This window comes from Aphelocoma coerulescens, chromosome 3 (assembly GCF_041296385.1).
Source record: "Aphelocoma coerulescens isolate FSJ_1873_10779 chromosome 3, UR_Acoe_1.0, whole genome shotgun sequence".
Lineage (NCBI taxonomy): Eukaryota > Metazoa > Chordata > Aves > Passeriformes > Corvidae > Aphelocoma > Aphelocoma coerulescens.
The window spans coordinates 65,428,577-65,572,755 of NC_091016.1; the positions used below are offsets into that span (position 1 = coordinate 65,428,577).

The 144,179-nt window shown below is 38.9% G+C and overlaps 3 protein-coding genes across 6 annotated transcripts; all 3 read left to right on the plus strand.

Moving 5' to 3' along the window:
* Nucleotides 1–12,862: 12,862 nt before the first annotated feature.
* RGS17 (regulator of G protein signaling 17) lies at nt 12,863–81,770 on the plus strand. Of its 2 annotated transcripts, none has more exons than XM_069008550.1 (5): nt 12,863–12,944; nt 54,587–54,730; nt 76,367–76,456; nt 78,311–78,545; nt 81,582–81,770. In XM_069008550.1, the coding sequence occupies exons 2-5, from the start codon at nt 54,612–54,614 to the stop codon at nt 81,768–81,770; spliced, it is 633 nt and encodes a 210-aa protein (XP_068864651.1). In that variant the 5' UTR covers nt 12,863–12,944; nt 54,587–54,611. The 2 variants fall into 2 exon arrangements, with proteins under 2 accessions (XP_068864651.1, XP_068864650.1); XM_069008549.1 differs by having other exon boundaries at nt 76,379–76,456.
* A 6,296-nt stretch (nt 81,771–88,066) lies between these two features.
* MTRF1L (mitochondrial translation release factor 1 like) lies at nt 88,067–100,156 on the plus strand. Of its 2 annotated transcripts, none has more exons than XM_069010647.1 (7): nt 88,067–88,577; nt 90,090–90,169; nt 91,391–91,574; nt 95,341–95,504; nt 96,420–96,537; nt 98,324–98,460; nt 99,060–100,156. In XM_069010647.1, the coding sequence occupies exons 1-7, from the start codon at nt 88,295–88,297 to the stop codon at nt 99,273–99,275; spliced, it is 1,182 nt and encodes a 393-aa protein (XP_068866748.1). In that variant the 5' UTR covers nt 88,067–88,294; the 3' UTR covers nt 99,276–100,156. The 2 variants fall into 2 exon arrangements, with proteins under 2 accessions (XP_068866748.1, XP_068866749.1); XM_069010648.1 differs by lacking the exon at nt 88,067–88,577 and adding an exon at nt 88,949–89,045 and having other exon boundaries at nt 99,060–100,153.
* FBXO5 (F-box protein 5) lies at nt 99,554–108,164 on the plus strand. 2 transcript variants are annotated; one of them, XM_069010645.1, is made up of 5 exons: nt 99,554–99,565; nt 103,591–104,327; nt 104,640–104,730; nt 105,889–106,050; nt 107,304–108,164. In XM_069010645.1, the coding sequence occupies exons 2-5, from the start codon at nt 103,606–103,608 to the stop codon at nt 107,553–107,555; spliced, it is 1,227 nt and encodes a 408-aa protein (XP_068866746.1). In that variant the 5' UTR covers nt 99,554–99,565; nt 103,591–103,605; the 3' UTR covers nt 107,556–108,164. The 2 variants fall into 2 exon arrangements, with proteins under 2 accessions (XP_068866746.1, XP_068866745.1); XM_069010644.1 differs by lacking the exon at nt 99,554–99,565 and adding an exon at nt 101,669–101,719 and having other exon boundaries at nt 107,304–108,163.
* The last annotated feature ends 36,015 nt before the right edge of the window (nt 108,165–144,179 follow it).

Sequence of the window (144,179 nt, forward strand, 5' to 3'; positions counted from 1 at the left end):
GAACACTTTCCCAAATTAAGACTAAACAAAGAAGACTAATGTCTCTGTCATGTGAAATTTCCTCTCTGTTCCTCCCCCACAGAGAAAAGTTATGTGAATTCTGTGTAGGAGGGATGTTGTGATAATCACATAAACAAAAAAGGTAAACGTACATTATAAAAAAAAAAGGAAAAAAACCAGCAAACATGCTTATTTACTGCGTATTGGGAAAGAAAAGCTTACATAAGTGAGCTTTATAATTGAACCAGAAATGCTTCTAGTTTGTTGATATCCTCTTCCTTGAAACAGATTTTCAAAATCCAGACGCAGTTTTCACTCACTGTAAACTTTCAGTAATGAACACTGGAGTCAAAATGGGAAGCCTAACAGTGTCAACCTAACAGTGGAAAGTATTATTATTACACACTGAAAAGAAAAAAATAAGTGTAAAGGACATCTTATAATAATTTGAATTATTCACTAAAATCTACAGTGATAATGTTTGTATTTATTTAATAAATTACAAAGGATAATCATTGATCCATACGACAGAGAAACTCTGCAGCATCAGTTCATTTTGGGGGCCAAATGCAATGCAGATGAAAATCTTGTCAGTTATATTTCAAACCATCCATCCCAATACTTAGACTTGCATGACCTTAGGTACAAATCTTCTGATGATGTTAATTAACCCTGTGTTAATTAATTCCCCAGTTTCAATGTTCCTGTGAATCTATTGATTGATAGCATGCTTGCAGAAATTTTGCAAGTTCAAGTGACAGCATCCCACAAAAAGGAGAAGACAATGCAGAGACCAGGACATACTCCAGTCCAATACACATTACCAATCAGATAATCTTGCTGCTGCACTAAACGCGGAAAATTCTGGAATATTTAAATAGAATCTAGGCTAATACCTCATCATACGGAAATGGCATTGTCTTTGCTAGGCAGAAAGCAGGGATGCTACAAAGTTCCTAGAGAGAATCAAAACAGTCTTTTCCCTAGGTATAAACTCTGCTTTCTGCCAGGTTTCTGTGACCACACTTAACACTGAACCTGTAAGTGCTGGGTTTCAGCTGGTTTCAGCAGTTACAGCTCTTTCTCCATAAAACAAGCACTGATGTGCACAACTGTCAGTCCTGATGGTCTATGCTGGTAGCTCCTTGTGCTAGTTTCATCTGGGATAGAGTTGATTTTCTTCATAGTATTGGGCTATGATATTATGCTGAATACAGACTGTTAATAATATTGAGATGTTTTTTGTTATTGCTGAGCAGGGCTTACACAGAGACAAGGCCTTTTCCGCTTTTCATACTGCCATACTGGTGAGGAAGTTGGGGGTGCACAGGAGGCTGGAAGGAGACACAGCCAGGACAGATGACCCCAACTGACCAAAGCATTATTCCAGAGCATATTACAGAAATATAAAGTGGAAGGAAGAAGGAGGAAGGGTGGGACCTTTGGAGTGGTGATGTTTGTTTTCCCAAGTCACTGTTACACATGATGCAGCCCTGTCCTCCTGGAGATGTCTGAACACCTGCCTGCCCATGGGAAGCAGTGAATCAATGCCTGGTTTTGCTCTGCGTGTGTGAGTGGCTTTGGCTTTCCCTATTAAACTGTCTTTATTAAAACCTATGAGTTCTGTAACTTTTACCCCCCGATTCTCTCCCTGATACTGGTGGGGGAGTGAGTGAGGGACTGCCTGGCACTTGGCTCCTGGCTGAAGTTAATCCATGACAGTCTTTTACACAGAAATGTTAAGCTCTCTGCCATCAGCCTTTTTCCTCTCCCTTTTTTCCTGTCTTATCAGCAAAATTATCCCACTCCTACAACTGTATTTCTTGTGTGTTGATCAGGTTGTTATTCTCTTAAGTTGGATGTTCTCACGCATTGCCTTTTTATTTACTTTGAAATGCAAACTTCATTTCCAATTCCAACACAATAGTTCTACACCAAAACCCAGGGGAGCTCTGAGTGGGTAAGGAATAAAATACCAGATTCACTTTAGACATATATATTTTATATAGAAATCACCTAGCCTTTGGTTTCACAGTCAGGATTTTTTTATATTCTCCCACGTTTAGACTTGCTCCATCCCTGGAGCTGTTCAAAGCCAGGCTCAATGGGGCTCTAAACAACCTGATCTAGTGAAAAGTGTCATTGCCCACGAAAAGGGAGTTGGAACTAGATGGTCTTCAAGGTCCCTTCCAGCTCATGATTCTATTTGACTGGATGACATGATTTGTGATTTGACTCACAGAAAATTGATAGATTGAGCCAGTGCTTAAGAGTTTGGTAATTAAACTTCCCTTCAATTTTATGTATGCACAAACAGATTACTTGGTGATTCAGAGATTCTTACAAATGATAATCCAGCTGTCAGCATCACCAGAAAAGTCAGATACCTTTCCTTTGTGAAGTTTCATAATAGGATATGATCTAAAAACCTCTAAAAGGTGCTGTTGAAGAAATCGCTCCCAAGCCTGGTCAGAACTGAGGAGGTAAGATTTATCATAAATCAGATGAGGCATATCTCAGGCAGAAAAGCAGACTTATAAAGCAGTTTTCTCAATCCTGTGTAACTGAACTACATCTTCATCTAGGTTGTGAAGCAGAATTGAATTTGTTGATTGACTCCCAGACTGAGCTTATATAACTGAAAGGACAACTTTATCCAAGATCTGCATTTATAAAGGGCTATTAAAAGAATGACCTGGATAGTTGCCTGAGTAATTTTTTTCATCAAAATGATTTCACAGAAAGCCCACAGCACCAAAGGCATTTTGTGTCTGTGCATGCATGTGCACTACCATTTGTATTATTTTCTCCTATAGCCAGTGATTATGTATGTCTCTCAGAGGCTGCTACTGCATGTAACACTGTGACAAACAGAGCATAAATAATTTTAAAAATACACAGGCACTGCTTATACTCCTCTTTTCTTACTCTTATTGCCTCTTATTGGAAATATCACTCCTATGCTAAAAAAAAAATGTATTTTATTGTTCATTTTTGGTTTGCAGGGGTTTTGTTTTTTTGTTTTTCAAGGTTGTATAACAAAGGTCCCTTTCTTGGATTTTGTTCTTACCCATTAGGGATTTATATGACAAAGAAATGTTCTCATATTGCTGGCTATGGGACCTAAATGTACTGTGAACTTCATTTGATCTAAATTAAAATAGCACTACTGTTCAATGAATTCTATTAAATTTGGTGGAGTTGTTTTTTAATTTATAGTCTTTTAACTGAGATCAAACTATGACCATGATTTTTATAAAATGGTAAGTGAATTAGAGGAACCAATTTAAGATGTTTCTAGAAGGTCAGCATTACAGAAATTAATGAGCAGACCATGCTTCTTTCCTGTCCTTTCTCTTTGGGTGTCTTAGGTTGTTAAGTTAAAATAATGAATAATATCTGAAATACTTTTTTTTTTTAATGTTGGCAACTTTATCTATCTGCCTTTGACAACACATCATGAGAAATACCTGGATCTCATAAATAACAGTTGGTCAGTAAAAAAAAGATCTGCAGTTTAAGGTGCTTTGATGTTATTTAATTTTATGTCCTTTGATTTGATTCATAAAGTGGTAGTTAGGAATTCTTTGTAGTACTCCTTAACTCAACTATATTCCCAGATGCTTTCCCTCCACTATAGCATTGATTATATCTCAGGAGCAGTCCTTTTTGATTAGAAGGTGTCAGTGCTAAACTTCCATTCTTCAGGCTTAGTTTGCTGTTCAGATTCTGGTCTGTTGCCTTCTGGGCTATGACAAGAATTGGTCTCAAAAAACCAAATCATTCTCCAAAAGACTATTTTTCAGATTTTTTCTTCTTTCTAAAGTATTTTATTGGGCAATATCAGCCACATGTCATTTTTTGAATGATTAGACTTCAGAGAGATTTACCAAACAAAGGATTGATCTTTAAAAGCTTGAATTTTACACTTGCAAAGAGTGATGTTATCCACAGCACATTTATAGTTCTCTCTTCTTAGTTTTGAGACAAAATAGAGTTGAAAAGATGCTGGGTTTCATTGTGGGGAAGAAGAAGAAACTTGGTGAGCAGATTTTGACTTCATACAAATTTCCCAGAGTTTATCAATTATCTTTTATTATAGAAGATATCATGAAACCTAATTTACCACACTATCATTCTGGATTCTGTTAAATTAAAGAGAGTTTCTCAGGATTTACAGTAATATGCCCTAAATTAGGTTCTAGCCAACAGTTTCAAAAGGGAGAGAAGGTTTTGGCTGATTTCATTTTAGGAGCTCACAGTGATTTTTCTGGAAAAAAAAGTGTGAGTTCACATTTCTCTGTACAATGTTATTGGGTCATGTTTATGGATTAGGTTCATCAAAATGCACAATATTAAACAACTGACACAATGGCAAGCTCCTTCCCTTTTTTTAAAGTGCAGTAGGTATATGTGTTAGAAAATAAAGATGGATCTTCCTTAAGAGAAATGACATATGAATTCAAAACAAGGGTGACAGAAGAGGAAAATAAATACAGGAAATTTTTAAGGGAGGGAGGATAAAAATGAAATAATGAGCTAATATGGCTGTCTGGTTTTAACTTCAGAATTGCTTTATCACTTTAAAATAAATAAAGACCCATCTAAAAGTCTTTAAATAAAGACTTATCCAGGAGTCTACTTAGGGAACTGAGTTTTGACAGATACATAATAACCATATATGAGAAATAAGCATGTATGTATGAAGCCTGTTGGTTTCCAGTCAGGTACTCAGGTTATTGAGACACAATGACAAATTTGGGTGGCAGATTTACAAGTCTTCTTATAATTTGGATTGATGTTATAATTATGATATACTCAAATAGAAATGCTTTCGGTTCTGCAAGGAAGGCAAAGACCTTCTTCTTTACGCTCTAAATGAACCATAAGTTTAGGACATAAAATATTACTTAAAAAATTAAGAATTAAGTCTTCAGGACTTTGTATCATCTAAAATCATACATAGCTGGAATAAAGGACCACTTCCTTTTCTTGTTAGTGAGAGTGCAGTTTCCACTCTTCCAGAGTCATAAAGCCAGAGGTCCATAAGATTGCAAGAGTAATAACAGAAACAAAAAGCTAAAAAAGTCCAAATGAAGCCATAAAAAGGCCATTTTGCACAAACCAGCATATTTTCTAATTAATTCTTTACAATTCACTGGATTTACACCCATTCCCTATTTTTCACCTGCAAATTTCCAAAGGAATTAGGGATGCTGTTGGTCCAAACCTGATGAAGTTTACAACAGTAATGCTGGCCAAGAAAAGCTTGGTATAAGTCACTACTTATCAGCTTGGGATTGCCACACAAAGTGACTGTGGGAAAAGAGGAAACAGAACACATCCTAGATATCCTAACACCTGCAACTGAGAGAAGAAATTAAATTGGGAAAAGTAAGCTATATAAAAGCATTCTGAATTTATGCTAATTTTGGGCTGAGTGTAGGAAAACTGCACGGGCACTGGGATGTTCTCAAAAAAATTTAGATGGTCTTTAATAGGAAAGTTTGAAAAGCTGCATATGCCACTTGCAGGTCAACATCACTCTATTGTTCTGTGAGAAGGACATTGAGGTAAAAAATGTCCTGATCTCTCAGCATTTGGATAAAGCCATTTGTTTTTTGATTAGAAACTAAACAGTAAATTTATCATGCAAGAAAATCCATCAGGGGGACTGTCTCTTGATTTTCAGGAGAGTATTTCAGAAGTCAGGAAATTGCCACTAGGTTTCCAGTATTCTGCAGAAGACTGAAATTGGAAAAAAAAAAATAAAAGGTCGATAACTTCAATGAAAGCCTCAGTGCTTGCACATGGCATATCCCTTCTGTGAGGGGAATTAAACTTACTGAAACTATTCTTGCTCAAGTAGGCAGAAAACACATTTCTGTTCCACCTGTGACCTCTCACCAGGTCAAATCCATGCCCATCTACAAAGTCTGTTGTTGGCTAGCTAACCTGTGGGTTGTGTCTTAAGGTCAACAAAGTCATTGATTTGTAAGGACTGATGGAAATTTCTTTCATAACTTTTATTAGAAGGTTATTTTCAAATAGAAAACATTGCTTTTTTATTATACAAATTCAAAGTTTTCTGACTAGGGCAGTAGGCACTTCATTGTTCTTGCGTCATATACAAGTTTTGACATGACACTGCTTTTCAAATATTCAGACAAGTGATCACACACAGCCAAAAACAATTAATTAAGAAAATGACACAAGAAGAGCTTCAAATTTTCTTGTGGTGGTCAGACTAAATAAGCCCTTGCAGTACATTTTGTGGCCATTTGTTCTGGTTTTATAAAAATGCTCCAATCACTTTTGTCAGTCTTTATTGACAAGTTCTTAAAACAAACTAAATTATCTGGAAGTGTTTGTATAAGTGCTTACAAGACAGAGAATTAAGTTCATACTTCCATTTATTATTGGCTTGAAGATGGGATACCCCAAAAGGATGTGTTACAGAATACATGAGGCATCCTTCACAAGGACGATTGAATGACATTTGCCAACTCTCTTGGCTAACGTTGCTCACCTAAGCCACCTTGTGTGGACTCTCTTTGGCTGTGTACCATTTTACTTCAAAAAATTTTCATTTTATACATCACAATGAGGAAAAAGCAAGCACTGACCAGAGAACGGTGTCTACATGGTTGTTTATATGCAAATAAAAAAACCATTAGAAAGACCTGGCATCATCTAAAGAGGAGTGTGTTAGAAGTAATCTACTGTGTTGAATCACATAACTAAATTATTTGCCCCCACATGAAGGGCTCTAAGTCCGCAGGTAGAGCACAGTGGCCAGGCCCCGGAGAGGGAGAGCTCTGCCTCCATCTCTTGGTGATCGAGAGGAAGGGCAGCCAAAGGAGACTTTTTCATCTGGATTCTTCATTGATCCAAAAGCCAGGTGAACAGATGCTTGAAGCGGGAGGACAGCTGTGCTGTGACACACGGGGAAGCTCAAGTAGAGATTCATTTATGCAAGCTTGTCGCCCAGGGTCTTCCCACCACTGCTTTGGGACCCACCCTAACTGCAACCAGAGGCTGTGGAGCTGATCCAAGAAGACAGGAAGAAGGTCTAGTTTGCGGTAAGGAATTTTTTCAAATTACTATCAGATACTGATTCCCAGTCTTTGAAACACATATGAATTTGGCAGGATTCTTCAATATGCAGTGACAAAGAGAGAATCAAGAACAGAGAAATGCCTTTGCAATGGGATGTGGCATTTACTGCTGAAGCCAGCAAGGTTGTCAGCAGAAGGACCAAAGCTGAATCCTTGTTGCGGTGCTAAAGGGTGCAGCTGCAGATGATAAGCCCGGGAAACTTCCCAGCTGCCTGGAACCAAGGCTACCCCATGTAGCAAACCCCTGGCACCAGCCTTTGGCACCAGAGCCATGTGGGAAAGTTGCCTCTCTGATGCTGGTCGGCTCTGGGCTGAGTTAAAAAACTCCTGCCAAACAAAGTGGGGATGATTGACAGGGTGATGCACCACCCATAGCAGAGGAAGCTGCTCACCCTGCTCACCCTTTGACCATACAATAAAACTTCTGAGGCTGAGAGCTGTAAAACCTGCCTTACAGGGTGCTGAGGAAGGGGGAAAGTCTCAGCCACAGATCAGATCCTCACTGCCTTGCCACCAGCTGCATAGCATAGGCAGAAATATGCAGGATTAAAGCCACATAAATGTCAAAAGCTTCGGGTTAAACAACTTTTAAAGATACACCATGATCCTTTACTTCCATAACATAAATCGTTGCTATGGTGTTTCATGGTTTTTCTCCTTGAAAAAAAGTTCTTAGTTCTCTCAGAAACTCCAGGTGGTCACCTATATGTGCTCCCAATCCCAAGTCTTGCTGCTGCTACCAACTTTGGAAGAGGAATTAAATATATTTCAAAAATAACAATTTAAAAAATGGTCTCATCTTAATTGCTAGACACAAAATTCATTTCTTCACATTATACTGAACACATTACCTGTACTTATAATAGAGAACAGATACCACCCAAACTCACAAAATAAGATAATCAACTTTATTGCAACACATCTACCTTGTTCTATATTTAGTTAAAACTCTCCACCTGGAATATTTGCCTCTTTTGAGAGGTGGGCTTGTATTCACCCCTATTCTGTAGTTTCAAGTGCTCAGAGGCTTTAAATCATACCACACCACTTTGAATTTCAACAGTATAAGCTCCTATAGCCACTCTTGTGCTATGAGGTGGAGGGAGTTTGGGACTTTTTAACCACTATTATTTGCAATCTGACCTTAACTTCAGCTTAACTGAGAGTTTCATGGAAACATGAAGTAGACCAACTAAGGAGAAATAATATATAAATCACAAGTCTTTGTTATTTTCTTTTACCTCAGAAAAATATATGACATTATAAACTAAATAAAAGACAATGAAAATCACAAACTTCTGCTTGAGAAAGCAATCAATATGCTATTCTTATAAAACTTAAGTATGGAATTACCACTGAATGTCTATATAAGCCTCATTTACTGAGAACAAGCATGTGCTTAAAGGCTTTCTTGAATCAGGGTCAATTTTTAAAAGTAATTATTCACTGAGAAAAAACCAAAGTTTTAGGGACATCGCGTTATGATAATCCCATGACTTTAAAGGGTAGGGATGATATCGTGGATGTCAACATTAAAAAAGAAACATTAAAGAGTTTGTGGATCAGCACACTAAGTAAAAACTAGTATTTCATTGTTTAACCTTAATCTTGATAATTTATTGTGAATTTGTCAAGACTCATTAACCCTGAGATTATCAATCACTAAGGAAACAGACATGTTCCAAATACTTCATGCTAAATGTCATTTCTTGGGAGATACAAGTGGGGTTTATGACTCCTAGTCTTAAAATCTTACCATTGGTCCTTTCTGCTCAGTGCCACTTTAAGACCAGAAATGTTTTGCTGCAGAGCGCAAAGATCACCTGGTTACTGAAGCAAATCTCCATCTCCTGCTTTTGTGCAATGAAACATTTTAAAATCTATTCACTCTAGCTGCTAAAGAAAGGGAATGTAATACATTTAGCTCTAGGAATGGTGCTAGGAATCTGCCTAGCTTGCAATGAAAGAATATATTTGGTGAAATGCTAAAATGAAAATACCACTTTACTACTGAGCTGTGATCGAGACTACCAGGGCAGCTCAAGCCCGTGTGAAGCCATCTCAAGCACTACAGCTATAGTTCAGTTTGGTTTCATGGCAGTGACATTTTTCTTCTGAGTCAACAGACTTTTGGTTTTTGGTGGCTGTTGGCACATAATACCAGCCTTTGAAACACTGATTGCTCAGCCAAAGTTAACAGAAACAGCTGCAAAACAAGATGTCATTATCTCTGGGTCTAGCTCTGAGTAAAATACAAGAGCACTGCCATCTGTAAAGAGCAGTTCTTCAATAAGGGGACTTCTGAAGCCTTTATTTCTGCAAACAAGCCAAATTATAAATGTTGCTTGGGGAAATCTGAAAGTGGACTCTCAGAGACAGACTCTGTGTTTGTTCAATTTGCTGCTACTGCAAGAAAAAAATCTCCCTTCCACTGAGATGCTGTAGCTCTAATCACGTTTTACAAGCCAGCTTTCCATGCAAAGAGCCAACAGAAGATGATGACTTCTTTGACTCATTTGCTTTGGGATGAAGAGTTAGGTGGGGGAGGTGGTGGTAGTTTGTTTTTTTTTAAATTTAACGGGTTTATGTATAGCAGCACAGAAAGGTCTATTTAATCCTTTAAATGCATCTTGATAGTGTCAAATAACATTAGATAGTCTGATAGTTATTAAAAAAACATGCCTGATAAAGAACCACAGTATTGCACAGACATAGATAAGAAAGATTTTTGCATGAAGCCAACCATAAACACACATAAATACATCTCTGTAACTGCAGGACATTTTACTGACCCATTTCCCAGCTGACACTACAAATATAAGTGCCTTTAAGCTGCTACAGTACTTCTGCTTACAAACAAAAAGTAACACATTTTAAATATTTCATTTTGTATCACACTGAAGTCATGCTGGGGCCACAAAAGAAGATCATGACTTTGTGATCAATATTAGGTCTTCAGCTATTGAGTTGTTTTAATGTTAGCCTTTGATTTCTTTTATGTTGAAGATATGCAGGGAATACTATTAACTGACTCTAATCTTGAAGAGTTCATGACCGTGACAAGTGTTAAATGCCTGGATTTCTACAGGTAGAATATAAAGTTGACTGAAATTATATAGCCAACCAACAATTGTGTAGACTTAATACTGGAAAATAAGGGACCTAGCTTCATGCCCATTAAATTCTACAGACATTTAATGCTGAAGTAAAATGATTTTATTAGATTTATTTGGACTCTTTGTTCCAGAAGGCCTTCGCAAGTACATGTTTTTATAGATCTTCACAAGTTGTTTTATAACACATTTCTCCATCCATTTCTATTTTTTCAAAAGACAGTGACAATTCTTTGGAAAAACAATGCAAACAGGTTTTAATTAAAAAAAAAAAAAAAAAAAAAAAAGTAGGCATGGTAATAAGGAAACTGTTTGGGTTAAGAAATGCAAAGCATGGAACAAAACACATATACCAGGGAGAGAGGATAGAAAGGCCTGGAAGAAAAAGTCATTGAGAGCAATTGCAGGGCTCTAAAATAGGCACAAGGATTAGGCAGTGGCCAGAACAGAGCAGTAGAACAGCTATTGAAAGGAAGTGGATTTATAAACAGGAGTTCAAGCAACAACAAGGAATGGCTTCAGTGCAGGAAGCTATGGTAAATAGGAATGGCTGGGCTTGTCCAGCGCTGTGGGAAACATTAAAAGAGTAATAAAAGCTGAAGTTTTTTATTCATTTAAACATTTTAAGCATAGCGTTTTAAAACTTGTAGAATTTGGTATTTTTCTGATACATGGATACCCACTACTCAGTCTCCCTTTTAAGATGAACATCTCTATGTAGCTACTAAATCTGTAGGAGAAGACACTTGCTTTGATTGGTTTCATAGTTTTTGCCAAAGTGGAACTGTCTTCCTAATATTAAGCAGGTATGAAGGCTCACAGTCTTTACTATGAAGTCATTAAACTTCAACATGTGAGTTTAAAGTTAAACAAATCTTCAGATTATTTCCTAAATATGCAGGTTTTTCCTAACTGAGGCCTCAGAATAGCACTGGTGCTCTTAAAAGCTGTGGACAGATACTCAATATTTTAAGCACTGCAATTAACTAGTAAAAACACTGTTAATGTTTCATAGATACATTTTATCCTTTACAATACTCTTTTGAGAACTGTTTCTAAACATAGGGAATATAACTTAAATTTCTATAAAGACTCCAAATTGCCATAGAAATAACCTTTGGTAATCAAGCAGAGTTGTGGCTTCCAGTTCAAGGACTTTTCCTTCACAAGAATCAGGACCAGAAGAAAAGAGAAGTCATGGTTTTGTGGGGAGAGACTTTCAGGGAGCTTAACACTGGCTTTAGTCCTTGTGAGATTCAGAATTTGAAGCTCCTATCCCAGAAGACAAAAAATAAGCCAGACAACCAACACAACATACTGTCATGTTTAAATGAGTTGTGTTTTGAACACAGATTCCCGAGAGCTGAGCTGATTTTGATGTGCCTATGCTCTTACAGCTCTCATGCAAGCTAGCCCTTCTGGACTGCTTTCAATCCTTTTAATTTCAGCCCTACTAACATATGTGTCATTTTGGCTTCAGTTTTTGTAGCACTCCACTTTGGGCTTTAGATGGGATACACAGGTGTGTTGACCAGTTTTGCAAAGAGATTTGATACACATTGTTGGCGAGCCGCAGAACCACCTTAATGCAGCCTTGTGCCTTTTTGTACCATCTTGCCAGACTGTTTTAGGGGAGTGGTAAATACAGTAATGCATTCTCTCCTGAGATATTAACATTTCTGGATTCATGGCATGATTTGACAGGATCCAGATGCCAAATATGTATTTTTCCAGTGCTGTTGCCTGGAGGCATATCAGGCTCCAGATTTCTAAGGTGCAGTAGGAAAGCTAAACAGCATTCTCTACTGAGCAAAAATTTGGAAGCTGGAGTTTGAAAAGATCGGACAAACTAACTGGTATGACGTGGCAGGATTCAGAGGCAGATTTTCAGAGCATCCTGGTCTTGATTCTCACAGTTGACACCAACAGATCCATGCAGATCCACACTGGTTCTTTATTCAGAAATTGTGCTTCAGGTGCCCAACATCAAAAAGTTACCTGGCCACTAAATCCCTGCCTCTCCCTTGGCTTCAGAGAAGAATGAAGTGTTGGGTAGTGGTTTATAGACTTTTTATTTTTTTAAATCTATTTGGACATACCGAGGTGGGGACCAAAACAAAAACAAACCCGGAGCCCAGCACCGCTGGGCTTTCACTCCTCAGCACGGCGGCGTGCTGCTCCCGCCGTCACACGCTGCCAGCCCACGAGCGGGGATGCTGCCGCTCCGCCGCCCCGGCCCCGCCGCCCGCAGAGCCCCTGCCCCTGGCTGCCGGGGGAGCGTCCCGCGACCCGCGGCGGCGCCCGGCCGAGCAGCCCGGGGCAGCGAGCGGCGGGGCCGGGCCGGGCCGGGCCGTGACTCACCCGCCGGGCCAAGCGGGGGAACTCCCGCTGTCGCCGGGCTCCGCCGCCGCTGGCAGAGCGCATGTGCGGGGGCTCCCTGCTCCGCGCTGCTCCTCGCACCCTCCCGCCCTCCCTTCCTTTCCGCCGCCCTCTCTCCCTCTCTCTCTCCCTCTCTCTCTCTCCCCCCCCTCCCTCCCTTCCTCCCTCCCTGCCTGCTGCCTGCCCGCCTGCCCGCCTGCCGCCGCCTCCCTCCCTCTCCCCGCCGGCTGGGTGCTGAAGTTGGGCGGATGGCAGCGAACCAGCTGCGCTAGGGACGAGCCGCACCAACCCTTCCCGGGATCTCTCAGCGCCAACTGCACGCAGCCGGGCGGGGGTGGGTAAGGCGCTCCGCGCTTATTTCAGCCTGAACCGTGGTAAACGGCACCAAAATGTCTGCTTTATAGTGATGCGAAGGGGAGAGGGGGGGGAAACCACACCGACCAAAGGGAGGGAATGGGGGGGAAAGAGGAAGAGGAAGGAGGGAGACGAGAGGATGGATGGATGGATGGATGGATGGATGGATGGATGGATGGATGGATGGATGGATGGATGGATGGATGGATGGATGGATGGATGGATGGATGGCGGTAGAGTGCAACAGAAAATGCATTCACCGGGGGGACAGGCTGTGTGTAAGCGTGCCTGTGTGTGTGTGTGTGTGTGTGTGTGTGTGTAACAACGGGCGGCTTCGGCGCCGAGGCTGCAAGGTGGAGTGTGTGTGTATGTTTGTGTGTGTGTGCGTGTGTCCTGCCCGCGATGCACAAAGGGGTGGGGAGAGGTGCGCCGGGCTCTACCCGCGCCCCCCCCCCCCATCTCCGCCGCCCCCCGGTTTGTGTTGAGGGTGCCGCGGGGCATTCGCCGCGCCGGGCGATGCTTCCCAGCCCGAGCCAGGGGAGGGACTGGGCCGCCCCCGGGGAAGCCGGGGGCACGGGCTAGCGGTGTGACAGCCGCCAGCTCGGAGGAGAGGCAGCGCTCCTCCTGCCTTTTCTCTTGACCTTCCCCTGCCTGTAACGTGGGTCTGCTTCGCGCGAGGAGAGCTGGTGTATTTATTATTATTGTTGTTGTTGTTATTTCAATCCGAGGAGTCGGCGGAAGGTGAGGGTGAACAAGCGAGTTGTTGCTCTAAGATCAGGAGTTGCTTTCCCATCCCTCCCTCCCTCTGCCCCGTTTCTCGGCTGCCCCACCGGGCCGGGCCGGACCGGCGCCGGGGAGCCCCCGCAGGCAGCGGCCGCGGAGCCCCGGGCGGCACCCAGCCTCCCCCGCCCGCCGTACCCTGCGGCACCGCCATCCCTCTGCCCCGGCCTCCTTCCCGCCCCTCCCCTGGAAATGTCGGCGGGAGGCGGGCGGGGGCCGCGGGAGGAGCAGGTGGCCGGGCGCGGTCGGTGGGGCAGGGATGCTCCCGGCGCGCCGTGCCCGGCTCTGGGCAGCGCGGGACAGAGGTGAGGCGGCACGGCCCGGGCGGAGCGGGGCTTCCCCGCGCCGCTGGGGAAACACCCGCTGCCGCGGCGCTCGGTGCGGCGGGGATGCGGTGCCGCTGCCCAGCGCCCGAGACCCGCCGTGTGCTGCTCCTGCGGGCTGCGCCTCTCCTCGGGATGAAACCGCCCGCAATTAAGAATGCCGAGGTTGCCTCTCTTGCTCGGCTGCCAACCTAACATTCATCTCTATCTGTTCTTTTTGATTTAGAAGGAAACCTTACTGGTGCTGTCAGGCTTAGAAACAGCCGGGGTGAAATTTATGGTTTTCGGTATTCGGTTTCATTTCTGTATCTGGATTTTCACCAACGTGTGTCATAGGTTTGCAGCCAGATGCTTTTGCAAAATGGATGGAATCTGAAATACCTTGCTAGGTAAATATAAGTAACTTACATATTGTCTGGCAATACTGTTATGGGTAACAGGTGAAAAATAGCTTCCTACAAATGTAATATTCCTGCATTACAAATGTGGGGAGTTCTATAAAGGAAGTTGATTCTTTTTCACATCAATGGATGTTAGTGTCATCATCCTTACATAAATCATTGGGGAATTTTCCTGTGGCACAAGCCATTTAGGCAAACAAACTATTTAACCTTTAAAGAGAAACAGTGTTGCACACTGTTATCACTCTTATCAAACACATATTTTTATTCTACCTCATACCCAGAAAAGCAAAGTTCTAATAAAAGATACATGAGCCCCACCCCAGTAAGTTTATGGCCTAAGACGCAAATGCTATGATACACACAAGTATTTGCCTCCCTGAAATAACATGAGCATTAAAGCATTTAAATGCCTTTCTCCATCAGGACCTTAGATCCTTTTAAGTAGCCAAAATAAGAACGTAATTTAATTAAAAGAATACGATCAAATAAATTGCTATAGTGAGTTGAACATCTAGTCCAATATCCTGGCTCTGACTACAGTCATTAGCAGATGCTGAAGGGAGAAAAACGTAAGAAACAGGATTGGCACATAGGGATCTTTTCCTGGTATATCCTTTCAAGTTTCAGCAACACGTAGAACATGGATTTCTTAAACTGGAGTTTGCTCCCAGACCATCATGTTTAATAAACTTTGAGTTTCCCTACTCCCTTTTTTACAATCTGTTTATGCTTTGGTCTCAACCCTGTTCTGTGGCAATGAGCACCACAATTTAATTACGATTTGCGTGAAAAAGTACTTCCTTTTGTTTGCTATGAACCTGCTGCCTGATAATTTCAGTCAGTGCTTCTTAGCTTTCACATGTGGCAAGGAGAACATACTGTGTCTCTGTAAGGTGCCAGGAGTGTCCACTCTTACCAGAGCAGGCACAGCACTGGCAGGTCAGGTCCCTTCATTTTACCAATGACCAAGCTGAGAGGCCTGCCTAGGAGTGCAAAGCTGCACTCAGCCCTTGGTCTTTATGTTGAAATCTACAGATAAGAATAGTTATTCTTCTCCTTGTTGTGCAACATGGATACTTATGCACAAAGAATTGCCCTGAACCCATGAACTCATTTCAAGAAGGCTACTGAAAAGCTGTCTGTTGAAAAATACTCCCTGCGCTATTGATTTGAATTGAAATCTGACTGACAGCATGGTGAAAAATTCCCTATCCCAATGTAGTTTTCTACCTACCCTGAAAAGAAGATGAACTATTTTATTCTTAACTGCAATTCTTATTTTTAACCAGTGTATTAAATACAAAATGCAAGCTATATGTCAAGGGACATATATATATGAACTCTGTACATTTGAAGTAGCATCATTTTCTAATTGTTCTGTGTAATGTTCATTATAAGGGTGTGCATATTGAACAACATGCATAATTTCAAAAGTAAAGTTTAAATGTCCCATAAAGTGTAGCTGATTTGTAAGGAGCTATGACACAAGGTCTCCTTCACCAGAGTACTCCTGAGTTCAGTCCTGCTTGAGGGGGTATTGATGAGACCAACATTGCAGAAAACTTCCCTCTCACTGGTAGCCCCACTTTGATTTTGTCATAAGAATAATAAAGGAATAAGAGACCAGTGGACTACAAAAACACAGCCCGGACCCAAAGACCCAGAAGTTCTCACAGTTTGAAATCAGCAGCAGACACAACTTGGAGCACAACACGATCCACAGCAGAATATGATGCAGTAGAGAAGGGTAGAAACCCATGGGTTGTGACGTTCTTCACAAAAAATAAAATGCTAGAAACCTCAGATGCGTTAATCCCCATCTCCCAAAAGACTAAAAGAGGGAGAGGCTGAGTGGTATTGTTATGGGGACAGGATAGGAGGAATGTCAGCCAGTCTCGGACATGATTTTCCACTTGAAAGTGGCATATATGTGTCTGTGTGTGTATATGTGGCAAAACATATAAATATGTGTAGATATATACATTTTATACACATATATAAATATGTGTGGTATATACATTTTTCCTGACGAAAAGTATGTTATCTTAAATAAATTTTACAATCCTAGTACCTTTAAATAGCACTTTCTTACTTGTATGCTTCACATGCATGCCTTTAAGGATGAACATATGGAGATTTTTATGAATATGCCAGAAGTGTACTAAGTGAAACAGTATTAGCTCTTACAGCGATGTTCATTACAGTTCCATTAGCTCCCTCCTGATCATGTTTTCATGATGTCAGGGATTTATTTTGCACTCATACCAAGGTTTCAGCTTTTTTAGTGAAAAATACATCCCCACTATATAGGTAGTGCTTATTCTGTGAATACAGAATGAGTTTTCTAAGAATATAAAATTCATGTGCTAATTGGCTCAAGCTAAAATTAGTAAAAAATTAAATCCTTCACGAAATTTAGCATTTTTGTTGACATACCCTTTGTTCTAAGTAGTTTTTATAATGAAATAAGGCAATCAAAATTTCCATACCATTAATTAATTAAAAGCTTGTGCATAGGGTATAAAAACAAATGAATAGATTAAGTTGTAATTAAGTTTATCTGTTCGTGTTATAGCTAATGGCTATAGCTATACAGGCTGTAAGTAGAGCTGTGTGAATAGCTTGGCTGCAGACTCCTGGGGGTCCACTGAACCCTCCAAAGAAGCCCAGCCCTTCAGCTTGGTGCCTCTGCAGGTCTTGGCTACAGAGGGTCTGAGGCAGGGAGCTGCATGCACATTTCGCTGTGATTCTCTGGAAAGTTAACCATTTCAGAGAGGTCTTTTCTACAGAGATTTTGTGTCTCTACTTGAAGTCGTGTGTTTGCTCTCAAAAGGTTTTCCTTGGCATTGCTGCTGTCTCTAGCGTGCACAGAGGAAGCAGCCAAGCAGTGTGACTGTGGGAGGGACCTTAGGGAATGCTTAAAGCACACAAACAGATTAACTCGGGGTCTGCACTGCTCCTCCTGCCCAGCCACCATGTAGCCTTGTGCCTTGACCAAACCAGCATAAGGGCTTGATTCTCTAGTGTGTCTTATCTGATTTGCACTGCTCCAGTGATGCAAAATAGATGTAAATGCAATTTAAATTACTTCTGTGCTTTGAAAAATTAGTGTTGTTCTGGTATATTAATGAATCTGGACTTAAATGAAAGTAGTTTAATCAATTTAAGGTTGATTCTATCATATCATCATAAAAATTTTGAATCATAGCTTCGTCTTTAAGTTCTTTGTTTATGAAATATAAATGAAATGCGTCTTACCTTTCATACAATAGAAATTTTCATACATTATTTACTTTGTAAGCAAATGGCAGTAAGTTCTTAGAAATCAGTAAATGTCTAGATAGAATGTATGTGGAAAATTACAGATAGGGAGATAGAACAGAAAGAAAATTTAACAAAATCTTAAATCTGGCAGCCAAGCATTAAAAACATGCACACATTATAAACATTACATCTGTGCTGCATAATCTTTCTCCATACAAAACCAGTATATAGCTAGCCTAGGTTCTTCTATCTAGTGAGAAAGGAGTAATTAGACAGTGATGCATTAACACAGCTACGTTGCTTCTGCTACCAAAGCAGCTTCATTTAAAGCAGTTTGGCTGCTCTCTCCAGTGATGCCAGCTCCGTGCTTGCTGAAATACAGGAGATCACAAGCTGAACCGCTGTCTATAGCCCATCTCTGTACATACAGACGAGCAGAGCGAATGTCACAGTAACGCTGCCTTTAAAGGACACGGCCACTCTGACTCAGGTCCCTGATTAATTGATTATGTCACTTTGCTAAGTTCAAGTCCAAGCAAGACTTGGTCTTATTTTTGTTTTAGGAAGGCTGAATATGGTTTGGGCAGTTTTGCTGTATTATGTTTTGCTGTACTGTGGTATACTGTAACAATGTCTTCCTTTATCAGCAACTCATGTCAGTTAAAGTAAAATAATCCTATGAGAGAAAGCAATTAAAGTCCAGGAAGCATGGATGAAGGCTGTCATAGATTCCTTAGCACAGCACTTTTATACCTGCTTCCAAGACCAGGTTGGATGTGGCTTTGAGCAGCCTGGCAGGGGGGTTGGAATTAGATGATATTTAAGATCTGTTCCAACCCAAACCACTCTGTGATCCTGTGATTCTCTGATACTGTAGTTCAGGCTGCTTTCAAGAGGGAGATCTCAGAACACTGAGCACCCTTAGAGGCAGTGTGTCCTAGGCACGTCACAGCTGTGGCAAGGAGCTGCAGGAAGTCCTGACATTTCTCACAGTACCACTGGCTGACTAGTATCTCCATATATATGCTGGTGTCATAGAAGCTTAAATTAGAGGGAACCCATAGAATGTCTGGCCTGGAAGGGGCCCTACATATATTTTAGTTGCAATTCCCCTTGCCATGGACCAGGACACCTTCCACTAGACCAAGTTGCTCAAAGGCCAGCCTGACCTTGAACAGTTCCAAGGATGGGGCATCCCCAGCTTCTCTGGGCAACCAGTTCCAGTGCCTCACTAGCCACACAGTGAAGAAATGTAAAGTAAATTTTTAATGCTATTGTTACTGTTTATGTTTTGCTTAATGGGAACAACCTACTGAAGTAAGGAATTTCTTATCCAACCCACCTTATTCTGACAGTACTGCAGACACCACATGCTCTCTGATATTGACATTGCACCAGACCTTTGGGTAGTGTAAATGCTGTTCTCTCAATGATTTGCATTATATGAAAATTGAGAACAGTGAATAATAATTTCCTGTACAAGAGCTTCACAAGTAGCCTTGATTTAATGAATGTAGGTGGGAAGTGTCATCCTTATTACTCAGTGTCCAAAAGGTACTTTTATTTCCAAGTCTTATTATCTTCAGAAATTACAAAGTCCTAAAATATTAATCAGATACTTCATAGCTTTCAAGATGGGTTTGGGAAGAGAAGAGTGAGATGTAAAAGTTTTTTTTTTATCATTCGGTTTAAAAATATATCTAGTTTGTTTTAATGCTGTTGTCTTATAATGGTCTGATAATCTAACTGATACAGTTTGATGTATCTGATAACCTGGTAACTGGAATGCAGTGTGTAGAATTTTTTCACTATTATATGTATTACATTTGTCTAGATAGTTTTATAAACACTTACTGACCCTCACAAAGTAAAAACCCCAGATGATGTTAATAAACAGAATCTCAGCTGTATGGTAAACATTGTGCTGACCAGAATAGATAAGGATGTTTTCAAATTCTTTGATTATTTGATATGTAAAATTAAGTCACAGAGCCACAAAAAAGATAAGTACTCCTGTGGTGAGAATCTTGAAAGGATAGAGGGAATACCCATACCCAGTTGTTGAGATCTGGTTTAAACCCAGAAGAGCAAGGAAAATTAAGTCTCTGAGTATAAACCGGAAAGAACTTAGGAGTTTCAAAATATACCCAAAAATGAGATTAAAACCAAATGAGGTTAGATGTTGGTGCCAAATAACTGGTTTATTTTATTTAATAGTAAAAGAGGCGAAAAGAAAGAAAGAGAAAAGACAGAAATAGAGAAAGAAGTTTGCGTGGGGAGGGTGGGGGGCCAGGGAAAGAGTGACAGGGGTTAGGTGGAAGCAAATCACCCATGTGAGGATCCCAATCGTTGCTCCCCTCCATCTGGTCTGCCGGTGGTGAGGGTCCCCCGTCGCCGCCGTGGCCACGCCGCCACACGGCACCACACCACAAACCAAAGAGTACGGAATCCCATGGATTAATATACACTGTGGGCCAGGTGGGAACACCCACGTGTCTCCTCTTGCAGGGGCCAGCTTGGCACTGTCCCTTGCAACACTGAGGGTCTGTTGCATCATCTCTGGGGCTCTGGTGCAGGGTCTGGGCACCCCTTTGGGGAGGGGGGGGGCCTTTGATGGGCCATGTCACCCCCTCTGTCCTTCATGTGGATGCAGCTTCTCCCCGGTGAGGACCCCTCAGCTGGGCTACTCTGCACAGTGGAGGATGGGCAGTCACTGCACCTCTGACCAGAGGCCTTTCCAACACACACCCAAAGCCTTTCTCCCCCTACCCCTTGGTTCGAGGCAGCTGATAGCCCTGGGGCCGTGATCTCCATTTCTGAGGTGTTAAGCTTGTACTTTGTGAATGTCCCCAGCCCTGAGTTGTTACTTTATCTCATCTTCATCATTGAGCGGTGTAAGACCTCAGTCAGGGCCCCATCCAGGGTGCAGTAGTCTTCTTTGCAGTTTTTGTAATACAGTTTTAAAAGTCCTTCATGAAAATGTTTAAGTCATAGACTATAATATTTCAGTCTCTGACACCAGTGAATGCAGCTACTTCATAAACTATGACGTTACGGAGGCAGCAACTTTGAGCAGATAGCTCATGTAGGACTGGGCATTGGTCAGTGATTCACAATACAGAAATCTGACTGTTTATTGGATTTGTCCTCAGCTCTCTTTGCAGAAGGACCATCCCATATCCAGTATCTGTTTCAAAGCCTATGCCTGCACTGCTAATTGCAGTCTAGGATAGAGATAGCTGACAAAGGTCGGACACTAGAAAAATCTAGGTAAAGCAACAAGACTAGCAAGAAAGTTACCTTATTTTACCTCTACTGTCTATGTTACCTTGCATCCTTCAGTATAGACTACTCAGAAACTGAGAAATACACTCCTGAAATTTTTCTATTTTTAACCTAAATGGCTCCTGAGGACATTTGGCATCAAATATATCCCATATTCCTTCAACCATTGTCTTAGCTCCTCTTAACCTGCTTCAACTGATCAGTAACCATCTTCATCTAAGGATATCACAACTGTTGTTTCAATAGCAGTCAGTGCTAAAATACAGAAGTGCTAAAGTACAGAAGTAACATGGCTTTCATGTGGCTAAGGTTTCGGCTTTATGTAGCCAAGGTTGTAGCCACAACTCCTGTGGGTGCAGGATTGCACTGAGCACTTCTTTTAGTTGTCATGACTCTCAGTTTTTGTTAACAGTCCCAGGTTTTTTCTCTGCAAGCTAGCAGAAGCCTGACCTTTTGCACCAGAACTTGATTGTCTATGTACTGAGTTGTTAGAATGGTCCCGGACCTGACTGGAAAGTTACCACATTCCAGGGATCATTCCCAATAAAATGCTAATATGAGACTGTCTTGTTATGCAGAGCAGGTCACTCTAATTGTATGAATGAAACTAAATTGGGCATTTAGCCCCAGAGCCAGAGAACAAGCCCTGGAACTGTTTAGCTTTCCCATACAGGCACATCACATCTCTTCAGGAAGGCCTCTGCCTTTGGCCTGCATTCTTTCTTTTCAGGCATATGATATTAACCAAAGGAAACCATGTTTGCTGAGATTTATTTAATGATGGATCCAGATCATCTCAAGTCAGTGACTTGTCTTTGTTAGCTTATGTTGTTCCCTTGATATTTGCTTACCACAAACAAGAGCACTGCAGAGTTATAATGGTTCCTTCTATTTTGTTCACAACAGAGGGATAGCTTGTCAAGTTGTATAAATGAACATATTCCTGAAGGATCCAGTTAGTAACACATCTGCTTAATAGTTATTCCCCATGTTTAATTTCAGACCGAGATTTATCAGCTTTTAATGCATTTAATGTTTATAATGTTGACTTTTATCATGTTTATTCTAGAATCACAATGTTGTGTTCACTAACTGAAGTCAACGTATATATCACCATACCATCAATTTGGCAATCCTATATAAAATATTAATATAACTATCTCATAGCCATCTGAAATATATATGGTTTTAAAAATTGCATTTAACATAACTCATTGAATGGCTTTGACTATACTGAGTTCCTTGACTATACTCAGGTCCTTCATGTGTTTATTACTATTAATATTCTATCAAACCCGTGGGACAAGGTCGTTATGATTTATGTTCAATATTAATTTTTTTTGATACATAACAGGAGAGAGAATTGTTTGAATATATTGTTAAAGAAAGTGTAAAGTTTAGGAAAGGTGTGTGGCTCCTATCTGTATGTGCATGAGGTAATAGGAAAATTATGTATCTTATTATGTATCCTTACTTCTGCTGAGCACTTTTCTTGGTCAGGCGTATAACGCTGTGGCAAGTACAGTGTCCTGGTTTCATACAGGTAACATTTCAGGAACTTAAGAAAATAGAGAATCCAGAAAGTTAAAAATAGTAAAAGAGGAGGGGACTACTCATCATCATATTATTATCCTGAGAGTCTAGCAATTTAGTGAGCACTGAGAATAAATAAAGAATACATTATGAAAAGGTCGTTGCTGTCCTTCCAGATTTTTGGGATTTAGACTTAGCAAGTGCTTTGAGATAATCATTCCATCGTGCTGTCTTTTCTACAAGCTCACTTTTTAAACAACCACTGAATTACCTTTGCATGCTGAGACAACAGCACTGCTATTTCACAGAACAGAAATGCAGATATATATCAATGAAGCAATTAGAGGATCGCACAGTAAAATAGTGGCAGATGCAGAAATTAAATATACAGGGCAAAATTCTTGTTGATTTCAAGGGTTAAAATTTAGCATTAAAAATCTTGTCTCCTGCTCCAGCTTCCCTGTTACCAAAGTAATACTGATAAACATCAGAGGGAGCTTAAGATCCAGAAAATCTCCAGATCCAGATAATTTCCAGGACAAAATAAACAGAAGTTAGTCTTTCTGCTCAAATATTCTTACTCATTTGAAGATGATCAGGTAAAACCTCTCCAATATAGTTACACTGCTCCTTTGAATATGTAATCTGAATATCAATATGAAAAATATTAATTAGGGCCATGTTAGAAAAAAATTGCTCTGTAGGCAAAACGCTGCAAAAACATGAAGACTTTGGATGATTGAGCAATGTAGACCTGCATTTAAAAAATGAAAAGGAGAGAATGGAAGCATATGGCAAGTAGCATTTTACCTTCTGCATATATGTATCCTATGACTTTCAGCTCATCAGTTCTTTAAAAAGATATGGGATTTTGGGGGTTCGTTAAACCACTACCTGTAGATCTGTCATCCTCATAAAACTCCAGTATAGTGAGCTCAGTCCTGTTCATGACAGAATAACACCTGTCCAAGGTTTACCAAATTATGTGTTAAAAAAAAAATCTATGCATATTTATTTTAGCTTGGTTGTTTGTTTTTATGACGAGTTCCTGTAATATCACAGTTATACTACAGTAAAATATTTTTACATGTAAAAAAAGGGAGTGGACTAACTAGTCAATGCATACCTAGTTCTAATAATGAAGGCAGCATACCTTTTCTAAACCCAAATTACTCTGAATTTTAACAACACTTCATTCTTGGACATTCTTGGATCAGAACTACGGGAGATGTTTTAACTAGTCCATATCAGCATATGCTTTATACGTGCTTATATATATTTCTTTGTAATTTAGTCTCAGATACTTTGAATTAATTGCCTTCTGGTTATCACAGTGAGAGAACACACCCATGGGCTGTGGGGTGTAAGTTACCACCAATCAGCTCCTCCAGTAAATTTCCCATGAAGTATGGTGATAGACCAAGTAAATGTAATTTAGTTTATTTTGTAATGAAAAGAAGTAAGCTATTGTATGTCCCTTGAAAGATGGGGGAAAGATCTTGAATTCAAGAAAATATGGTCTAAAAGAGCTTTAATGTAAGAAGACTAAATTTATCTGAAAGCATAATTTATTGCAGATCCAGCTACAGATGGGAGACAATTCATAGGGGTTTTAAGACTCCAAATAATTGAATTGCTGTTAATGTTCAAGACACTTTTCCATTAAATTGAATGGAATGCTATGGCAGAAACTATTCTTACATGCAATCCTAGTCACCATTCGCATTTCAAACATATGACTGTAAGGCTCTTTTAGGCTCCGTTAAGTAGAAATTGTTCTGATGGACAGTGAGATCAGACAAAACAAGGGGACTGAATGCCAGAGACACCTTGATTTTGACTGCTTAATATTTAGGTGAGACAGTTTTAAATTGTGCTACAGTCCTGTCCTCTAAGGTGGAGAGTGTATCCAGCAGAGTGCCAAGGAAATCAGCTGCTATTGGGCCAGGTGGGCAGTGTGTGCTCAGCAGTGCTCTGGGTTAGGCTGCTATTCAGTTGTATGGCTGTTTGCAGCAGGTGCCACAGCAGCAGCTTTAGGAACACTGGAAAATAGGACTGTATGCTGAGGGAAAAACCCGGACTAGTTGATTCCCAAACTCTGTCTGTTTCCATCAACCAAGGAAGGTTGTTACCTTTTTTTCCTTCTCTTGAGCAAGCTGATATTAAAAGCAGGAAGCCTATTTTGAGGTTTTTGTTGTTGTTGGTTTGGGTTTGGGTTTTTTTTTTTGGGGGGGGGTGGTGAGAAGGAGGTTGTTTGGGGCTTTTTATTTGGTTTGGTTTTTTGGAGTTTTTTGGGTTTTTTGTTTCTTTTTACATCTGTTCTTACCCAGAGGCTGTTCCAAACCTCCTGTTGAAAACCTTTTTCTCATTTCTAGCCACATTCACTCAAAGACTGCTATTCTCCATTTGCTCTTGTGCAATCATCCATATTAAATTGCTCTTCCTCCCTTCCATTTATTCACCTGACATATTCATATCCCTCCCCTTTAAACATTTGTCCCAGAAATGCTCTTTGGTTCAAATGGACATGAAAAAATGAAGAGAACACTCAGGATGAAAAATATGTATCTTGTGAAACAAGAGGGCTGAAATGTCATGACAACAGCTCTCCTCCAAATCACAAAATCCCTCCTCCAGCCTTTTTCCTTCATAACTCATCTGTGGAGCTCCCTGGAGTAGGAATGCAGTAAAGTCTGTGTAGCTGCTCCATGAGCATTCTCTCACTCTTATTTACATAAAGGGGATCCCTTGATAAGGAGTATTCAAGGTGCAGCTAACACCTGAAGGCATCTTAGAAGTGTGCTGCTTGAATTTCAGTGCTGTGTGATCCTTGCTGTGAATAGTGGCAGCAAAACATATGTGTGTAAGAAAAGATTCACCTACATAAACTTTGGGGCAGCTTAAAGGGTCTTTTTTTTTTTTTTTGTCCATCATCAAAATACATTTCCATGTTGATTTGGATACAAAAAAGCTTCAGTATTAGTATAATTTATCTTCTCAGACAAAATGGTTCTTTCAGGAAACTCTTCTGTACATTACTTAAAAGTGCTTCTTAATCTTGGTATCCTGTGGGACTAGATAAAGGTGTAAAATATCAGTATAGACATGTACTAGTCTAGAAGAGAAGGGTTCCAGCAATAGCAACTGTGTTGCAAATGCATTGGTTCACCTACATGAGATTGCACGGGACAAACAAAAACGTCATCATTTTGATTTGTTGTTGAATGACTCACCTTCTAAAGAAAAGTCAGATCACAAGAGAAAATTAAACATTTGTCAAGGAAATGAGGAATCCGGGCCACTAAGATGAATTAGTGATTGTTGATGATTGTTCTCAGACTTCAATTCTGTTATGTTGACCCACTTGCAGGCTTGAATGGAAACTGATCATTCTTTATGAGGGTTTCAGAGTCCCATCTAAAAAGTTGTTTTTAGAGCCAAGAAGAGGTTTGAACTGACAATAACCATGCCATATCCTTTATTTCACCTGTTATCATCCTACCTGTTACTATGCACTGTGAAAAATAGCACTATCTCAGGACAGGCACTTCACTAGCAAAAAAATTTGGCTGCACCCAAGCCTTTGGTGGCTGAATAAGGATTAAACATTTAATGTGATCAACAGGCAGCTCTGCCTCCCACGCTCTCCCACAATTAAAACCTTTACTTTTTCTATTTGAAAATAATTGTATTGTTCAAACAAAAGTAAATCAATTCAGAAAATGTCTACATTTGGCTTTCAGACTCAGATTTTGAATGCATGGTCACTGCTTCTGAGTGATGTATAATAGAAATAGAAAGGTCAGTGCTATTAGCACATTGAAAACATTTCCATCCACATCTCCTTCCTAAGATGTTGCATGGATGAAATACCAGCAGGCAAAGTGTGTCACGTGTATTATCTATGTGTGTCAGAAAGCTGTCCCGTGATCAGAAGGAGCAGCCACTTCGAGGTTGTAGGTGTGCACACACCATTTATTAAAGGCCAGTGTGGAGCTCAGAGACTCCCAACAAGCATGTGGGGACAACACTGAGGTGGCCTGGCTGCCCAAGATGAACACTTATCTTTTGAGTGTCCAGTGGATGGTCCTCCATCAGGCACTGCACATCCCACCTGAGTGCCTGAGCCTCCCTGGCCCTGCTGCTGTTGTGATGCCACAAAGGCACAACTAATCTTGTCATTTTGTTCCCAAGAGAGCCATGGGGATGGACCGTGGGAACTTGCCATGCTTAGACATGGCAGGGAATTCTGGATTTTGTTCACTTTTAAGCAAAGTTTCTCAAAGGCAAACAGAAGGGTTCCTCAGCACATGCTTGCTCTTGCTAGGACTCTAATCTGCAACTCCCCAAAAAGAAAATTTCAGGTGTGGATTTAGACAGAACACTGTTGGCAGCAATAAAGAGTATCTAACCTTTATCAGTCTTTCTCCAGAAGCCACGGGTCATAGCACAATTATAGCAATAAGGCTGTAATTTAAAGGGAAGCCAGAGAAAGAAAATTCCAGGAGTTTTGAGACATTCATGTTGTCTTTGAGAAGTATTCAAAAATATCCTCCATCAGTATCACAATACTTGCCTACAGGTCTGCCCCAGACAGGAAACATGTTAGTCCAAATCTGTAATTGCAAGGCAAAACTCCTTCCTACATTTCCCCCCAATGAAACTATAAACATGAACACAGGCTTTCACCCTAGCAGAAAAATCTGCAAAATCTTACTTTGTGACCAGACATGCAGGTGGTTCAATTTAATTCTCACTAGTTCTTTCCACAAAGCTAAAAAAATTCCCTGAAGGAAGTGCTTGAGTCAGCTCCACAGAGAACAGAAGTTTATCCTATTCACTAAGTGGGATGAATCTTCTATTGAGATGCTAAGTGTTGTTTCATTGCCTTCCATACAGCCTTTCCATAAGATCTAAAGAACTTTTTATGCCACATTTATATTCATTGTGAGATTTTTGCCCCTGGCTCTCCAGCTGTTTCCTTGCTTACATCCTGAGGCAAGAACTGCTGAACTTGGGGAGCAGGAAGACTGAATTATTGACAGGGACAGAAGATTTTAGAGTGTGTACACCTCAGAATTGACTATCCAGATGTTCCAGGTGAAAGGACAAATCTCAAGAGCAGAAGCAATGACCAGCACAGACTGAGAGAACACAGAAAATTTGAAAAGGACCTTTAAAGTCTGAAAGGGCAAGAAACAGGCATAATAGTGAGACTGAAATCTCAGCAGATAGCAGTGAAGTGTAACATGAATCTGGATGTTAGTTAGTGAAGAAAGAAGGAAAATAGTAAAGAACAGGTGAATTAAAAGGCTATGGTGATCAAGTCTTTAACGTATGGAATAGCAGAGAAGGACAGTGAAAAAGTAAATGTATTAGAGTCACTTTTTAAAATAGAAGCTGATTTCTAATAGCTTTTGATTGTTAGATGTTTGTAGCATTTGAGGAATTTAGTCTTATGAGAAGTTTGTTCAGCCTGATTATTAAGAAAGATATTAAAGAAGTCCTGCTTTTAAAAAAGTGTTAAAAATTAGAATAATTCCTTTATGTGCAATAAATAATGGCATATGGACAACAACAACAACAGCAACAAAAAACCCACACTAAACCAAGGTTGCTTTCCTTTCCTATCTGCACTAGAATTTCCTCCGGAAACACTCGAAACTATGTGCCACTTAACTAAATTTCCTTGATCTGGAGATAACAGGAGATAAGAGCCAACAATTAGATGATGCTTCTATTCCTGCTCCTCCTTTCTTTAAGACCTTTCTTATCTGCAGCATGCTTTCTAATACAAGACTATGATCCTAATGAGGAAGGTACTGTTGAGTCAACTGCAAGTCTCCAAAACATTTTATTGCTGTTTGAGATAATTTGAAATTTCATTGTACCCTGATCAGTACCCTTAGCATTTAAAAACTAATTTTGTTTCATTGTTTTTGTCTTTTGTTAAAAAAAAGTAGTTTTCTACTATCCAAAATTTCCCTAAAATTATTTTCAGCAATTCTGATTATGGAAGATGCATAAATATTATAGTAACATACTTATTGGCACCACTGGTATCCTGAATACCAACCCTCTGGTAAACAGAAAGTGGCCATTTCAGTAACGCCATAAATATGCATTCAGGGATCAAATCTAAGAGCTCCATAATTCAGGGGATAGAGGCATTTCTAGTAGTCATCTTCTTGAGGAAAGCACTGGGATTAGATGAGAATTAAAAAATGCAATTAAAATATTTCTCTTAATTTAAACATTTTCTGTAGCTCCCTCCTCAATGCAGCCTTCCAGGGTGAGGTATCTGTGCATTGGTGGAGCTGGCCTAGCATAGAGATGGACAAGTAGGGATTTATCTTCTTTACTCTAGCTGGGATGGCAGTAGCTGCTGTATGCACCTTGACCCCAAACTGCTACAGATATTAGGCATCCAAACTAGGACTTAGTTGGCTTTCAGTCCTCTAAGAGGACTTTGAGTATCTAAGAACACACAGGATCCCTTTCCCCTCTCACCCTCAGGTACCCGAATTTCCCCAGTCAAGTGCACTTAGTGCCTATTACTCATGCTTGAAACTTCTTCCTGCTAACTAGGTCACAACCAGCTCTCAGCAGGATGTGTTGTCTGCCAGAGATCTCAGAGGACCTTGGTCCAGAAGACACACTGAGAGTGTGCTTCTCGTTTTCTAAAAGTAGCTGAACTCATCACAAAACACTAGACACAAATGAACAGTCATTCCAAAAAACAGCCAGGGAAGGAGGCTGCTCAGACGTAAGGTTTGTGGTTATTTCATCCCTCCTGCCCTCACCAAAACTCTTGCCATTTTCTCAATTTTTTCTTTCATAAAATAAAGCAGGAGGGTTACCTTCAGCCAGGATGCTGGGTTCATGCAATGTGAAGCTGAGGGAATTCAGCCCTTCCCCTCCCCATCACAAAAAGTCTGCCCTAATCACCAGTTTTGAAGATATTCAAAGGCAGGAACAGTCTCCACCGTTACCACTGACACTATGCTGTTTTGCAAAAACTTACCCAAAATCCCATTAAACAATTAAAGAAAAATTAGCCAGGGACACAGCAAAGCACCCACTATTACAGTGTTCACTGTGGAGTATGAGCACCTTGATTTCTGCCTTGTTCTAAGCGCTAAAGAGTGTTTAGATTGTGGGAGCCACAATCTTTTAATTAATTTAATCTTTGCAATATTGAATTAAAGCAAGAAAGCACATCCACCGTCTCATTTTACAAAGCATATTCTAGTCCATAATGTGTTTTTTTAAGGAATGACTCAGGCTCCTAAATCTAGGTGAGGGCTATGGCTGCAAATCTCAGTCATTCTGCAGTCCAGTCTAGGTTTCTCAATCCTGGGAAGGGACAAGGGCAAAGCACTCTCTTGGTCACCCATCCTTCACTCCTAGTTGTGCAGCCTTTTATGCCAGTCTAAGCCAGAACTGCTGCCCCTCTCTCCCTCCCACATATAAGTGACTGCAGTGAATCAATTCGGAGACTTAATCCACCTGACAGCTAATCATTTGCTTCTAGAGTTAGTTTTCTGCCACAAAATTTACTGGTGTTACTACATGGTAGAAACACATCAACCAGAAAGCAGGAGTCAAAGGACTGATGGCTTGAACTTAATTTGACCAAAGTTGCCAAGGAGCCTCATGCTTGGGATGCTGCTTTTGGGAATTCATTCTGAGGTGTCTCGTGTTGTCACAGTATTGCAGATGCCCAGGTACATTACACCAGGCTGTTGTCTTCTATGAGAGGGAAAAAAAATACAAATCCAACAAAAACTCTACAGAAATACGCACATACTCCCAAACCCCACAGGAACCACTCAGAAGCAAACGGCTCATAGCTTCTCTGCGCCCAGAGCTGTCTGGTCTGAGTGGGAACAGCTTTGGGGAACCCAGCACGCCACACAGTGCACACTAGAAGCACAAGGAGCATCACACTGGCTTTCTTATTTCCTCGTTTTGGTAAAAGTGCACATGTAAACTGTGATTTCATTTTTTTTCTTCTGGTGTTCTATTTATTTGGCTCCAGTTTTAACTTTCAATCAAAAGCTTAAAAAAGTGGTCAATTTACCAAATTTTGTTCAAATAAATAGAAAAATGTGATTAGCGCACACATCAAAACCAGCACAGTCTAGGTGCCTACATGGGACAAAGGCTAAACCTACACTAAATGTTGCTTAGAACAGACAACATGCCAAGTACTCTTCAAAGAACTGGACGTACTAAAAGCTGTTTATCCTTGCATAGAAATTTGGCAGCTTTGTGGTTATCCTAAACCTGTTATCCCATAGCTTCTTTCTCTTTTCTGTTCCCTAGTTATTCTATAATCAAGTCTCCTTAAACTTCACCGGGTGAAGATACTCACCAAATCTGGATGCTGGGTGCACTGAAGGCAGAACTTTTCTAAACATTTCATCTAACCCAGCTTTTGGTCAGGGCAAAGATGAGCTCTTCTGGGAGTTGTGTCAGACAATTTTGAATTGTTGCTTTCTGTAAAAAAAAAAAAACCAACACCTTTTTTTTTAATCTTTCAAGTGCCATGAGAACATCAAACAAAACTAAGGAAATCACTTCCTGAGGTCAGGACCCATGCTGATGGAAGCAAAATGTGGATGGATTTAGGAAACTCCACTTAACATTTCTGAATAATCTGTCAGTCCCTGGTTTCAGAAACCCATGGAAGAGAAAAGAGAATGTTCCCCTAGTCCATGAAATTATCAGTATGACAGGAGTCATATGTGGGAAATGAAAGCTGTTGTTTAAAAGTGATTGTAGGACTGAAACAAATAATGTACATCAGTTTTGGTAATTCCAGACAGAGCTTCCTTAATGCAGACAGGCACACTGCTGTGCCTCCCACACAGCAGCTTAGAGAAAAGCTAATAGTAAATTTTTACAAGTTAAAGTTTTTCTCTTGTCATTTACATTTCTTTTGTATCTGTCATTATCATCTTGTCCAAGTGCCTCAGAATCTTAAAGATCTTTTGCTCAAGTCCAAGTTCAACATTTTGACTATCTAGAGAAAAATAAAAACTCCTTTCTCCTCATCATCAGTCACTGATTCTTCCACCTGGTTTTAGAAAGCAAGGTTTAAGTTCATGATGAGCAGAAAAGGTATTTACAACTACATCTCTTGCATTCCCTGTTAGCTTTGTATCTGCTAACAGCTACATCCCCTTTGATGCAACGTACACACAAGGGAGAAGTCTGGAGCCACTCATTTCAAACCTGTAAAGATTTTTAAGCTATATATATGTTTCACAAAATGGAAAAATTATGTTTTATGAGAATACCTGATTTCACAACCTCTAGTGTCCAACTCCTATTGAAAGAAGTAGCTTACTAAAAGACAATAAACAACAATCTAGTCAGATTTCTTGAATTCTAGAATAGTCCTTGGCTACTGGATCATCTTTCTCCTCCAGTGTGTTGACTATCTCTGATCAATGTGGCACGGTGCCTGACTTGGGCACAAGTGGAGCTTCCTTTCGTAGCTATTTATTAAAGTTGTAAACGGCCAGCTGTTCTAGAAAGTTTGATGCTTATGTTCTTTAGTGGAATCTGAACACTTGCTCTTAAAATGCCTCTGGCTTATCTACTGAGACACTGCCAGATGTGAATCATAGCAGATTTTCCTGCTGCCTTCTGTGTAGGCTTGCAAAAACTGAGAAAGTTTCCAAATCTCCATAACCAGATTTTCTATTTAGTTAATATAAGCATTAACTTTGTGCTGTTGGGTTGTTTTTTTTTCCTGGAAGTAATGTCTTGCTTATAAACTGACAAATTTTAGGATATGAGAGAGCAGTGAAGATGAACACTGAAAGATAAATTAAATAAAGAATCTGTGTGGTTTGTTAGGGGAATGCAACAGGAGAGAACACTGTTAAAACCAAAGTGCAGTAAGTGAGAGGGCTTTTTATGCTAAATTAAACTTTAATTATAAGGATTGCACCAGGAGCTCAGAACTTTTTTCTTTAGTTAAAAAGCATGCAAGCATCTTTATGTGAGTCTGAGAAACAGACTGACCAATTTTCTAAAGCTACTCATGAAAGTGTCACAAATGGACAGAAATGGGAATAAATGAATAAGTGGGGAAGCAACATTTCTATCCATTGCTACAATAACTTAGATGGAAAAGGACACACCATTAAAAGAGAAAGCGTGATAAAAGCATATCACTAGACCACTAAGTTTGCCTTGCACTTTGTTGTAAAAGCTAGGGATCATCAGTCTGAGTGTTCTGAAAGCACCTCCACTCATCAGGACTCAAAAAAGCAGTTCCTACATTTTGTTATGAGTCAAGGCATCAAAATGTTTTTAATGGGCTTTCAGGCTTGATTTTGGAATTATCATAGTGTCACTTATGGTAAAACTAGAACAAATAATAGCATCTATCTTGAATATAGCCATCTCAGCCCCATTACACCATAGCAATGCCATTAGAAGCAAACTGGTTTTCCCGTCTTCTCTGCCTATTAAATTATCTTCCAAAGTGATGTGTTTGCCAAGCACATCTAAAGAATGATTAACTGTTTATATATTACTTTAATTTCTCCATCTATTGCAGTTTCTGATTTCCTTTCATTTATGTCTTGAACATCAAATTAAAAAAGTAATTTGTTGCCCCCATTTGATAAAGAATACCCTCTGTATCTGAAGGCAGCTAATGGTTGGCTTGCATCTGGGTTAGCATAAGATAGTTGGGAGATTATGGATTAGGGACTCCAAATTGGAAGAAATTAATCTTTTCAGGAAACTGTGGTATGTGAGGTATGTTGCTGGACTTTGGTTTGGGGTTTTGGTGTTTATTTATGTTTTGGAGTTTATTTTAAACATCATCTTTCAACCTTTCCCAAAGGAAGCATGCTGAAGTAACCCATGTAAGCTGCAAGTGTGCCCACAGGGTAACTAATGTCAGCTGTCACTGAAGAAAATGTTCAAGTGTGCAAAGGTGTAGACCATTTAGCATGGGATGGAAAACTCTGAATCTCTTTCATATAATTTTGGGGACTAAATATGACACGATGCTGAAGAACAAAGTATTGTTCTCTGCAGCTTATCCTTCATAAACTCACTTGAACTAATGGACTTGGATAGCTCAACTACCAGAAAGGCATAGCTACAGCAGAACACCAGACTGAGAATATTTGTGAAATCTGAGGTCAGTCTGTTATGTAGTCTACATGGCTGCTGAACCTCACTGGCTGAAATCAGTTTTCTGACATGGTAAAGCATAAATCATCTTTCTTTTTGCCAAATGGTTGTGAGCTGCCACTAGAGCCTCACAGTAGATATCTCTGTGGCTGAAGCATAAGCACTCACTGGATAACAAGGGAGGACAGAGAACAGAGAAAGGGACCTGAAAAAGCTGAGACAGCTGGCAGAACTGCTTTTGTAAAGGAAAACAAGGAGAATGCCTGCAGACCCCTGCATCATGGCATATGTCATCCTCTTGAGCTAGAGTGTGGAGGAAACTTCCCTCTGCACTTGCCCAGGAGTAATCCTGACTCATTTAGGAGACACAGTGTATCCAAGCTATTATGTGGCTTTTGGTGGAAGTAATCACTTTGCTTCTGCTTGTTCTATAGCAATTTGATATCTCGTTATCAACCTTTTAGACTGTCAAGAAAAGTTAAGAATCTGAGTCCTATACCATTCCCTCATTCTTTGTAGGAGTAAAAAATGCATCTAAAAAATCCATTCTGTTTTAAGAACTTTCTCCCCCATTCCCCTGACCATAAAAAGAGAAGAAAATAGGCAAAAAACCGCCAAAACTTTAATTGTATCCAGTATGAAATATGTTCAATTCTGTCTGGGAACATTTGGGGCATTCAAGAAAACCTTGTGTTCTGAATACTTACTTGGTGGTTTCCTGTATAACTCTGCAAAATATCCCACCAAAACCTGATCCACTTGCCTTTAAGTTTAGATGGGACAGTTACAGGAAACCAAGACTCCTATTCCTTCTAGGGTTATTTGGGAACCTGATGCATATCTCATGTGTTTGGAATCTGATGGAAATTCTATGTAAGTGCATAAAGCTGTTTCCTTACCAAAATGTGTCTTTGCAATGGCTAAGGTGGATTTAAACCAGAAATAAATCTGGGCAGCTTTGTTGCATCATTGGTTGAAATGATTACTCTTTGATCTACACTACAGGTGCTCTTCAAATTATGTCTCTTCTCTGACAGCTCATGTAAAGCTTTTGCTCACTGTTCACTTTCTCATTTTAAAATGCCAGTTTATATAGCTTTTCCAGTTTATAAGTAAAGAGATAGTAAATGGTGCCTAATAATTCCTAGATGTATTTATGATTCAGCAACACTAGAAAACAGCTATGCAAATAACAGATACCTGTGAAAGAAGTACCAGGGTAATTTCATAATCTTTGAACAAGAACTTTTCAGACACCAGTCACTGTGTATCACTCAGTTTTGCATCCCTGATCCATTCAGTTGTCCAGACAAAAAACTTTTCACACAGTTCAAGTACTGAGGTGCAATCATGACTAAATATCTTGTCATAAAATGCAGTAAATGTGATTGTAGTCACTCAGTTGCTTTATGCATGAAGAGGAGTAATTTTTTTATCACATACTAGATTTTTTTTTTGTACAGGTTTACCATAAATGTCAGATATTATAATTATTATAATATATCAGGTATTATATTATTATAATATTATATTTCTCTTCATGCTTCTTGACTATTTGACACTACTTGACTGTGTGAAGCTCCAGCTTTTCCTCTCCATTATGCCCAAAGTGTCCTGTTCCTTCAGTTCAATCATCTACTTGTACTCAAAATGAATTGAGCTAATTAGCAGGTGTAGCCTAGATGTCTGTAACAGAAGAGATTACATTGTCTAAAAGTTCTAAATATTGTCTTTTTTTTTCTTATTGTGAGATACTCAGAATAACCAATTTACTTCTAGCTGCCATGTATTTGCCTTTGTACATCTTATTGCCATTCCAGTATAATTGTTTTATTAAGTGGAAAAGCTTTGGTAACCTAAAAAGCTTTCATTAGTATTCATTCTAAGTTACATGCTAAGCTTGCTAGGGGGAACACTTTTCTCCTGTAAAATAACCAGGTATATCCAACTGAATCAGTAGCAATCAGCTGATTAGAGACAAAATTAAGGTATTTATTTAGATCATAAAAAGCAGCAAATATGGTTTGGAAGAACTCTCAATGTATTCACTAAGCATTAGTTTGGCTTTTTTTCTTAACCAAGTATTTATGAATTCTATAGCTTGAGCTCTGCTTTCTCCTCTGAATTGTTTGCCCATTTTTAGTCATATTACAGCCATTTTCACTATTCATGTGGAAGCACTCAGGGTGTTTTCAGTACAACTGCTTGAAAACAAGATAAATTGGATTCCAGAGGAGAATGAAACTTTTAAATCCAGAAAATTAGTGGTTTATAGGCAAGTAGGAAATGGATATTATCATAAATGTTTTATATTCTACTTTTCACTTGCTGGCATCTCTAGGAATGCGTTGACACAGAGTCCTAAATGGTTCCGGTCTAGAGCCAGAAAGATTTGGCCTGTCCCATGAGCATCTTTAACATTTTCAAAGTTGTTCCTGCCCTGAATAGTGACAAAAAGTCTTAAACACAAACACCCCTCATACCTGGGAAAATGTGGGTATTTGATTGAACTAATTAAAACAAGGTTTTGTTATTCCTTTATTTCAATTCCCAATATAAATTGATTAATTTTGAACTAAAGATTTCTTCAAATGAAAAACTGGTCTTCATTGATACAAAACAAACTAACTAAACCATTTTAGTGAGATATTTTGGCAACTTCCAGACTTGCTATAAAAGTTTTTTTTTAAGACAACCTCTGTAAAAAAGAATTGTTTCAGCAGTCAGTTTTGATTTTGACAGTTGTATTTTTTTCTAATAAATATTTAATTGAAAATTTCCTGACCATACCTCTATTAGATTGATATGGGAGTTGGCTAGAAGTTGGACACTGTGCAAAAGAAATATGGTATGTGTGTAACCCAAGGAAAAAAAGAAAATCTGAGGAGTGAGGGCATAAAAATTAAGGTGATGTTATCTCAGGCAACTTCTTTCCCAGAAAAATCTTATAGTGAGCAGAAAGCATTACTGATTTTATTTGCTGTGACTGCAAGGGGAATTAGCATGGCCAAACTGGCCCTGGCTATTTCCCTGCCCTGAAGAGCATCTGCACACCTCTGCAGGACACAGTAGTAGTATATCAACATGCACAGTGCCAGTAATTAAAATCTGAAATTTCACAGGAGATGGGTGTCATCAGTATCTCTTTTTGATGCAAAAAAATATTAAAGTCTAGATTTTCCTTTACTCCATGAAATAGCCTTTGTGACAGTGATGCCCAACAAAAAGTTTATGCTCTGCTAATTGCAGGGCTACAGAAAATTCTGTACATGAACAAAGTTGCAGAGCTTCCTGTTCCTCTTGAAATACCTTAATAGAATAATTACTTTGCCAGTTACAATTAGCCCTGCTTATAAAGCATCTCCCCATTTTTAGGCTGAATTTTCAAGAAAAAAATGGGGTTGTTCTCTGCTGCTGTTGCACCTCCCACCAGATTCATTACTGCTGCCTCAAGCAGAGGCGGTGGTGAGGTGCTCTGCCACAGACAGCAGTGGCACTTGCAGCAGGAGCTGTACCTGTGGAGGTGGAAAAAGTGCAGTCATAAGAAGAGTATCAAAGGAGTTGGGTACATTTAGGATGAGTTAGAATTCCTGCATTCCTAGGGAGAGGAAATGAGATGCTGGAGAGATTTTAAACCTTTTTATGCCTCCAAATCAAATCCTCTTTCTTTTCTTCTTCTTTTTTTCTTCTAGAGTGCAGCAGGATAAGAGTGATTACAGTCTCCCTGTCCAATTCCATCCTTCTAGCCACAGACATTTGGGGGCAGATATAATTAATCTTTTTCTTGTGCACTTGAGAATGCCTTGGGATACTCTCCAAGTCTCATCTTCAGCAGATACCTTTGTTCCCCAGGGGGAATTTACAAATTGAATAAACTTGTGAATTTATTCACAAATCACTCACTTTGAACATCCTAATCGATATGTTTCAAGAGAGTTTGAATAAATTATGCTGGGAATCTCTGGTGAATAATTCTTCATCTAAAAGCAAACAAATTCTCCTTGAGAAGGTGTGCATCACGTGTAATTCTGGAGCAGAACTGAAAAAATGACAGAGATACCTGGTTACCTGGTTCACTTTGGCAGCTACTCTTCAGTGTGAATTTTAGAGAACAATAAAACAAAAAGATAAAAGATACTCAGGGTTTTAGTGCAATGGCAGAGGTTGTTCTTTCAACCATAACAGCAAAAGTAGTCTCATTTCCACAGGCCTTGCTGACATTAAAGCCCTGGATGTACCAAGAGTGTAACAGATCCCTTTCTCAGCCTCCATAGATAATGAAATGAAGTCTGCAGTCTTTAAGTGCTGAATGAGAAGTAAGTGGAGACAGAGATGGAATCATTAGAAATGCCAAAGTGGCTGGCATTCCTGATTAGTGCAAGAACACCCAGGCTCGCCACACCTCTGCAAAGGAAGAACACTTACAATAAACTCGACATTGCATTTACCACTAAACAAGAAGATCAGAATTTGGCCTTTTGCCACTAAAGTGTCAATTCATTAATACAAATAATAGTTTCAATACAGGCAATTAAAATAATGAGTGATGAGAATAGGAAAGCACCACTCCAGTAAAATTATTCTTCTGGATTAATTTGAATTTGAAAAGAACACAAAGCTATAGAAGCGGCAATGGACTTTTTGAGCATCTCTTCTGGCTCTATAGCATAAATTAACTTGCACAAAAATTAGAAATTCAATCCAATGGTAATCTGCCTTACTTAAATATTTGTGTTCATTTCAGATGATTGAAATAACTTTGCAAAACGTCTGACCTTTGATTATAACAACTCCAGTTAGAGTATTTCAGGCATTACTTGCAGAACAGCATCTTTCCATTGCACCAAGATCTTCTCTACCTGCTGTTTCCTAATCGGCACTTCCAGTAATGGGACTTCACTGGTACATTGTGGGGTTTGGGCATTGAGGGAAAAGCAGTGCATCAGAGGAGATAAATCTAGCAAATGCTCCCAGCATTCAGGAAATTGATGAATCATGGCATCAGTGGCAGAAGCAGTCTAATGTTGAACTGAACAAATCTGAGAGGAGGCAGGGAGACAGGAGAATCTCCCCAACTAGAAACATAGAACATAACCAGAAACATAAACATAACCAGAAAAATCTTTCCACCACTACCACACTGTTGGAAACCCGTAGTGTTGCAAAAATTCTGTTTTCCAGCACTCACAGGGAAACTTTGATTTGTCCTTGGCAGAACAACATTAAACATTTCTCAGTAATTTGCAGCAAACACAACTGTTGGCTTTTGCAGAATGTTTTGCATTTTTTGAACTATATAACTGAAATATCTCTCAAAAAGTTTGCCTAATATCTGCTGTGAGCAGCAACACTTAAGTCTATTTTTCTGGCAAAAATGTACTGTCATAGTTGTGAATATTATTGAGTAATTCATAAGTGTTTCAGGATAGAACAGGTTATTTCAAAGTTTTGTTTATGGATAAATATATCACAAGTAAGATACCTGGTGAGTTCACAAGAACCTGAGCAAGAGTGTCCAGCAACATAATCTTTATAATTTTTCATAAGCCATTTTTTGGTTCAGCTGAATTAGCTTTTCTGTCAGGGCACATTTTACCAACAGAGTACACAACTTTCAGGTTCTCATCATTTTCATTAACTTGATTCAGATTATCTGTAATGATTAATCAACTTGAAAGGAGCTTCCTGGCAACATGCCTTTAACCACTTCCTGCTTATGATTGAAAACACTGTCTTGACATGGGAGGGAAGGGTGGCAGATGTATTTACATAAAAATAGCAAAAGAAAAATCTCCCTCATATTGTCATGTTCCTGCCTCCTGCAGTAAGAATTGCTTAGTGGAGTTGTCTCAGCCCATTCTGGGGGACCTCATTCCTGCAGTTCCCTCTATGGAGCAGCATCCTTCTGTGGGCTGGAAGCAGGGATGGAGCCGCATGTTGGGTTTGGAGGAGGGTGGATACACAGGGACCTTGCAAGGGATGTTTACCTCAGCCAGGCACCAGTCCAGAGATGACAAAGCAGTAATGGAACCTGTCACCTCAGCCTTAGGGGAAGAAAGGAGCAGGTCATCCTCCACTGAGAGCTGGAAGTCTGGAAATGGGAAAGGCTAATAGAGAAGTTTTAGATATTACTTTATTTTGACAGGAGTCAGTGCTATTTGAAAAGGAAGGTGGGCAGGAGCATTATGTTTCCGAAAGTAGATGGTACCAAAGAATCTGTTGGGTTTTGTTATTTTTGACAATTCAAGTAGAGGTGGTTAATGACCTGTGCTGTGCTCAAACTAGGAAAAATGCACAAAAATGAGCCCTAGAAACAATGAATTTTATAACAAGATACTACATGCAAGTAAAAACAGAGTTAAGGACTGGTCTAGATTTCAAAGGTGATTTGGGGAAGGTGAATTTAGATACAAAACCCCACTAGGACCGCAATTTGAGACAAATCCCTTGGCCTACTGAAAGATCCATAATTGACTGTTATTAATATATTTAATAGGCAAAGGAAGTGCCTCTGCCTGAACTTTTGAATGATAAATAGGACTTTGACATTGTGGAAAATGAAGGCATACATAAAATGCATGCATAGAAATAGACCTGAAGTAGAATGGCATTCAGAAGTCAAAGTCCACCATGGGCAGCACCCCACAAACAACAAAAGAACGCCTGTGCAGTGTGGAAAAACCGAAGGAATTGTGTTGGAATTTGCCCTTAGGAAGATTCTGCAAATTTTAGGAAATGCAATGAGCAGAAGAAGGCTTCATTACAGTTGAAGACAACCCTGAAATGAAAGATGAGTGGATTGTTAACTGCAAATATATGGAATGCTCAGCTATCCCATGCTGAACTGTAGTCTGGAGACCTCTGCCCGCTCGTGCTCTGTGGGTGCCACGGGTGCCTGCCATATCAGCCTCATTTGTTCCACATCTGTGAGCTCCTCTGTACAGCGCAGGGCAATTCTTCTCCTTCAGTTGTCTCCAAGCATAACTGAGTAGTTCCACTGGGATTTTTTTGTTCTCCTTGTCTGTAATGTGGAATGAAGCCACTCCTAGAGATGTGTATTAGAACTAGCAAGGACTGGCAGAGTGGCATTAGGCATTCTGACTTTGTCAAGTGTGCTGGGAAGTTTTGCTCTTTCAGTTGTGTGTTCACTGAATGTACCAAAACTTCACAAGAGGCATGAGTCAAATATAAAGCATAACAGGGAAAAATAATTTCGTTTGAGAGCTCTTTGAAACAAAGCAGTGGTCTCTTCATTGAGAAATATTGTGTTTAATGTCACTGTCTGAAGCCTCTGTTCTTGTCATTGTGCTTAGTTGCACACCATTCAGATATCAACAAGGAAAGACATAAAGTAGAACCTACACAGTTGTGTTAAATATTCATCTTTTGTCTCAAAGGATAAGGATTTATTTAGCTGTAGCAAATGTAATGTTTTTTGTTTTGTGAAAAAGCTACAGTGTCAGAGGAATCTCTGATCCACATCATGAAACTTTAGAAATCACTACTGTGAAACAACGTTATGTCTAATACTTAAAACACAGATAGCTTTGCATTAATTTGCATTAATTGAAATTAATGAAATTAATTTCACGCTGTTTTCTGTGATTTATGCATTTTTTTATAGATTCTGTCTCTAAAATCTTTTATGCCTGAGGTTTTGAGAGTATCTTCAGAGATGTTCACCTTCAGAGTGAGAGTTTCATCTTCACTTTGCTTCAAATTATAAAAATTTTTAAGAGCTGATGCAGTACAAAAAGTACTACAATAGTATGGCTGTTTTTTAAAGTCCTATCATACAGAACATGTTGCATTTTTCATAAGAGGAAAGATATGTCTTGGTCCGTAACAAGCTCTGCTTGCTACAGTGCCCTAATTTCCAGTTTGCTCAGTCAACAAAAGCTTCATTATTCTTTTATTGTAAAAGGGGTTTGGAAGAAAAGGTACTAGAAATTTCTGTGGTAGAGATTTTAAAGCAACTGATTCCATATTACACATAAATATTATAAAATAACATACTCTACCTTTTGGCTCAAAAGAATTAGCTGAGGCAAATTAAAACAGGACATAAAAATTCAAAGTATTCCATCTGAAGGGCCTTATTTAGCTCTCATTTCAGGTCAAAATTCTTAAGTCTTATGGGACTAAAAAAAAAAGTCTAAAGAAACATTTTTTCTAATATTTGCCTTTTTAAAAAGAGACTTAGGTAGTTTCTAATATTAAACTTCTCCTTAGCCTGCTGCAAAGTTTTGGTAGCTTCAGCCATATTTTCTAGTTTTATTGCATAGCTTGTTTCTCCTCCCCAAAGCACATGAGAAAGCTGCACAATTGACAAGACTGAATCTATCCTAAATACTCCTGACATAAAGAAAGAAATAAAACCACAGAGGGGTCTAGCTCTGCCAAATTCAATGTAGCTGGGCTAGAAAGCAAGCACTATTCTCCTTCCACACCCTTTTCCAGCTACAGCCTTTGTCCTTTTCCTCAATGACTGAAGGTAGCTCTTGGTATTATTCAGTGGTGGGCTATCCAGCCAGGCTGTACTGCTCAAAGCTCTTCACATTCATCTCATTCCTGACTTTTCGTGTCGGTTTCCCAAGCCGATGATCTTTGTGAGACCTTGCTGTGTCTGCCTCTCTCTCTCTCTCGCTCTCCACTAATTTCTTGTATGTCATTCAATTTCAACCAAATGACAGGTCACACTTTCAAAAGACAATCTCAAAGGCAGAAGATTAAGCCAAGTGCCTGGAAAAAATCCAACAGCCAAGTAAAGGAGAGAGGTCCTACAAAAGCTTTTGTGGAGAGAATCACAGCTGAATGTCTGTGAGAGGGAAAATTGTGGGGAAGGTGGAGTTGCAGATAGGTGGATGGGCCAGATCTGCCATGCGTGTAGTTCTTTTTAATCCACTTAATGCTGTGCTAAGCATACAATCAACAGGCTTCCCAGAGCTCTTCCACAGTTATTTCAAATTAAAACATTACCTTGTCCTCTTATGATTATAGACATAATTTTTCAAAAATTCAGCAAAATTCCCCTACCTAAGTATACTTCACTGGCTAGAGGATATATTCCTCTTTCTGCAAAGCTCTGGTTTGTTGGTTTGGTTGTTTTTTTTTAATGTTATGAAATATTGGATATAAGGATGGCTCTGAACTTCCTTTGTGGAATCTGTCATCTGTGTAGCAGTAAACAAGGACATCAGGCTGTACTGCCAGTGAGCAGTATTTAAGGGAGGAGGGATGCTAGACCAGACATTCACATCAAGCTCCACTCAGTCACGTGACAGCAGTGTTTCAAGAGGTCTTGTCTACTGATCTTCAAAAATCTATTTTTTTAAGTCAATTCACTTTATCTCATTGCATACTCTGGTGGAAGAGCTCCTTTAATGCCTTGCTGTGCAGTAACATAGGTAGTGATTGCAAATCTGTGCTAATGCTCAGCATAACAGTGGAGAGCTTGTAAATGTGACTATAGAAGGGAAACTTTCATACAAAATTTGCATGATTCCAGAGATTTCTAAGGTTTTAAGTTTTCACAGCATGTTTTCAGTCCCTTGTGGTTCAGCAGATTTTTTTTTTACATTGGTATAATGAATAGACTCAGATTATGTATGAAAAATCATGAACTTCACATTATGGGAGAGTAGTTTTAAGTTCCATCCTTTAAACTTTATAGAAACCAAGTGTTAAAAGTAGACCTTTTATGTAAGACTGTTTTGTAATTCACTTAAAAGTGGTATTCAAAAAGGTTTTCTGTATTTGGATGCATTTTGCTCTTTTCCGGTCATCAAATAATTTGCAATTCTTTTTCTCTTCTTAAGCTTCGAAAAAATGCAGTAGCACCACAGTGTTCCCTAGGCACATATTGCTTCAAGTAAACATCATACAAAGAAAAGGGGGAACAAATTAAATTCTGGAATATCACTTACTGTTGTTGTTTGTCCTCCAAAGTAAAATATCCTTTCTGCGAAGGAAAAATTATGGATTCTTTCTATCAAAATTTTTATTTAGCATTTGTAGAAATTATAGAAAAAATAACTTGCATGCTTGATAGGGTAAAAAAAGAGAAAAAAAAGGAATAAAAACTCCTATATTGTTTTTTAATACTAAGTTTTCCATACTGCAATAACTGTCAGATTCTGCAGGAAGACATAATTTTTTCTTTACTGTTGGTGAATATGAAAATACATGCACAGATTGCTATAAAATATTTGTTTACTGGGAAGCTTGGCATTTTGTATTTTCAAACTGACACATTAAAAAATGACCATGGGGAGAGAAAAGAAAGGAGAAGAAATAATTGGTTTTGTTTTCTTTCTCTGAACCTCCATACATCCCCTCCAACACACAACATGCTAAATATTTTTAGGGATTTTCCACAGTAGTTTCAGAACATCTCAAGCCTTCTCCCTCAGTGTGGTATTTTGGGAATTTCTATGAACTGAGAGATACCACTTAGACTGTTAGGTATTTTGTGTATAATTTAGACTTTATGGCTTTTTGCTTCACACTTGCATCATACCTCTATGTTTACGGGAGGGAGACTCTGCTACAAGTGTTCACTGGCAAGTAGCTCTGAAGATGCCCATTGTTCCAGTCAAGCTAACAAACAAGACACTAGTGAGGATTCAGGCAGCTGAGGTAGGTGCTCAAGTGATGAGGTACACAAAGGAGGCTGCAACTTTCTGCATGGGAATCCTTCCAGTAAGAGAAGGGATAAAACAAGGACGAGAGAAAGGAAACTTGCTTTCTCTCACTGAAACGATGGTAAGTTCTAGAATGCTCTTGTTAATGGCAAGGGGATTTAACCTGGAAGTCGGATTTTTCTCTTTTTTAAGTGGGAAACCTCACATGTGATAGACCATGAAGGACCTGATGCTTGGTAGCAGCAGATGGAAAAACGAGTGTTGCTGCTGCAACATGCAGGTAAACAAAACAGGATTAAACACAGAACAAGCAAGTACAGTGAAAGATTCAGACAGTAGAAATACAGGATCTCAGGCAAAAATACCCCTTCTCCAAGCATGGTAACAATAGCTGGTTCTAATAGCATGTGCCAGGTTGGTGGAAAAGAGCACGTCCCTTGCACAAAGTAGAACTGGTCTCCTATTCCTTCCTCAGACCAGCAAGCATTAGCTCTGCCTGGAGAAGCAGAAGTATCAGGAGCTCGCTATGAGTTTAACAGAAGTAGCACAGCTTGTGGGAGGGAAGTGGACACTCATTACAGGTGGATATGTACCAGCCTGGCCACTCCCTGCCAAGGGCAAATATTTCTTTAGTTCTATGGTCATGAAGTTCATAGAAACTGTAATGTGAGCAGGAAATGGCACCTGGAAAATTCCAGACCCTGCCTTTCATGTTGGAAGCAGCCTATCTGAATGTAGTGTTTGGATTCATATCCTCCCACTGTTCCAAGCCACCAGAAAGACCTTAAGGCTGTTTCTACTTCATGCCACCTTCTGCTACTCTCCCTCTCAGTTATACCACGTTAACCAAATACCTTCTCTACACCATACTAATCTCCTCATTTTGTTTATATTTATTATTTTATTTTATTTTTTCCTTTTGAGGGTGGCTGTGGAAAAGAGGGCTGAAACACACAGAGATCATGTCAGAAGATACCTCAGAAGTCAGTCAGTGTAACTAAAATCAGCATGACTGCCAAATATCCAGTTATTTCAAAAAGTTATAGTCAGGAAGCCTTTTTCAAGCTCCTTCGGTTCAAATTTGAGACTTTCATTTTGAAAAGGAAATTGAAAAAATAAAGGGCCTTTGAAGTAGAGGATGCAAGTCTTCATCTTACCGTGAAAATATAGATTCTGTCATTTCAGAGACTAGAACCGTGTCCAGTGTGGTTTCAGAAAAGCTCTTCTCACACTAAAACAATTTTTCTAATCCTTTCCTTTGTCTTCCAGCCCTTCGTAGCACGTGCACCATAAACAAAAGTTATGTGCACTTATTTGATTAAATGCTGCCATTCCTGCAGATGAAAATTTTCCAGAATGGTCTTATCTGCAGAAAAAGTAGTTCCCCAACAATAAACCTCGCCTCACCTGCAAATCTGTTTAGCCTGTGTTGGCTACAAATTCTTGTGCTATGCCTATGGCTTTTTTCTTAAATTTCTGCTGAAACTTGTACAGAGTCTTTGCAGTTCACATAACCCCCAAATGACAGCTGGCTTTTTATCCAGAGAAATGGATTTGAGAACAGGAAAAGTTATTTATAAATTACAATGCCAATGCGTACAGTAAAGCTCTCTGGGTTCTTAAGTGTCTTCTTAGTGTCCTCTTTATGAGAAATGTCAGAGACTTTAACAAAAAGCTTCTTTTCAGTGATATGTCAAGGTCTATATTTCCCCACTGTAATGGAATTATCTTCTTAGCTTTCTAAAGTGTACTGGCTTCATGTCAGTAAGTCAGTGGAAGCCATGCTAGCCGTAATGAATAAGTATATAGATGTTGTGTAAACAGGATTCTTAGATGTTTTTCAAACACAGACGAATAAAAACAATACACTTAAAAATAAATAAAACGTTTCCTGATTAGTTTTACATTTTGCTTTTTATAAAATGTTCCTGAAGACTGTAAAGTGCTCTTAATCATAATTTTAGCACAGCTCCTTAAAAACTACATGCAGCCATCACAAACTTTTCAATAATGCATTACTGTCAGGTTTAATGTTTTGTTACTGAGCAGTAATGTCTGAATCAGAAGCACAAATGCATATCTACTTGATGATGCAGAGATTTAAGAAAGGCTTCTTCAGGATACCAAGTTCAACATAAAATAATAAAAAGAAATCTCAGACGTCCTTTATGAGTACAGAAGGAGTCTGGTAAAGTCATAAGAAGAATATTACTGTACAAAAGACAAAGATTTCATAGTGTTCAGACAAATTGCACAGTTTCAATTGAAATGAATATTTGCATAGCAGTGTCCTACCCTAAATAAAGCATTTAATGGCTGAACACTTTCTGCCAGTTTTCCACTAGATTTCTTTTTCTATTTCTCCTATCCTATAGTGGATAGAATGTCCACTTTATGATCTTCTCAGGGCTTGCTTTGAAAAACTTTAGAAAGAGTCCTACTTCTCCAGGTCAAAAGACCTGACAGGAGAAAGATACCTGTATGGCTGTAGTAGACCACGTGTCTTGAAATTTTTTTGCTGAGTTTCAGTAACTAATAGACAAGCAAGATGTTTTCTGCAGACACCTAAGTCTTCAGTTCTCCAAAAGCAAAAGTCAGTAGATGCAGTAACCTGTTCTCTGAGCCAACAAGTATTCAAAACCTATGATTTCAAAAGTTACTACCGAAAGGTGGTAGTAACTGCCATTTATCCAAGAAGGATGACGTCATGGGGGCTGTGCAGTGTCTTGGGCACTGCAAGCTGCTTAAGAGAAAGAAATTCCCTTCATGGTTCTGCTACCTTGGTGATCAGTATGGGACCATCAAACTTAAAATCAGTGGTTGATACAGCTTGATGTAGGTAGCCAGGCATTTAAAATTAAAAGCTTTTATATATGCATGCCCTTTCTTGGCTGAACTCATCACATAGAACACAAGAATCTGTGCACTGGCCTGCATGGCACATCAACATGGGGTATGTATTCAGTATGAAGTTCTAGTCAGAAATTCATGGGTCAACTTCTGTCTTGATTCAGACCTTCTTACACTTCACAATTTCTTTGAACTTAGACAGGCAGCAAAACAAAGTTTTTGAAGAACCAAGAAAAGCAAATCTCTTATAATCTGGAGTTATAATTCACATTCTGACATGACTACTGTTAACCAGAATAGTTTTTAGGAATTGCCTTGTGCATTGATCTTGCCTTCCAAAATACAAATTCTTAAAAATGCAAACATTTAAAACTTCCCATACTGCTGCAATATCAATTAAAGTGCAGTTAAGGTTTCATTGCTGCCAATAGCTTCTAATTCTTCTGTAAAAGACTATGGGTACATTGAAATAAGTTTAATGAAGTCCAAGATAACTCAATTACACTTCTTCTGGTAGACTTCTTGTCCATTACTTTGTATGAATTTATTTGTGAAGTACTGAATGATTTTCAGGATTTAGTAGCAAAAAAAAAGAATGTACCCATGTCAAGGTTTCTCTTGAAGAGCAGAGTAGTATGAATGCCATTGCTGTATGATGGCTGTTAAGTGGTCAGCAGCACTCAAAATGGTCCCTATGGTTCTGCTGTCTTGATTTTGCTACTTGCTCAGCATTGGAAGGGGTGTATGGAAATCTTTATAGCTCAGAGACATCTGGTAAAATCTTGTGGTCTGTCTTCATTTAGCTTGTGGTACCTTTAAAACACTCCTCCAGATGAATGAAGACAGCACAAATAAGAAATCGATGTTGTGTTAGGGCTGTCTTTGCACTGCAAGTGCAGCACATGCATCAGTGATATTATTTAACTGGCAGCTGGATCCAGACTGTGTTGCACGGTTCTGTTACTCTAGAATGTCTGTTCATAAAAAACCCTATGGATTTAAAAGATAGCATGTCACACTGGATTTAAAACAGCACATCACAGATCATTAGATGTATCACATCACAGCATTCTCTGAGGGTTTTTGCTTAGTGTTTCAAGTCAAAGAGTGGTCTATACATTAAAAATTGACTGACCACTTAAAAAAACCTCACAATTGAAAAAAAAGCAACAGGGTTATCTCTGTCACTCTCCTACTGACTGTTTTAGGAAACTAAAACTCAAGCAACCAATCAAAATATTATAAAGATCATGCAATTATCCCCAAACAACTCATTTAAAAAATTCAAGGAAGTGGTAATGTAACTCTGTTCTTATAAATGTTGAGATTTTCCAAATATATGGGAAATCTAAAATGGTAGTTTGAAGTCTTGAATTCACGGCATACAAAGCTTTCCTCAGTGTACATTTTGGTTCTTGCAGTGAAGCCTGGATGGGGTCTTAAATGGATATTGTCTACCTTAATACTTAGGTTTTGAAGGCTTTCAAAATCCCTAAAATTAAAAACAATCCTTGTTAGGAATCAAGTGAATGCCAGTAAAGACAGTGAAAGCAAGTATGGTTGAGATTGATAAAGTCACATCTGGTCTGAAATAAGCTGGTTTAAGGTATGGATTAACTACACAGTTGAGATTTTGGCCCTTTATTGTCAAAGTCAAAATAAGTAAAGCAATGCAGGAGAACTGATGTGATAGATCACAAAAAAAAAAGATATTTTAAGGGCTAAGTTTCTTGCCTGGAGGGTAAATCACCCTTTATATCCTTAAGTCACTGACTGCACCTTTCTTTTGCAAGGTGATCTTTCTTGCCTATTGCAAAGTTTGAAAAAAGACAGATTGCTGTAGCTGATTCTGCACCAATTCTGTCCTAAAATCTTAGACATTGTGTCCTACCTGTAACAAAAGACAAAATGCCACTTCCTCTCTTTATAAAACGGTGCATGTTTGTCCTCACCCTTATATGATCTCTCTCTTTCAAAACAGCCGTTAGATAATGGTTCCAGAAAATAGGATAGAAACTCTTCTCAATCCCCTCTGGAGTTTCAAGATTTTTCTCTGATTTCATAGTGCATGAGCCTCTCCAGGGAATGCCTTCACTATGCTAAGAGGGGGACAGAAATTATTACAAGAGGGTCATATGCAAGGGGAGGCTCCAAAACAAGCAAAGAGGGCCAGATGGGACAGTGCCAAAAGTTCAGAAAATTGCAGAACTGTAATGAAAGCCTTTTGAGGCCAGGGGAAAAAAAATAAAAATAAAAATAAAAAAAATCTCTTCATCAGAAGAGAGGCATCAAATTAAATGATTGAAATTATGCAGCCTGTGTTTTTTGCTCTGTCCAATATCTTGGGAATCTCTGGGGAAAACACTTTAAAACCTAGCTAAAACAGCACAAATCCTACAGGAGATGGAGAGTCAGAAAGGTGCAACAATTCAGAAATTGTCTTCTTTTCATTTTCTAGAGGTACTCTATGGAATTTGAAAGGAGCGTAGCCTGTATTCAACAGGGCTTCCCACTATAAATGTAATAAATTAAATGATTCTTCCATCAGTTATTTCTTTTGAGCGCTCTTCCCAGGACAGTGCTCTGTGCACAAGGGGATTTCTGTGATAATTACTCCTGGGAACTCAGTGGAATAAGTGGTAATTACACTATCTAAACACAGAAATAGATCCTTGTGCCATTCGTTCCAAAACTAATAGGAAACCTTACTCCAAATTTCTATGGGTTTTTTAGTATTCATAATCTTCCAGCATTGCAAGATTGAAGATACACACAGGGTTGCACAGACCTTCTTGCTCTGCAGCTTATAAGAGCCACCTGTCTCATAACTGGTATAATAAACAGTTACTGTACCCTTGGGTTCCTTTCCTCAGCTACAGAGCAGGGACAGCAGATGTTCTGCAAAATGAAGTCCTCCGTGATTGTGGGATTGCTGAAAGGTCCATAATACCTACCCACCCGCAAGAGAATGAGTCAGTCAAGCAAGCTGGAATACTATTCCTATTTCCTAACAGTACAAATGGAAATCATAACACTGTTAGTAAACCATGCCACCAAACGGAGGCAAAGAATCAGATGCAAAACTAGCAGAAGAAATTGATACCTGTGACATGATGGTCTGAGAGATCATACGTAGTGTACCTAGGAGAAAAACTGTTCCATCAGAAAAAAGGCTCACCTTCACCATCTGGTACTTTTGCCAAGCTAGAGGGTCTCAGGAGGAATGAAAATGTTAAAAAAGCTAAAAGGCAAACTGAGGTCTTGGAGACAGTGTGTGTTATTTGTACTACTGTTCTAGAAGGTCTACTCAGAATCAGTTCACAACATTCTAGTCCATCACAATTATGTACTAACTTTGACGCTTGAGAAAAATTGTTCATCTCATCGGAGTGACTTGCTGAATCAAAGATTCTAAATTTCCTTTTTGTGCCTTGGGCCAAGGCACCAAATATAAACCCTCTGTCTACTCAGTCTCTAAATATAGCCAAGAATTAAGATATTCCTGCTTCTGCATCCTAAATAATCTAATTGAATCAATTACTGTTTTGCGTAGATGACATCTGGTATTTGCAAATAAAACATGAAACATGAAATCCAACCAAAATAAGCATGAAACTAAAGTTTCCACCCATCCAACTACATCCTCAGTAAACATAATAGTTTTGCATCACAGGGTGGGTTTTTCATATTTCTTATAGACTTCAGCTTAGAAGATCTCCAAGAGAATGTAACACAAACAGAAGAGCAGGGCTGATGACTTTGACTTCAGCCAGTGGTTAAGCCAGTGGAGTGAACACTTCATGTATTCACTGAGAACACCATCCCATTGCTTGGAGTTTCAATGTCATGCTTTTATTGATCAGTGCAGCAGTCATGCCAAGAAAAATCACTTTTTTTGTACTGTGAGACACAGCAAGGGTCAGAGCGAACACCAACGTCAGCTGTGGAAAGGACAGAATCTGAAATGGATTAAATACAACTTTTTCCCACTGTGCCAGTAAGATCTTTCCCCATCATATTTGGAAGGTAAGGATAGTCCCAGTATATAGTATCCATGTTTACAACCCATGTCAATATATACCCCATTGCAGCACTTTGCTGACATTGCAATTAATGCTTTATTGTACTAGGGCCAGAATGCAAAGTCTCCTTGGATGTACATACAGGATTTTGGGAAGTTGCTCACTCTTTCTTTCTTTCTTCCTTCCTTAGGAAAAAAAATCTTTACTGTGAGAGTGGTGAGGCACTGGAAAATGTTGCCAACAGAAGTTGTGGGTGCCCCATGCCTGGCAGTGTTCATGGGCATTGAGCAACCTGGTCTAGTGGAAGGTGTCCCTGCTCATGGCAGGGAGATTGGAACTAGATGATCTTTAAGATCCCTTCCAACCCAGGCTATTCTATGATTCTATGACTCTATGATTCTTTTCTTTCTTTTATCTGTTTGTTTTTCTTTTCAAATATAGCCTAAATAGATAAATATAACTGCACCTGCAATCAAGGAATGCCCTCTTCCTTCTCCAAATAATGCATGGCCAGACAGGGGGTGGGTTATGTGCCTTCCCGTACTCCAGAGCAGTTAAGAGCATAGCAAAACAAACAACTCTGCTCTAAAGAATGGCTAGACTGGCGTGGAGGGGCCTTGGAAGAAGCCATTTCTCCTGAAATGCTCTACAATGGAGAGCCACATTTCCTCACAACTCTGTGTCCTGCCAGACATGCAAACCTCTGAAACAGTTGGCCATGGTAGTCCATCCCAAAAGATGAGTGCTGGAGAATTTTTAGTGGTTGAGGTTGCTGGGCAGGATTAAAGGTGTGAACCATTCCTGTGAAACCCCATTTCTGATTGTACCTCTCTGCCATATTCTGTGTGTTGGGAACTGCAGATGCAGATTTTACCTTTCTGCAGCTGCACAATTCCCACCCGTTTAACCATCACTTGCTGACAGTGTGAGCAGGAATGGAAGAAAGTGGTCCTCACATTCTCCTTGCTGGCCTGATGTTCAATTTTCTCCCTTGCTCTGGCCCAAGTGCTTGCATCTTCCCGAGGTAAATGAGAAAGTGACTTGAAGCAAGTTAAACCCATTTTTTTTCTTTTCCCTCTAGATTAAATTTAAATAATGCCTACTCTTTTACCCAATTCACCAGGTACCTGTACAAATGCTGCTGCCAGCACAGAGAAGGGGGATGGCTCAGGTGAGGGAATAAGTAACTGTGAGCTGAGCAGAAGAAAAGGGAGAGAAATAAATATCTGTGGCAGCAGCATCTTGCGGTTTGGTAAAGTTTTTGTGAAACTACAGCAAAGTCACCAATGTCATCATGATGTCTGAATGGATAACCTTCATCCTGTCCCCCTTATTTATAGTGCAACATATTCTAGCCATAGTAAATTTTTTTATATACAGCTAAAATTGAGGAAAAAAATGCTTGACTTCAGGTACACAGGTGGAATGAATGGGATTACAGCCCAAAAAATGACTAAGTATGGGTAATTTGACTGGTTTCTGATACTAATAAATTTTGTTTGGGTTTTTTTTTTTTTGTTGTACAAATATTTCTAGAATCACTATCTTAAAAGAAACAAACATTCCATTTGAAACTATCTGGCTTTAATTCCTTTAACTATAGCCATTGCACTTGCTGAAGAAAATACCAATTTACAGCATGACACGGCTATCTATGAAATAATTTAACTGCATCACGCACAGTCAGCAGAAGTTCTGCACTGTAATTTGGAGAAAGAGACTTCATACTGTCACTCTCTGAACTACATATTATGCTTCAAGAATTTTCCTGCCTTCCTATCTATTGTAAAAATTTGGGCAGTTATCCAGTTATGCCAGAGCATCCTTTGTTAACCGCAGAGGGTTGCATTTGACATGAAAAAAAAAAAAGGTGTGGGTTTTGTTTGCATGTCATTTTAATTTTCAAGAGCAGCTATAAACCATAAGTAATATCAATAGCATAAGCAGGTGCACCTACCAGTGATAGTTAAATGGTTCTTCATTGTTTGATTTGACCAAACACTTCAGAAATTGCTTGATTCTACTCAGTGACAGTATACATGGAAAAGGTAGCTATGCAAGAAGCTGCAATAACCACCAACCTTGAGTTCTGGAGCATGAGTTTGAGTTCTGCAGCTTAGTATCCTTTCTATGTGTGGTCGTGTGTAAGCTGTCATGAAGGACACTATTACAGAATAAAAACCTCGGGAGTTTTAACAACCATGTAAATGAAAACTCTCAAAGCTGCTGCTTGAATGCATGTAGAAGAAGCAGCACATCTCTGGTTTGTGCATGGTGCACCCAGGTGGTAAATCAGAGTTTTCCTTTCCCCAGCACTCCTGGCTGTAGCAGGATGCCCTGGGAACATGGAATACAGTGCATGCTGCTCACACCAGGCCATCTCTACCTGCTTCTATTTTAAACCAGGCTCCTCCCCACAGTAATCTGGTAATCTGTTAGTACTTTTTCTAAGGCAAAAGTACTAAACTTATTCTAATTTGTATGTTTGTACTAGCCATTACTGTGGGAAGCTTGTAGTTGTTGTACAAAGATGTGAGCCATTAGAAGGACCCTGGCATTTAAACCTTCCTAAGTAATGTAACTTAGCAATAAATGTTCAACTTCTTTTGAAAACTAGATAATGCATGGTAAACTACTTCCAGCTGCATATTTCAAGTCAATGGGAGGAAAAGAATCTTGGCCTAATAAAACCTAGGAAAAACTGTCAATGAGAAAAGATCTGTGACCAGAAAATAGTCTCAAAGGTTGAAAAGTATTTTATAAATACATACTTATTATTCATTTTATTTACTGAGAATAACTCTTAAGTAGCAAGCCTCTGAGTTACGACATCTAAAAATCTTGGCTCTTACCAGACAGCTTCCTGTCATATTCCATCTATTCCATTAATTTCATTGGTCCAGCATAGACTAAAGAAGTCAAAAAGTGGAAAAGATCAGTTTCCAACTCATGTTTAAGGTGAGTAACCATCCCGCTGTATTTTTAGTACCATGGAAAGAGCTGTGATAGTCTTATGGTAAGGAGCAACCAAGTCTCTACCAAGTGCTACACAAGTTGTGTGGCTTGCTGTTAAAAACACTGATCATAAACAGCCCTTTGAGTCCCGCCAAAGCAGGAAGAATGCGTGTGATTCAACGGCACAGGAGCGTAAATGTGTCCCTGAAATGTGGTCTTCTGGAAACTGCTTTTAACACAAAGGAGCTATTTCTTGGCCAGCTCAGTTGATGGTCACGTGTTTTTGTTGCCATGAGCTGTGAGAACCAGTTGCATCAGACATTGCTGTAGAAATGTGAATGTAATTTATGATGGTCTGTAGTAATTCTGTACATCTCTTATGTCTGTGTTCTTATAGCCACTTGGGCACTGAAGTAGCTGAAATGAGAAAGAGGCAGCAGTCACAAAATGAAGGAACATCAGCTGTGTCTCAAGCACCTGGAAACCAAAGGCCCAACAACACATGTTGCTTTTGTTGGTGCTGTTGCTGCAGCTGTTCATGGTATGTCCTGTAGTATATTTGCTTCCATATCCACCACAGGTAAACAATGACAATGGAAAGCACTGGGAACATGCAAACTTCTGGGAGAGGAGGCACAAGTTAACTTTTTACTTAAAAATTTGATTTAAAAATTCCCTGATTTGGTTGGACATCTTGTGAGGGGGAAGAGGAAAGAATAGTAAATTCAAGCTACATTTACCCTACTTAAGCCATAACTAAATGAGGAAATTGCAGTTGTAAAATTTGTATCTGCAACTGAGAGACTCAATAATGAACATTTTATAGCTTGCATTCAAAACATTTTTTTTCTGCTTTTACTTTTGATAGTGCAGTTCTCTGCATTCAGGAGGATAAAAGGGAGATAGTCATAAGTGTGAATATGTGGTGTCCTGTTATATTACTAATATAAATTCTGTAATCTGAAAACACGAGCCTTAAATTCCACTTTATCTTTTAAATGGAGTGGCATAATTTAGTGGCTGCTTGTCCCTTCCTCAACAGAGTTCACTTGTAAAGTCAAGGATTTAAAGTTAGTTTCAGAAATACCTTTAAGTTCTTAGTGTCTTGAGATGCATCAGGTGTTTATTTCTTATTTTTATGAACACAGTATTGAAATATAAGGTAAATGACATGCAGTACTGTTCAGAGCCTGGAATCATATTAACTAGACAGTTCAGGTTTTTTGGAGTGACCATTCCTCTGTGTATCTGTGTTATTTTCACTTCAATCAGCCCTCTGGCCCTAATCTAAAATCTGAGGCTATTTGCTTCAGTATATTTAAAAATACATACCAGCATGTATGCACTACGTACCAAATGGGACAGGTTTTTTTCCAAGATACTGACACATCCTGGAGGCAGTAGCAGGGTGGACCTGCCTTGGCTGTTACTTCCAGTTTCACCTTTGGAGCAAGGATGAGCCAGAGCTCATGCATTTATCATTAAACTTTGCAGTATGTTCAATCCATATTGCAAAATAGGTGGAATTGTATTAAATAGGAAATAAAGAGAGGGTGTTTTGTCACTTTTCTCTCTGCTCTGGGACAAGGGCACAATATCAACTATACTGTTACAGGCCAGAAATTCATTTATCTCGGTATCCTATTTCAGGAAGTGACCTTTATCAGATACCGCAAGGAAAGGATAAAACAAGTAGACATGCACCTCCTCAACCTACCCAATGTAAAATACCTCACAACTACTGCCAATCTGCAACTTAGGTATTTCCTGGCCCAGAGTTCATTTCCATGTGGTTTATAGACCTTGTTGGAATTTTCTTTCCTTAATTTGCCAAACCGTTTTCTGAAGTGATTTCCTGAACTCATCTAAACTTTTGGCATCCAGGGTTCCCTCTAGCAATAAATTCTACAATGGGCCTGTGCACTCCATGAAGTATTACTATCTTTTATTTGTGTTAACCTTCTAGAAATTAATTTCATTTGATGCTTCCTTGTTCTTATGTGAAGATCAGTGACTAATTGTTCCCAGGATGGTCAAGATTTTACAGAGCTCTCTCATATCTCCCTTCAGCTGTTTTTTTCTTCCACAGTCTTGTCTATTTTAATCTTTGTGAAACAGAAACAGCCCCAGACCATGATTTATCCTTATCTGTCCTACTTACTCACCTACCTTGTGTCTCTCTATGTAATTTTCCTATTCTACTATTTCCTGTCTGAGATGTGTGACTAGATCTACTTTAGATCAAGGTCAAGACATGGGTGCACCATGGTTTGTGTTTGCTCTTGAATTTTGTTACTAATTTCTCTGCTTATTTTTTAACAACCCCAAAGATGATGTTTTCATGGAGTTATCCACCCTGAATACAACATCTCTTTCCTGAATGGAAATAAAGCCCATCACTGTGCATGTACAGCTGGGGTTGGCTTTTGCCTTGCATACTAGAATATGAATAGCCATAAAATATCAGTCTAATTTATCAAGCTTAAAGATAACTAATTGTATTTTTTAAGCATGCCGTAACTCAAGAAATCTCATTTGACAACTGTACCCTGTTTTGAAGCTCTTGTGACCCTTGGAGTGCCTCCAGTCCTTAGAAGGCAATACCTTTATATATGTAAACAGATTATGCATATTAAATCTAAATTAGAGTAATTATTGATTTAAAACAGAGGAGTATCTTCAACTGCTCTAGTAATTTTTTTTCTATCTTTCTGGGTTTTTCAGGGCTTGAGGTTGGGGCTTTTTTGGTTTTTTCTTTGCAAAATAGGTTAGACTGAGCATGGAGAAATCCTGTTAGTTAGTTTTCAAGATTAAGTCAAATAAGTGATCAAAGGAATAGTTACATCACTCATGTTTGCTAAAATCAAGAAGACAGAAAGGTGATGTATTAAGTATTTTCCAGCTGTATCTTATATGATTCTGTAGTGGAAATTCCATTAGAGGAGAGATGGGACAAAACTTTGAAAAAGCAGTATGAAATGTTTCAGAATCTCAATTAAAATGAAGTAACTGATTGTGGTGCCAAATGTGTTTTATAAATCAGAACTGTCCAGGAGGAGTACAGATTACTGTTCTTGACTCAGTTGTCTACACTAAAAAATTACCCAAAAAAAAAATTAAAAAGTAACTAACTTTATTATTCTCTCATATGCAGGGGATTCTAGCTAATTAATTCTCTAGGATAATCCTCTGTAAGAGAAAATCCTAATCAGCAATTGTAACAGGTTCTCTGGACCTAACGTAATTACATGCTTTCCCTAGTTCCACAGGTCTTTATGTCTGAGTAACATGAATTTCTCAAGAGATACCTTTCTGGAAATGTTGCTGGATTCATTAATGGGAAAGGCAATGTTCTATCAAGATTTGAATTTTCTTCAGTTTTTCCACCTGTGTGTGACTGATGATAGCTCTTACATCACTAACCTCTTATTGCCTCAACTTCTTCACCATTCACAGAAATGGAGGGAGTATGTGCAGATTTTAGTAAAATATTTTCCTTTTTTCCTGTTCAAACAGTTAGTTCAATAGTTCATATATCCAAATAAATCATTAGAATTCTGAAAATACCTTTTTTGAATCATGTGATGCTTGTTTTCTTCTGTTCTACCACATGTTAAAATCAGAATAGGCATTAAGTCTTCTGTTTGCACAACAGCATAGGCAAATATTCACACCTTTGTTTGGGGAAACAGCAAACTTCTTGCCTAATAGAGACTTGTTAACAGCAAAAAATTAGATTGAAAAACTATGCGGTACATCTTATTCCAAACCTTTTTTTGTTTTTCTCTAATATGTCTTTCTTAAAGGTAACAACTCTTTAGAGGTTTTCTCTATTGTTATGGGGTAATCCTTGTAGGTAACTCAGCCCCAAGCAGATGCTTACTCACTCCTCACCAGCAGGATGGAGAAGAGAATCAGAAAAGTGAAAGAGACAAAACTCTTTCATTGAGATAAAGAGTTTAATTGATAAAGCAAAGCTGTGTGCACAAGTAAAACAAAACAAAAAATTCATTCACAGCTTCCCATCAGTTCAGCCATCTCCAGGAAAGCCAGGCTCCATCACATGTTACAGTGACTTGGGGAAACAGACGCTGTAACACTCAAACTCCATTCTTCCTTTTTTTCTTCTGCAACTTTTATTGCTGATCACAATGTCATATGGTACGGAATATCCCTTTGGTGAGTTGTGGTCAGCTGTCCCAACTGTGTCCCCTCACACTTCTTGTGCACCCCCATCCTGCTCACTGCCAAGGCAATGTGAGAAACAGAAATCCTTGATGCTGTGCAGTGACTGCTCAGCAGCAGCTATAACATTAATGGGTTATCAACACTGTTTTGGTCAAAAATCCAAAACATAGCACCATAAGGATTCCTGTGAAGAAAATTAACTCCATCCCAGCCAGACTCAGTACATCTATTGGCACTGATAATCGTCAGGACAGTAAATTGCTCAGTTTACAGGAACAAAGCAAGACTTATTACCAAGCTTTGTTCAGATTGGAAAAGAATGGAGATAAACAGGATTATTAAAATGGCTATTTTTATTTTAATATGTATGCTCACGATGTTGCCCAAGTAGTTTAAGCTCTTAACTTGTTTCTGAGTACAAGTAGTGAAGGAAACAGTCCGCCTCAGTGGAAAAAAATAAAGTGCTTCTGAAGTTCCCAACAGGAAAAGCTTGTCCCCTTACAGTAGAAGTAGATGATACATCCCTGTGAAGACCTTCTGTAGACCTTCCTCTCTTCACTGACCAGACATAGACCTCAGGCACTCATTTCAGGAACACTGCCTAACTAAAGCAGCTAACAGATAAGTACCAGTCACGTACCTACGGCTCTGTAACTAAATCACCCCATGTCTTAAGCTTCTGCATAGCTCCATTCCAATAGAGGTCAGAAGAATGTGCTTCCTTATGAGGTGTAATTTCAATGACTTGGGTAGCCTGAGACTTGCAAAATTTGCAGCAAGTCTTCTAACATCACAGTCCATAATTTCCTCAATTACGCTTTCTCCAGAGAGTTGCCCGTTTAGTACTTAAAGCCATGACTTTATAGTTTTGTTCCCAGCTTGGTGAGGTAAGAGGAGTAAGCCTGCTATTTCACCTCCCCAACCTTATTTACCAATCCATTACTCCAGCTTCCTGAGCAGACATGAAACCAGTTGCTCTCTTGCAAACACTTGCAAATGGCCTTCTTCAAAAAACTCTTCAGGCACTAGCACAGGGAGGTTGGCTTTTCTGCCAATTTTTTTTTGCTTCCTCCTTTGTCTCCCACCTAGAGCAGGAGTCATATCTTTTTATCCCCTCTTCCTTTCACAAGGTGCTCAGTGAATTTGAAAACTCTGATGCCTGATAATCTGTCTCCTTTTACTGTACACAGAAGGCTCAGAAGGCATCTGACATCTACCCTGCAAGAGACCTTAGCAGTACAGCAGTCTGGGGGACATGAAAAGGCTTCCAGGGGATAAGTGAAGATGATTGCTTAGCTTCACTTGTAGCTCGATTGAAGGGAGTGAGCTGAAAGGCCTTTACCCGAAAAGGTAACCACTGGAACTGCTGAAGACTTGTGGAAGAGTTTCCCACACACAAGAGATGCCAGGGAAGATAGGGTATTTGCCATCTTGGCAGTAAGCAAGAGTTGCTCTTGGCAAGAAACCTCTCTCTTCGGTTCTTATAACGTGTCTCTGACTGCTGTGAGTTGCTCTGAAACTTCTTCCTGATGACGTTGCTGCACAAATATTTTTCTTTATTACAGGGAACATTTTCCTTGCAAGAGTTTAGCGGTTAACTTGAGCTTACAAGAAAATATTTCTGTCATTTGTGCTGTGAATATGAAATGGCAGCAACAGTTCTAAGAACAACTGTAAATTGCATTAATATTTGTTCTCTATAGGGTTGAGTGTTATCCTCCTCCTAACAAACAGTGTGCTCTAAATTAAAAAAAAAAAAACAACAAAAACCCCACTTTTTTTTTTTTTTTGCACTTCCCACCGCTCTAGTATTTTGAGAGGAATAACATTTTCCTGGCATATTCAATGTTATTTTGCTATCAAAAAGTAGTGTCAAGGCTTTGCATGAGTCTATACAAGATAATCTCTGGGGACTACAGTCATGGCTACTTTATTTTATTTAACTATGGTAGAAAGTTTGAAGGACAGAGAAGCAAAGAACACAAAAACAATTTAATGCAATTAATTACAGCCACATGTTCATAAGTATGTCAAAAACAAAACCCATATCCCTCTTCCAGTGCCTGTCTGCAGCACAACTTTTAGACTAGGAGCAGACTAGAGGTGGGCTGGCACAGAAAAGTCACCCAGGCTCCAGGATTTTGGTAAAGCTTCTGGCAAGGAAAGAAAATCTTTATCGTTGAAACAAAAGCACTGATATTGAAGAATATATTTTTGCTTTAGATTTTATTTTTAATTCTTCTTTTCCCCCCTGAACACATAGGACAACATGTCTGAAACAAATGTACTCAATTCTCTGTGTTTACCTTTTCAAAACATCACACCTGTGAAAAAGCAAATATGGAAAAATGCATCAGGAGTTACTTTAGTGCAGAATACAGAAGTGCAGGCTACTGTTCTCTATTTTACTGAAATAGAAGGCGATATTTTTAAAAATATTTAATGGGAAAAGATGTTCCAATCTGAGCCTTTTCATACTTTAAAATATCACAAAATATTACATTTTTACCACTTGCTATTGCAGAGGTCAGATGAAAACATTCTGTCTCTTTCCTGGAGAATAATTTATTCTGAGGGAAAGTAGGCTTAACCTAGCACAGGAGCTCATGCTTTGTGCAGCTATGGGACAGTATCATCTGATCAGGAGAGTGTGATGTGCAGCACTGGTGCTTTCTTAAGAAAGTAGCATCAGTTCTTTGATGGGTAGTATTTAAAGCTGGATAAAATCCATTATCTGACTTGTCACACAACCTACTGAATATGGTATTCATGAAAATCAGTCTTAAATCACCTTGTCTTTAAATCCACATATCCTCAGTTCTGAGGCCATGAGAGAAAGCTGGCAGACATTCCTGTTGTTGCTGGAATGCACCATGGGGTGAGTGTGGACTGATGATTTAAATACCTAGTCCTCAGAAAAGGACCTCTCAAGGTTTCCTGAGATACTTAAAATAAAAGAATTAAATTCTCAGCATTTGGAAAAATAAGCAGAAGACACACTAAAAATAAATTGCTTGTCAAGTATTTACTTTTTCTTACTTTTGTAAGTTAACAGTACTTACTAAATAATACAGAAGTAAATAATTTCTTTTCCCTTTAAAGCAAAAGAAAAGGATGATCTCTAAACCGAAAAAAAAAAAACCAGAGCAGGGAAGCATGCCTTCCTAATAGGTATGAAATTTAATAAGCTCTTTCTCCTTTAGAGTTAAGATAGGGGAAGCGATTTTGCTGGAAATTTATGGAAGTTTAGGTCCTCAGGGCAGGCTGGGGACAGGTGGCTCTGTTCATGCTTGTTTACACAACTCTCCTAGGACAACACAGCCTGACTTGCCAACCTCTGGGCTTGTGCCCTTCTGTGACACTGGGCCAGATTGTCAGTGTTAGCCTAATAATTCCTGGAAGTCTGCTCTCTCCTTGAGCCAGACCACCCCTTTACCTCATATGTGATTCAGTACACAGCTTATCCCAAAGCTCCAGAGCTGGCAAGTAAAGGCAGCTTTGGGATAAGCATCCCTATGAAGCAGATGTGAAATGCTACCTTTTCAAAAGAGCAGGGCACATTTCTTTGCCACAAGGTGTAAAGGTAGGGGAGCTCACAGATATGCTAACTTCTCCTAGCTACTAGTCCATAAATTTTCCTGTGTCTGCTTCTAAAGAGTAAGATGTGAATGCAGGAAAACCAGATGTTAGTGGCAAACCAAAAGGACTTTAGAAATAAAATTTACAGAAAAAAAAATATGAATGTAAAAAAACCTAATGAAAGCCTGAAGTTAACCTACTGAATATCACGAGAACCTGCCTGGGTCACTGTGGAGCTCTCTTCTAAATTAATCAAATATACCTCACCTCCCCTCATCAAAAAGCAGCTAATCCCTTAATCCAAGCTCATGCACCACCTTTTTTCTTCTTCCTTTCTTCTTCTCAGCCTCCTGCCACTTACCTCCAAATTCCTGTGGGAGAACAAGCTCTTGCACAGCCTTGGAATAAGGGCAGGTACAGTGAGCCACCAGCTCCCAGAGCAGAAAGGGGTTTCCACAGGAAATTTGCCAAGTAGATTTGATGCAGGCTATTGCTTTGTGGGACATGCAAAGCAAATTAAAATCATGTTCTTCTCTAGGAGAAAGCTGTGAGCTACACACTGCATTTATTTTGGCAAGTGGTGCAAAGGGGTGATCACTAAGGTGCTGCCAGTCAACCGTGAAATCATGGTGGAAGCACAAAGATACACAAGATGTTACACAGATGTTCAGCATATATAAATAATTCTAAATTAATTTCCAACCAAGAACCCTGGTTTGAAAATATTTTAATACTGTAAACTGAGTCCAAGTCCATGCAAACTGATAAATGTTTCTATTTTCAAATGTATGAGGTAAACTTTTTTCTCCCCATAAAAAAATAATAAAAACACAAGGCTAATGTGAAGAGTGGAGCAACAGCTTCTTATGCAGCTGCTCTGTTAACTTTCATCACAAGCTAGTGGTAGAATCCTCACTAACATCAAAACCAGACCTGGGCTCTCTGTGCCAAGCTTTCCTAGTATCAGGATTTTATTCTTAATAATTTAAACTTTGAAAGTTCATTTCATTTTGAGGAACAGATGGAGGCTCATGTGTTTACTGACATTTTTCCCCATCTGTGATAATGCAAGCAGGTTAGAGAATGAGTAGATTATAAACATAATAGATTAGCAAATTTTAAATAAATGTTTCTGAAGATTCACAAATGAAATGCAGATTCCTTTGTGTGTAGTACTACTAAGATACAAACCTCTGATCAGTCTAACTGCAGAAAATAGTCCTATTTCAAGCAAGCATTTCTGTAAAGAAAATTACAGTAAAAAAATTAGAACTACAATCCTTCTAAATTGAAGAATAAATACATGCTCAGAGGGGATTTGGGATTACACAAGGCTCATTCTAATTCAGTGCTGCAAAAGATACCAACAGTAGCTCCTTAGAAGGAGAGAGCAGACTAAATCTAGTTAACTGTAGAAAATGATCTTGATTCTGTCCTGGCACAGCACACAAGAGTGTATTCAGGGACAGCTGCTCTTGAGGAGACTAGAGGGAGAGAAAGCAGTGGCAGAATCACTTCCACTGGTGAAAAGCAGCTTGGTGTCTCCTCTGAGGCTGTTTAAGAGATGGATTGTTTCAGAGCATCAGCATCTTGGCTCTCCCTCACCCTTCATACCAATTTCCCACCTGCCTGCACCAAAATGCTATTCAGCTTGCTGTCTGTGGAACTGTGGCTGTAGGAAGATTCGTAATGTCATGACAGATTTTCTGTCACCAGAGCACAGCTTGACTGTTGCTGTGGAGAAAAGAAAAAAAAATAAGAAGTCATGAGTGCTGAGAATGCCCAAGTGCAGCTTATGCTGTGATTTTCAGGTATTAGGATTTTGGAGCCTTTGAAATCTCCCCTGACATGGTTTGGGCTGTTTTTGGTTTTCTTATGACAAATTTGCAATTAGATATTTACACAAAGATGCATTAACTCAGAAATCCGTTGAAAACCACAGAAATGGAGAAGTACGTGAAAAGTCACAATGGGTCTGAGATCAAAATATAAGCTGAAGTAAGGCATGTTGATAGATGGTGACATTTTAAAGGTGCCAAAGCTCCCTTGCAAACCCTCTGAACTTTATTCATTGTGGAATAATAAAAACTTTGCTATTCAACATGCAAAAACAATAACAAAACACCCTTATCCAAATTAAGCACACTGACAGTGTCTATACCAGCAAACTAAGCAGGGCCAGAGTCTAACATGGGCTGCAGCTAGCATGTACAGTAAATTGTTGGCAAGTATTAACTCCCTGGCAGAGATTTGGCCAATGCCAAAGTGCAGTCTCAGTCAATGGCCTGTGGCAGGTGCAAAAACCCTGTTTTGGGTATGGGTTTTAGTGGACTGGAGCTATGTGGTGCCAGTCAACCTCCAGACACTCCCAGACTATTTTATCTGCAAGAATAAATGCAGCCTGTAGTTCCAAACCAAAAGAGAAAAAAATAGGCTACTAAAATCTGTCAGCAGCAGAATTTCCATCTCACATAGGTTTATTTTTTAACCATGTATAATTCCAAATCGCTTTAAAATGTCAGTTAAAATAGGAATAAATGTCTAGCGCTTTAAAGAGAAAAAATGAGAATATTTCATGGAAATGAGTCTGGACCCCCAGTAAGTAGCACTTATTAGATGGAGATCCTCTCACTGGAAAAGTGGGTCAGACATTCATTATGTGAGTCAGAAAGGCAAAGGAGATATGAGTCTTGTCTAGTCATCCTTAATAATTCCATAGCACATATATTTGTCTAGATGGCAGCTCCGGTTCTTCTGAAATACCTGGGTGAGGGCCTGATACTGGCAGATGCTGAGTACCCATTGTGGAGGAATAGGTAATTTCAGTTCTTGTTGACATCCATGCTGAAAGTGCTTCCCAGCTGAGGGCTTTTTCTAACAAAATTTGGAAACCAGCACCAACACAACAGATGTCTGTAATATACACAGACTGGCATGGAGGGTCTCAATCCTGTTTGTTCTCTGGAAGAATGTTAAGTGGGAGATTCCCCCATCTTACTTGACTGTGATGTGGATAAGCTTAAACTAGTTTAGTCCGGGCTAATTCCACAAAATATGGTGTCCATAAACATCCAAGTAGGAACTGTGCTTTGAAATTTCCTAAAGCTCTCTTTAACTGGATTACTTTGCAACACCTTATAAAAAGAAAAATGTGAGTTTAGTGTGAATGTTTCCAGGCATTTCTTCCCATTTCGAAACTACATCTAAATCTGTGGAATCTATCTACATTACCGAAGTAGTGACTATATTCAAGCTCAATTCGTTACTGTTGCTCCTACTTTGGTATCTGAAAACCAAGAATAATAAAGAAAAAGCCACAACAGAAACTGAGACTAGGCTCATTTATCAGAATTAATTGAGACCATTAGGCTTTCTTGCTAGTGATTTGGAGGGCTTTTATTCATCTAGCTACCCTTTCAAGGGATACAATTTCCATTTCTTTGAATACTACAGAACTGTCACTTTTAATTGTCTCAAATATATGAAGGAATTGTTTGCAAAACAGCTGTAGCCAGGAGTAAGGACACTGCAGATTGTCTAGTAATTAAATGTGTCCATCATACAAGATCGAATATGAATGGTAATATTATTCTGAAGGAAGGAATGAAGCTGACAGCCAGACTAGCTATCTGTTGGGTGACCTGAAAAGAGAAATACATCCTTGAGTTGAATGTTGCCTAAAGCAGAAGCCATTCTAAAGTAATGGAAGAAAGCCAGAATAACTCCACTAGAAATCATTGGTAAGAAAACTTTGGCAAGTCTTGGGTTTCCTACCTGAACAGAAATTACATTCCACATATGACAACAAAAATCTCAAAAAAGTATCCTAGAAAGGACTAAAAGTTTACAAAAGTTGTAATTACTCCTGTTGTGGCTATCATTATGTAAAAGTAATATAATCTCTCTAAGGTAAAATCCAGCAGAAAGTATATTCTCTTACAGATTTTCAGAAGATCAGAAATATTGTGAGTAAAAAAGAGTATAGGAAAGTCAGATTGCTTTAAATCACTAGTTCTTTCCTCTCTTGCACAGTTACAAATTTTGCTCATGGCTAGTTTAAGTTTGAGGGAGATATTGTCCTTTATTTCAGAAGTTCAAGTACACTGCACACTGGTAGTTTCCATCTGCCTTTGAGCTCCTGCTGAGCTGCAATATCTGGAGGTAGGTAGGTTAAATCAGTCACACAAGAGCAGAGGAAGAAAAACAACACGTTCAGCAAGGCCGTCCATTAAAAGGGCCAGTCTTCTTTCACATAACATTTAACCTGCACTGACCTTGAGAACCAGTTCTCACCTTCACTCTGAAGTCATCCTGAAATGTAAATGTAATTGCATTTTTTTTAAGTAGACCCCAAAAATATTCCTCAATTGTAGTCTCATTTTAAATATGTTGTTCGTGGCACTACTGGCCACACCTGCAGCACTGTGTCCAGTTCTGGGCTCTTCACTGCAAGAGCCCTGTATATACTAGTGTCCAGCAGAGGGCCTCTAAAATGATTGAGGAGCTGGAGCACCTCGTGTGAGGAAAGGCTGAGAGACCTGACATGGTTCCACCTAGAGGAGAGAAGGCTCCGAAGGACCTTAGCTATGTGTATAAATACCTGAAGTGAGTGAACAAAGATGATGGAGCCAGGGTGTTTTCGGTGGTGCCCAGTGAGAGGACACCAGAGTCAAGGAAAACAAGCTGCAACACAGGAGGTTCCCTCTCAACATCAGGAAACACTGAATTCAGTGCACTGAACTCAGTTTTAAGACTGAAACTCAGATCTTAAATGTTTGCAAAACATTTCTGGGCCTTTTGGGGACTATTTTAGGAGAAGGTCCCTTTCATCAAGGGTTTTCCAGGAGGTTAGTTTTTCCATTAATAATACACTTCTGAATATTTTCTAAAAGACAAAAGAATCAATATAAAAATTACTTCAAAGATCACACTGCAAATATCAATCTATAATGTAAGATGTATTAACACGTGGATTTTTAATTCTACAAGGCTTTGCTTTCATATTTTTTCATGGGGTCCAAAAGGAAAATGTAGTTTGGACAAATTTGCCAATTTGTCTGCCAAACATATTCTAATTTCAACTTTGATGGAAAATACAGCAGGAAAATATAGCTTGTGGCTTTAGAAAGAGATTGTTAATCTGACTGTCCTTTATGAAGAGAAAAGGTTACCAGATTTTAGATCTATTCCATTTTAAAACATTAAATATACAGGAAAGGGAAGAGAGTGAAACACTGCAGATTTGCTAAAACGTTTTAAGTACTTGCTTTACCGAGCACATCCCTCTATGACTTACTTTAATTTAGCACTCATATCTCAGTAAGGATGATCTACCTTCAAGGGGCTATGTGGGATGCAATTTAATAACCTTATATAATGATCTTACATAAACTCCAAAATCTTGGCCAAGACTTCCCATTAACAAAGAGATGATTATACTCTTAAGCAGTAGATCATTTGGGTTCAATTCTGCTTCTACTCAAGCTGAGGAATAGCTTAATACTTAATACTATCAGGACAGAGCTAAACGTCTTAACTGACTAGACCTTGATAGCCTGAAGTGTTCCAGATATCTTAAACTGTGATTTCTACCAATCTCCTTTTTTTTTTATGGTTTGTAGTTGAATCTGTATTGACTTTTGACCAATTAGGCTGAATGCTGCACAATAGTAAGAAAACACAGCAACTGAAAACCAGTAAGAAATTGAACCCCCTCTCCCCCACATTCAAAGATACAATCTCAAATGAACTGAGAAGTTTCTTATTTCTCATGGGAAAGTTCACAGCTCTCAACATAGATGATCTGGCCTTATCATAAGCCTTTGAACAAAAGATCTCACAGAACTTAGTCCAGGTTTTCACAAGGAAGAAAAATAGGACCCTATTCATCTGTAGTATTTTGAAGTGTATTTCCTTCTGAAATCTTAAATATCTCACAGGGCTGAAAGCTATCCCTTCACACAGAAGAGTTGAAATAGCACTGCAGCACTAAAGAACAAACACAGGAGAATGGGCAGTGATTCTTCCAGTCACCCTGGATTGCTGCTACAGCACTGATGTCAGAAGTTAGACAGTGAATGGGCCAAGATACCCATGTGTCGGCACGAGGGGTTTTGACTACATCTCTACTCCTGTGTCCACACACTCCACAGCCATACCATCAATGCTACCCTTCTAGAAATCTCAAGACTGTTTTAGTGAAGCAAGGATATTTCAAATACAAAAGAAAAATGCAGGTTTTGCTGTGCTTTGGGATTTTACTGCTGTAAGGCATTGTTCTTCACACTTCTCTGCACAGCTCTTAGTATAAACATGATTCTGAGTGAAAAATGGAGATGTTTGCAGGACTCTGAGAGATGAGGCTCTAGTAAATACTCTGTGTATCATGAAGTTAAGAGTTATAGCTGCTGAATTTCCTGATGAGCTGTTTTCTTAACAGAAAATCTCTTTTCTTGTTATCAGAAAGCCTACTGGAAATCTGCTATTACAGAATGTAATTTTTCTAAAGAGCTTCTTAAATTTAAGCATAATATTTCATTTAGATTTGTTCTTTTATTACATTAACTAGAATTACTCACAGAAGAGTAGTTAGAATTATGGTAACTAACAATTAATAAAACCAAGACAACTGATTATTTAATTTTAAATTGTAACAATAATTATTTTTAAAACAATCAAAAGCAATTATGAAATGTCATTAAACTTTTCCACAAACACTATTTTGTTAGAAATCCAATTCAGAAGTAAACTAATTTTAACTGTCAAATCTGTGCAAAACACAAACTCAGTTCCAGTCAGCTGCATTCTCCATAAAACCCTGGTGGAATGGCCTGTGAAACAGCTTCTGCATCCATCCTGGTTAGCAAAATTCAGACCTGAAAATTTACACCTTATGCTCCTGCTTGGCCCACAGGATTTATGGTGTGCAGAAATGTGCACATGGGAGCCAGAAGTTTGCCTGCATTTAATATTACCAGATCCTGAGTAGAGGATCCTAAGCTTTTTTGTTGAAAGCACATTCACAGCACATAGAAGTGCCCAACCATCTGTTACAGACTGTTTCTCAGCTGTATGCTCTTCAAACAGATTAAAAAAGGGGACAAATATGAACTACAATACTACACACACTACAACAAAACAAACTGAATCAAGGGGGAAAATAAAACCAAGAAAAATTGGAAAGGAAAAAATTGTATGTTTCCTAGCCATTGGAAGAGACAAAGCATTGGAAGAGAAAAATCACTTATTTCACTTTATCTTACTTTTTGTGACCTATGAGAAAAAAAAAAAAAAAAAACAGGCCGGTTTTTACTGCAGTTTTTTTAGTTACAAGCTAAAACAATGAGACCACACTGTAAGCTGAACAAAGAGCTGGGAGGTTTGTGACTCTGCATTCTATCCCTCACCTGATGCTTTGAAATATCGGAGGAGTTTTTGCTACAAAATCTCCAGGATGGTTACCTTGCAAATAGTTGCATTCTTAAAAAAGAAAAGTTTGGAGTTTTTAGTTACATGAGGTAAGACTCACAGAATCAGATGTCAATTTTATAAATTCAATTTGCAAACACATATTTTTTTCCACTCTAAAACAGCTGAGTCCAAGCTGGAGTCTATGCTTGTTTGTTTTTTTCTTTTAAAAACAATTTGGATTATATATGCCTCTTGCACCATCTTATCACCTAAGGCAAATATAACTCTGGCACTCAGAAAAGTTAGCACCACAGGTACCTGGACTTTTTGAAAGGAGTTTATAGTTTCAGTGGACACTGCCAAGTAGGCTGATTATAGCCTTATGGTAATTGTTGGCTTTCCCCCAACAGACTGCTTTCCTATGTCAGTCTGCTAAACACAATCTCATCATTTAGTTTTAAGCACAAGACAATTGTTTTACTCAGAGTAGGATGTAGCTATTTTTCATTAAATTTCTAACTTGTTTTCAATATAAAATTTTACATCCTACATTTCTTTACTGAATTCAGTGAAGAGCTGTAAATCATTATCTTGTTCAAGAACTAGGATTGACACTAATGACAAAAAAAACCTTCAAATTTTTTTGATGTTTCTTATTTGTAAAAAATTGTTATGTTCTTCTGACTGAATTAAGACCAGTTTAAGCAAGTTATTCCATAGGCTTTTGACCACCATTCCCCTTCAAAGTCTCTCACAGACTACCAAGGCAGACATGGGAATAACAAGTTTACTACACATCACTTATGTTTGCCTTGCAGACCTCCAGGCATCCATGCAAGCCTCCACTCTAGAATTCATTTATTACCACAGATTTGGCTGACATTTTGGAAATACTGTTATTATTAGAAGAGTTTTAGAGTTTTAGTCTGTCTTGCTATTCTTACAAGGACATAAACTCAGAGGTCAGATAAGAGATGGATTCCCTTTCTCTCTAATACAGCCAGGGGCCTGAAGGATATATTCCAAGTTTATCTGAGCCTATGAAAATGTCTAGTACAAGGCATCACCTCTTCATAAAAATAATTATTATAGGTCCAGTTCTTCTCAGAATAGCCATTCTGGATATTATTCACTTACTATAACAAAGAAGTGAATTCTTTTCCTAACTTTAATAGAAGCAAGTTTTTTACCCTTTACTCAGCTTACAAAAAACAAGTTATCCTTGGATAATATTGTTCATGTAACATTTCATTCTCATTGATGCCTATTTTTATGGCATTAAAAGGGAGATAGAAGACAGTGATTTGAGATTAATCTAGCTGTATTATTCTTTATGAATGGATCACAATAATATTGCAGTTATTTTTCATTATTATTGATTTGCACAGTGCAGCAAAATCATCATTTGTCTCTGTGCATAAACAAACACAGTCCTGACTAGTATTCAATGACATCAAGGATAAATATTCTAGCTGCCAGGAAAAAATGAGGTGATAAATTGATTTTGAGTCATAAGTTAAATCAGGTTTCATAGAAGAAATTGATGAATCCCAGTATAGTTGTCTTTTCCATTATAATACAGCATATGGGATATAGGGACCACATCTATCTCTGACATCTAACAAAGCATGCCTCGGCATTTAGGAGTGAGCTTCTGAATAGAATTTGCAAACAATTGATTTTTCAGTCACTGACTGTTGAACCACAGTATTGAAGGCAGTCTGATCAGATTGAACTACAATCAAAAACGAAAAAGATTCTATCATGCAGTTTTTTGCATCTGAATTAAAACCAGAAAAAATATATTTGTATTCATATAACATGTTTTAAGCCAGACACTTGTAATAAAAGCAAAGGTATCAGAGAGCATGGAGATCATTAGGAGCACACCCATTTTGAATGGAAGAGTGAAGGTATGTACCCAGCTGGAGAAAGATTGAGACAAAGAGGGGCACCAACACTAAGAGTTTTAAAAACCACCTTCCCCTCATTTCAGGAAAATGCACTAAACATGTGTTCTTGTTTGCATGTGCAGTAATTTGTTTGTTTAAAGGCTTCTCCTCTTCCAAACAGAAAAGAAAAGATATTTCCTATCTGAATCTATTTGGTAAATTCAACTTGTGTTTTTCAAGACTTCTGGGGAATGGTCATTTTACATCATCTACCACTGTAATTTTAAAATCAAAATTCAATCTTGATCTCTTGAGGTCTTCTGTGGGAAGAGAGATGTGGTGGGTTTTTTAAGAAAGTTAAAAATATTATGTCTCTTGATCTGATGATAATAAAAATTTCTAGGAGTAGGATAGGGAGAAGTGCAGTGCCAGTGAGATACATTCTTTCAATCAAAGGGTTGATCAGTGAAGGAAACCTTCAGAACATCTGTTATCCAGAAAATCTTATCTGAATATTGATTTTCATCTGAAAACAAAATTCTTCTTTTAGATTATGTATGAACAGTTGACTTAATGTGACCTTTGGCCTAGAATAAGGAAGATTTTTCTGTTACTGTTGTGGCTTGAGGGCTCATGGCCCTACTGTGTAAGATAAACTGGTCCAGCCTAAAATGCAGTCACTGCCCAACAGAGACTACAAACTTCATCTACAAAGTAGAAACTGAGCACAGATCTCCTGAATGGCCAACCCAATAGCCTACCAAACTAGTTCACAGTGTCCCAGTTTGATTTCTGCTCCTTATCTGCATGTCAGCACAAAAAACACCACTAAGGCAAGAGGTTGTAATAGTACATTCTCTTCAGTGCCAGACATAATTGCAAGATACTGTGATGATATACTGCATATAATGCACGTAACAGAGAAAATACCTAAATGAGTAATAGCTGGTATCAGCCATGCATGGGCAGAACATTAATCCTGGCACCATTCACAATGCTTTCTTGACATAGTGATAACAGTAATTTCAATGATTCGCCAGATTTAGGCTACTGGTCCTTGAGAACCTGACTCTTGGGAAGCAATTAAATACCATTTGTTTACAGAGAATGAAAGATCAGGTCCAAGCTCTAAATTACCTTCAGTTTTTTAATGGCAGTAGAAGGTAAGTGCATCAGTAGGGATTCAGCTTACAAAAAGGCTAAAACCATCAGCTGGAAACACCTGGAGGAAGAGTCAGTGAGATATTTGCTCGACTCTCTTGATGATTGTATCCAATTAGCTTGGCTTTATCTTCTCATGCAACAGGATGCTTCAATACTGATTTAGCTAAGTAATTACTCAAAAGAACAATTACTTAATTGCTGAACTTGAATATTAACAGCCATATAATAGCAGCTAAATAAATAAAGATTGGTTTTCTAAATCCCAGCAGTTCCCCCAAAAACACATCAGCTAGGAACCTGGACCAGCTTAATCTTATTTGTGGTCATTTGTTCAGTATGTATGCTTCTTCAAGTAGTCCCTGATCATTAATTTTTTACTTAGAAAGTATGTGAAGTTGCAAAATAGAAATGCATTCACTCCAAGCAGAAATTACTCATAATAATACTGTTGCAGTAGTTCAAGAAACTTATTGGTTTTGTAGCAGTCAGGAATCCAAGATATATTTTAAAAGTGCATCAAGCTCAAGCCACTGAAGTATTTTTACTGTACTCTCCAGAGCAATAAAATCAGCATAGAAGTGGGCAGAACAAATCTTCCATATAAACAGAAAACAAACTCATGCTTGTGCTTTCCATTTAAACTCACCTTTAGACATCCCAAATTCTCCCGTTTTAAGGCATTAGTAGTTTTGTTGTGCTTTTGTCATGGCTAATTTGCATCTCCAAATTTCACGGATATCTGCTGGGTGTATTCCAACTAATAAATAATAATAGCACCAAAGATGTTAGTTTGTATCAGATGTCTCTCTAGTACACCTCCCTTTCATTTAACTACTTTTCGATAAGGTGTATCAGCAATTTCCTCTTCTTAAAGCCTTAACTAAAATAATTTTTTTAATCTTTAGCCTGTTGCTTTTAGTCTGTTTAGTATTACACTATAAGCATAATCCTTCTGACACAATCTGATAACTTCAATGATGTGTTAATGTATCAAGGACATCAGCTCCAGGTATGCAGAACACCTTTGCTTCTGTGGACTGCTTGAATTCCACAGAGAAATGTGAACAGATAGGATGTTTCCAGCTGAAGACAGCAACATAGGAAAGAGCAGTGCAGTGTTGTCATTTCAAGTTAAAAGGAAGCAATCTGTTATTGTGATCAGTTACTTAAAGGCTGCTTTCAAGCTAGCTTTGCAGTCACAAATGCTTAAATATTTAATTATTTTTCTAAGAGATCATGAAGCAGTTCCTTGAGTGAAAACAGAACATGCCTGAATTGAATGTACTTCAGTATAAGAATGATAGTTTCATTCACAGGAAAAAACATATCAAAAGTAACATATTTGATGGAACTCTAGCCTTGATGGATGAAGATAAACAGAAGTTGAAATGTAGTGCTGGTTTTGTCACAGGAAACATAATGCAGAATTTAGGCCAAGATGCATTACAAATGTAGCACAGTGTTAAATGCAATACTCAAACGTGTTCCAACCCAGTATGACACTTCTTTGAAGAGTTCTCTATTTAGCAGCGCTGACTAACTTCAGCCATTAAAGTCCAGCTATGAATGGTGAGATGAAGGATTCAGGGCCAAGTGTGTACCTTGCATTGTCACTATGGTATAGATACCAGAAAACTGGTATACTATGTTCCAGGCCCACAATCTGAACTCTTTATTGAGGTTTTTAAGAAAATCAAAGTGCATACTGTCTATCAGTTATTCCTTTGATAAAAAAACATTGCAATGAATTCAACATGGCCTTCTTGTTCCTATTCCTATTTCTCTTATTCACCACTCACTACTTCACTATTCATTGTTTCCCCTTCATCAACCCATGATGGTTTTCCCAAGTGTAGCAGAGATTTTGCATAAGCAAAATAAACAGTATTTGATCCCAGATAACAGATTAAATTAGTAGTGTATACTGACTGCTCTCAGATGAGTCACTTTCTACTTCCAGTAAGACTCTGCATCCAAACCTTGAATGTCTAGTGCTTGACAAGTAAATTATTTCAGTACAGCTTAGTTTTCGCTCATGTGATGGAGGAAGGAAAACAGGCAGCTTCATTCTCTTTTAGACAGACTCAAATGAACACTCTATTGCATTTGCAACCTACACAGGCTGTTTCCTCCTTCCATGGTGTTATTCTTCCATGGAACCAAAGGACACTCTGTTCTCTGCACCCAGCAGAGAAGACAAATGCTGCTCTACCTATGGACTGCAAAGGAGGGAAGGAGGGAGGGAGGGAGAGAGAGCTTTGTGCCTTCCCTGCTTCTCCCTCACTCCAACTTTGTGCTCTGTTCAGATGCAAGGTGACCCTAAGCAGTTACATGTGTGGACTTAAAGATTACAAGACAGAAAGAAAGTGGATGGTCCCTTTTTATTTCTCCTCCTGTATATGGAACTCCTTTCTGTCTTTCCTGGGTGCTCCCTCTGTAGACTGATGAACAACAGGTCAGAGGAGACGGAAAGGCTTTTTACCTGCCAACCCCAGAGTTCAGGATGTGTTGTTTCTCCTGCAGCAGTTGATGACACCCTAACAACCTTAGCAGCACTGGAGCTGCATTCCTACGCTGTAACAGGGGAAGCAGGACCAAGGGCCTGAACTAAGGTCTTGGCAGGTAAGTGAAGGAGCAACCAGTATCAAAGAGCTTCATTTGCAAGTGTACGTCTTTGTAATGTTTAAGTCTTAATATGTGCTCTGCTTTACCTGGGAGCTTAAACTTCCAGTTTTTAGAAGAGTATTTGAGAATACCTATTAGCTCTGCCAAATGCTTTAAAAAATGTTGAAGAAACTCATAAATGCAGAGAACCTATAAAGAAAGATTATTTGTGCTAAAGATGTCTCAGAGCTGGGATTTCTTCTTAGAGCTGAGCAGAAGTTATTCAGATTAGTGGGGGAGGGAGAAGCTTTATGCTACAAACATATGTTTTTTAGCAAGACTTAGGGTGACTGAGAGCATCATTGTATGGTGAATATTTAATATTCAAAATATGAGCTTGAGATTGGAAAGGGGATTTTTTACTTGGTTGCTTGTTTTCTCTCAACTGTACACATTTCCTGATGAAAGGAAATTTCCATCTCCTTACTACATTCCACTTCTTAGGCTTAATTATCAGAACCAGGGTTTCCATATGAATATCTATGTCACTCAAAACATACTTTATTTCAGTGGTTACCAGGAATTGTGGGTTTGCTGGCAATACCATGTTCCAGAACATTCACAGAGAACACACACAGAGGAAGTCTTCACCACTATAGCAAATCTAATTTAAAAGATATTTGCAGAAAAATGTGATTCTAGTTAGCAGCTCAAAAAAGAAAAAAAAAATTAAAAACATCCTTGCATAAAGGAAGTCTTTCTTTCCCATGCTTGTGATAATATGAGGGTAATGGATGCCTTTCTGCTCAGAGGCCAGTATGTTTTATTTTTTGGAATGGAAAACAAGTTTAGGTCAGAAGAGGAAATCATAAGGAGCTGCCACATGCTAAGTTCTGTATTTGAGCCATCTACTGCCACTGTATCTCGGAGAGAGAAAAGGGAAGATTCATAAAGATGGAAAAACTATCCAGACTGGTGGGGCATCAAAGCCCCATCAATGTCCAGTTCAGAAGTGCATATTCCCCCTACTCATACTGTTGCTAGCATTCTCAGTTAACTAAGTGAAATCACTCCAAAAGTGACCTCTAAGTATTTGCCCATATTTCAGTGGATAAACTGTGAGCTTCTAAAAAACTTCATGTGGTAATAGCAACTGTAAATTAATATTCATCAGAGTTCAGGGGAAAAGTAATTGTAAAAGTTTTTCTCCAAAATTTTAGAGGCAAGAGTGAAAAATGATACCCTATATAGGACTATATCTTTTAAAAGTTTGCATTACTATAGTCATTGTTTTAAATTAACTTTCTCTAGACAAAATAAAGTGTTGTACTACATTGCAGCCTCACTGTTAGGAATGAAGAGAGAGGAGACAATGCAGGAAGGCCAACACATACGACCAAACTGGAGAGTATCCAAGTCATAGAAGAATGGTAAGTTGGTCAAACTGTTGTGTAGTAAGTATTTTGTCTTTAACTAATATCAAGAATTGTCTTGGGTTAATTCTTTGGGAATGTCCTCTTAATTGCTTTTCCTCCAAAAAATTCTATATGAAAGGAAGCAAAGTCTGTCCTGACAATGAAATGACAGCAGAGACCTTCATAAGTCAAGCTTATTTACAGTTTCTTATTTGTGGGGAAGAACCACTGGGAGGAATGGAAGGTGCATGGGTGGTTCCATATGTGAGTCTCTTTAAGAAGCCTCTGCTACCTGTGAGAGCATTTTTTCCTGTCTATCCAGACAAGAAGAAAAACTAATTGTCACAAGTGTACTTCATGACCAGGTTTTTAATATGGGCGCTTTCATAAAACAGCTTGAACTATGGTTTCACTGGAATTAACCAAAAAACATATACCTTGCAAACTGGGTTAAACACACTAAAAGTCTAAGCTTCTACTTCTGTCTAAAGCTTGGGCCCATGTTTATTGTGTGGGGAAAAATGGTAATCTATCAGGGACCCTGAGTTCTCTAATCCCATAAAAAGGAAATTAAAACTTTAAAGAACATATGTGATGGCAAAAACAACCCAAACAACTCATTTCCTTTATTGCTAATCATGGTCTTTTATGAGAAGACAATATGATATTTTTCTACAAAATACTATAGTGAAGAGAGCTTCCCAACAGACAATAAGGAAGTTTGTCAGCTCCATCCACCTCAGCAGGTTCTTTGCCCTCTCCTCAGCAGACAATGCAAAGTCCTGAGAGGACTGTTCACCTTAAAATCTGTGTTTAATCTTTTTTATTCAGTTTACCATTACTTTGCAAGATAGTTTAAACATTAAAAACTTTGTGATTCATCACAAATAGCTTCCCATCATCCAGTCTGCCTTGCATGCAGAGTAGGAGTTGATAAATTAACTTGAACAGAAATTATGTAGACAAATGTCACTTATTGTGCATCACGGTTATACAGAAGCTATTGACAACAGCTAGTAAAGTTCTTGTGTTAGATCAGGAAGGAGAGGGTGAGTGCTCAAAATTAAGTTTGAAACTATGTTTAACTGTTAAGTAACCTGGAGAATGACTTTCTTAAGCTATTCATTGGTACATTATTGGATAAGGAAGGCAAGTAAGTCTCATCACTTACCCAGTGCCTCTACTGGTAAAAGCCACAAATATTTTCCTTCAGGAAATGGGAATAAGGACTTTTCCCCATTTCTTCTCTTTCCAGTTTTGCCAGCAAAATCCATCACATCTCATGCCAAAAGATCATCATTCAGGTCAATAGCATGAAACAGAGGAAAGCTTAGCAACCCTTAGGTACAAGCACAGAGAAATATGCTAATTTAAAATCTCTCTGAATTACTACTTTGTTGGGCCACATTAGTATGCTTTTGGCTGCCAAGAGCCTTTTGTTTTTCTTGTTCTTCCTAAACCAAATCATGTACTGTCACCATCAGAGGCAGGCAGGGACATCAGGTGTCATCTAAACTCCTCATGAAATAGAGTCTATTTCCAGTTTCTTGGAATCTCCTTTAACTGCAGAGGCAGGAATTCATTGCTGTTGTGGGATTTTGTCTTTGAGCAACATGGCTAAGAGCACTACCAGAAAACTCGTAGAAAGTCAAGTGCATGTCTCGTAGCATTAAACACGTTTAGTGGGCTATTGGGATAAGGGATGCACAAGTGAAGAGCAAACGAAATTCCCCTGTCACTGCTGAAGCCTTGTTGCTTCCAGTTTTCACTTTAGACTAAAGTGCAGTTGAAAGGGGAATTTTTGGATGAATGTACGAAAACACTGTTACAAAAATAGTAGCATATTTGTAATGATATTTGCTTTTGCAGCCAAAACCCTACTGCAGATGAAATTTTGTCTTGGGCTCAGAATTTTGACAAGATGATGAAAACACCAGCTGGGAGGAACCTTTTCAGAGAGTTTCTTAGAACGGAGTATAGTGAGGAGAACCTGCTTTTCTGGCTCGCATGTGAAGATCTGAAGAAGGAACAGAACAAGAAAGTTATTGAAGAAAAAGCAAGACTTATATATGAAGATTACATTTCTATACTATCACCAAAAGAGGTAAAGCTGTAAATGTTACATTTGCATTTTCTGTTATCCCAGAGCAGAAATGTTATATCCTGGACTGCAAGGTGAGGGTCCGAAAGTCTGTCATATAAAAGTCTTAGTATGAACAATAAATCAGGAAAGGAAGGGACAGAAACAGTAGAGATGCAGGCACTGGGCCATTTAGCATTACCAGCTGCAACACATCCAAGTTCTCTATAAGGCTGAGAAACTCCAGTAAGAGAAGGCTGAGAAACAGGTTTGCTTCTTTAGTAACGCTACATGTCTGACAGAGAGAGGAAGTAAGTAATGCAAATGGATTTCTGGAGAAAAAGCACGAAAATTAAGGAATTTAAATCAGAATCATTATAGATTTATCTGCTGCTACAGCTGTCTGGGAGAAAATCCAAATTTCCGCTGGTTATTCCTATGTGAGAGTCCAAGAATGAAAATGACATATTTTATCTAATGAAACATATAATATCTAGGAAATTATATAAGATTTTCTTCAACCCTTTAACTGAAATAGACAAATTTTGAAATTATCTTTGCCTGTAGTAAAGAAAAAGCAAAGCTACCAAACCGTGTTTTGTAATACAGAGAGATATATAAATATATAAGCACTATAGAAGAGTTTTTCTTAGGCCACATCATGTACCTTTATCTTCTTCTCCTTGTCTCTGTGCATTGCATTTGAATTCCTACTCAATGGCATAATTTATGCTCACTGTGGACCTTGATTCCTACATTTTACTTCTTCACTGTGTTCAGTAATAATTTGCAACTTAATCCATATGAATGAAGCCAAGTGATTTATAACTCCATTATCTTCACTTGTGCCATAGTGTCTACTTTTGCTTTGGGGTGAAATACAATTGCCAGTACAGCAAGCTAATAATAAATTTTTCTTCTAATACATATTTTTACCAGATAGGTATGTGATGAATGCTCAATTGTCTTTTTAAGCTAAGACCAATGAGCATTTAAAATGCAGACACTAACTAAGCATTGTTTGACTTAGAGTTTAACAAAGCTACTCGCAAACTTGGCGCACTGGATGCATACGGATCTCATCAATCCAGTTGCTCCTGCCCATACTGGAAATCTTAGGAGGCAAACAAGAACTGTTTGCAATGCATTAGAACAGCATGGGAACTGAAAAATTCTTGTTCATCCAGGCATCCCATTCCAGATGTTACCTTTTGGCATAAGAGCTAAAATATTTAGCATGACTCATTCAGTAAAGAAGTTATTGAGGCAGAAGGTCTTAGTGTTCTAAACAGATACTTTGTATTCATCTGTTTAGTAAGAAAATACCTTTAGTAATCCCAGCTAGTTTTGCCATCTGGCTTTAGTGAGTCACTGAAAAAATACAATGCAAACTAACAGTTCCATAATTAATTTTGGTTTTTTACATTCTCTAAGTGCAATTAACTTTTATTACACTCAGTGGCTCAAAACCCCACTATCCTTCCAAATTTGAGGGGTTTTTTATCCCAGCTACTATGTTTGACATTGAAGAACCAATTAGATGCACAAACTGTTTTTGTTGATATAAATGTGTGTGCCTGTGTGTCAGGGGGAGAAATGCTTAAATCTTAGTGTGTCCTTTCTGTTCTGCAGAAATGAATGGCCTGGGCTTGAAATCTATTCAAACACATGGTTGCAACACTGCCACTCAAAGCTACCATAGCACTGTAGTCCTGCCCACACTCACTGGCTGAGCAGCCCCAATGGTCTCTCATAGTTGTGTCGTGTATCTGATAACCAAGTGACAGCAAATACTGGAGGAGAACAAGCTTGTCTGCTCTGTCAGTAGCATACTCCAATATGCCAACAAACCAACAATGCCAGATCCTACAGCTGGTACTGCAGATAGAATGAAAATGTATATTTACTTCTCAGTGCTGTACCACATCACACCAGTGTATTTCAGAGTGCTTCACCATATATGAAAGCACAGGCTCACACATCCTAAGATATTCTGCGTTTCCATCTTGGTTACCATCCTTCATGTGTCAGGGTATCTTACATGGATCTTAATACATGGAGCTTTCCAGGGTTGAAGTCAATCCTTCAGAAACTATGAATATCTTCCTGTGGTTGCAGAGCAGTAGAGTCAGATTGCAACTTGGTGTAAATCACAGTATCTTAACTGATCTCTGCTTGGCATTTCTCTACTCAGGAGTTTAGCCCTTTTCCTCTTAGCTGAGTAAATCCTTGCTGGCCCCAGTGGGCTTTGCTGCTACTGCCATTTCATTTAATCCAGAACGCATTAATTTACTAGGTTTTAGAGCATTTTATGGATAAATTGTACATTCACTCAAATTTCTAAAGGATATTCTAAAATCATCTGTGCATTCATCCCAAGCATAATATGTCCTTTTCTGCCTAGGCACAGGAGTTCATCACAAATGGTAAGTAAATGAGAAGCTAAAACTGAAACTTGCTATCAACTTCAATATGGATATATGATCTCCTGAAAGTATAAATTACCAGATGTTAAAGAATCCTGAAAAGAAGAACAAATCTGAAATAGTTAATATTAATGGAGAGATTAACACTATAAAAATGATAAAATGCCTGGGTAATTTATAAAGAACAAGCGTAGTGCCTGAAAAAAAAAACAGAAAAAAAAATCTCTAGGGCAGCCAGATAAGAATGGTGAATAGGAATCTTTCAAAGGTTTAACCACAAATGCTCAGAAAAAAACCCTGCAGCTCTCTGAATGAGGGTAATTCAACATTCATTTCAGAAAAGTAATTTTAAATACATATACATTTTTAAGGTAAAATAATATATTTTCAAAAACTGCAGCTGCATTTCACTGTACAGACCTTAGGATGGATGCAAAGACCAAGTCAAAATTGAAACAGAGTTGATGGTCTCAGTGCATTACACAGCAATTGTGTGATGATTCTGAAAGAAGCACAGAGCATTACTTGAGTAACTGATAAACTCAGCATGTTCAGTGGAGCCCTGAGAAATAAAGATACATATTACAGCTTTTCCAATGTTATTGTTTTATTATTCTGTGCTCATCTTCTTCAGGTTAGTCTTGATTCCCGGGTGAGAGAAGTGATCAACAGAAACTTATTGGATCCCAGCCCTCACATGTATGAAGACGCCCAGCTCCAGATATACACCTTGATGCACAGAGACTCTTTTCCAAGGTTTTTGAACTCTCAGATTTATAAGTCTCTTGTTGAAAGTATTACAGGCTCTACTTCTGAAACTTAGTTTTAATTTTCAAACAAAATAACTTGATTTTTTTGGGGGGGGTGGGTGGGATGGAAGAAAAGTAGTTTAATAACATCTGCAGCTGGGTTCCTGGAGAACTACAGTTTAGCACTACTCAGGCTACTGTGAAGAAAACAAATACATATTATGGTCTCTGTCTACATTTTTACCAAGGTCCTTCTTGCTCAAGATGGCGTGGGAGGGGAACAATGGATTTGCCAAAATACATTTGTTTCACACTCCTTTCACCCTACTGCAGTCAAGATTGCAATGATGTATTTGTAGTTTTATGAACAGTCTCCTTGTGTATCCTCACACTGCATGTGCAAGGTAAAACTGCTTCACTTACCACTTAGTTGTTGCAATATTTAATCCAATAACATAAATTATATCTGTATTTAAAAACTTTTTTTTGTGCAATACAATCCTATGGTACATAGAAAAAATTGCAGCAAACCAGAAAGAGGCTTGCATTTTTTAATATCACTAACTAAAAAGCCAATTTTTAAGGTGTAGCATTACTCTACATGCTCTACTGAGTACAATACACTGACTTTTTGAAGCCAATATTTCTGTACAGAGAAAAAGAGCTATTTATCACTGTTTATTTAAAATAAATCAAGCGGAGGATTCCTCTGGGTGTTCACTGCCAAAACTGTGGCATTTTCATTACAGAGTTTGCAATGTCAAAGAAAAAGAAAAATAAAAGAAGAAAAAAAAAGCACAAATCACTTAAAGGGATCCATTTCTGGGTGACACAATCTATGCGCTGATATTGTTTAATTGTTAAAAGAACAAAGATTTTCAATGTACATTTCAGATGTCAGATACTGTAATTGATTTATTAAAGACTGGCTATCCAGTTCTAACACTGTTGTATAATGTTATGTACTTCAGAAAAAAAAAAAAAAGAAACAAGAAACAACACAAAAAAGCTTGATAATTTAGTTTTTTGAATAAAGAAATTTAATAAAAGATTGCCTACATGTAGCATTTTAGAGCATTTTAGAACATTTTGATGAATTGCATCTGTTCTGTAAGATATTTTTTTTTTGAAAGCTAAATCCGGTAAAAAATGTTTTTAAATGAAGTAATGTTTTACGAGGTGGCGGGTTAAAGAAGACTTATCTTAGCTTCTAGCCTCATTTATTTTGAATAACTCCTTGAAAACAAGGGGTTTGGAAAGTAATATTAAACCAAACTTCAAGGGCTCCTAAACCCACAGATCTTACCCAAGCAAAATGCCTATGGAAACACAATGGGTATCTTTCCTGGGTAAAGATTCCTGTACTGAGCCCTTAATGAGAGCTAAGGCAGCACAGTATTCCCATCACTAGGCTGCCATGGTGTTTTTAATAGGTGTTTGCTTGGCCTTTTTATCAAAAATTGTCCAGTTTCAGGACACATTTTGATGTTTAAAGAGACAGTGACTTGGAACTTAAAAAAACCCCATCTTTCATACCTACCATATACAAGCAAAATGAGTGTTAGCATCCCTCATAAACTGCTAAGATATACCAAGAAATCGCTCTGAATACTTGTTAAATATATATATATATGTGTGTGTGTGTATATATATATATATATATATTTAATACTGACAACCATACTAAGACTTAAGAGGCAAGGTTCTTCTCACTTACATAGGACTGAACATGGCATAAGCCCATCACTTTTGATTGGACTGGAAGGTCTGGCAGTTGTGTCCTTGAGTGGAATCTGGCCCAAACACAGTTGGCTCCAACCACTCAGTTACTTCCTGCGGGCAGCGTCCGGTGCCGGCTTTGGTGGGAGCTGCTGCTGCCGAGGCAGGTCTGCGGTGACACAGTGACTGGGAGGATACAGGTCTTAGTTTATCTTCTGGGACTTATTTTTTTCCCTTTGTTTTACTACCTCTCATTTTCTTAATTTATTGAACATGCTTCAGATAGCAGGTTTGGGGAATTTTTTTAGTCATTCTTTTTACTTGAAACCTGTGTGCTTTTTTTGGATATATATATGAACAATTAAACAAACTTTCTTAAACTCATTTGGTTTTGTAATTTATATAGAATTCAGGAGATGATTAAAAGGGCTATTCTCTATTCCCTATGCAAATATTTTAACTGTTGTAGTGTTTGACAAAATGGGATCTAAAACAAAAATCTGCAAAGTGGAAAATCAAATCTGTTTACAGTGGCATTGCTGACTATCCTACCATATTCAGCACTTTTAAATATTGTTATTTATGAAAATGTAGTTTAAAATGCAAGACAAAATATTTATAAATGTTTCTTTTAATAAATACCTGTTTTGTCTGAAAGTGCTACCGTGTTATGACAACTTTATTCATGTTGGTTAGCTACTTACCATTATGAATAAAATATTCAATTATTATACTGATAGAATATGAGCTATGATGTTTACAAATCCTGAGGGGGGAAAATTCAGTGAGAAAGGACTGCCTCCTTCTACTGTGAAATTCTGTTAGAAAAAAAAATTTCTCACTTTTTTCTTAATTGGAATTTAACTATGGTCCTATATATGTCTAGTATCATTTGACTAGTTATATTTACTTGGTACTAAACATATACAGCATCATATATGTATATATTTACATAGTGTAATTTCAAGTTGTTGGTGTTTGAGGCACAACACATTTAGTGCACACATCTAAGCAATGTGTAAGAGACAAAACTGCATGCATAAGTCTTGACAAATGTAGACTTGAATATTCTTAATGTTACTATTTGATGGTGGCCTGCTAATCATAAGCTATCTTTATAAGATATTTCACACAGGTAGAAGTTCTTGTCAACACAGACAAGTCATCCTTTCAAGACAGTTATAAAGCTAGATGTGCAGGCCCTAAAATATTACCTTAATTTCTAGCATAAGATTCCAAAATCTGTATTTGGAAATTGTGACATCATTTTGAAAAATATTACACCAATCTTCAGTGTAATACAGCAATGAAATCACGTTCAAAATTTATTGTCTAAAATCCTCTATTGGGAAGGATTTAAAAATTGAACATAGGATGTAAAGTTTCTTTCTTGGAGCAAATGCTCATATTAAAATGTTTAATATACATTTTGTTTATCGGTTTGGGTTTCCCAAATTTTTTTATGACAAAAATGGATGTGGTCCAAATGGACAATAAGTCACGGTGTAACATGATCTCATTGCCTATCATACAGTTCTTTGAACACAAATTGTAAAACAGTCAAGCTATTAAACTGATTTATTGTGCATGCAGTGTACAATACACTTTGAAAAACTGCCTAAATACACTTATTCTATAGCTTGGAATAAAATAAGTATGTATTTAACTTGTATTTCAGTTTTTCATGAGAATGTATATAGCAAGTGCACTACAGAAAGTGAGTTATGTTTTTGTCACTTTTACCAAGTGTTTAAAATTTCTGTCAAATAGACCCTAATGCCAAAGAGCCAAAAATAAGCAGAGCATTTCTGTACCCTCCTGTCCTTCAGGCTGCAAAGAAACTGAATCTATATTGTGTTACACGTGTTCAACTTAGCCGTTTACAGTCGGCTTTCACATAACTGAGCTTAAAGTAGCTTGGGATACCCAGGATGAAGCAAAACATACAGACAGTATTATGAGCATTCAAATTAGCCTGAAGGCACATGTGGTATGAAGGGCACTAGAGGTTTGATGGAGAAAAGACATTTGAAAAAGAAAAGAAAAGAAAGATGGCTGCAGGTTAAACAGCCGCAGCATGGTACTATGGAAATGTGGCCATAGTGTGTCCAGGTCCACAGCCAGTCCATAACTCACTTGAGTACCTGTGGATTACATATAGTCCATTTGCAGGATGACAGAAAGTGGACACAAACCAGACTTCAGCTAGCAATAGCTATTTTTTAAATTAAAAGCATGCTGAAGTGCTGCTAGGCTGTGGTCTAAACCAAGCAAATAAAGGAGACCTAAACTCTACCTTCAACAGCCAGGCTTTAAGATGTCACCTCATGCCGAACTTGATTCCCTAGGCAGCAAATTCAATTACAAGGAACATTTGTCTGTGGAGCCAATACCTAAAATCAGGTGGGGGGCTTTTTCAGTAAGAGCAGCTTGCTGGACTGACCATGCTGTGAGCCCACTCAGGAACCCACAACTTCATGTGCAGGAAGTGGTTGCAAAAGCCATTTAGCAGAAGTATTCCACAACACCAATTCAAAAGCAATCAAAGCTGATACAAGAAAGTCTCTAACTTCAGCTACTCTCTACATCACAAGGAGTAAAGCCTCTATTTCCACTGTGTCTGTGAGCCTTCTCCTGGCATTGTTGACCCATCCAACAGAGCCTGAGTCCTTATCAAATCCAACAAAGCAAAAAATTAAGGTTACGCATAGACAGACAGCTGCAATGTCTTCTCCAAGTTGATTTGAACCATGTCTAACTACCAGCTTCCAAATAGGGTTTTTCTCAGCCTGTAATGCTGGGTTTTTTTAGGAGACACAAGAGTAGCCCTGTAGCACATCCTGAGACTTGGACACAGCACCAAAAGTCCGATCCTGTTCACCAATTCCCTGAATACATTTGCAGTGACAAAGCATCAGCCCTGTTCAAACATGTCCTGAATACTTCTGCAGCAGTACAAGTGATGTTGGTGGGATGAAAGAACAAAGCTGGACAAAAATTTGACAGAAATAGGGTCTGCATATTACTTTAACATTATACCAAAAGCCAGGTTTGCCCCTTCCTTTATCCACGAACTCACTCTGTAGAAACCCAACCTTTTAATTTAAAACAGGAGTATGATTCTGGTGATTCAAGTGCTGACCATCAGTCTCAGACTACTTTCTTTCTTTTCTTTTTTTCAAAAAAGCTTTATCTTAAATTACTCTTTACTCTAAATTTCCTGAGTTTTCCATAGGTCTCTTCACAAGCTGGGCTCACACAGCAGTTAGACTCTCATTCATTGTTACAGAACATCAAAATATTATGTCCGTTAAAGCATTAATTTGGTAATTTTTCCTTTATGCTTCTGGAAGAAGACTTCAAGGAGCTCATGGGCAGACAGTAGTGGGTGCAAGGGAAGCTTTTGGTGGGTGAGATTTCATAAGTGATGGCCTGGGGTTTTTATCAGTGTCAGACAATTCACACAGACTGTACACTCTCCACAAAGGTCTTCAAGTGTGATTTTTACTTATAAATTATTGCTACACTGTATTTTGCCAATATACCTTATACAAAATTGTACATTTAAAATTACAGGAAAACATTTTTATCTAACCATTAATTTTAATGTTTAATATTTTGAATAGCAAATTCTCACACTGGCCTTTGGATTTCCATCATGGAACAAAAACTTCCAAGTTTTCTTTTTTGACTACCAAAACTACTTAGGTTTTCAAGAATCACTCTTGCTTTTGATACTACATTACTGAAAATAAGAATTTACTAACGTTTCATAAGGCAGTTACTGAACGATTTAGTTGTAAGATATGATTGCCTAGTTCCAGTAAGACATGAACAAGGACAGAAGAAAGGCAAGGAAACAACACTGACTCCTCCAATGATTGTATTATAAAATGCTGCCTAATAAAATTTTATGGATAGTTGCACATTTTTATAATAAAGTATATTCTTCAAACTGTTTTGAGTTTAGCCAAGAATCTCATTAATGGTGTTATCTAAAGCAAGGTTAATATGCATTCATGGTCTACATACCAGGAGGGATTTACCCAGATCATCCTACAACACACATCACACCACTGTTCCTAAATGGCTGCATCTTCACTGCCTTCCCACTTAAAATTTTGATACGAAAGACTGTATTCCGATCTGTATTTTGTAAATGGGTTGTCTTTTAGTCTCACCGCTAATCTCTGATGTGAAGGCACTGTCAATTGCCCTTTTTTGTACCTCTGACAATTAATTTATTTTCTTTTAAGTGCTTAATGTTGCTCTGCTTTCATTGTGGGGTCATCTTTACACAATATTTGCATGTTCCTTCTCGGTGTACGTTAATTCTGAAGATTTCTTCTGGAGGGAGAGGAGAAGGTCTGCAAGAGTAACCTGGATATCCAAAGCCCCAGTTCACACTTCCCACCAAGCTCACTTTCACCTATGCAGCCTTTAAACCGCCCCGGTAGAAACCTCAGTACCCCCGAGGCTCTTGCTCAGAAGTCTTGCTATAAGCTTGGGGTACCGACGATTTAGAGCGGTTTGAGGCTTTTTTGATTTCCTTTATTTTTGGTTCAGAATTACTAAAAGCCGCCTGCGGGGCCTGCAGGGGGCGCTCGGGGCGCCCGGCCGGGGCCTTCAGGCGGAGCCCGCCCCGTCAGCGCTGGCCAATCAGAGCCCGCCCGCCCCACCGCGGGCAGCGCGTGCCGAGGGAAACCGAACGCCTTCGGCCGTCTCCGATAACTTCCGACTACAAACGAGGCCGCTACCGAACCTCTTCGGCAACTTCCGGAAACCCGGAAGGGAGGCCGCCGAGCGCGCTCGGGCACCTCCGGCACGGCAGTGACGCCCGGGCGACAGGAGGGCGGCCGCGCTACTGCCCCAGCTGGACATGCGGCTGCTCTCGCGGGCCCTCCGCGTGGCTCAAGGCTGCCGGGCCGCCGCGCTGCCCGCTCGGAGCCTCCGGGCAGCGCCGGTGGGATGGCCGCTCCCGCCGCGGCGCGGGCTGAGCGCGCGGCCCGGCCTGGAGGAGCTGTTCGCCGCGGCCTCCCTGCGCCGGCTGCTGGAGGCGCGCGCGCGGGGCGAGGGCGGGGCGGCGCCGCAGCTGGCGGCGCGCGTGCGGCGGCTGCGCGACAAGGAGCGGGAGCTGCGCGACACGCGGGAGCTGGCGCAAGGTGCGGCGCGGGGCGCGCGGAGGGGTTGTCTTGCGTACGTGACGTCACCGGGGGCGGTGCTGAGGGGGCGGGCGCAGGCCGGTTCATTTGCATACGCCGACGCGATTGGGGGAGCGGCCCCGGGGGACGGGCGGAGGCCGGTTCATTTGCATACGCCGACGCGATTGGGGGAGCGGCCCCGGGGGGCGGGCGGAGGCCGGTTCATTTGCATACGCCGACGCGATTGGGGGAGCGGCCCCGGGGGGCGGGCGGAGGCCGGTTCATTTGCATACGCCGACGCGATTGGGGGAGCGGCCCCGGGGGGGCGGGCGCAGGCCGGCGCGTGGCGGCGCGCGCCCGGGCGGCGGGAGAGCGACGCGCGCGTCCCCGGGTGTGGGGGGCGACGGCCACGCGCGTGTCACTCGGGGGAACCCGGGCGGGCCCCGCGGGCCTTCGGAGGCAGAGAAACGGCCCGAGCACAGGGCAGGGGTACGAGTGAGTGGGGAAAGTGCTTCCGCCGGCATGGGAAGTGCCGATGCTGGAAGAGCGCCTGTTTCATATAAGACAAAGTTAACTACTCGGGGATAGAAAACTTTTAAAGTTTTGGTGGTTGTTTTTTTAATCCATCTTTCCCTTGCTGCCAAGACAGACCAGCCCGCCTGCCTGTCTTCGTTTTGGCAGTCACAGACGTCAGCACCTGAATCTGCTGTCTCCGCTCTTTGTATTTGACTTTGTATTTTGTCCGTAGCTGCACACTTTTAGTTCTGCCAAATAATGGAATATTTTTTTGCCCAGAATCAAACTTCATTTTGATAGCAGTTAGAACGCCAAAATGTAGAAAAAGAATACTTTAGGATCGGTAAACATTCGTTAGATGATTAAATGTTGCCTAGAACTGTAGTATTCAGATTTTAGCATACAATGATAGGGGTATTAGTCGTTTTAACAAAGAGTGCCGGATGTGGAGCCGCTCTGCTCTTTAAGTCCCTGATGTTCCTGCCACACTTAAATACAGAAAGTAGTTTCTTAGAGCCACAGAATGGCTGGTGTGGGAAGCACCTTTGGAGATCACCCAGTCCACCTTCCTGCTCAAGCAGGGTCACCCACAAGTTGCTCAGGGCTTCGCCCAGTTGGGTTTTGAGTACCCCCAAGGATAGAAATTCTCAACAAATATGTGCAATGTGTGCCACTGTTTGACCACCAGCACAGTAATCATTTTTTATCATTGTCTCGGATTTTGCTTTCTGATGTTTAGGCAGAACTTCTTTTATTTCAGATTTTTCTCATGTCTTATACCTGCACAGGATTAGAAAACACTTCATATGTGCTTAGTATCATCTTTAAAGATCATATTAGCAATTTGATTTTCTGACAGGTTTAGTGTGTTGGGGGGGTGGGTTTGTGTGATAGTTTGATTTTGGGTTTGTTTTTTTTTTTGGTAGAGTAAGTTCTTCATGTGGTTATTTTTTCAGAAGGTTTTGTCAGAATGGCACTGATATAAGTCTGAGGATTAACCATACTCAAATATTCCAGATGAGAACGAAGATTTCCGGAAGCTTGCGGAAACAGAAATTGCTTCCTGTGAAGAAGAGATAGCTGAACTGAAACAACAGGTTAGATACCTTTATAAAGCCTCTGTTTGCTTGCCATTCTTAAATTAACAAAGCCAGATTGTCTTCTTGGGAGTGTTGGAACTAGGTGATATTTAAGGCCCCTTCAAACCCAAACCATTCTATGAGTCTTGCCAAGATGTATGTGATAAATTCCTCTTCTCCTCCCCTCTGTGCTAGTTATACTCCTCAAATAGTGTCTGTTAGATATGGAAAATGAAAAAATCAGGTGCTATAAAGACATCCTGTAAGCAAGTGCCTATTTGTACCTGAAAACATTTCAATCAAAGTATCTTTTTAAGTAGATGCTATAGTTTGTCTTGTCTGGGTGTACCTTTATGGATGTCAAGCTCTTTAGCCCTTGGAAATGTTAAGCTTACATAGTATCACTCACCAATGGTCTTGAAAAAATTTAATACTATGTAACTACTTTAGGCTGCTACTTTATATCAATTTTACAGAGTATGTATGTTATTTAACAGAAAAGAAAAAGATCATTATGTATACAGACTGTTTTAAGTTAATATTACTGTTGAAGTAAAAACTGCTATGGTCACATTTTTTATTCCTCTGACAAGAGTACAACAGTCACCTTATAAATATTTTTTGTAAGTGTTTATGATTCTGCCAAAAGAAGTCATCATCTGTGGAAAGAAACATCACCTAATGCTAGTAAAGGATGAGGATATGAAAGCATTTGCAAATCATCCAGAGTTTTGATCCAGCAAGCAAAATTTTGATACAATTTTTTCAGTTTTGATGTATCTTTCTTCTGCAGATCAGGCTTTTCTTTTTAAAATAAATAAAGAAATAGTACATTTGAGTTGTTCTTGAAGGACTGTGCTCCTGAACATCCTTCTTAGCTCTGCAGTTGAGATGGAATTAAAGAGAAATATGATTAGAAAGAAGATATTCAGTTGTCTTGCAAGAGCAGGCATGTGTCCTGTGGTTTATCCTCACAGTGCTCCTGATGGATTAAAAACTTCTGTGAAGTTCTGTGGCTCGAGAGAGAGGCCTGTGTAGCTCCTGTGACTGTGAACAGACACAGGGAGCCTTCCTGCAATGGAGCATCACCCTTACACACCTCTGCCTGGTTGAAGCCTGTCCTCAGGGCAGGAGAACACAGCCTAGATCAGTTACAGACTTGTCTGGTGTTTTATACTGTTTCAGGTGTGGATAGCAGTGCCAGAGAGGAGTCTTAGCTGGGTGCTTTTGTATTCACAGATAGTGTTGCTTTTGATTCCTTCAGAAGAAACAGATGAGAGTGATCTTGTCTTGGAAGTAACTGCCGGAGTTGGAGGGCAGGAAGCCATGCTGTTCACCTCGGAGATATTTGATATGTATCAACGATATGCTGCTTATAAAAAGTGGAAATTTGAAGTATTAGAGTACTTTCCCAGTGAAATAGGTCAGTAATGAAAATACTGTAACTCCTTAATTCAAGTTGAAACACTCGTTCATATGACATAATCTTCCTAAGGAAACTAATTTGCACTATCTTAATTCATTTTAGAAGTGGAATATTGTTTGAATGTTTGAGTACAGTTTTCCTCAGCTTCTGTATTTGGGAATGAAACCATTTCAGAAATACTATTAAAATACTAAAGTGCTACAGAGAAAACTTGTCTTTCAGTAATTTCATTTCTACATTTTAAAACTATTGAAAGACAAGCGCTTGGCAGAAGGAAATTTAGAAAGTGATGCAGATATGTTGGTTTAGCTTTTTTTTTTTTTAGAAATAAAGATTACATAAACTTTATTTGGCTACACTGTTCTTCTTAGTTACCTAATGTTTTAGTGTCTACAGATTAGTTTGGTGAAAGATAGAAGATCTGTCTATTGTGGCTCTATTAGCAGAGAAGAATCAGTTTTATTAAAGTAATTCTTGGAGTTTAATCTAAAACATCTTAAATTTATATGTAATATTATCTCATTTATAAAATAAGGAAATGAGATGTTTGGCTATAGCTCATCTGAAACAGCTGTTAAAATCTTTATTAGAACTTGATTTTAAAAAGTGTTGTATTTGTAAAATGTTTGAATAACTTTCTTTAGAGTTCTTAGCAAGTATTTTATTTCAAGTTGATGAACATGAACTCAGACTCCCTTATAGAGTGGCTGCTGATGATTCAATTAATATACTTCTTTTAAAATTTTATGACACTTGAATTCTTTATTTTCTATTACCTAGATTTGTTAATAAATTTCTTGTATGGTCAAGAGGTCCTTTGCCAGGTAAACTTTTTACAGTTTGAGTGGAGGCAGGGATGAGAAACTTCATGTTACAGTGCATCTTGTTGCTGAAAGAGCAGTCATGTCCATCCCCATTCATGACCAGGCAAATGCTTTGCGAGGAGCTGAACCAGTTCAGCCTTCAAAGCCAGCAGAAATCTATTTACTTACTTTTTTAAAAGTAAACGGAATGAACATTGTACAGGTTAGATTTCTGTAAACAGAAAAGAGGAAATGTCTGAGTCTTCTTTTTTTCACATACTAGGGGGAGAGGTGAGTTGCCCTTTCCATTAAGGCAAGACTTGGATCAGGTAAACCCCAGCAGTCACATACACTTCACCTTCAGAGCACAGTTTCAGTCAGCTTAAGCAAGGCCTGGCTCACCTTCTAGCCAGCTGTATGTTTCTTCTTTCTCAGCTCTAGCAGTTTTGAGGCCACCATGCTAACTGGATTAGTCCACTGATTTGGCTTAAAAGCCCTGTTCTGGGATAGCTGTAAGTCAGGTCTGACTCAGCTTACAGTCCCGTGATTAGAAGAAAAAGGGAGTTGGGCTTGGCTACCCTTTTGGTAAAAGCTCAGTCCTTGGACAAGGAGCCCACATCCTCAGAGATATTCTCATTAATGCCTTAAATGGGAAACTGAAGTAATATATTAACCTAGTATATATATATCCATATTTTCTCTTTGAAAGGGCTAGGTTTTTTTAATGCCTATATGTTTATTTTAAAATCTGTTTTCCTGAGGGCTTGTCTGTGTACCAAAATTAACATTTAGGGTGTAAATCTTAGGAAAAATAAAGGCAGCCCTAAGTTTTGTCAGCCTCATGCAGTGTATTTTTTGATTTTGCATAATCACATATTATTGAAACAGATGCTGGAAATAAATTGGGAGATAGGGGCACTATATGTGACACGGCCAATGAAATGGATGTTTGAACCCTTGGGTTCAAAGTGTCTGTGCTGCGCTGAGTAAGAGTGGAGCTAAGGATGCTGGTTACAGTAGGCTGTTACAGCCTACCCATGTTCCATTTTTATTGGTTGCATGAGCAAAAGCAAAGTCCTATCTTGAAAGGTCAAACTCCTTTATTTCAGAGAACTCCTGAATTTGAAATCTGGAGGTGAGTGTGTGTGAACAAGGTGAATGTTAAATAAAGCTGCAATAAAAAATCAGTTATAGTCAACTCTTAGATGACTTTATTGACCTACCCCAAGGGATGCCACTGTGTAAAAATAGCATGTTGAAGATTCAGAACACATGTTAAAGCACAAACTCACATGTCATTATCCTCTGCTTCTCACCCGGTAGTGTCAGGCAGAGACACAGGTGTGGGACTTTTCCCCAATATGGGTATAAGATCCCACGTAAAAAATTAGTGCAAACTTATACCCTTGTTCTGAGTAAATCAGATTTCAGGATAGAGTGGGACATTTTATATGAAAGGGGCAAACACATTTATCAAGAGCTAACTATATTTGACAGGCCTACAACATGTCTGCCAGGGTAAAAAAAAATTCATCAAAATTTCATTAGATTTAGCTGCAGTTCATAATAAACCTGTGTTGGTAACAGTCAGTTTGAAGCAGTATGATCTAAAATACCTGTCATTTGAACCAGTTTCTTGGTCATCGTATGCTAAGCACTATAGGCATACACATCACTACAAACTTTAAAAGCAGAAGGACAAAAATGATGTGAAAGAGAAAGCCAAACTGCCTCTTCCTATCTTTCACAAACATGACTGTAAAACAAAATATATTTTAGTAAAGTTATGAGCGAACATTACATTTCTGTAGAATAAAAACATTGGCGAACCTTGTCCATGGAGGAAAAAAACCTGGCCTGTGTTCTGGCTGATGACTTTTTCCTGTTCTGCAGGGCATTTTCAGATTTCATGTTGTCTTTATTTTCCTTTTTTAAAAAGCTGCTGTCTTGTCCATATGGTTGAGTTCCTTAGTCTGAGAGATAGCCTTAACCAGTATTTCTGAGAAGTATGTGCCTCTTCTTTTCCTCAGCTGTGGTTTCGTATTGCAAGACTTGAAAAGCAATACTTTTTCAAGGCCACTTGTGTCTTCTTCAGTCATTCCCTTGGCACACCATCCACTGTGCAGAGAATGGGATTTGGGAATTGGGCTGCATTAAAAAAAAAAAAAGGGTGAAAAATTATATTCTTTTATAGTTCCATCACTTCTCTGATCCTTCACTTACACTGCACACCAGCAAGCAAGGAAGAGCAAGAATGTCATAAACTAGAAGAGCAACAAACTCTATCCCGAAGTCATGATTGCTTTGGCTTTGACTTCCAAGTTCCAAACTGTTCAATGCTTGTAGGATGTTGCTGTCAAGTGTTTTGCTGGAGGTATTGGTAAGAGGTGCAGGAGCTGGTGTTCTGTTCACTCAAGGAAAGCAAAAGATTAAAACTAAATTAAAAGGCAAATGTGACACATGAGTAGATGCATAGAGGAAAATGGATAAGAAGAAGAGTATGAAAAGTACTCAGTTATACAGAGCTGGGATATTTTTCCCATTGAGTGATAAGGTTCTGAACTAACAATGAAAAAAAATTATGTTTCTGAAAGTGCCTTTCAAAATTTGATCCTTATGTGGACTAACTACTGGTATTAGAGTCCTATTGTGTTTTATGTTTTTATGTGTACATGTATGTACATTGTTCATAGACAAATTTTTTACATATATAAAAAATTAAATTGGACTCTGTATAAAAGAATTTGACAGTCCTTTCCTTTTTGAGATAGAATTTGAGCAAATGGCTTTACGATTGTCCTTGCATTTTTGATGTAATTTTGCCCAAAATGATGAACGGTAAATTCATCATTTTAAAAAACAAATGCCAGTGATGTGTAAATACACTGTTTGAAGTATAACAGCATAGTACCAACAGTTCTTCTTAAAGGTTTTGCAGCTGTTTTTCTTCTGTGTTTAAGGTGGCCTAAGACATGCAGTAGCCAGTATAGCAGGTGCTGAGGCTTACAAATACATGAAGTTTGAAGGAGGAGTGCACCGAGTTCAGCGGGTACCAAAGACAGAAAAGCAAGGACGCATTCACACCAGCACAATGACTGTTGCTGTATTACCCCAACCTACTGAGGTAACATTTATCTTTTAGTATAACAGACATTACCAGGAGCAGTGTTTGATACCAAGTGTTTTCTGCCTCTTTTGTTATTCTCACTAAATGACTATTTTAATCTTAAATTTAAAGTAGGTCATATTTGTTTATTATTTTTATCACAGGGATGAAATAAAGAATTTCTGTCTTTTTTCATAATCCTAATTTCAAGAAAGTCACTGACAGTTTACTTGACTGTGACTTGAAAATTCACTGTGACTGTCATGCGTGTTTTGTGGAAAACTACATTTTCTGCAAAGTAACAAAAGACTGAATCATTTTACCAGGCTCATAGATAACTTTTTCTGGCATTTTGTCTTTCCCATTTTTGTAGTGTCCTCACTTGCCTGTTCTAAAGTGTATGGGTAATAATTCGATCTTGCTATATTTGCTTGATTAAAACCAATAGACTAAGAATTAAAGCTTTGTTTTGATCTTAGTTTCATGTTAACCTAGCAGATTGTCAGAGATGTCACTCCTTCCTGTACTTTCTTGAAATTGTCTTGCTCCTTCCTCACAGAGACTTTTGCTCCACCGCAGAGCCAGAAAAGGGAATATCTTCTATTTTATTTCAAAACCATCTGATCAAGCTCAAATACTGGTTAACTCCTCTAGAAGAGGATGCAGATCTCTCATAAGAGGGAGAAATTAGTGCTATGGGATGGTTACGCATTAAGTTATTATTTGGCTGATTTCTGGGGTTGCATCGTGATGCATTCCAATCTGATTACCAAGATTTGTTAATGTTTATGTGAACTACAACTCATAAACGTTCAGAGGTTTGCTCTTGCATGAATGTGCCTTCTGAAGTAAACTGACTGTGCATATTTGATATCTGTCTAGAAAGAACACAATAAAATACTTTTTTTCTTTTTTTTCTGTCTCCCATGACAGATGAGGCTGCAAATTAGTCCAAAAGATCTACGGATAGAAACAAAGCGAGCTAGTGGAGCTGGAGGCCAGCATGTCAATACCACAGACAGTGCTGTACGGATAGTTCACATTCCAACAGGTGCTGCTTCATTTTTTCTGTTGTACACGATCTACATTCCAAAACTGCTGTCAGGATTTCCTTTGAAACAACGGCTTTATTTTCAAACCTGGGCAACAGTAGAGCAGAGGTTTTATGTAGTTTTCATGTCTATTCATACTACTTTAAATGCACCATCTTGTGCCCAGTCCAATTTTTAACAGTGAAGACTACTGGCTTCAGTAGGTAAGCTATCCATTTTGATACTAAACATGACACTCTAAAAGCATCCAGATCAGTTTCTATCAAAAAGTTATATTTAAGTTTTCAAATAATGAAAATGACACTGAAAAATGGAGTAAGTTGAAATCTAATGATTTGCATTTTCTTGACTAGTCTCCAAAAGAGAGATTGCACTATTTCTATATTAAGACATTACTTTTTAATTGCAGAGTCTACTCAGGATGACAGCTCCCGCTTGTCTGCTGGCTCCTTTCCCATAGATGACACACATAATTAGGAGGCCCATCCCTCTGGCTCAGGTTAGGAAACATAGCAGGGATAAGATACACCCTCAAACACTACCTGATTTTAGCTGTCCTATGGGGGCTTTTTATTGCCATTCCCAAGCCTTTTACTTCCCTTTGAGCAATCCACAACAGCCTTCTTGACTTTCGTTGCATTTTAACTTTTCCTCTTTTCTACTACAAACATTACTCAGGCTTTACAGCCTCAGGGTAATCCCAAGTGCTTTTTATCATCACGTATCCACATTTTTGCCACCCGTTTCTTTGTATTTGTTTAAAACATTAATCCATTCAGCACTTTTTGCACCACCTTAGTAAAGCAGAAGGTAAGCAGTGGAGAGGATAAAATTCTGTTGACTATATGGTGACAAGAAGATACTCTGGATTAAAAACGTTTTGGATTGCCTGCATGTTTGGATAAAAACACAACAAACTAAAGCCAGCAACTGATCTTAGTTTTTGCTGAAGGCAGTTATTAGAGTGTCTTAGAGAAATCTTAAAGTGTATTGCAATTTTTTTGCAGTTACACATGGTTAATAGAGGAGTTCATACCTCACATTATCTCCTGACTTCTTCCTGTTCCACCTTTCCCTTCTTCATTTCTCTGATCTCTCTTCCCTTAAAACTGTCCTGTTACTACTTCTATTTTTTCTCATCCAAAATCTTTTTATAAACCTTCACTACAATCCAAAATGTTGTTTATAAATAAGTCTTTCATAAAGTAATGCTATGTAATCTTATAAAATCATCCTCTAATATTACCAGAGCTACTTAATAAATCCAAATAACAACTTAGCTTGTGCTGTATTTCTTCTCCCCGCTCCTTTTTTGGGCTGTTGGTTTTGTGTGTTTTGGGATGAGAAAGCACACCCTTTTATTTTTTAAAATAAAAGTGGTGCCTTTTTTATATTCTGATCATATTCTATGCACTCACTATCTCGTGTTTTACTGTTGCTTAAGTCCTACTTTTCCTGGAACTGTGGCCAAAATTTACAAGTATTCAAGATGTCTTTTATTAGTCAGATCACATCACATATCTTTTATTTCATTTTCTGTCTGTTGCCCAGGTGAATTAAATTTCCACTGAATTAAATTTCTTGTCTTATGGCTTAAAACACCTGTACAATTCAGCCTATACTTCTCTCCCAAAATGTGTTATTACTCATTAATAAACCTGGACTTTTACATTCCCAGTCCAAATGTAACAGCCTAATGTAACATAATAAAAATCTTCCAGAAATTGCAGAACTCTTTTAGTATGTGCTAATCTGAAGTGCTAAATGTCATGATATTTTTGACAGGGATTGTGTCTGAGTGTCAGCAAGAAAGATCCCAAATTAGAAACAAAGAGAAGGCTATGCAAATGCTATGTGCTAAACTATACAACGCCAAACTAGAAGAAGAAACCAAAAAGAGAAACAGTGCTCGAAAGATTCAAGTAAGTTTAATTTAGTTGTGATATAAATCTGTACAAGCATATGTTTTTAGGGTAACCCCTTTGTTGAACAGCAAGTAGTAAATGGAAATATGAGCAACAGGAGCCCAGGAAGGACTTACATGAGGCAAAAAAAAGTCATAGAATCATAGAATGGTTTGGGTTGGTAGGGACCTTAAAAATAATCTAGCTTCAACCCTCCTACCATGGGAAGGGATGCCTTCCACTAGGCCACTCTGGAGAACAAAATTTGTGAACTCCCCAAGCTCTCTAAACAGCAACATTACATTTTACTTCAGCAATAAAGGTCATGTATTAGCCAGACTTAAAATTATGGTGGTATGTAAGTCCTAGAGATCCAGTGAAACAAACTGGATTGCAGCATGAAGAACCAGAATAGTATTAGAAAAAGATGCAGTAAAATTGTTCTTTTACATGTTTGAGAACAATTACTGCAGCTGTTGAAGTGATCTGAGTACTATGCAACTAACAAATTTTGTGTAGTCATGGGAGGAAGAGAAACCTTTTGCTTTATATGCTTCATCAATATTTCATCTTTTTTGTAAGATGATGGTGATAAACTGATTCTTCTTCTTCAATAGATTGGGACTAAAGGAAGATCAGAGAAGATCAGAACATACAACTTTCCACAGGACCGGATTACAGACCACAGAATAAGCAGATCAGTGCATCATGTTGAGTCTTTCATGCTAGGGGAAGAAATGCTAGATGAAATGATACAAACTCTGAGAGAGTATGCTGATTATGAATCTCTACTGGAAATTATTTCAGAAAATGAAAAAAAGAATTCCTCCTGAACATTGTTCTTTCTCAGGCCATTACAACAGTTGCAGACCTTGGTCTGCAAAGAAGTTTCTCAGACCACCACCCAGAAAATGGAGCTTCTTTTCAGGTCATGAAAAACATCACAACTTGTTTCCTCATGACTATTAAACAGTTTTCTTACCTGCTGAGTAAAAGACTTTATTATCTTCATATAAGACATTATTGCTGCAGCAGTCCTTTTGAAAAGTAAATTTGACTGCACCAGAAGTAACAGCAGTTAACTTTTTCCACTGAGAAGATACTGATACACCACTCTCAAAAGGTATGCATGCATTAAAAAAGGAGTTATTTCTAGTTCCAGTTTTCATTTAAACTGTAGCTTAATCATCACACATCAGTGTGAAATAGCTTACCTGAGAGAAGAAAAAAAAATCCTATTTTGTTTGAGTGATTGGAAAAAAGTGATAAATAAATGACCCCACTCTACCTATCTGCATATTTATTAATCACTTATATGTATCATGGGAGAGGGAGTCAAAGTGTATCTCTGTCATGTTTTCAAGGCTTTCTGGCCCTTATTTATAAATACAAAACAAGTTTAAGAATATCCCTTGTTCCAGAAAAAAAAGCCATGGATGCCAAGCGATGAATCATATGAATTGGTTTTGGAATGAATGTTTGTGTTCCTGAGTCAAAAATGAAAAGAATTGTTACAATATTGTTCACCTGATATTTTAGTATCCACTTGACTTCAGTTTCTCCTTTATGGTTTTGACTGTCCAAGTAATTGATTTTCTGAAAGTTACATGCTATGACTGGCTTCTTTGGTTTTGTCTATTTATTTAACAGGGTCTTAAAACATTCGGTACCTTTATCAGCTTTGTTTTCTAGTAAACACTGCATGATAACTATGATTGAGTTCCAAATCTTTTAATTTAAGATGCATACATTAACTTCAGATGGAGTGTGCCCAAGATGAGGCATACATATTTCCTGTTGGTAAGCATGAGACCTAGGTCTGCATTTACTAGCAGTTCTACAACTCCCAACTGGCCCACAAAAAAGTAAAAAGAAACATTGACTCATTTTTTGTGTAAAAATAATTAGATACTGATTGGAGCAGAAACTAGGGCTGAAGTCTTTGTTCTTATTAGATCAGTATTGTAAATGGAAGCCTAGAGAGTACGTGTGACAGTCCTACTGACGACTTTAACCAAGGCCCTCTTACACCAAGTGATAGATGGAGTTTGCTGTTCTTTCTTGCTTCAGCTTCGTATTCCTCCAAACAAATAAGGGCCATTGATTGGGCCTACACACTGGACTACTGCATGAAACTTAGATAACTGTTTAGGTCTTTGTCACCCTAGACCTTTCCTGATGTTCCAGCTTGTAGCCTGTCTGGTCAGATCCTGCCTCCCTATTCTCATCTGGCTCTTGAACAAACACTAAATGTGTTGTTGCCTTGCAAGTGGCCAGGCTCTGATCAGTGTGAGAAAAACCAGACATCATGTGGTTCTGGCAGGAGGCTGACAGAAGTATTCCAAACCCGTCATCTGGCAGCGCTGTACAAAGGGGGACTTCACTGTCCTCCTTGGCCTGTCATGGCAAGCTTTACTGTGTAAAGACTTGAAGTCCTGTGCTTGCTTTGTATTAATTTTAACACAAGGGGTTTTGTCTCTGCAAACGCAGTCTCCTTGAACTGTGAGCAGATTGCCTTTCCAGCAGTGGCAGGGATCCCTGCACTGGTGTCCAGTCAGCCTAGCTCCCAGTAATGCTCCTGCTCACTCTGCTATTGCTGGTAGCGTTGGTCATATAAAATAAATACAATTCTTTTAATGGGGAAGAGCCCAAATCCACCGCCAGACTCGAATTACAGAACGGTGAGGTTGGAAGGGACCACAGTGGGTCATCCAGTCCAACCTCCCTGCTTAAGCCTAGTCATCCTAGAGCACATGGCACAGAATTGCATCCGGGCGGTTCTTGAATATCTCCAGTGTAGGAGAGAATCCTCCCTCGGTAGTGGAGCTTTGCACGTTCGGAGCGTGCCAGGGTGATGGGAACATCCCGGGCGCGTCCATTTAAAAAAGCAGACGCAGATGCAGCTGGGCGCCAGGCTGCTGCTTAGGCGAGTGTCAGTGCCAGGACGCGGCAGCCGCCGGTTCCTTCGGGACCAAGAGCGGTGCGGGGCAGGAGGGCGGGAGGAAGGGGCGGGCGGGAGCGGCCGCCGCGCGGGAGCCGCGCCGCTCGCGTCCCTCCCTGCGGCCGAGGAGGGAAAGCTAAGGACGGGCCGGCTCCGCCCGCCGCGCCCGGGATTGGCCCCCGCCTCCTGCCCGCCGCCCATTGGCCGCGTCCCGCTCGCCGCCGCCTCGCCATTGGCCGGCGCGGTTTTGGATACCAAATTTAAAGTTTTTAAAAAGCACCGGGCGAGAGCGGCCGCGCACTCACTGCCCGCGGCGGCGCCGGCGCAGCCCTGCAGGTGAGCGCGGGGCGGGCGGCGAGCTCCGCCGGGAGCCGAGCTCCGCCGGGAGCCGCTGCGGGGCTCTGCGGTCGGGCCGGGTCGGGGACAGCGGGCTCCGCGGTCAAGGCAGCGCGGTTAAGGCTCTTTGGCTGGGGTGGCGGGAGCTGCTGGCTTACGTGGTGGCGGGACTGTGGGGGTGCTAGCGGCGCCGCGGCGGGAGCAGAGGGGCTGGGCACGGGGGTTCCTGGCTGCCGCCCGGTCCCAACGCTCTCCTCAGCCTAGCCCCGCAGCTATCCCGCTGGCGGGACGGGACGGGGTGGCGGCGCAAGGGTGGCCAGGGAGCGTCTGGATCCCGCCAACGAGCCACGTGTAGGGTGGTCCCGGCTGCTCGCCGCACTGGCGGGCCCGGGCCGGGCCGGGATGGGGATCGCAGCTCGGCTCCCGCCGGCGGGCAGTGGCGGGCGGGAGGCGCCGCGCCGCGCTTCTCCCGCCCGTCGGGCCACGCCGTCGGAAGGGCATCCCCTCGGCGCGCTCCTGCCCGCCCCGCCACCACCATTTGAGGGGGCATCCTCCAGTGCAGGGGAAAGGGGAGACTTCCGAAGGCGCGGGGTGAAGTTCTCGGGGCCGTGGGGCACGGCGGAGCCGGGACCCGATATACCTGCACTGACCCGGGCCATCTTGAGCCCTGGGCGGGAGTAGCCTGACAGCGCCGCGGGGGCCCGCGGCTGAGCCCGCTCCTCCGGGGGTCGGGGCAGGCCCTGGTGCACCAAAACGTGATGGGGGGACATTTTCCAATTCATCAGGATTTCAGCCCAAAAGCTTCTCTGCTCGTTCGCAAGGAAGCTGGGAAGGGGAGGAGGAGGCTTAGAAAAGGCTTGTATTTCTTTCCCCAACTCACACGATACAAAGCCAAAAGCCTATTTGCTCCTTTCTCCCATCAAACGTAGGTACAAAGAAGGAACTTTTTCTCTAAATCTTTAATGGAATACTTTTTTACTCATGCCTCTTTCCAGAACTGCTGGAAGTGCTTAAATCCTTTAAAATTCTTACTCAAATGGGGAATCTACTATTTCCTACGGTTTGCAAAGTATGTTAAAATTTACTTTCCCTTAAGATTTAGCAGGGGAGAGATGGCCTCCTTCTCCCCTCCAGCCCTCGCCCATCCCCCCGCAATTGTTAATATAGATAGCACCGCATTTCGCGGGGGAGGGGAATGAAACAGGGCAAGAAAAGCTCGATTTCCCTATGATATCTATTGACCTCCCACCCTCTTGAAATCATGCTTGTAAGTAACCTTTATTTCATTCTGACCATTGTTTAAGGATGGTCGCTTTTCTTTGTAATTTGCATATACATGCGAGCACTCAAGTCTTTCCTGTGCCACCCAGCCTCCTCCCTTTTCAAAAATGCCAGATATCTGGCTACAGCAGCAGCATTGCCTCTGGTCTTGGATGCAAACTGACTTCTCTGCAAAGGCTTCTCTGGCCTGCACAGGCCTGCGGTCACTCATGGACCCTCTGCCACTGGTGTCCCTTTCAGGGACCTCAAGTGTCTTGACTATGTTGCTACCTTTAGGGAAGGAAGTGGAAGCACTAGTGTGTCTCATCTATGCTGGTGAAATGGTGACCAAGTAAATCACCCAGTCAGTTTTCTTGCCCTAGTTATATGCAGCGCAAAACCCTGGTTTTTGAGAAGATCTTACATAGATTTAATCAGTGGCCGTTCAAATCCTTAGTTCCACTAGATGTATTTTAGACACTAGAGGGTGAGTTAGATAAAAGCATAAAATTCATAATGCAGAAGGGAAGCATGGTAGAGTCTTTATAAGAAAAAGAATTTGTGATCTAGTTTATGCTGTGTTTTAATACTGCGCTTGTTGTTCCTTGCAGGATACAAACAACAAAATGAAATCAAACCTTAACCGCTCTTGCAAAATGAAGCGTGATTTTGATTGTGTGTCTCTTCATGCTGGGTTTACACCGTTGAGATGTTCTGTGGAGAAAACAAGGCTAGAAAAATCCTGCCCTTTGAATTATGAGGAAGGCTTTTGTAAAAGCTGTGCAGAAGAACATCAGAAAATACTCCTTAATGACTCATACCATGCAGCCACCAGAAATCTAGATCTTGAAGATGGAGAAAGACCCATGCATAACAAAGAAAACAACCAAATAACCCAGAGACTTGATGAATGTATCTGTGAAATGGAGGCAATGGAAAGCAGTAAACTTCATGAGGACAGCGGTTATTCCTCTATGTTAAGTACTCCGTATGCTGATGCAATAGACCATGAGGATAGTTTACCTTTGGCTGGGAATCTCTGTCACACACCAAAACATTGTCTCATGAAGAACCAAAATGAAGAACAGTTTTCAAAGAAGACACTATTGCCAGTAACCCATTATGAAGAAGTGATTTGCTCAACTTTGAAAAAAAGTGGTAAAAGAAATCTTAAGTCTTGGGCTGCTGTAGACAGAATTGTTTCCAAGGGAAAAATTGAACTTTGTAACTTAATTGGAAAGAAAATGGGGCTAGATAGAATAGACATTCTTGCTGAACTCTTCCACAAGAACCTGAAGCATATATTAGCAAACATTTTAAGGCATCTCGGCGAGATGGATTTAGTAAAGTAAGTATATTGATGCCATTGCATTTCACAGGGAAAGGAAAAAAACCTAATCAGATGCCTTAATGTTTTATATATGGGGCTTGTGACATTTACTTAATGTTTAGTATTATGTGTTAATATATTAAAACATGAACAGGCAATGTAAGCTATGATACATAGGGAGAATGTCTTTTCCCTAGAAAGCAAATTAAAGACTACACCTGTGAACATATTCTATCTTTACATAGAAAAAGAAAGAGATTACAGTTACTCTTGCTCGTAAATAAATCCCTTTTCTAGGAGGCAACTGATATGTTTGTACTGTCGTTGCAGTTTTGCCAAAGTCAGCACAACATGGCAGAAGATTCTACAAGAAGATAAATGGATTTTCCAAATGTATAGCAGAGCTGTGAAAAACCTTTCTGTAAGTTTCTGCACTGAACCCTCAGTGGCTTTCTGCTATTTCAGGTCTCCTCCTAGCCTTAAGATATCACAGAAGAGTTTCTTAGATTGAAAACTGTCACTGGAGTGTCTGAGTTTGTCCTGTTAGGATGCCCTGTCTCAAATATTGCTAGTTACATCAGTGACTTCGGGGACCCCAAGGAAGGTTGACTGAGAAGGTGACCCAAGGAGAGATGCAGATATCCTTAAGAGCTTCCACATGTCCTGTTACAGAGGAAGGCAGGAAGGAGAGAGTCACTGCCAGCAGAGCCCTAGAGACTCCCAGCAGAGGCTTGGTTGCTTCAGCATCCCCACTGATCCAGAAGGGAGAGAGACAGAGATAAACCACTCAGCTGGCTCTGTGAATCAGGTTCTCTGTTTATAGCAGTAGTCTCTGAAGTCCACCATGCCTGATATGGAAAACTGAAAAGCTTTTTGCACTATGAGCTATTCCTAATGCCTCTTTGTCCTATGAAATAAAAATTCTGGATCCATTCACACTAGCCTTGCATTTTATCAAGTCAGGACCCTTAAAACACTAGGAGTGTTTTTCCTTCTTGAGAGATGGAGAGACAGACAACAAACAAAGGCTTAGGATCTGCCACAGGATGAGGTTGTCAACCAGTTTGAGTTTTATGTAGTATTTTACAGTACTGTTGGGGTGAAACATTTGTACACCACTGAATATTCATCCCACAAAGTTTGATTTCTTCCATTCTGTTGTATGCTTTTTTGTTTAGCTTAAACTGGAAACTTGGTGGGTGGAGTTTATTTTTCACAAAGAAAGCTTCAAGCACTCCTGTTCACCATAAAGAATGGGAAGTACTGATATTTGCTTTGAAAAATTATGATGAATAGGTTACATGCTCTGCCTAAATAATTGTGTTAATATGAAAGTAGGATTGCATAATACAAGATGGTTGGTTTTGAACCAGAAACTAGGGAGCTGTTCTATGCATTTATAACAGAAGTGACTCTGAAGGTTATGGTAAAATCAGCAGCACTCCTTGGTGTGATGCTTTATTATTGGAAACCTGGAGGAAGGATCAAAAATTACTTGTTGACTTCTATTAAACAAAAAACACAGTTTTTTGGTAAGTTCTCTTCTCAAATTGAAATCTTTTGTTTTTCTTTTCATCAGAATGTCACTAAGGCACCAGAGCATGCTGCAACAAGAGAGTATGTTCTCTACAGAGTGTCCTTAGCTTCCATTCAGAAAGCAGCCCCACCAAAAAACTCGAACAAAAAAAGCACCAGGTCCAAAGCATCTAAGAATCACAGCAGGCTCACGGAGTTTTCTGAGGTAACTGGTGATTTCCATTAATTTTTTAATTTCTCACATGTTTTCTGGAAAACTAACACCTTGTAAAGCATATTTTTGAAAGTAGTATCACCAATTTAAGTGCTTGTAATTGTTAGTACGGCTGCCAAATTTTGCTTAGCGCACCTATTTTAAGACAATGTCAGAAGCTAAGTAGAGAATATTTATATACTGGGATGTTCTACATCCTTTTTTTTTTTTGCCTTCTTAGGAGTTTCACTTAGTGATTTTTTTTTGGCTTAAATTTTGTCTTGGTCAGATATGAAAAAGTTTAGTCATTCCCTGTTCATTTCCATGGGTTTATAATGAATCACATGTTTTTCAGACAAGTAATATCACAAAAACTCAATTTACTTCAAAACTGAGGGACAATTTAAAAAAAAAAAGGACCAAAGATTTAATAGTTCTTAGTTCCAATCCTTAGAAAAATAAGCAATGCGTATTTCTTTTAGTCATTTTATGGGTTTTTTTGCCAACTAATTATCTGGCATTCAAATGACTTTTTTAGCTACATATTTATAGTGTGTCACACACTTGGAGTTGTCAATAACTGCTAACAGCCTGTTTCCCTTCACCTTGTTATTTTTCTTAAACTGTCTTTTTTTTCCACATACTTGCAATGTAGACCTGCACCTATATCTTATAAGACTTTTAAAAAGGCTTGATGAAAGTTATTGCCTGTTAATAAGCAAATGATTTTCCCAACTAGAAAAAGGTTTCATGCTTAAGCTCAAAAGTCTTATTCTGCAAATTGGTGGAATAAGAGAAGAAGATAAAAAGTCATTGGAAAATATGATCAAGATTAATATTATTATTATAGGACTTTGTAGCACTAGGAATGTAAAAGTAAAACTGTTTAGTAGCAATCTAAAACTTTATTCTTGTTATATGTCTATACACAACTACATCACCATCCTTGAATGAGGTTTGGAAGATTTGGGAAGGCTGTTTTTCTTACTGCTTTTGATATATCCTGTCCTTTAACTTTTGAATTTTAAAAATACAAAATTGGCTGCCTCTATTCCAGTACAAAATACTTGCAATTATAGACTGATTATTCCTGTTCCGTCTTCATCAGAATTTGATACAACAAGAATTAGGCTAAATTTTTAATTTATCCCTCTATATTAGGAGAAGTTATAGTATGTTTTGTGGCACTTAGATAATATCAGGAAGTATTCGGAGAGTGTATTTACCCTCTGCTCATGATTTTCTGTGTGTGCTTTTTCCAACAGGCTGCCAGGAACTTGAAAAACACTGAGAGCCTTAAAGCTTGCCATCGCTGTGGCTCACCTGCCAAGTATGATTCCTACCTCCAAAGAGCAACGTGCAATCGTGAAAGTTGTGGCTTTGACTTTTGCACTAAGTGCATGTGCAGCTACCACAGCTCCAGTGACTGTGTGAGCAGCAAGCCAGTGAAACACAACTCTACGGCAGGGCCGCTTCCTGGGACTAAGAAAAGCAAACAGAATCTAAGGAGATTGTGATCCATCCCTCCCAATACAAATTGGCAAATGGCCTGTATAAGTTTTTTTTAATCATCCACAAAAGAGAATGCTTTCTGCTGTTCCATATTAATAAAAATGGTTAATTGTTATTCCTCTGTACCATTTAATCATCCTGTTCAGAAGGGTTTTAAAAGCATTTCTAGTGCTGTCAAGTGAGGTGAGTGAAGCCCCTTTTAATGTGAAAATATGCGGGAGACTAGATTTTATGATTTTTCAGAGCTTTGCCTTTGATTTTAAAATGTTGACATTCATAATACCATTTTCTCTGATGGCTTCTCTTCAGTGAATCTTAAATTGCTCTTCTTTCATTTCTTTCAGAAAGTGTAGCTTTCCTTGAACCTTTCCCAAGTTTAAAAAAAAAAAGTACTGTATGTTGGCTATACTGCTAAAAAATACTTCGACTTTTTTTTGAAATCATAAGCTAATTTTAATATTTGTATATATTTGTAAATATTATTCATATTTGTCTTGTAAATGTGAAAATAAACGACTATTCTCAACAACTTGGTTGCCAAATCTGGCCTTCCTGTTTATCGTCCTAAAACATTGTTTCTCACGCTCTCTTTGCAGGTTTTCTAGTATGTGCTTCTTAAAGTTGTTGATTTAACAAAGTGCAAGTCCTCCTGGGTTTGTGTAAAATGTACTGAATCAATTGTCATGCTCTATTCTTGCAGCTTTACCTAAAGGCTCTTAGCAGTAATTGCCAATAGTGTCAAAAGTGACAACACTTCCTTTTCATTTCAATGGAAATTTTTCTATTGGCTGAACTTACGCTGCTGCTGCAGAACTAGCTCACTGTCAGTAAAATATTCCTGATCCCACAGTAAAAAAAGGTGAACTTTTGAGAAATAGACTAATAATTTTGTGGAATTATCTGGGGTGGTTTTTTTCCCTGTTGGTAAGTAAATAACAGACTAGGACCATGGAGCTGTAGGTCCTGCTTCTTGAACTATAGTGCAGGTAGTGACAGGACAAGTGGCAATGGCTTCAAAGTTAGGAGAGAGTAGGTTTAGAGACACTGAAATGGGTTTCCTAGAGAAATTGTGGATGCTCAACTCAGGAAGTGTTCATGGAGCTCTGAGCAACCTGGTCTAATGAAAGGTGTCCCTGTCTGTAGCAGGGGAGTTGGAATGAGAGAGTGAGGATGATGGGTGTTACTACTAGTAGGTGCCCCAAGCAGTGCTGAGGAGAGTGATTTATGCGCCAAAGGTGTGAAAGTCATGGATGCAGATCGTTGTTGATGTCTCTGCTGAGCCTATCTTGGCCCTGCCTTTGATATGCAATCGGTGTGAGTCATACCTAGGGCAAGAGCACAGCACTTGCCATACGGAGATCGGTACTCCTCAGGTACTGCAGCTGTTGTCAAAAACCACTTCCAAACTCAGCAGTTGGCAGCCCCAGTGACTTTGCAGGAATGTGATAAGCTTCTTACCCACAATGCATTTGCCTTTCAGATCTACAGCGGGTAATAAATAACTTGCAGGCTACCAGAGTCTCCTGCCTGGCTGGTGCAAGTACAGATTTCTTCCAATTATTTGCTTATCTCTAGGAATGGCTCTGCCTGGTAAGGAAGGGTGGGACGTTTCTCTGCTCTGTAAATTGCTGTGTCTCGCAGCTGTTCCCCCCCATCTTGAACAGCTGTGAAGACAGATTATTCCTTAACTTCATCCTAACCCTCGCTGGGAGACAGGCAGAGGTAGGCATTTAGGACTTTCTGAAATCAATATTGAGTATCTGTGTTTTGCAGCTCTTCTTTCTTGCACTTACTGTGCTGTCCTGGAAAACTCAAGGAGCTACTCGAGGTGCTTACACCTTTCTGCAAATCATTAAAGGCAATTTCAGCTCTCACCACAGCAAGGAGAGAAGCTAAAGAGAAGTGCCTGATAGTGATGATAGAATCACCTGTATGAACAGGGACTAGTTTGGATGCACTTACCAGTTTAACATATCCTCCAGAAGAAGCCTTTGTGCTCTGAGGACCGTGGAACCTGTAAGAATAAATACAAGAAAAAAACAACCCTCTTACTTCAAGTCTGCAACTGCTGGCACCTTTGATGCCATGAAGATTTTTGCCTTTTCTTTTATACCCCTGTTCTACCTTTTTACAACTTCTGTGTTCCTAGTGCTTTTTGCCTACATTCTTGGACTTGTTTGTCAAGCTGAGAGACCAAACATTTTAGAAGCTTCGTAGCCAGAGATCAGTGTGCCCCAGACCCCAAGGTTCTCTCCAGAACACATTCTGTAAACTAAGATAGAACCATCTAGGGGAAGGCTCCTTGGGGAGGGGGGCTCATTGGAGTATCTCATTGGGGAATCTTTGATAGATATGCTAATTAGTAAAGCCTATAATGTTATACCAGATCTTTTGGGGATAGACTCGGCGGGGTGCATCTCGATGTATATGACCTGGACATATGCACCTAAGGATCCTTAAAATAAATACCAAGGTAAAATCCCTTTTCCCCGTCTAACCGTGTTTGACTCTTGATTTTAAGACCAGGAAAAGGCATCACCTTAGCCCAGCTGGTCACCTCAGAGCCTGATTTCTAACGTGTGGCAAAACTGCAGCATGTGCCAGATGTGCTCACTAGCCAAAGGTTTCACTGTAAGGAAGCAAAATTTAAGCATGCTGATTGTTTTTTTTAAAAAAAAAAAAAAAAAAAAAAAAAAAAGTGTGAAAGTCACAGTTCTGTCAGTGACCACTCTCAAAAAAGTTCTGTTTGTTTAGCCCTAAAAGGTAAAGTTTGCCCTGACTCGGAGAGTTTAAAAAGAAGGAATCTAGATTAAGTTTGTAAATAAGAATTCCCTTCCCACCTCCTAAAGCCAAGGACTGACACCCCTTTTGAGGAAATTATGCTGGCGTTTAGGGATTTTTTTTAAATGAGAGTGTTCTGGAAAGGGAAACCACGAGATGGTGCTCTTGTCTCACTCACTGCGTGAAGCCGGATTCATTGAGCTCTCTTGCAGTGGTCTCTTGCGGTGGTTCCCTCCACCTCTGCTAACTGTAGCTGTAGATCTAGTTACTACAGTCACGGGGAATCAGATTATATCTGCAACTAAAAGAACAGAACCCAAACCTTGAATTCAATTACTGATTTTAATATTTGTTTCAAGCATATTTGTGTAGGATATGTACACATTTGCTAAACCTAAAAATATACAGGTGCCTTTCATAAAAGCTTTGTCATGCTGCAAAATGTATGTATGTGCCTTCTTCAAGGAGTGATTAACTGCTCTAAACATGACATTTACTTTGCCCACCTTGTGCCCCCATAGTGACAACTGGAGAGCAAAGTCACCATTCCTGAGCAGTGAGTGCAAGCTGTCCTGTGAAGCCATCAGAGCATGTCTGGAGCAAGCAGCAAACAGCTTTCCCTGGGATTGGACAAGGTTTTCCTGATTGATGGAGGTTTGGTGAACACCTCAGCAGCACAACAGCTGTGGTGCCACCTTGATGTGTCTTCTGGAAGGAGCTAATGGCGCCAACTTACAAAATATCTAAGAGGCATAGCATGCATATGTCACTTCTTGTGGAGTGCCTCCACTGTGCTTAGGAGGGGCTGGCACTTGAGCTGAAATGCCATTACCTGAATGCAAGGATGGACCAGGCCATTACTGTGATAAATGTGGGATTTTGGAAGACACTTGCCATGATGAAAAGATCCCCCTTCTAACATATTTGAAATTTGGAGTAGAGGATGAGGATTTACAGAGATCGACAACTCCTGGATTGTCAGTCTTTACCTAAAGATGTACGAAGTGTCAGGTCCACTCAGTTTTAGTACAACCTTGTCAGAATGGTTTCTCCCCTGAAGTAGTCTGGGGGAACCTAAGGATGAAGGTCAAAACATACTGCTGATATTCCCAACAGAAAATAAAAGCAGTTAGGTTCTATGAGCCTACTGGCACATGCAGAAATAGTTGTAAGATTCAAAAGGTGAACAGACACTGTTGTAGTGGCCACTGAGATGGTTCAGCAGCAGCTGAGGTTTTGTACCTTAAGGTTTAATATTGTTTTGCTTTTTGCATTCAGAGCTGCCCACATGGTACCTCAGTCCAGCATTCTGTCTGCAGCGTTCAGCCAGATGCTGTGTCAGGGCCAGCCCATGGCCTGAAGAACAGCCCTGAGGATGTCCTCTGGCCATGCAGGTGCATGGCTGGGAAGAGGAGGGGAACCCTGCCCCTCCACTGCCCTATTTCTCACCTCATAAATGCTAGCTTTTGGGAGGTGCCAGTAGTATTGTTGCCCTTGGCTGGTGTAACTGTGCCAGGACAGGGCTGAAAAACAAAGGCCTCTGGGCATTTGAGGTTTCCTTGTAGCCAGACCATGACAGTAATGGTACATACTGGTTTGGGGTTAAAAAACCTCTCTGGCTTCCTCAGGCCCCCAAGTCAGACCCACACTGAGAGGGTCAGGGGTGTCTCTAACTTAAAGTATTTGCTGTGAGCATATAAAAGCCAGGCAGCCCTCAGCTGCTGGCAGGACTGGGGTTAGGAGACACTCCTGCATGTTTCAGGAGGAGGTACAGCTTTTCCAGGGCTAATGCATGGCTACAGCTTCACAAGAGGGACTCGGGATGGGTACAGCTGTGGTGGCCACCACCTCCCAAAACTCCGCTCTGCTTTCTGCCCATGCCAGCTTTGTGCCCACCAGAGAGCGCAGTACCCCTGCTCAGCAGGGATGAAGGCTGCTTCCAGAGGCTCCACTGGAGCTGGCTTATGCATGAATCATAATGCAAACATGACACAAGAGTTCTGAGACTTACTTCTTGTGTTTAGTGTCATTTTCTGAGGGTCTACCTCGGCTCAGTTAATTACACTGAACAACAGATTTTTGTTAGTCATATGTAGATCTAATTTTCAAGATTGTCCCTGGGTACCAAATTAGCAGAGAAAACATCAACTGCAATTTTCTTACAAACATACTTTAAACACCAGCTGCTTGTAAAAATGCGTATGATGTTTCTAAATTAAAAAGCTCTGTGTTGCTTTAAAAATACTTGTAACAAGTAGCATAGAAATACATTTACTCTCTGCAACACGTTTACTTATGTACCCATAGATACAAAATCTTTGTGCCAGTAGGAAATCCAGAAAGTTTGAGTTGTTTCATGTCCCTTTATTTCTTTATTCAGCAGGAATACTACAGGATGTCCAGTCTCACTGTATATATTTTAGTAATGGTTTTGGCAAAGTAAGCAGTTCACTTTTGTTCTGACCTCCTCAACTCTGTTAAATAGCAGTTATAGCCTCAGTATTTGTACTTGATACACAAAGGTAAAATATAAAAAATCAGACATCTCAATGTCCTACACCACTACCACAGCCCCACCACTCTGCTAGGAATTAACCATGCAGTAGATAACAAGTACACTTTTTAGTATTTCTATTTATACTTTCAGTGTGCTAATACTCATATTCTCTTGTCAGTACTGATAATCTTCACTCTTCTCAACACTCTTGTAAATAGCTTATATCCTGAAGACTGACTTTCATATAAAGATTAAGATAACTCTTTTACTGTTTAACATATCAGAACAGAAGACATATTCTTTCCTTGGAGTTACAATCAAAAGCAAAGTTTTCACTGTTCATACAGAATCCTTTATCCTCACTATAGCAAGGTTTTCACAAAATTTCTGGTGTAGATGGTAATTCAGTATATTGCATTATGTTTATGTGCCAGTCTCAAATATTATTAAAACTCTTTCAGATTTCCTATCCATAAACATTGACACTAAAGCAAATTAAATGCCTTTTTTGTACTTATTTTACTGCATATCAATTTCTTAAATTCTGATGACCAAAATCAAAGGTACTGGTTGTGCATGTTTTAGAAAGATTTGTATTTTATGTTACCTGGTGCTCAAACAAGCAATGAAACTTCTGGGAATGTGAGTAGTCTAAGAAAGACTACTGGTATAATTTGTTAATGTTTGAAACTGAGTTACTTATATTGATGAAATAATATATAGAGAGATCCAAATATAGATATACAAAAGATGTTGTATGAAATTATAATACTAGGCTCAGCTCATGCCTCAAATACCTTTAAGACCAAGCAAAGATCAGGTGTAACAAATATCTTTATTTTTCTTTCTGATAAGAAATTCACCTTTTGAAGCAACTTTTTACTGCAAATAAGTGATGTACACTTGTACAGCCCTCCTAAGTCTACATCACATATTCATTACTTATGCAGCTGATAAAAACAGATATTTAGGTTTCTGTATAGAACCAGGAAAAATATTTATCACTGCTAACTGAGCTGAAATAGTTGTCATTCCAAGTGAAAATACCTGTGACTTGACCAGTGGATTAGGCTTCCAATGTTTAACAGATGTTAATTATGGAGAGGATGGTAGAGGGTAAATATTGCTTTTCCTTTCCTATCTTTCCTGAATAAATTAAGTATATGATTTAATATGGGCTTACAGGGACTATAAGCTAAAAAGAAACAGCCATCAGCTATATTACTATTTATTTCTTTTCCTTTGATCTTAAATTAGTAGATTTTTTTCAGAGAAATCATTAAACAAAATTGTAAAGTTCAAAAATATTTCTGAATGTTGTCATTGCCATAAGAACAGAAATTCTTTCTTACAAACCAACTAAGTTTTCGTTCAGGGAGTAAGATTCTCCTGTTCCAGAGTTATCTGTATACTTAACTCTAGTAATGGTTCACATAAAATTTAGTCAATTTCAAAACAAATTATGTTACACATAGAAACTAGAAATTTTCTGTAAACTGTCGTGCTAGGACCTAGTTGCAAATAGGGACATTATATAGTATTTTTTTTGAAGTACTGAGTTTAAGTTTAATTGCAGAATTTCAGACTTGTATTTTTGTCCCTGTTTCAACATGTAAAGCATGTTTTATTATTTTTTTTTTTAAATTTGTAACCTTATTAAAATATATAAAGAACATGAAGGAAAACTGCAGGTATGTATTTTTTTCTGATAAGTTGCATTTTTGAATGTGGTTTTAGCCTCTTTTTTTGCTTTTCCATTATCTCAGACCCTTTCAGAGAAAGGGAGACAGAAACATTATGCCAGCTCTTTGTTCAACTGGTCTTTCACTTTTATTAGCATTTAACAGAAATTTCTGTGGGAGCTATGCTGAAAAGACATCAGTTGTATAAACTTGTGAACAGCAAATCATGAAAGTATGAAAAATAAAATATGTATGCCATGTCTTTGTTTCTAATGAAAAACATATGAACTAGAAATAATGTAATTTGGCTTTCAGTTTGTAATCCAGCTTCCTAGGGTTATAAAGGGGAAATACATGGTTATTGTTTATTACACAGCTTAGAATAGTTGGGGAAATGTTTAATCCAGTATGGTAAAAGGTATTTGTTTTAATCCAGTACGATAAAAGGCATTTGCTTAAAAAAATCAGATTTTAAACTGGTGTGTAAGTGAAAATAGAGTGTTCCCTTTCAGGCCACCACAAGTATCACACTTCACTAGTGGTGAGCCGTACACCTGGAAGGAAAAGTTTGAAGGATTAGAAATTAAATGAAGTCAGCAAATATTTTGGTTACCATCTCTAAGACTTCTTCAAAGCCAGCAAGAAAGCACATAATTTTAAAAACTTACATGGCAGGAAACGTGATCCAAAAGGCTTCTCCTTAAGCTTGCCCTTAAGGGCATGAAAGAAGCTCAATACAGGATTGTGATACACAGCCTACAGGCAAGAAATTGATCCATAAATCTTTGTAAATTAAGCCAGTATTTGTGTTACTGAAAAATGGATTTCATCTGCTGGTGAACTCAGAACACTCATAGGCACGATATATCCTCTGTATGAGCTTGGTTTAGAGGTGCTGCTGTATTGCATTAGAAGCTGCTGCAAAATTGCCACAAAACCCCTACTGAATGTATTTTCAATGTCCTTCTAGTCTTGATGTGTTTTGCAGGTAATGAATGTTAACTCTGAGGAGGATGAAAAAGCATTATGATCATTTTTGTATTAAACCTCAGTTAGAATGACTTAATTTTAAATTCAGAGGAGTAGTAGCATGTAATTTTTCATTTATGCTAAAATTTAAACACCATGAAAAGAACCTAGAATATATAATTTGGGAGATCTGAGAGATCATAGAATTTAGTCTAGAGAGTAGAGGACATGTCTATAATGAGACTTTATTGTCTTTATATGTGCCGAATAATTTTAAATTTGTTGATTTAAAATGTGCAATTTTAATGTAGTTGTCTGCTTAGTATTTCTTGATTTTCATCACCTTATTCTTGCAATACTGATGACAAATTTCAATACTTTTCAGAATATTTTACTATCTTTCAAGCTAAGACTCTTGAGTCAGCAGACTCAATCTCTCACAAGGTCATCTTACACAATGACCACTGGGGAACAACTCCAAAAGAAAAAAACCTAGTTCCAACAGCAGAGAAAAGTTTTAGTAAACCTTTCTGCATCCCAGATAATTCAAAAATGATGAAATGGAACAAAAGTTGCCATCTGAAAGCTTAGTATTTATTACTTGGACTCTGTCAGTATAGTGTCCACATCACGAACGCTTGTGACATTAAACATGGTACGGCTTGAAGGGGGCCTGGGCCAAAGCCTGGTCCCTCCTTAGCTAGTAAGTGCTTGTCCAAGGGATTCTTTTTGCATATAAAACTAGTCCTCAGATATCTCTTTTGCCTTCAGTATGAGCATGTAATGAGGGTGTGCCTGTATAGCCTTTCTCTTTTTATTTTTCTTGACTTGTGATTTCTCTGCCCATGCCCTGAACCAGCAGGTAGCATGACAGGTTCTACCCAAAACCAGGCATGCAACTGATTTAGCACCATCCTGAATTCAGGCCAGTGAGTTCAGGATTGCCCCTTGGCTTTGCTTTTTACACTGGTATGACACAGTGATGCCCATGGGCACGGTTATTGTGTACACCCCATTTCTCTCCTGTCCCATCATTCACACAAGCAGGTACTGCATACACAAGTCTCCTGCTCTCAGCTTACAGCACTCTACCACACAAAGCTCACAGCAAGAGCACTGAAAATCATTTAGTGTTATTTTAACCAAAAACAGGGTTGTAGAAGACTTGGTTCTCCTCTTGGACAAAATCATGTTCAAAGTAAACAAGAGCTGAGTTTTTAAAGAAAATTGTAAGTACTTTTGTACTCCCCCACTTGTGGTCAGCCAGAGGCAGATGAGAATAGGCTGGCAGGGAGTGGTGCTGTTTTCCAGCACTGTATAAACATTCCCCCAGCAGTGCTTCCCTGCTCAGGCTGCTTCCTCCCTACCAGCATGGGAAGTGCAACCACCCACCTTCACGCCATTGGAACCATGGTGTCCACCCTATCTCCTGAAGCAGCTGGAGACTACACTTTTTAATTTTAAAATACTTAGTAGGGATAATAAAAAAAAAAAAAAAAAAAAAAAAAAACCAACAAAAAAACCCCATCTTTTTACCTGCTTTCTGAATGGATGTAAAACAAGCAGGTGAAAGCACATGCACATGCAATTCTTGATCTTTGAGTGGGGCAGTTTGTACTCTATGAGTTCCTTGAGGAAGCTCTCACTGATACAAACTGACAGAAATCATTACACTAACACAGTGATACTTTTCTTTCCGGCTGCAAGGTTGGCTATAAAAAGCCTGAGAGCTCATGCCATCAGTGCCACCCTACATCCCTGGTACTAAACTTGGCAATGATTTCAAGTTTGCTGTCATGTTCATCTTTCTGTGGGGCCAGCAACCATACCAGTACCCACACATTCTTCTAAAGTTAGGATTCTCTATGAAAGAGGAGGAAGTCAAAGTAAAGGTCACAAAATAAAGTTAGTACCAAATATTTTTTCCTTCCATTAGATATTTGTCATGCATGATATTTTTGATTCCTATTTTGCCATACACAGCCCAGTGTTCCTACGTTGTTGATTATCATTAATTTCCAAAAGTAATTTCAGAAAAATATCAGAGTTCAGCATAAGATAATATAATTGAATTTATCTGTTTATTGATGCATTCATGAGTAGTGTTTAGAACACACATATTTCTTGAATTACTACCTTGTTTTACAGTCAATGTGTTTTAGTTTTAAATATTACTTCACAGAAGTTATTTCTAATTTTTTCTGTTCCTAGTGTTTCCTGTCTTATTAAAAATGTAAAGCCATCTCTCTGTATACAGACTTGCAGGCATGATGAGTTGGATTCAATGTTAATGAATCTTCCTCTTAATTTTAACCCCCGAATATAGCCTTGACCTTCTCCTCCTACACTGTTGAATTATAATGAGGTTGGGGGTGGTTTAATCTATTGATCCTGGTGTCCATGACAGCACTGCTATATCACTAATTGCAGACACAAACTATATGTGCATACTCATCCCTTGCTTTAAGAAGAGATACTTTTCAATCTTTATGTAACAGAGCCATGCTCAGCATCTAATTATCCCAGCTTAGGCTTTCTAACTAAAGTATGTTCTTAATTTGTTGTGGAATACTACTCCCCATAAGAGCAATATATATTACACTACAAGGCATTCATAACATAGCTGTATTTTAGGCATCAAATATATGATGAGTATGTTACAGAGGTTTAAGAAAATATTGGGTGTCTTACTGTGTATCTGCTGAGCATGGTAGCAGTCACAGAACTCAATCTTAGTCCTGGTTTGCAAGATGCACTTTAGTTAAAGGCCATCCAGTAGTGTTCAGAATAATTTTTTCTGCTTTGCAATATGAGTGGGTTTAGAGGATACCCACTCATAAACTATAAGCTGGCAAAATAACAGTGTCCAGAAATGTTTACAGTAACTGAGGCTAACTAGTACAGAACAGCCCATGCCTATGCTAATGAATCCTCCAAAAGAGGTTGACTATGTACATGTGACCTCCTTGTGGCGACTTCCATTCAGTGTTAATTTTTGAACAGTACACAGCAATTATTTGGGAAAAAGTTAGTTACTACAGGCTAACAGCATGGCTCTAGCATTAGAAGACAGAGTATTCCTATGCCCAGGTAAGTCCTCAGGTAACTTATAATTTGCTTGCATAGAGACAGCAACAGTGGACCAGCTAAGCTGCTGTTAACACCATCCGTTGAGGTTTTAGAATACAGAAAGACCTTTACTGAAACAATGTCATTTTTAAAAGTGATTGGAATTAGGCCCACATTCTTAATGACATTTATGGCAGAGATATATTTTGTTGGGTAACAATTGGTTCACATTCAGATCTTTAACCAAAGGGGTAAAGTTTAGGGAAATCTATGGAATCTAAGCAGGTCAATGGAGGCAATACCAGGTTGGGGTGTTAAGACATCACCTGGCAGTCTGTGTCAAACTGCCTCATCTGATTCCTGTTTCCAGTGACTGAATCCTGTTTAAGAGACAAGTAAAAATGCACTGATGTTGTAAGAAATGTGTGCAATTTCTGTTGTTTCCCAAAGGATAGTATACCTATTAGATAGATAGATAGATAGATAGATAGATAGATAGATAGATAGATAGATAGATAGATATAGATAGACTGTAGGAACTTAAAAACCAATTATAGTGAATAAACTACCATGCATGTACAGATCTGAGCCCCTTTCAGGAAAGGAGCAGATCCCTAAAAATGCCATGGAAGAAAAGTGCAGGAATGATACATATCCTCAGAGAACTGAGCTAAATTGAAGGGACTCTGTTCTGTTTTGCCCCAGGAACATGGAAAGGAAAGGTTTTGTCCTGTTCTGGGAGAAGTAAACAGAGAGGTAAAGAGGGTTGTGTACGATAATAGGAGGGCAGGGGCAAAAGGCTTCCAATCCTGAGCAATGTCAAGGAAGTGGAAAGAAAGACTTTTTTCTGAAATTCCTGCTGCAGGTTAGGAAGAAGAGATGGCTGAGAGCTGAAAGTGTGGCTCAACTTCCTGACCTTCTTGCACTAGCTATGCCTGAGTATAACCTGTAATATTCAGCAAGTTAAGATATTGGCTGATAATACAGAGACTCTGCATGTGAAAACAGCACATAGATTCCATGTCAGCTGAAGATTCCCAGGGATTTACCTCTCAGATGAAGCCTGTAATTTATGTTTGGTGAGACAGATCTTTCAGCTGTTGTAAATCAAAACACCTGCATCATTCACAGCATATGAGGCTCTAGTCCAAATAGTGTATAGATCATTTCTGTTGTACTTATGTTATGGGGCCTGTTTTTCTTGCAAATTCTGTGAGCATAATTTTGGAATAATTGCAGTGAATATAAAAGTTTTTCTTCATTGAATGAGAAGTGAATTAGCTCCAATATGTGTATTGCAAAGAGATAAATGTCAGATCCCGTTGTGTTTCTTACTGTCATTGTCAATTTTAAACCCCAGCAGGCATATATTTAGGTCCATTGATAATTGTGTTAAATTGAGCACATCATCATGTTAACTATACAATAAATTTGTGGCTAAATCACAATAAATTTAGCTGATTCCCTCTTTTTCCTCTCTTCCAGAGAAAAAACACTGATTATTCAATTCAATTGATGCTGCTAAAATATCGAGAATAGTGAAAGAAACAAACTTTTTCCAAGCAGAAAAGAAAAGCAAACAAACATATGTAATACTCTTGAAAATGTGCTGAGAGTTTATAATTTTGAACAATTCAGCAAGGAGTTGTCATCAGATCTGTGAAAGATTTTTATGAGATGTTTCCTTAATAACAGTGTTAAGAACTGGTGTTCCCCTGCGGAGTATCTTTTGCAACTATTGTGCTGCTAACAACTACTGCTTCTGTCTGTACAAGGAGAAAAATTTTCTAGAGTGGCACAGTCCAGCTGAATATTAACAGCTAAATCCATGTAAAATTCATTTAATCTTCAGGATACTTCTGCCTGACTCTTCAGCCTCTCCTCAAAGGGGTGGTTATTCAAGTAATGTAGTTAGTCTTAGAGATATATCCAAAAATCTCCCAGCACATCAAGGCAAGAGAGCAAGTCTCTGTCAATGTATGAGAGCAGGTGGAAAGCAGGGCAGGTGTTGTCCTGCACCTCCATGTGCTCTGCACTTAGATGTGCTTCTGGAGCAAGCAAGTCAAGAGACGCATCCCTCATCTGGGAAATGGCTTTGGTGCTGACTGATTTCAGGCTACTGTCTGAAATGTAATTATCTTTAATATGTATAACTGAAAGTCTGGAAGAGACTTTGAATGCTGCTTTCCAAGATGCTTGTGAAGTGTTGGCATGAGAAATTAGACCCAATAAAATAAGAGGGAAAGGCTAAAATAGAAGTAATAGACATTTATTAGCCATTTGTGGAAAGCGTTGGTCATCATGCATGCTAAGTGGTGATAACAATGCTCTGTGATGGTGTGGTGACTCAGAGCTGACTCCAGAAGGCTGCAGCAGCTGCTGTGCTTCCAGCCATCCTTTTCCCCGCTGCCATGGGGAACCGCACACATGGATGTGGCTTTGGCCGTTCTGCCCAAAAATATAATCCTGGAGGCTGGGGAGGAAAACCTTGGAGGCTGTCACAACTGCCTTCTTTTTGTATTCTCCTTTTACTCTCATGGCAATAACTCCCATCAGTGTGACTGGGGGAGCAAAGGCAGCTGAGATGTTACTACAGGAGGCAACCTTTGGTATATGGGTCTAACCTGGAGCACCTGTAGGAAGTGGTCACCCTTTCCTTACCTGTGATTCAGCAGCTGGTGGCTTGGCTGGATCACTCACCCTTCCACCACAGCCAAGTTGAGGAGTTCAGTAACCTCAGGGGTTCAGGGAAAGCAGTAAGATTTGGTGGCACAGAATTTTATTAGATGCTATTATTCACCTTAAGGTGAGGTCTGCTCTAAAATATGACAGGCAGCTCTTTCAAAACAGCTGGAGGTGGAGAGGAAGGTGGAGGAGTACGGGATGAGCTTCTTTCTTCAACAAGAGAGAGGGAGTGGGGAGGTGCATGACACTGAATCATATCTACACTCTTTTGTATTGAAAAATAGACTGAGGAGAGGCTCTGCTCCTGACACAGGCCTTCAGCCAGTGGGTGCCTGTGGAAGTTCAGAGCCCATTAAGCCATCTCACATGACTTGCTGCTATTAGGAGCCTCTTGTGAAGCACTTCTTGCTAGGTATGTCTGTGTTGTGTTTTTTGTACTTATTTCAGGTTTAGAAGCTGAGGCCAGTAAAGAGCACCTGCACTTTAACAGGCCTGGGGTACACAGGGCTGTTTCACAGCTTTGGGGCATGGCACCTCTGTATCACAGAGTGTCTAGAGCAGTGCTTTTTCCCACTCTTCTCCATAAACCTTTTTGCTTTGGTCATTTGATTTGGACATTTTATATCCTTCATATTTAATTTTGGTAGAAATAATTATAAACCAACACAATGTTATATCTAACTTTGCTAAGTGGCTGGTGTAGGTGCCTATCAGCTTGTTTCTGTCTTCATCCTCCCTCCCTAGTCTGACCCCATGCTTTGCTGCTGCTGCTGCTGCAGGAGATGGGGAAGAACATTAACATCCTCCTGTGAGTTGTTTTTGATGGTAAAACTGATGCATTGTTTAAAGGAGAGATGGTTGGTGTCAATCACTAAGCCATGTCTGATTAAGGGTATTGTGCTCATATTTTGTTGCAATGTGTTGATGGATGGTTTTGGCCTTTGTGAGAACACAAGTTTTCTGTTGTATTATGCTAGTATTTAGCACTAGGCTGAAGTTTTCATTATCATGATTTCACCTCAGGGAAGCCTTTACATTTAGTAAGCTAATTATTTAACATAGAAATCTTCAATGAATAAAATCCCAAACAATCCCAAAGCAACATTTTTTTTTGTATTGTGGACTAATGTAACCTCATATACCAAAAAGGATTGTTCAGAGGGAAGTGCTGCAGTCACCAGTTAGGGCATGATGACAAATGAGCTCTAACTACATGTGACCTGTATAATGATATTCTGAGAAAATATCTCTCACTTCAACCCTTGTATGCTGCCTATTAAACCTCTGTAATTGCCCTGGAAAAGCTTATGGTGCTTGATTCCCCTGCAAGGCCTAACAGCAAGGGACCAGAATGGATCAGCATTTTTTCAGATGGTGCTCTGGTTCATGTGGACATGGATGGCCTAAGAGGGGCTGTGGAGTCAAAAGGAGACAGTTACATTACTGAAACCACAAGAGACATTTTACCTGATGAACTCGGCACTGGAAGGAAAGAAATCATTAGTGCCACTCAGATCCTTCACTTCCTAGACCTTGCATGTACAATGATCTTTCTTACTACATTTCTTTGACTTGCTTTACTGACCTCTGCTTCAGTTTCCCTAAGAAAAGTTTTATTCATTACATAAGCAGAAATTTCAAGTAGATAGTTTGTGTGGAGGGAAATGAAGTTTAGAGAATCCTTGTTTATATCTTTATTACAAGGGAACTAGAATGCTGCATTTTTGAATAACACAAAATACTCATCCAATGACTTAAAATCAAACAGCTTTTTTTCCAAGGTGAGAAAATGTAATTTCTCTATTTTTTTTCACAGTAGAATTCTGCAGTCTTCCGTGGAATTATTCTGGTTTACAGTTACCTAAAACTGGAAAGAACAAGACATCCCTTTTTAATTCATTCTTTCTATTCTGCTACTTGATTCTCACACTGCTTTTTTGGTGTATACTGAGGATGAAGGAGATCTGTTGTGGTGTTTAAAAAATTCTGTGCAACCTCTGCTGTTTGTCTGAAAGCTTGCTGAATACAGCTCTGCAATGTCAAATGTCTTTGATTTGATTTGGACTGGACCAGATGTCAACAAATTGGAATTTAATGTTGTTGAGACAGATGACAATGTAGGAAGCATAAAGGGATTCATTACAAATTAGAATTAAAGAAAACATTCAGATGCAGTTGTGCAATTTTTATATACCGCAACTTAGAGCAATTAGGAAAAAAAAATCAGAAATCTTGTTTTTCTCTCATTCCTTATGAAGAAGTGAATGGGAATTTAGGCCTTATGTTGTAAAGCACAATCATGGAGGGGGAGTTGTTTTCATCATAACTGTTATTTTTAAAATAACAGTGCATGGTCTATTCTTCTTTAGGTGACATTCTTCTTTAGCCCTTTTAAATTGTACACACTTTGATTTGTCTGGCAGAATATTAGACAGAAGCTCAACAAAAGGCCAGTGTTAAGGAGCAAAAAACAACCTTTATTATAGTTTCAGACTGATCTACAGTAGTATGCATAAAACTGGCAAGGATCGTTGCCTTCTTTATGTTGCCAGCAGCAAATATAAAAACAATGGCATTTTACACGCAGAAGTGATTGCAAGGCAAGTTCTAAAAGTCAGAAATGCACAGAAATTAACTGTTTAAGCTACCTCTGTGAGCATTTGCCAGATGATGATTACCTGTTGACAGTCTTACCTGTTGCTTAAATATCTAGTAGAAAATACAGAAGAACAATGAAGAGGCCCTTCCTGCAACGGGAGAGCTTCCCCTGCAACATGGTATCTGCCTCTCTGTAGGTGAAAGCTCCTTTTCTCCACAATTTCTGTGGCAGAACAGAGTTTTCTTTTTCTAGTTCTGACTGACCTGTAGTACATCTACCTGGGACTCCACAGAGACACCTTTCTTCTGCCCACCAGATGCACCCTCACATTTTCTTTAGGAGAGCAGGTGGTCTGGCTTTCAGGAAAACGGCTGAAATGGGCTGTGGTATTGACTGGTAAAGCTCAGGAGATTCAAAGGAGGCAGGAAGGGACAGGGAGCAGTTTTCTTCAGTCCTAAACAGCCACACCCCTGTCCTGGTGCAGGCAGTGTGGTAGGAATTGACTGATATGGATGGAGAAAGAAAAATATCTAAAGAGTGGTTTTATATGCAACTGTAGAAATATTTCCATAGGGTTTTTTAATTTGTTTTGCTTTGGTCTGGTTTGAGGCTTTTGTTCATTTGGTTTTGGTTTGGGTTTTTTGTTTGTTTGGGGTGTGGGAGGGGTGTTGGATTGTTTGGGGTTTTTTGTTGGTTTGGGTTTTTTTTTTCTTTTTTTCTTTTTCTTTCTGCAAGGCTGTATACACTTCAGATTGCATTAGTTCTGCACATTGTGTTAGATGCCTAAGGTTCTGTGTCTATTTTTGCTGGATTTAGAGCTGAACCTTTCTGGAGCTAACCTTAGAAATATCAGAAATTCAGAGGATTAGCTATGCTGCTCCCTGTTGTTGTTGATCAAGGTTATAAGAAATATTGTTGCTTGATTGGTAGAGAACTCTATAGACATAATTCCTGGTATGTCTTCGTGAAAATTATTTTACTGGAAGAACACTTAACTCTTTCCTTTTTCTTTCAGATGACTGAAAAAAGACAATGGCGTATTATAATTTTGAGATTTGTGCACCTTCTAATTTTAACTAAATGAACCCATTAAGAACTTTGTCAAGAGCAAGTATATCTAAAAGTGGTGTTCACCAAGTTTTTATGTGAAATAAAGTATAAGATTAGTTCATAAATACACATTTCCCTCATTTCCATAGAGTGCCCATTTAGCAAGAGTAGGTTTTTCCTCTACTGGCATTATGGCTAATTCTTCTGTTTTCTAGAAATACAAATCTTGCCTGAGAATGATCTTAAAAGTTGAGTAAAATAGTAATAGCACCTATTAAATATCTCTGGTCTTGTAGAATCCAGTATAGATTGACTTCATATCAGATGTAACTGTGGATAAAATCCACATTTCTGAGATTAAACCTCTTGACATTCATGACTTCATTCAGTGATTGTGATCCTGAACCTAGGAGCTGCAAAGCTTATGCTTGATTTTTCAAGAAAGAACAGTTCTTCTGATGATCCACAGCTAATTTTCTTCCTCCTCATTTTTTTGTTATTATGTTAAATATAACCAAAATATCTATCTTGATGTAACTAATTTTATAGGTAATTTTGAAATTATTTAAAGCATATTCTCTCAGTACCAAGGTACAATAGCACCACAATTTCTCTTGCCAATTGAAACCAAAGCTTAAATTCTGTCTTTCAGACTCCCTTTTTTTCTTTCCTACCCTTTATCACATCTCCAATGTTTTAGAGTAAAATAAAAAGCATCTGCTTTATTATTATTGTCGTTATTGATCTCAAGTGTGTAGAGGAGCAAGCAGGACAGAAAATACTAGAAAGATATAAACAAATAGAAACAGAAATCTATAAATGAGGCTTCATATATACTCCAGGAGAGTGAATGCCTAAGAAATATAATTTGAAAGGAAGAACACATGGCAGTGGAATCTGTTGCTACAATTTAAGGTTATTCCTACTCATGACTGAAGCAAAGGGCAGACTATTCCCTACCTTTTTACAAGGGTCTCACAAGTCTGCTCCACTTTATTGATCCCAGGATGATTTTGCTACTTTGGTAACAGCAAAACATTGGTAACTCATGTTAGCTGTTATCTTTTCCACTCTTCATCTTATTTTCTGAGAACATATAGAATCACAAGATAAATTCATCAGGAAGGGACTCTGAGATGTGGGTGTTTAGTCCAACCCCCTGCTCAAGCAGGGTCACCTGTGTGCTCAAACCAGTCTTATCTCTGGCCATTATATCTCACCCTCCTGATGAGAAGAGACTGATTCCATCTTCTCACTTATTTTCCCAGAGGTGCAGGGGAGCTACAGAAAGGTACCCCAAAAACCACCTCTGCTGCAGGCTGAACCAGCCTTGCTTTCTCAGTTTGTCCTCAAAGGGTGAGTGACCAGTCCCTGACCATCTTGGTGGCCCTCCACTAAATCCACCCTAGTTTATTTATGTCTTTCCTGTATTGGGAAGCACAAAATTGAATGCAGTACTGTAGAAGCAGTCTAAGGAATGCTGTGTAAAAGGAGATGATTACTTTGCTCCATCTCTGCTAGTCACACAGCCTAGGATATTATTGTTCCTCTTTGCTGCCAAGACACACTGCTGGCTCATGCTCACTCTGTGTCTGCCAACACACCTTACATCTTGCCAGCAATGCTGCTCCCTTCAGTCAAGCCCAGCTGGCAGTACTGCAAGGAGCTCTTCCTTTCCAGGTGAAGGACCTTGCACTTGTCCTGTTGCCTCAATAAGTCTTTAGCTTGTATTAAATTCCAAGGCATTTATAAAACACACCTGCATGACTAAGAAAGAATCTTCACCCTGACTGCAGAGTCTGGGTAAAACTACTCTATAAAGAACAAAAGCCTATTATAGTGTTTAGAGAAAGAGAAGAACATCTTCAGTGAGCTGGGCATGTATCTTTCAATTAGTAGAGCAAATTTTTCTCTTTCTGTTATCTTTCTCAGAATAAAATCTATGGGGCAGTCGATATATTCAAAGAAAAAAAATTAATCTTAGAAACATAGAATCATATAATATGCTGAGTTGGAAGGGACCTGCAGAGTGCAGTTCTCAATTGAGATAATTTTTTTGTTCTGTGATTTATTTAAAAATGTTATGCTAATACTTCCTGGGTAACAGACTACTACATTGGATTATGCACACCCCAAATCTGAGGATTGTCCGCAACCACATCTAAGAAATCAGATCTCGTAAAAAAACACGGGACAAACCCACATAAGCATCTTTCCTTCTGTTATAGGAGTCATCATTGACTCTCTAGGAGAAGAGAATGTTGCCAGAAGACCCCACTGCAGCCTTCCAGCATCTGAAGGGGGTCTACAAGGAAGCTGGAGAGGGACACTTCATCAGGAATTGTAGTGATAGGACAAGGGGGAATGGCTTGAAACTGAAAGGCAGTAGGTTTAGATTAGATGTTAGGAAGGAATTCTTTACTGTGAAGGTGGTAAGGCACTGGAAGGCACTGGAACAGGTTGCTCAGAGAAGCTGCGGATGCCCCAACTCTGGACATGTCAAAGCCAGGCTGGATGGGGCTCTGAGCAACTTGGTCTAGTGGAAGGTGTCCCTGCCCATGGCAGGGCTGTAGGAACTAGATGGTCTTTAAGATCCCTTCCAATCCAACCATTCTATTATTTCATGATTCCACTGTTCTGTGACTCCAAAATGTTATGCAAGCCTGTAATGCTTTTTTGAGGTGTAAATTCAGTTCTGTGATGGATGTATGGCTTCCTTAACAGCACCTTGAAATTATTCTCAGGCTAGCAGGTGTATTGTGAAAATGTGAACTTCTCCCAGAAAATTCCTCTTTGTCCCTTCCTGTCTACAGTTCTGATGAGGTTTGGAAGTTGAAATTTACTGAATTATCTAGTTTATTAATCTCTTTTTACCATGCTCATCATCATAGTTTGAACATTTGTTTGAGTACCAAAGCTTTACTGTGTTTTACCGGTGTATGATAGGGAGAAAACAAGTTATTTCTTATTATCCAAGCTTTAGTCTTCAAACAGGATGCTAAAAAAAGCTAACTGCCTATTGTCCATCATCTCAAGCAATGAGTACTATATAATGGTACTTCAGCTCTCACACCTTTGTGCAGTGTAATTACCATTATATTACTGGAACCCGCACAAATGCATTCAAACCTGTCCAAGTAACAAAAGCTTTAATCTTCAATTATTACTTCCTGTGCTTGTTGCCTTCATGTTTCTTCTGCAGAGTACCTTGGATCATTCCAGCATGAAATTAATCACTTGAAGAAGATAAATCACTTTTTACTATCTAGTTAAAATATGTTCTTGCTTTGCTATTCATAAACACTTTATTTTAAAGGGGTATGTTTTTGTAGAATGGCTGCAAGGCTTGAGCATTTTCAAATAGCTGCCTTTTACACAGACATGTTGGATTAAACCTGCTTTGACTGACCTTCTTTGAGTAAGAATTGGAGAAATTGAGTTCCCTTCTAACCTACATGATTCTGTGGCTAGCCAGCACATGCTTGCTGTAGGAGATGTCGTTGTATTTTCAAGAGAATAATAAATTTTTGTTTTGGCACAGGAATAATTTTGATTATGAAATCTCTGGATCAGCTCATCATTAAATTTTACATTCTTGAAGTCTTCAAGAGTCTTTCAAAACTTTTAGAAAATACTAGAAAACATAGGAAAAGGGAAATATGAAAAATTACTTCTAGGAGCTGCAATTTCTTTTTTGACTTAATATTTTCAAACTATCCCTTCAGATTTAGAAGTTGCTTCTTCTGACTGATAAAAAACCATGAATATGTAGGGATGCAAAGCTTCAGACTTGTTTGTGGAATATTTAACTTTTCATTTGTTTCATGTGGGTTTTTTATCCAGGATCAGGTGATTATGAAAAAAACCCAGTATCCTCACATAGTTTTTTATCCTGTTGGTAATCAGCAGTATCATCATTAACAGTTCCAAGAGCTAAGGAGCTAAGTGAGAACTACTGCTGCTCTTATTCTGGAAGTTACAGAAATCCAACAGCTATTATGATCAAGATTTTACTGTTAATAAAAAATGGCTTTATTTAAAAAAAAATGGTTTCTAGACTCTGTGGCTAGCTTCTGGGAACAAATAGATTTTCAAATTTTGATTTAAAATGCAAGAGAAAGATAAAACATTAATATTTAATGTTAGTGGGTTAAATCTGTGCTAACCTTAGCATGGAGTGACCTGTAAGTTCAAATGTTATTATAAGAAAAAGTAAAGAATTTTTTTTTATTTTGTCTTGGAGCATGCTCCTTTTAGCTTTCCTCATCTCTCCCCCAACTAGCAGACAGAATAGGATTCTGAATACTGATAGGTATAGCAGTTCATAAGGTAAATCTTTTCCTACAAAAATTTTCTACAATTTTTTTTCTTATTTTCTTCACATATTATGTTTTCTTCAACATATTCCTATTAAGCTTTAAAAATTTACTGTTGATTTTATTATTTTAAAACTTGTTTAACAACCAAATATTTCCTAATGATCTATTGTGCCTACAAAAGTCTATCAGAAAGGAAATTAAAGGCACTAAAACCCGTGACAGCAGTGCCATAGAAGCTGGGAAAATCATATCCAAATTGTTATAAAACAGACCTGGTCACTGAATTACAACATGCTGCATGCTTTCAGAGGACATTGCAATAGCAGAATTTCAACATATGTTATACATATGGCAAGAGGAATCAGGCAGCATTTTATAGCTCCAGACTTGCATTAAACACCAGGAGCTCAATTCATTTGCCCAGACACAAGTGTTGGTTCCACTTAGGAGATTCTAGATACCTCACCCAGGGCCTTGAGGAGATCCATGTACTTCTATTGCAGCAGTTGGAGGGATGTGAGATGTACCAGGCCATGCCCAATGGTACTACCTGCCTCTCTAGGGGTAACTGCATGAGGCTGTGCTGGCCCTCAGCCTGTTCCCTGCAGGGTGTTGTTCTCTCTATCACCAATATGCCAGATGTGCATGGAGCTGACAGATCCATGGGAAATATGTGTCATTCTGTAGCAGCAGTTAGGCAGCAAGTGAAGTATTGTGGAGTAGCTGAAAAGGCACTAAATTACCATGTCTGAACATCTGGATCCTGCCTCAACTGCACATGCAGACAAATAAAATCTACTCATTAATTCAAACTGTTCTGTAATGGAGAAAAAGCTGTGTATTCTCGTTGATTATACCTCTGTGTTAACTCAAGATTCGCATAAACTAATTTTTTTTCTGAGCATTCAGAGGATTTTTGACAATGACTTTATGCAGTAGGGAATTGAAAATTAACAGCAACAGAAACTCACCTGGTTTATTTCCACGTCCCCTAAGCAGACATACCTGCATCTAAACTGCTCCTGATGCAAATTTGTTCTATGACTTTAAATGACAGAAATGCCATAAGCTATCTAATCTATTAAAAAGCTAAATCTCTCCTGCTACAATTTAAAACATTACTTATGCTATTCACAGCAAATACCAAAAAAATAAAAAACAAGTAAAAACCCCACAAACAAAAAAAACCCAAACAAAACCAAAACAAAAAACAAAAACCAAAAAAAACCAAAACAAAACCAAAAGAACTCCAAAACAAAAAACCCAGAACGTTTTTTTTATTTCTTCTTTGAAACAATAGTCTAAATAGTTGAAAGTCTTTCCTAATGAATGGCATCTTCCAGATGTTTTATTTTCTTCGTCTGGTCACATCTTTCAATGAAACAAAACATACACTGTACAGAAGCTTTTCTCCCCTGCTACCCCATCCCACTAAAGAGAGACCTTTACAATTTTGATTGTTGATGGTGAGCATTGAATCAGAGATCATGTACATTTGAGGAACACTCTCTTTCCCTGCCTTTGTTTTTGAGGAACATTCACTGAGATTAAATTCTGAGACCTTCAAAATTTTCACAGCAATAATTTCTAGTGAGTTGGACCTGGCTTGTCTGAGAGGCCATCTTTTTCCTCTGGTAATAATGACGCTGTCTGAGATTTCAAGTTCACGCCTTGCTCGTGATTTAACTATGACTGGATGGTTTTTTGTTTGAAAATGTTACTTGTGAAGGTGCTCTAAGATTGTAGTGCAATGAGGGAGCAGCAGACTGAAGCACAAGACCTTTCTAAATGCTAACGTCACCAACAATTTACTAGGTTTAACCTGACTCTCTTCAGTGTACATAAAGTTAACTAAAATTGCCTATACTCTTGTTGGCTTGCCTATACTGCTGTTGGACAAAAAATAAATAAGGAATTTAAGAAAAATACCTTTCAGATTAAATAAAGAACTACCAGCGTACCACCTACAGAAATGCAAGGCAGTGGGGGAGCTCGCATTTCATCAGGTCTTGCAGCAAATTCTTCTCCTTGAGCTTCCCTGGTGGCAGGCACAGGAGCTTTGGCATGGATAAGTCTCAGTAATGTACCATGGCTTCACCTGTACAGAGACTGGGTCAGACTCTCAGTACTGGATTGAGCTTCCCTGGCTGAGGGGACATAGAGCGTTCAGCCAACTGCCTGCTGTTTCATGCCCAAACCCAAGGAAACCACCTCGAAGAAGTCTACACAAACCTTTCAAAGTAACTATTTTTTCCCTGTTGTTTCTTGCTTTTTCAGTCACTGGAGCTTAATGTAGAGAGTAGAAGACAAGTTTAGTAGGATATGACTATAGGACAAATTGGGGGGATCTTGGCTGCAGGGGTATGTTTTTCACTGCTTTTAAAGTGATCAGATTTTGTCACGATTAAATGTGATGTGTTTGAGAGTACAGTGTCACTTTAACAGCTAAAGTGTGGTTAGTGATCAGATGAAGTATTGAATTAATTTGGTGAGCCTGGAATATATAAATCACAAGGAAAATAGACACCTAAAAATAGTTTGTCAAATTATGGATGAAGATCAGATGAAAGAAATAAAAAATAGAAACAGAACAGCCTTTGGGATGTCAGTGGGATCCATCAAAGTCATATCATTATACAGCTCTGGCATTTTGCTTCAGTGTAGGGGGTCCCCCAAGCACTTCTGGTTGGTGGCTTGCTGAGTAAATGTCAGTTTAATGCTGTTTTCCTGTTTTCATAAAAAACTCCTGTAGGGTCTCTCATTAGATAACTGGTTAGATTATGTCCCCACTTCCTCTAGTCAAGCATAAATGTTAGTTCTAAAAGTAGCTGCTTTCTTACCTTGTTTCTATTTCACTCAGTGACGTGAGGTTTTTAGCCATCAAAGGTCCAAGACCAGCTATTTTTGAACAATGAGCTAGTGGTGTCTTTGATGCTTCTTGCAAATCACATCCCTGGGTGCATGTCACTGAATTTGACACTCACACCATTATGACAGTTAAAATTATTATCCATAGATGATGTAGCCCAGTGAACACACAGGAAACAGGTTCAGCTCTGCTTGTCATAAGCACCAACAAATAGAAAAGCTTGTGACTGCTCTTGTGTTACATATGGTAGGGGGGGAGGGACACTTGCCACTTTTCAGTGTCTGATCATGATTGCATGCTTTATCTCTTCATTTAAACGTGCTTCACACTAAATAGGGAGAAAATACTTTTGTAAGTATTAGTTAACTTAGAAAAATATCATCACCTAATAATGAAAATAATGCAGTTCATTATTCTGTTCTAAACCCTGTAAACATCCACAGTAACTTATAGTGTGCCATACAAACAGCATAACCCCTGCATCACCAGGGCATGGCAGTCTAAATGCATACTGAGCAGGCACAGTGTAGTGACCTTTCCTTGTTTATCTGTTTCATGGACACTTGATTACCAACATATGTACTATATTAAAAAATATGTACTGAAGAACTAATGGCATTAGAGATGGGCAAAACTAGGTGAGATGGCTCATTTACTGACCTTCTGTTATAATTACTATTTAATTTGGAGTGGGAGTAGGAACGTTTTCATGGTGCCAAGCAGTCCTCTCTGAGATAGGGCACTCAGAGTGAAAAGAGTTTCAGTAATGCTGCCAGATCTGGTACTTTACAGCCTAACCTCATTCATGGTTTCTTTTTAGAAGTCCCTTGTTAAGGCAAGGTGCAGGCATGGCCATGCTTTGACTCACCTGACTTCTCTGTGTAGCTCCTGTCAGGCACTGTGAAACGCTGGACTGTAAACCTTGGGACTGTGTGGGAGCAGAAGCTCTGCATTTAGACAAATACCAGGTTAGCAGTTTGTGTTTTCACAGGACATCAGCTCACATGGCTCTGCTAGTAGTAAACAGAAGCTGAGGTGAAGTTGCCATAAAATCTCTTCCTATGCCAAAGTGTGAATCTGTGATAAAGTGACAGAGCAGCCATGTTTAAATTTGCAGTGTAGTGATCTCACCTGTAGACATTAGTTCCTTAGCATAAGGGAGTAAATTTTTAAAAGATGAGAAAGCATCATTACTTTGAATAACTTTGATTTAGTTACAGGCAGATTCTTAGGATGTTTTTATGCTGGGTTTTTTGCACATAAAATATAAACGAAAGCAGCTATTAAGATTCTGCCTTTTTACTGTGTCATAACATGCTGCTATTTTTACATAATCATCCCTTAATGCATCACATGCTTCATTTTCATTAAATAGGCATTTTAAATGTGTAAAATTCATATTCAGTAGCATTTTTTTAAATATAAGCTAATGGACATCGCTCTCTATAAATACATGATATTTTATCTCCTGTTTCATATAAAGAACTAGTTATATTAAAATGATGGGGAGTTTTCTCATTTGTTTATTTCTTCTTCTCTTTTAATCTTCCATATATGTTAAGGTAAATAAGATACACTTAGTATTTGTCTCATTCTCTCTGTTTCCTCTTGGCTCGAAGGCTCCAGTTCCAAAGAGCTGAGAAGCTGCAACCGTCTATACAAACTTTGTCGCCTCTCACTGCACTGCATATTCCACTTACAGCTTTGCCTAGAATCCATCCTCTGCACTTTTCCTTCTTTATGGTACCAGAACCCATTAAACCCAGGCTTCTTATCAGCCTCTAAGTTCCTGTAGAACGTGCCATTGATAACATGCTGCCCTTGGGTCTGAGCCAGATGCCAATGTAGTTGCTGGAAAGGCAATGGGAGTTGTATGAAACCCCTCCAAGACAAGCTTTACACATTTTTGTTCTCAATCGTGTCGTTACGCACCTATTTTTTCTCACTGTGCACAGCCTCTTTCACTGTCTTCATGTCCATTTCTGTCCCAGGAATCCTTCCCCAAGAACTTACCCTTCAACATTTCTTTCTGTTCTCTACATTGCTGAAATTTTAGGAAATACTGACTTCTGCTTTTTCCTTTCTCTCAGTCAGCCTGTACTGTGTTTAACTAGTGGTTTGTAAATTACTCCCTGTGTCTCCTCAAATCCCACCTTATTATCCAGACAAGAGTGTTCTTTTCTATTTGGCCTGTGACTCCCAATTCTCTCTGTAATATAACAATCAAATCTCACTCTCTACATTTCATAATTTTTGTACATTCTGTCATTCTGTATGAAATCTATCCATTATAATAGCATTTACTGTGTAGTGCTTATGTTGTATGCACAAAGTCTGTCTCTTATTAACAGAAGCTTCCCTTCTGTTAATAAGTTATATTACAGACACAGAAAGACAGAACATTATGCTAAAAATACATAGAATTTGCAAATCAGAAAATTTGTTGTGGAAAGACTAAAATGTACTTTTTATCAAACTGAAGGTGAGTCTACTAAGAAATAGCTGTTACTTTATTCTGTTGTGTTTGTATAGTTATATTTTTGGAGACAGCAGCAATCTTTGATCTTAACATCTGGATTCTTATGCCCTGCCACCCATCTTGCAGTATCCTTAAACAAACCATTGCCTTTCTACATGCTTCATTTTAGTCTCTGTAAAAAGGAAATCCTGGCATCACAGAATGGTTTGATTTGGGAGAGATCTTAAAGATAATCTAGTTCCAAACCCCTGCCCTGGGGTCATTTCAGAAGTCAGTCGTTTCAAACTGCTTGAGATCTGCTAGGAAGAACAGCTGCATAATAACTAAATGCTGTTTTACAATTACTTTTTTCAGTCATCATCTTAATAACATAGTTATTACATAACTACCTGTCCTCAGTGACTGGAATCAGTTTAACTGCTTTTCACACCTCTGTGTTCTTCAGAGGCATCACATCAAACCTAACATGCTCAGAAGTCAACTCCAGCCTGTGTTTTATTTGAATTTCAAATGATTTAATTGTAATTAAATGACAGTTTATCAACCCAAGTGCAGAAAATAAGTAACAGGTATATCTGTCATACAACACAATCAATGTAAGTGCTACTCCTGGACTACACAGATGTTAGCATATGGCCAGTGCTAATGACCATTTTAATAGTGACAGTAGGTAGGAGAGAGGAGGATGGAAGATTTCAAGGTGTCAGGCAAAGATTAAGGTATTAAAGCAAGTATATTTATTTTCTAAAATAAAAATCATATGTAAAAGATTAGTTTGCTAAATATAGAAGCCTATTTTGAAATTTCTGTGTTGTGAACTGCAAATAGGTGTAGCTTGTTTTGACTTTTGTATTCCATCTATTACTAACTGGACAGGAAGATGTTTCTCCAATGGTAGTTTTTCAGACAAGGAACAGGTTAGATGATCTGGGTTTCTAAAAGAGAAAATATGGTGTATTTGCTGAGTGTGGAACTGAATTTCTACTGAGTCTTGATTGCTTTCAGATAATCACTGGTCTTCAAATTTTAAATGTTTTAAATGTCTCAAAATAGAGTCTTTGCAGAATTACCACAAATGAGGAAGGAGTAACAATGGTGCCAGGTGTTGCTGCAGAGATTGCCTCTTAATGGATTTTTTTTTAAAGTCTGGGTCCTGCTTTGTGGTGGTGTTGCCTTTGCTGAAAGAAAATGCCAAAAAGTCACTGTCATATGCCAGAGGCAAAAGAAAGGAGTCTTAAAAAAATAGTATTATTATTATAATAATAAAATAATAATATAATAATATTTTATTAAGGTAGAGTCTTAAAAAAATACTGACATGAAGAAGCAGCCCACTGTTTGAACTTGATTTTTGAGCACAAGATGTCAGACATAATGGTTAATATAGTCTAAAAAAAAGATTTTTAAATAAGAGTTAATGTAAAATCCTAGCCTTTCATAGTTGGGCTGATCACATGTAAATTACTTTTTATGCTACTTTGTAATGGACATAAGGCCATTAATTCTTCTTTTTCCTTTCTCCCTGTGTCTGAACAGCCTGGTAGGCTGGATTCTGCTCCATCTAAGTGTTAATCACTGGATATGGTTTGTAGTTTTATGCTTTTTGTATATGTATGAATTTGTCCTCTAGGATCTTACAGCCTGATTACAACCAGGGATTTTAGCTATAAATTGAGCCTTGTGACTTCTACACACTAACCTTTCATCTTTTCTCTGACATTTTGACAAAACTTTGCTGTTGTCTCATGAAAGTAAATTTCCATAATAATTTTCTTGCTAATGGGCTATGCTCATCAAATATCTTTCACAATGAATCACAGAGTTCTGTGATTGAATGGCTAACGTGGGAAGGGGCCTGTGTTGATTGTCCAGTACAAGCCCCTGCTCAAGCAAGGTCACCTATACCAGATTGCCCAAGGTTGTGCACAATCAGGGTTCAAATATCTTCAATGATAGAGTCTCCACAACCGCTCTGGACATCACATGGAGGGGTGGAAGTAGTCTCATTTTGCCTCTACTCTTTTTAAAAGTGAGGCCTATCCCCTCTGCTTTGGGAAGTCCTGGAGCAGACTGGAGATGTGTGTGAATTAGGAGAATTCTAGGAAAACAGTAGTTGTACTGGGATGTGGCTTAGCAGGGAGGAGCAGGTCTACACTCAGTGCATCCCTCTGTTTACTTCCCCAGCATGGGATGAAAACTCCTGGGACACACATCAGCTCTCTAGTGATGTTGGTGTCAGAAAAGCAGAGATTTGTAAAGAGAAGTAGAAAACCCCAACAGCAGCCTCTGCTAAGTCCTTGTTCAAGAATATTTAATAAGTACCTTCATGGACAAAGAGTGAAAAGTACTGTATTTGGCACTAGGACAGGTGTCCTTGAAAAGTTTAAACAAGTAAGGCAGTGTGCCTCAGAGATGCAGTTAGACAAAAAAAAATGCTTGATTTCCATTTACTTCAAAAACTAATTTTTTTCCAACTATTGTAGCTGGTCAAATGGTGAAGAAATACAGATTAAAATGTAAACAGATTAAAGGCAAGTTTTCTAATGAAGAAAGGACCAGAAGTTACAAATGTTCTGATTTATTTTGTTCTTTCCATAGTACCACTTTTTTTCAGGCTTTTGGGAAGCTTAATTACTGAGTAAAAAAATGTAATGAATATATTTAACAGTGGATTAAATCAGAGACCAAATTTTGGCTACTTCTGAATAATTAGGAGATCTGATACATATGTGTATTTTCATGTACTCTTTTCCCAGTACACCTATTCAAGGTACCATGATGTCCCAAAATAATAACAACGTAATTCTGTGATCACATCTGCCAGGGAGTTAAAAACCCATTTGTAGTCTGGGCTTCACAGATTGCTTGCAAGGAATTTGCTAGAGTAGTAGGTAACAAAGCAATGGGCCATCATGCGGACTAGGAAAGCTTCAGTTCACAAATTGTCCATTGAAGCAACAGAGAATGCATTCCTCAGGTTTAAGAGTGGTTTGGAGTTACAAAACTGTTGATTAGAAACTAAACATGATGGAAATGTTTCCTATAGCCATAGATATGGGACTGGTTGGTAAATTCTTGTATAAGGCGATAGTAACCTGACGAAAAAGGAATTGCAGTAGACAGCAGTTATGGCTTGCGCGTGAAAGGAGAACACTCGTCTTCACTCAGCGTGTACACATGACCAATTAACTGCTTCCTTCGAATTCCCTCTAAGTTCTCAGCACAATGTTTTCAAGGACAGCGGACATTACTCTGAGTAGACCTTTAATACTGTTTTTTGGTTTGGGTTTGGTTTGGTTTTGGTTCTGGACTTAACCCTAGAATTGTACAATATTTTTTTTCTCTTCAAATTTACTTCCATTGTGTTTACGAGATTCTTGAAACTCCTACTTGTTTTTGCAGTTCTGGGGTCACACAGACTCTTACCTAAATCTCCCTGAAATGAGAACAGTAAGTCTCAATGGAAGAGTGACTGGGAATTAGACTAGGAGATTAGAAGCCCTGGGCTCTAAGATTACTTGTTTTCTGCGTTTTACTAGGTTTTGAGTCACTTCTCTATATTCTAATTTTTCCATCAAGTGAATACTTATTCCATTAACCGTTAAAACAAATGCACTTCCTCCTACCAGGACAATGGTTATAATAAATGAGCCATGACTAGTTCTTATGGCTATTTGCCTTTGGAGAATTGTAATTATTTATATTTGTGCAAGTGTATATGTAGTAATAAAAATCCCTCGTATTTTGTTCTATTGAAATCTGAAGAAAACAACAAATGAACAAACAAACAGTTGTTTCTGACCCCACTCAAAATGCTTACCAAATACTCTTTATGGAAATGTTTCAAGCTCTGAAAAAACCAAATTTTTCCAGTCCATAGAAACATTTTTAAAATTACTTTGTTTTGAAAGCTGTTGTATTCACACAAAAATAGGGACAATTCTGCATGGAACACCTATGATGTAGAAATCACTTCTTCTCGCTATTAGGAACATCTTAGCAAAGATCTGTGTAGCATTTCTGCTGTTATACCTCTTGAGCTCTTCTTTTGCATATTGATTACTGACTGATTAGCACACCGCTTCTCATGCTCCTGAGCAAGTCTAAATCTTAATTTTTATTTCTTCCACTAGGTGTTTCTCAGAAATGTTTCTGTATGTCTTGTTACGGTTTGTTGGATGTTTTTAAAGGTAATTGGCTAGATTTGATGCTTATATCTTGCCACTTTTTACAGATTAAATAATGATGTTGAGAGAAGATTCAAATCCCAAGCCACAGAAGTTCCCACAGAGTTGTGTTTAGAATTGATATGTCCTGAACGTTCACTGTAATTCCCTCTGGTTAAGGTTAGTTGTGATGCACACTTACCATGATCTATTTCTGGTTTATGTTTTATCATTGTCTCTGTAATTTTTAAACAGTCTTTCAGGCTTTTCAGTGTTAAAGAAATCAAATATGAAGACAGACACTAAGTATGAAATGTTAAACACTTTAAGATTTGTGTTCAGCACTAGTCTCTGAAATTGAGGAAACAGGAAATAAAGGAGGAAACTTCTCAACAGTCATTCCTGCTCTGTTTTCCATAGTTAATAATCTGCTAGGGTGTCTCTACAAACCTCCCCAGGAAAGTGGTCACAGCACCAAACCTGAAAGAGTTCAAGAAGTTTGGAGAATATTCTCAGGCATGGTGTGATCCATGGGGTGGTCTGCGCAGATCCAGGATCGATGATCCTGATGGGTCCAGCGTTCCCTGTGACTATATGATTCCAAGTCCAGACTATAAATCTACATAAATATCCATTGCTCAGTATCACAGGACTCTATAATGGTTCCTACTGCAAAAGGAAATGAAACAGAGTTGCACCCTTGTGCAGATTTGTTGAACTGACTTTTATTTCCATGCAGGGATCCCAGGAGGCCCTGTCATGAATCTGCAACACTTAATTTGACTGCAGAAATCAGCCAGCTGTATCAAATGTCTGCTCTGGGTCAATCTTAAATGGAGACTGAATATTCAGCAAGCAGTGAATATACTGTATAATAGAAATACTTTCTCTGTTTATAAACATGGTCTATCTGAGGTAACTAAGTACTAAATGCCTGTTCTATTTTTACAGCACTCATTCTTTGAGAAAAATTGGCAAAGTTAGTTTAGTTGTATTAATTTCATTATATTTTTAATCTTTTTACTACAAAGGGAGGCATATGAAAAAGAAACCTAAACATGTTATTGAGCTTGATTATTCAGTTAATATTTCCATTAATGCCCACTTTTGAAAGATGGTATTAAATTTACAAAGACCAGACAAAGATATTCACGTTCCTTTTTTTATTTTATACTTTGAAGGGAATATTTGCTTGTTAACACAGATGTTAAAGGATCAAGACAAAGTGATGGTAACACACAGTGTTTGTTTTTTGATTATTTGCTTATTTTGATTGTTTTATTATTTGTTTAGGAAAACAGTCTCACTTTATCTTGTTCTGTTGTTTCACCTGTAAGTAGAGCATTTTTCAACTGATTTCATTTAAAAGTTAGATAGCTAATTTGAGATGTTCATTTAGTTAAAGCTTAAGCTATACATCTAGCCAACCCTCTTTAACAAAAGAGAAAGTTAGATTGCTTAAGGATCAAGTTCATACCATAATAGAATCAAAGTCAACTAGGATACATCTTCTTTTCAATATGCATGTCTCTTCATTGACAATAGAAGTAGTCTGAATGTCTTACTTAGAACTTAATTTTTATGTGGCTAAAATTAGGAAAAATGAGCTCACTCTAAGATTCTGTCCATCATCTGGGATATTGGATGATATCCATGACTATTCCACAATTTAAATTATACCCCCTCTCTCTCATTTTTGGGACACTTTTCCTCTTCCCTGCTTTGTAGTGTTCCATCTTCTTAATCTCTCTGCTATTTTTCATGCAGTTGAAGGACAAGACTGAAGGTTTTTAGTATTAACCATTAAAGAAATTCAATAATACCTCAAATAACAGTTTATTTCTCAAAATCTAAGTTTGCCTGATTTTTGAAATTGAAAACTCTAAAATGTTTCTCCAGAAAATGTTCAGTAGCATAACCTGGTCTCCTGTTTCAAATAAACTTGTCTAGAAGGTGTGTTTTGCTCACACTTACAGTTACAAAGTAAGTTATCTGTTGATTTCTTTAGTTGCTAAAAGTGAACATTTAGTTATAATGAGGTAAAGGAATTAGGTATATTAAAATTTATCATATACTGTATCATATGAGTAATGCTTCATTTGAGAGTGACTGATTTTATTGTGCTGTGATGAATAACACTGGTCTATTTTAGTTACGTATTTCTGCTCTTAACTATATGTCATTAAGTCATCCACCTCAAATATTTTTTCTCTGTGTTTGGTTTTTTGGTTTGGTTTGGTTTCTTTTTTTAATTGTGAATTCTTTATTTGGATTAATTTCTTCCATAAACATGCAGAGTGTCTTTAGAGTGTGATTTGATGAAAATCAGGAATGATGGTAAAGGTCCTTTTTCCTTTCTAACTTTCACTAAGGTAAAGAAGTTATAAAAAATTAGAGATGGAGAAAGAGGAAAAATTGAAAAGCAGTATTTTCCCCATTACAGAGACCCATCTTGGTTAGAACTGCTTTGGAAAAAGTTGGTAAAAGTTACATAAATTTTTGCTTGCCTTTGGGAGCCATCTCCATCAAGACAGGCAGGTACCCTGTTACATCTGGCTTTCTCCTTCCTTGTGTTTATTTGGCACTGCTCACACTGAAACTGGACAGTACAATGTTGCTTATGTTTTCTTTGAAACCCCTATGTACGTGGTCTTTTCATGCTGCTTACAGGGAGCACTGGAGCTGATGAGAGCATTTATCTGCAAGAGAGGGCAGCCAGCTTTCTGGTAAGGCTGCTAACAGAAGGAATTGATTTCATAATCAAAGCTAAATGGCACCTCCCTGGCAACAGACACGTTGAGTCACATCTGCTATACATGTACCTCTAGGCTGTTCTCTTGGAAACTGTCCTGTATGGGATCTGCCTGCCTCTCAAAACCCAGGAACAAAAATGGCCTTTTTGAACAGCTCATTTTAGCCAGGTTTTCCAGCTACTGAATGTTTACAGCACCTATTGTGCCACTTACTTTTTATGGTTTCCAGATATCCTGTCTTAAGGTTAGTGCCTTCGCTATATCCCCTAGGCTGAATGGGACATCATAAACCACTATAAACTCCACGATGTAAATAAATTTACACAAGGACCCTATACAGCTTCCTATACAGCTTTGTGATTAACTGGAGATACCAAGTGATTTCCCCAAACTTTTTGAAACAATATCCTGTGATCAAGATACTGCTTGTACAAGGTAAGGCAATAGCTTCTTTCAAAATTTAATGGGTACAGGCATATAAAAAAGGAGGAAATTAGCCAGCCAACAAGACTGAAACAGCAATTAGCTAAGGAGATGCCTATGAGCTGACCTGAGCAGGCAAATCAACCTTCACAAGTGTCTCCTACATGAAAGGTAAAAAATCACAGGATTTTGTCACTTAACATGATTCCTCCTCTAGACAGGAGATAATTAATCATCCTCTTGCCCTTTATTTTGTAGATGGAGCAGTGCTTGAAATTCCATACTCATTAGAGTAATCAGATCTCAAAAAACACTTAACAAATTACGTGGATCAATACATAGCTTTACTTTTCAGTAACAAAATGACAGGCAGTGTAAGAAATTGAAAATTAGCACCTGTATTTTCTTTCCCTTCACTTAGTTAATTCCACTTTTTGTCTTTTCTCTGTTTTCTTCATGTAATGAAGGTTCTCTGATCTTCCAAAAGAAATCTGTCACATTGTTCCATATGTAGCTTTTGAAAAAAAAGTCAAATTATTTTTCCCAGGAGTACAAACAGTGATACCAAAGGAAAAGAAAAAAAAACCCAAAACCAGAACACATAGACCTCTAAAATTTTTAGTGATGAACAATAAAAAGTGACTTCATTTATTAAAAGGTAGATTCCAAGTGGTGCAGGAAATTATTTAGTGGTTTAAAAACAGCAGTGCAGAATTTCCTGTTATTCATGTATTATTTCCTCTCTCCTTCAAATGTAATATTAGTTAAATGATAGCTTGTTTTTCATTATGTTCAGGAAATATGATTCAACAATTCTGCAATGTTTCTTGTAAATGGAAGTAACTATACTTCTAGAAATTATAGTGTTCAATATTGATCCCCATAGACAGCATTTTACTTGGAAAAGGAAACACAAATGTAAGTGGAAAATACTTGCAGCTGATTAGGCAAAACGTGAAATCAAAAGTACTTCCAAATACAGTGCTATGATTGCTTCAACAAAACACTGAGAATAATGAAAAATAATTTTCTGTGAAAGAAATCAAGAGTTCATAATGATGTTAAGCACAACACAATCCCTAGAATATTATTCCATTTTTTTTTTGTTGTGATCAGTCATTTGTTGACAAAATCATACATTTGAAAGAGTATTTAGACATCTAGAGATGAAAAAAAAGTCTAATTTTAGCTAGTAAACCTCACTGTTAAAAATATGTTCTTTATTTCTGCTTTGACTTTGATAATCTCAAAACAGCTCCAGTGAAAGAAAGTTGCTCAGGTCTCCACTCAACTGAGTCTGGTCTGAACATCCTCAAGCCAATTCTGAGCTTATCCAAGGACAGAGAATCCACAGCCTCACTGGGCAACCTGTTCCAGGGCTTGATCACGCCCAAAGCCTCATGGTATCTGAGGCCTCTTAAAAACATTTTGAAAATACTCTATTAACAGCTATTTCAGATTACTTTAGAAGTATTTGTTATATATAGAATAATTGTGAACAATATCCGGGGCTATAGAGGATTTTTCAGAGATCAGAGTAGAAATCTTTTTCATTGCAATTCTTACCACCATTCCACGAATAGTAAAGTGATAATTGTGTTTTTAAAATCCTTAGTGACAAAACTTGTTTTTGAAAAGAATGGACTGAGCTAAACATATTTTAGTTGAGAAAGAGTCATCATGAACCTTATATATCTTAATATTAAATTACTTTGTTGTGAATTTTCAAAGACTTTATGCAGCCTTCCCAGAATTCATTAAAATCAATTTCATTGTATACATAAACATAGTTCTGTAAAATGATCAATGACCAGGACCCTACTAGGCATCATAAAATGAAAAACTTTCCTTTGCACAGCCCATATATGGTTTTTTGAAGCAAAAGTGAGACCTTTCATAAAGGGTCAAGAACTCGGAAAGTCAAAGAAAAGTACGGGGTTTGGACTAGATAAGCCTTTTAACATTTTCTGGAGATATAACAATTATCATCCAATCATTAGTGATGTTTTATACCTCCAAATCAAGGCAAAATCTAGAGACAAAATGTTTCCTTTCTATTTTTCTCCTCAGCGTCTTTTTCCATGAAAAAAAAGGCATGTAAATGCTACTCAGACAGACAGTGCTGCTTAATCTAGAGCAAGTTCCTGAAGGAAAGAGGGTAAATATAAAGTTTATCTTTTTGAGAGGCAGGGGAGAGATTGGAAATGATGTACCAATTATCTTAACTTCTGTTTATGCAATAATAGCAATATGAAAGGATATATTTTTGCAAATATGCCAAAAATAGA

Excerpts from the sequence above, each read along its gene's own strand:
- FBXO5 (XM_069010645.1), top strand. The coding sequence starts at position 103,606 with ATGAAATCAAACCTTAACCGCTCTTGCAAAATGAAGCGTGATTTTGAT. Across the intron at positions 104,328-104,639 it reads GGCGAGATGGATTTAGTAAA|TTTTGCCAAAGTCAGCACAA; the intron begins GTAAGTATATTG and ends CTGTCGTTGCAG. Across the intron at positions 104,731-105,888 it reads GAGCTGTGAAAAACCTTTCT|AATGTCACTAAGGCACCAGA; the intron begins GTAAGTTTCTGC and ends TCTTTTCATCAG.
- MTRF1L (XM_069010647.1), top strand. The coding sequence starts at position 88,295 with ATGCGGCTGCTCTCGCGGGCCCTCCGCGTGGCTCAAGGCTGCCGGGCC. Across the intron at positions 90,170-91,390 it reads TAGCTGAACTGAAACAACAG|ATAGTGTTGCTTTTGATTCC; the intron begins GTTAGATACCTT and ends TTGTATTCACAG. Across the intron at positions 95,505-96,419 it reads TATTACCCCAACCTACTGAG|ATGAGGCTGCAAATTAGTCC; the intron begins GTAACATTTATC and ends CTCCCATGACAG.
- RGS17 (XM_069008550.1), top strand. The coding sequence starts at position 54,612 with ATGAGAAAGAGGCAGCAGTCACAAAATGAAGGAACATCAGCTGTGTCT. Across the intron at positions 76,457-78,310 it reads ATCCAAGTCATAGAAGAATG|CCAAAACCCTACTGCAGATG; the intron begins GTAAGTTGGTCA and ends TTGCTTTTGCAG. Across the intron at positions 78,546-81,581 it reads CTATACTATCACCAAAAGAG|GTTAGTCTTGATTCCCGGGT; the intron begins GTAAAGCTGTAA and ends CATCTTCTTCAG.